This window comes from Zeus faber (genome assembly GCF_960531495.2).
Source record: "Zeus faber genome assembly, chromosome: 6".
NCBI lineage: Eukaryota > Metazoa > Chordata > Actinopteri > Zeiformes > Zeidae > Zeus > Zeus faber.
This window is the reverse complement of record NC_137201.1, coordinates 21273761-21396260: the sequence shown is the minus strand read 5'-3', so window position 1 is coordinate 21396260 and position 122500 is coordinate 21273761. Positions and strand designations below refer to the sequence as shown.

General features: G+C 46.0%; 5 protein-coding genes across 5 annotated transcripts; 4 read left to right on the top strand and 1 right to left on the bottom strand.

Moving 5' to 3' along the window:
* Positions 1-22583: 22583 nt before the first annotated feature.
* Positions 22584-57748, top strand: LOC307231519 (A-type voltage-gated potassium channel KCND2-like; the record flags this gene model as incomplete). Its single annotated transcript, XM_080002265.1, has 6 exons — positions 22584-23695; positions 51395-51557; positions 52052-52150; positions 53127-53225; positions 54844-55061; positions 57583-57748. The coding sequence occupies 6 exons, from the start codon at positions 22584-22586 to the stop codon at positions 57746-57748; spliced, it is 1857 nt and encodes a 618-aa protein (XP_079858391.1).
* Positions 57749-66585: 8837 nt separating this feature from the next.
* nt5dc3 (5'-nucleotidase domain containing 3) lies at positions 66586-83661 on the bottom strand. The gene is made up of 14 exons (XM_080002266.1): positions 83310-83661; positions 82445-82629; positions 81816-81890; positions 81659-81714; positions 81003-81093; positions 80778-80912; positions 76857-76917; positions 76656-76758; positions 72601-72702; positions 71771-71852; positions 71605-71691; positions 70746-70886; positions 70396-70460; positions 66586-69653 (listed from the first exon to the last, which is right to left on the bottom strand). Exons 1-14 carry the CDS (start codon positions 83584-83586, stop codon positions 69401-69403), a joined length of 1713 nt encoding a protein of 570 aa, XP_079858392.1. The 5' UTR covers positions 83587-83661; the 3' UTR covers positions 66586-69400.
* A 3470-nt stretch (positions 83662-87131) lies between these two features.
* On the top strand, positions 87132-98114 carry hsp90b1 (heat shock protein 90, beta (grp94), member 1). The gene is made up of 18 exons (XM_080002263.1): positions 87132-87293; positions 87853-87955; positions 88428-88569; positions 89074-89190; positions 89281-89612; positions 90082-90193; positions 90292-90411; positions 90819-90935; positions 91417-91554; positions 91683-91760; positions 92012-92077; positions 94328-94597; positions 95335-95580; positions 96073-96209; positions 96503-96581; positions 96666-96821; positions 97621-97710; positions 97816-98114. The coding sequence occupies exons 1-18, from the start codon at positions 87233-87235 to the stop codon at positions 97840-97842; spliced, it is 2391 nt and encodes a 796-aa protein (XP_079858389.1). The 5' UTR covers positions 87132-87232; the 3' UTR covers positions 97843-98114.
* Positions 98115-100462: 2348 nt separating this feature from the next.
* Positions 100463-107068, top strand: prkar2b (protein kinase cAMP-dependent type II regulatory subunit beta; the record flags this gene model as incomplete). The annotated part of the gene is made up of 11 exons (XM_080002267.1): positions 100463-100739; positions 102713-102748; positions 104024-104076; positions 104839-104922; positions 105104-105210; positions 105394-105547; positions 105959-106060; positions 106186-106260; positions 106374-106442; positions 106610-106742; positions 106935-107068. The coding sequence occupies 11 exons, from the start codon at positions 100463-100465 to the stop codon at positions 107066-107068; spliced, it is 1224 nt and encodes a 407-aa protein (XP_079858393.1).
* Positions 107069-110045: 2977 nt separating this feature from the next.
* hbp1 (HMG-box transcription factor 1) lies at positions 110046-118416 on the top strand. Its single transcript, XM_080001937.1, has 11 exons — positions 110046-110074; positions 111616-111781; positions 111894-112074; positions 112308-112428; positions 112545-112659; positions 113645-113760; positions 114164-114320; positions 114412-114556; positions 114755-115033; positions 116915-117056; positions 117425-118416. The coding sequence occupies exons 2-11, from the start codon at positions 111709-111711 to the stop codon at positions 117440-117442; spliced, it is 1347 nt and encodes a 448-aa protein (XP_079858063.1). The 5' UTR covers positions 110046-110074; positions 111616-111708; the 3' UTR covers positions 117443-118416.
* Positions 118417-122500: the final 4084 nt, after the last annotated feature.

Genomic DNA, 122500 nt, shown 5'->3' with positions numbered 1-122500 from the left:
GGCACAGTTTCTTCAGGAGTCACTTCGAAATGCATGTGTTGGAAGCCCTCCATCTCTTAAAATGTTCTGTGAAATGATTAATAATGTGCTGCCTACATTATTCAAAACCATAAAACAAGATTCCGCCCTATTAACATGCATCTTACATTAGCATGTAGTTCAAGTACACATTTAGCAATGTGTGTCCACCTCGGTCCCCGTTAGTGTAATCACGGCGGGTTGTGTTTCCCCGGGACGAAAGGCGGGCTTCCCATGAGGCCCCCTCTGAAATTTATGTCCAAGAATATCATTAACATTTCAAAGGCAGCGGACACGAGGCACAGAGCCGTATACACCTCCTGATTTAGAGGGACGGGAGGATGAACCTGCGAGGATGGAGAGATCTAGAGGTCTTGCATACAGATAAAATACATATTAGAGGCTGCGTTCGCCATTTTTCAACCCAGGCCTTGAATTAAAACGGCTCCCATCATTTTAGAACCGTTCACAGACCTCGCCGAGCTCCGGGGGACTTACCACTCTGCCGCAGCTTCTCACCGTGCGTAAATGCGGTGCAACGGGGCAAATGTTTAAGCCACGAGAAACTTTAAATCTCCATTTCAAAATCGGCAAAGTGGCTCGTACCCGTCTTTTTGCTGAACGTGTTTTGAATAACAGCAACATCGACCTTCTTTTTGAAAGTACTTTCTGCAGCTGCTGCAGTGCGTCCGCAGCGTAACGTTGGCTGCAGTGGGTTGTCAGGAGGAAGCGACGCAAATTCCTGTTTCTATTCTCTTAGGTTAGAGCTGATTTGTGGAAGTGCAAGAGAGTCAATAACACCCCGAAATACCTGATAAAAGGCATTTTTTTTGTGACGTTTTTGACAGTATAAAGACTATACTATGAGCTTCCCTTTTCGAAAAAGGAGATTTTTCCTTCACACACGTTTCATTCTTAAACGTTTGCCCTGTTTGACCGCGTTGAATCAGTGTGAAGCTGCAGCGGAGTGGCAAGTTTCTCACTCGTAAAACGTTCAGCGAGGTTGCACTACAAACAGTTAAAAAACGATGGGAAGTGAGATACTTTATTTGGGGTCCCGCAGTTATTACAGGATGGCTGCAGCCCCACGACAGCTACAGTATCTCCTCTAATGCAGATGTGTACGTACAAGGTGACATTTGCACCTTAAGCACTGAACTATGTCCACGCGGCCAATTCATCACTGTTCCGGCGGAGATAACGCGTCGTCGTATATATTTCGTCATATAGATGCCAGTGTTTCCCATCTCCACTGTCATGGCGGAGCACGACATAAAGCACAAAGGCGCAGATTGCGGCTGAGATGTCACCCCCGCAGTAAATTTCATTCAGCAATGCAATGGTGATATGCATGCGGCACTCCTGCCACATTCACCATGGATTTGTCTTTTCCTTTGAGGGGTATGGTTGGGATGTGGCGCCACTCACAATGAATTGTCACCAAACTCTTTTAGGGCCGATACTTCAAAATCTGTTTGACCCCACCCCAAATTGTCTGGTTTAGTTGAAGGGGAAAATTAACCCTCGGTAATATGCATTATACTGGGGGTTAGTGGCGGCTTGTCTTTCGGTCCCTTTGAGTATGGGAGAGAGAGAGAGAGAAACAGAGATTTGTGTGTGTGTGTGTGTGTGTGTGTGTGTGCGTGCGCGTGCGCGTGTGCGTGTGTGTGCATGTTTTTTTTAGTGGGAGAGTGATGGGAAAATACGTGAATACTTGTCTGCTTTGAGTCGGCCCCAGCTGTCTCTCATTAACCAGTGTCACTTTAATCCTCTTAGTCAAATCCCATAATTTCGCCCATCAACAAAAACAGTAAACAAGGGGCAACATTTAGCTGTCCCCTTCCCAGCCGCTCCCCAATAAAAAAAACCCTCTCTCCGGACTCGAGTGTCAGTGGCGACCACCCGCGGCCATCGCCTCCGCCCACGTTGCGTTGTGGAAAACGATCGGGCCTCCACCCTTCGGGATCCGCCTCCGTCTGCCCTTTTTAATCTGGTTGGAAAACGCAGCAACCCGGACGGGATTTGTTTGTCCGCAGCGTTTACCCCCGTTCGGCCGTCGGGTTCCCTCCCCGTTTCGCGCCCACGTTCGAGTGCCGTCACGCCGTTTGGCCCGACGGGTGACGTCGTACCAGCACAAATCCTGGTCATGCGTATGTGGTAGACAGCGGTGTAAGTATCGACGGTGCACCCGCCCCCGGAGCAGACTCCCTGCAGCGGCTCCTAGTATATTTATCAGGAGACGCTAATATGAGACAACAGATTATGATATTTGGCTTTGCCGACCAAATAGTGCCTTTGGGATTAAGAGATGCCGCTTCTGTAAAGATCTTTAAAATGCAGCGTTAAATGAGCCCCAAATGAGTGCACTTGTAAATGAGCCCCGAGTCAATCTTTTAAATTGATCCATGGTTTGGGAAATAGCGTCAGACAACAGCCGTGCCGTAGGGCTTCGGTTTCACTGACAAACTTTTGGGGGGGTTGAACTTTCATTCAACCCTCTTCGTCGGCCGCTGGCTCTCCTGAGTCAGAAGGTGGCTCCTCTTCGTTAACCAGTGGCTCCTCTTCATCAGCCAGTGGCTCCTCTTCATCAGCTGGTGGCTCCTCTTCCTCTTCATTGGCCATTGGCTCCTCCTCATCAGCCGGTGGCTCCTCTTCATCAGCCGGTAGCTTCTCTTCGTCAGCCGTTGGCTCCTCTTCATCAGCCGGTAGCTTCTCTTCGTCAGCCGGTGGCTCCTCTTCATCAGCCGGTAGCTTCTCTTCGTCAGCCGGTGGCTCCTCTTCATCAGCCGGTAGCTTCTCTTCGTCAGCCGGTGGCTCCTCTTCATCAGCCGGTGGCTCCTCTTCATCAGCCGGTGGCTTCTCTTCGTCAGCCGGTGGCACCTCTTCCTCTTCATTGGTCGGTGGCTCCTCTTTGCAGGCAGGTGGCCCCTGTTCCTCTTCCTCTGGCTCCTCTTAGTCAGAAGGTGGTTTATCGTCATCGGCGGGTGGCTCCTCTTCATCAGCCGTTGCTCGTCTTTTTAAGCCAGTGGCTCCTCTTCATCAGCCGGTGGCTCCTCTTCATCAGCCGTTGCTCCTTTTTGTAAGCCAGTGGCTGCTCTTTGTAAGACAATGGCTCCTCCTCACCGGCCGGTGGCTCCTCTTCACCGGCCGGTGGCTCCTCTTCATCGGCTGGTGGCTCCTCTTTGCAAGCAACTCTGCAGCCACCATCAGCTTCCTGTAGGGATCTATGTCACCAGCATGAATAAAAACCTTGGCATAAAACCCCAACGTTCCGCTACGCTTCACTTTCATTCCAATCGCCCGCTGCATGTTTACCCAAATGAGTCAAACAATGCTGCAATGCAAAGCTCTCCGGGCTACAGAGAAAGAAAAAAAACCAAATAAAAAACGCACTTCCTTCCCTTCACGAGGAGGAAACGCGACATGATTCTCCAAATGCCAACGCCGAAGTCCCCCGAGAGGCGCTGCAACGTCCACATTGCTTGTGGTTAGTTTTAATTGTGACATTTATAAAATGTGGAAGAGCAAAAAAAAAATGTCGTGCTCCTTTTCTTCGGCGCCCGAAACTACCCAGAGAATTCCCTGCGTCCAAAGGAGCGAATCACCCATTAATTGTGGGCAAGAGTGGAGAATCGATCTGTCAGGTAGTATTTTTCTGTGCCGCAAATTAGTTTCCTTGGAAGCTGTTAGAATAGCAAAGGGAGCCATGCGGTCCAGCGCTTGCTCGTCTCGCTGTATGGTAATGGCACCCTGTGTTATCTGGGAAGCTCCACATTGCAATTACGGGCGATTCCTCCGCGCACGGTCGCCCCGTAGTGACTGGGTCCACCAGGAGGGGGTCAGGGACCGGCTCCGCCGCCCAGCACACCCGCACGTCATACTGGGCTGCAGAAACCAAATTAAATCGGTTCTGCTCAACTATTTGCTGTCACCTGAAGGTAGATGGTTGAGCTTGAAAGAGGAGGAAAAGAAAAAAGCACACACACACACACACACGCACGCACACACACACGCACGCACGCACGCACGCACGCACGCACGCACACACACACACAGCCACACGCATTGTAAACACATAAAACACACGGGTGCAAACAGCAGTGTCATAAATCAGTCATTTCTCGTTTTGAAGATGTGAAGGGGCCTGTGACCTTTGTTGTGACGCTGAAGCAGTGTCTCTCTCTCTCTCTCTCTCTCTCTCTCTCTCTCTCTCTCTCTCTCTCTCTCTCTCTGTCTTGCTCTCTCTTAGGAGAAGATGATTAATTTCTGTTATTTACATTACTGCCCTGAGGGCTCCTCAATAGGCATCACACATTTGTCATTTCCACCACACTGTTTTTCAAATGGAAATGAAATAGAATGAAGAACCTCGAGGGCCCCGCTCGCTAGGAGCCGTCAGAGCAGAAAAAGCAAAGAGGGGGGAAAAAAAACAAAAACAGTATTTGCTCATAATAAAAAAAAAAGTGCCGTCTTACAGGAAAACACAAGAAGTGCGGTGGCGGCGGCGGCGTCAGCAGGGTGCAAAGTGCCGCAGCTCGGGTAAACACCGGCGCGATGCGGAGGATGGCGAGGGGCGTTTCCTATGCTCCGGGCTTACTTACAGCGGAGCTCCGATTGGACGAGGGCAGCCCGTAAAGCCGCAGCCATGCCTGTATGCTCCCATCGCCTGCATGCTTTATGGCCTGCAGGAACACAGACGCTCTCAGATATCTGTGACAGCTATATGCACACACACACACACACACACACACACACACACACACACACACGCACCATTCTCACTTCCTTTTTTTTGTCGCCCACTTCCTGCCATCGAGGGCTTTTTTTTCACCCTCACCCTTCCGGGAGTGCGGAGACGGGAACAGCGAGAGACAAAGTGAGACTGAGGGAGAGAGGGAGAGAGAGAGAGAGAGAGAGAGAGGGAGAGATGGAAAGAGAGGATGAAAAAGGAGAGTAAGTGAGAGAAGATTTGAAGGCGTCCCGAGAGTACTTGAGTTGGGCGCGAACGCCACGGCTAATCCTCCGAGTGTCAGGGCGCTCGCTGCATCCCAATCCACTCCTTTGGAGAAGAGGCGTTTGAACGTGACTCTCTCTGCCCGCCCTCCCCCCTATCATCCCTCCATCCCATAACCCCCCCCCCCCCCCCCTCTACCTTTCTCCCTCACTTTTGTTCCCCCTGAAAAATTCTCCGGCAGCTCAGGCGAGGTGATTATTTTCATGTTGATTTACCGACGGTTACGCCCGGAATCCACCTCTTACACTGTGCTCTACCTCTACTCCGCCTCTGCTCCGCCTCCCTCTGCTATACCGCTACTCCACCTGTTATTTTCTTCCCTCTACCTCCCACTACTCTACTCCGGCTCTACTCTGCTCTCCCTCTGTGGTACTTCTACTCTTCTTTACACCCATTCACCCGACCTACGCTGCTTTACCTCGGCTGTACCTCTACTCTCTCTCTCTCCCGCTACTCTACCTCTACTCTAACCGATCTCTATTCTTCCTATCCTCTACTCTACCTCTACTTGACCTCCCCCTAATCTACCACTCTATCTCAACACTAGCTCTACCCCTCTACCTCCCTCTACTCTGCTCTGCCTCTACTGTGCCCTCTCTCTATTCTACCTATTCTCTACTCTACCTCTATTCGCCCCCTCTACTCGCTCTCCCTCTGCTTTACCTCTACTCTACTTCTACTACACCTCTACCTCAACACTAGCTCTGCTCTACCTCCATCTCCACTATTTTCTACGCCCCTCTATTCTGCCTACTCCCGCTCTACCGCTACTCTCCCTCCATTCTACCTCTACTCTACCTGATTTTTGTCGATACCTTGATGACAATACAGTATAATGTGATTTATGTTTCGTGTGATGCTGGTGTGGTCCTTGGACCTCAAAAGATCCCGCAAGACGGCAAATGACAAAAGACGACAAAAGAAGAAGAAAAAAAAAACTGCGAGTCAAGCAAAATGATCTGCCAACGGGCTGAGATCCTTTCACTTAAAGCAAGAAAAATATAAAAATTCCATAAATAATTGATTGTGATCTTGGACACAGGATTTCAACTTTCTCCTTTGAGAGCGGAGAGACTCAACAGCCTGCTGCGCTTCACACAACGTCACAGATTTCGCTTGAAAACGAGCACGGCTCCAGACATCTCTCCCTCATAAATGCTGAAACATATTATACACACAATTCAATTCCAGGCCGGTCAATTCAACTCCGAATAATAATTATCATTGATTTTCTCGCTTGCCAAGCTTAAATTTTTTTTCCCGCAGTGCCCAGCTGTCGTTATCACTAACCCACCATAAGCCATCACACTTTGTATTGTGCGGCTTAAAACGAATGCCCAGTCATATCGTCACCATTAGAGCCAGCGGTGAATCGCTCTGATTGGCGAAATACTGGTGACTAACGACCCATGAATCAGTTATGGTTATCCTAATCGAAGCGCGCGTCCTTTGTTATAAAAGCACTTTATTTCCACAATGGGGAAAAGCAGACATTTGTTCCCCTGGGGTTCTATTACCGCCTTCGGCCCAAATCTATGATCTCACAGCGACGGCCGGAGCCATGATCTCTCCGGCCGGCCTCGGCCCTCGGAGCGTCCGGAGGAGGCCGGGATGAGGAGGCGCTAACGAGCCCAAAGACGGAACGGCGGTAATGAGACGAACGCACGTCAACAGAGCCGCCGGCGGGTGGAATGGCTCTCCTGCCGGGGCAACGTCGCTGTTTGCTTTCTGCACTAATGGACTTCGCGATGATGTTTGTACCGTTCCCGCTGATGAGGCTGCGCGGCTAATTGTAGATTTTGGGATTTTTTGCGTGGGGCCGCTGATGGATTTGAGAGGCACGGCACACAGTCGCTGAGCTTTACTGCGTGCGGGTTTGGTCGTTTTGTGAGGAAGCTGAGAATCCATTTCACAATCCGCGTGTAGTTCTGAATCTGAAGCAGAATGAGTTCATTCCGCCGGGAACATTTCCATATTCAGTATATGGAATTTGCTGTGGTGAGGACCGGTGTGTTTCTACAGACAACTGGCACCAGAAATGCTTGCTAGTCCGGAAAAATAAATAAAAAAAAATATATAATAAAAAGTAAAGTCAAGATAAAATTGCAAAATAATACACAGTTAGTGAAAAAATACAAAACAGAAATAGTGAAATACATAAAAATATACAGAATACACAAATGTGATTCTATGCACAGGACAGGTTATTGCTATAGGCATAGGCCAATAGGATATAATAATCATAAATTAATTCATAAATCAATCGTAAATTCTTGCTTTGTCCTTACTTAGTGTCTGTGGTACAGTCTGGGTCGTGTGTTTATATTTTAGTTGATATCGCCGCAGAGCGACGTTGTTGTCCTCATGTGTTTATTTTCTCTTCGCTGGAATAAAAAAAAAGGAAAAAAAAAAAACCAAAAAAAAACAACTAGACCACACATCAGATTTGACAGGTCTATTTTTGGAGCTGACGATTTATAATTACTTTTACATCAAAAGGGATCGGGTCATTCCGCCGCCCGTGCACGATCCAAGCCCGAGATAAACTCGTCGTTCTCAGCAACGCCCGAGCGAGGTATTTTTGGAGTTCCAGATGAAGTGTTTTACCTTCCGCTGCCGTTTGCGGAGCGGAGCGCGGAGATTATTCATAACGCTCATATTTCGTTATTCATGAGCGTAAACACGCATTTGCATTCGTTTCCACTCTTCCCACAACAGATACTTCAGCGTGTGTCAAATGTTTAATTATTCATGAAACATAAATTCAAACTTTTATGCATCGGCTCCTGACAACGTGCCTCTGTTAATTTAATGGTTGGGTCCATCACAGCGGCAGGGGGGGAACAAAACAACCAGGAATTTGATAGAACACCCACCAGTGCTGAGCACAGAACAGCAGTGTTTTCGTCAATACTCAGACATGTTGAAAGCTCCGGGTGCCCAAAAGAGACGGGATTTGACGCAAAAAGCATACATTTCGAACGGGGAACAGACAGGAAAGGCAGCGTGTTTGTCGGCGTCAACGTGGCGTGCGCAAACCACCAGATCAACCCGCTCACCACCAGTTCATGAAGAGTTGCCCCCCCCCTCCTGTAATTTGTCCAAATAACACAGAGAGAGAGCGAGCGGGCGGCTGGCTAACGGCGGGTCAAGCGGGTGGGCCGAGTTCAACTTTTCGTTTTCGCTTCATTTCCTCCCTGTGCTGTTACAAGATCAACACATTTCATCTGAGAAATGCACTTTGAAGGGGAGGACGCCGAGGAGCAGCGTTCAGTTTCTAACGCTGCATGTTCCAAAAGACCCCAACACTTTTTAAATCCCGGCTCAAAATGTCTACATATCTGCAACTGCTATTCAATGACTAATAACTTTCACCTTTTATTCTCTTTTTTACTTTTTTTTCTTTCTTTTTATACCTTTTTATCATTTTTTAACTTTAATTGGAAAGTACAATTTTAATTTCAATACATTTCTATGTTTTTATTCTTTTTAGGTTTAATATAATCATGTAATCACGTCATCTTTTTTTTTTTTTTAACATTCTGTGAAACACTTTTAGTTCAATCTCCTGTATGAATTCTATGAGCTATTCAAATAAAGTTTATCATTAGAGACCGCTGTTGTTATGACAAATTGACGTCAGTGATATATGGACGTCATGGAATCGACGTACCCACAGACATGATGGATACAATTTGGATTTGGGGCAGTTCCTACACGTCGTCCTCCGAGTTTGATCCAAATCAGTCCATTTTTGTAGAAGAAGTTAGTAAAAAACGCTGCGATTTTTTTCTCTGCAACATTCACGTAATAGCTCTGCAGACCTTTGATTGGTCACAGACAAGCGTGTCATTGTGTCACTGGTCACGTTAATCACTTTGTGCATGTGCAAATTGGCGGTGCCCAATGACATGCGAGGTAGGTTTTGAAGAACGTGGAGTTTACAGTCTTCCTGAATTGTAATTAATTGTAACAGAAACAAAACAATAACACAGTGACAGGTCTTACTTTATTACTATTAACCATTATATAATGCTTGAAAATAATTCAATTAAAGTGTTACCAGATGACAGTGGAATAAACAAAGCACAGTGTATTAGACGTCGTAAACATATACACTTCTAACATCACTGTCAGAATTTATAGAAATTCCAGAGATATCAATGTATAACATCTTCCTGAATTGTAGTTAAGATAACCTGTAAAAAAAAAAAAACATAAGCAATTACACAGCGCAAGGAACATCTAATTATTGTGTCTGCGTTATGAAATCACGTAATTTGTTTTTGTGTTTTTGGGTTCCAGATGCCTTAAAGAAGCCCGCATTCCAAGGCAGCAAATAGGCGGTGGGCAGAACGTGGCGCTTTATAGGTCAGCCACTCTCCTCTTAAAAATAAATAATAAAATTCACTCTGAAAACTCTGAGAAAAGTACTACATGTAGGACGACATGTAAACATATCGATATATTTTGGCCTTTTGTTGTTTTGTCAAAGTGTTTTCACCAAGGGTTCAATAAAACACCATTCTCTCGCTCGTTGCCACGCTTTCTCCTCCATTTTGACTTCTCCCCTACCCTTTCACCTACGCTCCTCCTACACATTTGCACCACGTAAAGTCAGTGGTAACGGCTCACAACGCATTGTGACCAACTCGGCACTGCACTGAATCTAACCCATTAAAACCCCCCCCCCCCCCCCCCCAAAAAATGCCCAGAGAGAGGGAGGAGGACCACCAATGTCAGATTTGTTAAAAACAACACCCACGTGTGTATTCCATTACAAACTGTTTATTTGGTTGTACGTCATCCACAGCATTACAAATAGGCCTTGGACATCATTTTCACTGCTATATTATAACAATAGTGAGCCTCAGTGGGTGATCACACAGTGCAAAATAAATTAACCTTCAGTTAACACAGAATTATATCCACGTAAAATGTGGCCGCTCACAAATATGCACATTTTAGAAGCCTCCAGTGACAATTCTTCTCCGGTTCTGCGTGTACTGTACGTCTCTCCAGAATGCTCATCAAGAGCAGACTGGGAAACAACCTGTGCCCTGTTTCAAAATGAAAATATTTGACTCGGGCTCAGTTGGAGAAGCCATCGGCATCGAGCGGAGGCGGCGGTGGCGACGGCGGCGGCGGCGGCGGCCAGGGCATTAGAGAAACAAAGGTCTGCTCCGCCCGCCCGTCACCACGGCTCCGTCAGATCCAGCGAGCAGGGGACTTATCTGCTCAGCTGTAAAACGATTTTCTGTCTTTTTAAGAGATACGGGTTGGAGGGTATCACAGATCTGAGAGTAATTAAGATACGGGGCTCGCGGCGCACGAGGACACTTCCGCACGTGCGCGCGAGGAGCCGCCGCTGCCACGGCGACCCCGACGTGGAATTGTCAAGTTTAAAGGCGGACTTAGATTAATTACAGAACGCTCATCACCGAAAATGGATGATCCACCCAGACTTCTATTCAAAGCGCCGTCCAACAGCAGCGGCGTGACCCCGGCCCCTTCCTGTTATCTCTAATTGGCAGGTTATCCTCTTATTTATTAGGACCTGCAAGCATGCTTGCTCTCGCACTTTTCCGCTGGACTGAAACATCTTTATCTTCGCATTAAGCTGTTCCCCGTTAAGATGTTTTTTTTTTTTGTTTTTTTTTATTATAGGCTCGAGACAAACGGAGTCTTGGACAGAATTCCAATTGGGTTTCCTGCAACCTAACGGATTTGCGCCGTCCATTTTCACATTTCTCAAATCTAGGCCTTGAGGTTCAAAGTGATATAATGGTGAAATTCCTCACGAGCGACGACTTCAGACTCCCTCGCGCCGCAGTGGCCGCGCGGTATTCATTTTGTGTTCTCACGTAGGTCTTTGTTCTGCGACCAGGTTTCGCAGGTTCTGCTTCATTCCTGTTTTTATACCAGATTATCCTGTTGATCTCAACCTATGGATAACCTTGAACAGCGCGTGACTTCCAGCGTAAACGCTATCAAAAGGAACTGAAATGGAGATTTTGAGTCTTTTCGGCAGCTGTCCATGTCAAGCTTGGGACCGTCCCTGAGAGTGTTGTCGCTGATGCTTCTGCCGAGTTTCAAGGTCCTGCACAGCGGTGACATGAACTTGTGGTAGATTACATATCGCAACGTGAAATGAGAATTGCGTTGGCTAATACCTCGGTCATTCTTTACGCAATCCCTTGAGTTTACGTGTTGGGGCTTTGTTTATTTGGTCTTTTTTTTGTCTTTTTTGGACTCATTGGTTCATGAGATGATTTTTCCCCAATTTCCAATATGGCAGAAAATCCACCCAGATCATATGCTGAGGTTTTCAAGTTTGATTCATTATTATAGCGCCGCCTGTGGCCGCATTGATACCAGGCTTTTAAAAGACCCTGTTTTATCACCGTGCCAAGTTTGACAAATATTGGCCGTATAATGGCTGTATAATGACAATAGTCCTGCCAATAGCAATAGTTAGGCTCTCTCATATACAGTGTACAGTATATACTGTGTGTGTGCGTGCGTGTGTGCCTGTGTGCCTGCGTGCCTGCGTGTGTGTGTGTATTTTAGATGGTAATCTTAATTTGCAGGGAAGGGTTCCCGTGCCTCTGCGCTGCGTTTAGCAGTAGTTGTAGTGTTAGTAGGTAAGACAGTTCCTTTTCACAGGCTTCTCACCATCGCAGGGCGGCCGACAGCTGCTGCACATCGGAACATCACACTCAGAGATGGAGTCACGCGTGCATATATATATATACACACACACACACACACACACACACGCACATGCTTTTTTGGGTGGTGGCCGGTGAAATGTGGCCTCTGCATTTCTCCCATCCTGGCTTGTCCTTCCTCCGGGGGGTCAGCCAGGAGCAGTGGGCAGCATTCGTCGATGCGCCCGGGGACCTGGTACCAGGTGTCCATCGCTGGTCAGACAATGTGGATGTGTGCATGTTTTTGGTGGGGGTCCTTACTGATGTTAGATGGAGGAAACCCCATGTGAGCACGGGGAGAACATGCAAACTCCACACAGAAAGGCCCAATGGATGGATGGATGGAGGGGTGTGGAGGTCCAGGTGGAAAGGTGGAGCAGGAGAGGATGGAAGGGAGGGAGGATGGAAGGAGGGATGGAAGGATGGAGGTCCAGGTAGAAAGGTGGAGCAGGAGAGGAAGGAAGGAAGGGGGGAAGGAAGGAAGAAAGGAAGCAGGGAAGGAAGGATGGAAGGATGGTGGTCCTGCTAGAAAGGTGGAGCAGGAGAGGAAGGAAGGAAGGAAGGAAGGAAGGAGGGATGGAAGGATGGCGGTCCCAGTAGAAAAGTGGAGTAGCCTCATGAAGATATTTCTCTCTGAATAAACAAGCTCAGCATCACTAAGAAGAAGACATTGATCTGCCGACTCCAATCATTATGCCTCCCTCTATCCCTCTCTCCCTCTACCCCTCTATCCTTCTCCCCCTCTCTCTCCCCCCCCCTCTCTCATTCCATCCCTCTATCCCTCTCTCCCTTTCTCCCTCTATCCATTTCTCCCTCTCTCACTCTATCCCTCTGTCCCTCTATCCCTCTATCCCTCTCTCCCTTTCTCCCTCTCTCCCCTTCTCCCTCTTTCGCTTTCTCCCTCTTTACCTTTCTCCCTCTATCCCTCTATCCCTCTATCCTTCTGTCCCTCTGTCCCCCTATCCCTCTCTCTCTTTCTCCCTCTCTACCTCTCCCCTCCCTCCCTTGCTCCCTTTCTCCCTCTATCCCTCTCTCCCCTTAGTCCTCTCTCCCTCTCTCACTCTATCTGTCTGTCCCTCTATCCCTCTCTCCCTTTCTCCCTCTATCCCTCCCTCTATCCCTACCCCTGTCCATTTTCTCCCTGCCTCCCTCTTTCCCTTTCCCACCCAACTTTACTTTCTGGTTTTCTATAAAGAATTTATAAATAATTACGGATGAAAAATCAATGTGTTGTTAGCCGCTCCATCTCTGAGCCTCTGTGTGTGTGTGTGTGTGTGTGTGTGTGTGTGTGTGTGTGTCTGTGTGTGTGTGTGTGTGCGCGTGTGTATGCATTTTTCTGCATGTGTGGGTGTAGGTTGGGTGTAGGTTTTGTTTAGTTGCAGAGGACGCAGTGTCATCCATTTTAAAACAGGTGTGAAGTAGATGTTTTGCGGAACAGCGGCAATAGGAACATTTGGCTCTGTTGTGTTCGGATTGAGCGCTTTCCCAGTTCAATTGAACCTGCAATAAAATACTGACCACCAAACAAAGTCAGTTGCTTAGCAACCTCCGAAGCTTTCTGTTTAGGTGACCATTGTCAACTTATTTTCTGGCGACCTCTTTTTAGTGGTCCAGCCTGAAGGTTATATGTAAAATGGTTATCGAGGTGTCTGGCGCTCAGAAACTGTGGAACCCACGGACATGAATGATAGATAGTTGTATTCAGGACAGTCCAGACAAGCAACACCAAAATCAAGCCGAGAACTGCAACACCACCGTCCGCAACGAGTCATTACAGTTTGGATGAATCCACAGACGTGTGACGCCAGCTACTGTGAGGACAGCTGTATACCTACACACACCACAGTGAGTTAGCCCTCAGAATTGATAGAAATTCCAGAGATATATATTTCTACATTTCTATCTTTATATTTACCTGCATATCACAGCATACATTTGTATTAGTCCTTAGATATTAAGCCAAATTCCATATGAATGGTATACTACAAACATTATACTACATAGTCAAAACCAGATGTATTATGTTGTCATTATAACATAAGGGTGTATTCCATTACAGACAATTCATTTGGTTATATGTCTTCCTCAATTGTAGTTAGTTATAACAATAACCATGATTAATTACACAGTAAAGGGACATGTATTTATCGTGTCCGTGTTTTGTAATAATTGCATTATTTTTGTGTTTTTCGTGTTCCGGAGGCCACAGAAATGCCAAAGGTCTAAGTCAGCAGAGAGGTGGTGGGCAGAACATGCTGCCTTGGAGTTTCACCGTTTAGTTACTGGAATAACAATAAGACACAAAGACATGAACTTCCGAAATACAAGCAGTATATTAACTGTCCGAGCAGACGTCCGCCGCAAGCCAACTCACAGCAAGCGCAGCAGCTGCTCGCCGATCAGATACGCAGAAGGGCCGAAGCTCAGAGATACAGATCTGGGAGACACGTCACACTAACCTGGACCCCGTGCATTGCTGCCTGCAGCTATGTTTTTTTTATTTTTATTTGGTTCCGTTGTTTGTATTCTGTTTAACAAAGTAAAAAAGGAAGCGAAAGTATAATTTGACCTTAAAACAGTCACGATAATTTGTAAACACGCACTCATCTGCAGAAAAAATATCGTACAGTAGAAATTCAAGACTAATTCTAATCCCTTTAAGTACATTTAAGAGCAAGTACTTTTATATTTTTTATTAGGTAGAAATGTTAACGCTGTATTATAAATGTTGCTGTACATTTTGAGTGTAAATTTTGTGTCAGGTTATTTGCATTTAAGAGAAAGGTCTAAGTACTTCTTAAGATGTAGGAGGATCATTTCCTACACCTCTGTTTTATTATCTCATATTAAATGGCGCTGCCCCCTCGCCATTACATTATTGTAATCAAATATATCAATTGCAGATTTATCGTCCGGTTAAAGCAACGATCTGTGCAAGTGCCGACTAAGTCTACAGGGACAGAATATATGACACACACACACACACACATGCACGCACGCACGCACGCATGCACGCACACACACACACAGCAATCGACTCGTGTACTTATATCACACGTTGAGCTGCTGAAACATGAGAGAAAACATGACGGACAAAAGATCGAGTTCACGCTGACGCCGTTTGATCTTTCCTGAAAGGTCGGGCGGATGTGATTCTGCCATCCCCAAATCCCAAATCCTTAATGAAAAAAGATATATTAGATATTCAATATGTTAATAAAAGCTTTTTTATATATGGAAATACTTTTATGAAATATTTTGCAATGCAAGTCAATATATTGTCTGTTTTTTTTCCAGAAAATAGTACAAAATATGATGACCTTACACAGCCTATTGTTCTACTATTCAGATATATTGGAATATATCTGCAGCAATGTATATCTATTTTTGGTAAACATAAGTTTATATATTTTGCAGATGAAAGTGGCAATAGTCAGTTTATTCTTAATAACATTGTAATTATGTATATGTAAAGTGTAAATGTGTAAATATCCATGTAAATATTTATAACATTATATAATGATAATTATATCTATTAGTAATCGCTTTACTTACTCACTGACTTACTTCAATTATTTATGAGGATAATACTAATTTAAAACATATATCTGTGTCATCTGTCGATATCAATGTAATAACACGCTTAAAATTGAGAACAGTGAAAACAGTTTATATACAGTACATGAATACATTTCAGCTGCATAAGATGTGTATATTTCTGTTCTATTTGTATTCATGTAAGGGGTGTGAGTGTGTGTGTCTGTGTGTATACTTGTGCGTGTGTGTGTATGTGAGTGTGTCTGTGTGTGTGTGTGTGTGTGTGTGTGTGTGTGTGTGTGTGTGTGTGTGTGTGTGTGTGCGCTGCCATCTGGCCTGGGAGCACAGGGGCCACATGGTGGGAAAGCAAATGTCAGCGGTGTGGCCGGGCGGTGCCAAGCCCCGGCGGCTGACGTCAGGATGAGGCACATCGTGGCGTCCAGACGAACGGAGCTGCCAGCGACGCGTCACTTCCTGACCCCACGTCGCTCCGCTTGCTGCCTGGTACAAAGGTGATCCCACCTGACATTACACCCCGAAAACAAAATGAACGGCTCAAATCTGGACCCAAAATGTCTTTGTTGAAGGGGTTTACCGGACATTTTCAGCATTAGAATTGTCAAAGCTGGGTTCCCTATAACCAGTTCCTACACTTCAGATACTTCTGTAGAAAAATGGAGAAATTACAACGGGATGGCAAGAGTTGAAGGATGGAGGAGCAGCTGGAAAGGAGAACAGTAGGGGAAGGAGAGAGGGGTGGAGGTCCAGGTAGAAAGGAGAACAGGAGGGGAAGGATGGAAGGATGGAGGTCCAGGGGGAAAGGAGAACAGGAGGGGAAGGATGGAGGGATGGAGGACCAGGTGGAAAGGAGAACAGGAGGGGGAAGATGGAGGGATGGAGGGCCAGGTACAGGAGGGGAAGGATGGAGGGATGGAGGACCAGGTAGGAAGGAAAACAAGAGGGGAAGTATTAAGGTGTGGACGTCCAGGTAGAAAGGAGGACAGGAGGGGATGGATGGAGGTCCAGGTAGAAAGGAGAACAGGAGGGGAAGGATGGAAGGGTGGAGGGCCAGGTAGAGAGGAGAACGGGAGGGAGGATTGGAGGGACCGAGGTCCAGGTGGAAAGAAGAACAGGAGGGGAAGGTTGGAGGGGTGGAGGTCCAGATGGAAAGAAGAACAGGAGTGGAATGGAATAAATTATTTAAACAGGATTACAATGATCATTTTCAGCATTAAAACGGCCACAGCTGTTGACCATAGAACCGGGTGAGGGTGCTTTTTAAGAGGCTGAGATGTGACATAGCGCCTCTCATAGCGATGAACTGTATCCTGGTTTGAGCTTTTCCAGGAAAATGAGCGCTACTGTTCAGACGCTGGTGCTGTGGTGAGGTCCCGCCCTGCTCCCTGGTGTCCTCACTTCCTGCGATTGTCTTCCCTGCCCCTGGTTAGCTTCACCCGTATCCCGTTTACCTTCCCTCCCGTGTGTGTTTAGTCGGTGTGTTCCCCTCTCTCTGGGCCAGTTCGTCTTCGTACCATGCGTCAATCGTTCCGGCGTTTTTCCCCGAATTTCCCGCGCTCCTGTCAATTTTTTCGCCTACTCTCTGTCGGACTGTTTTCTGCACTGACTGTCCACCTGTGTACCGATCGCGTTCCAGTGACGACTGTTTTCCGTTATCAGAGTTCCTGTCTCCGAGTCATGCCGTTGAGTCCTCTTGCCTGTCGTTCCACTGCTCGCTCGGCTGTGTCTTCTAAAGCAGAAAATACACTCATGCATAGTGTGTAGTTTGTGCCATTTTAATGCTGAAAATGGGTGGTATTCCCCTTTAAGTGCATTGACGGTTCGGAAGGGGGCGTGTACAAAGAGGGTTAAAATTTGGATTTAAATTAACTGTCACCTCGGTGAGAGGAGTCAGGGCGGCAACACTAAGACAAATTGATTTCATATCTCTGTATTAAAATCCATGGCATCTAAGTATCAATCAAGTCGACCGGCGATGGAGTGGAAATAGACATTCTGCCGTCAATACCTTATTACTGCCAAGAAAATATGATTCCATGTTGGGAAAGATGAGGTCAATTAATTTAATTTTTTTTTCCATCTCGGGTTTTATTCCGTGTGTTTTATTCCATGCATAATGTTAACTGTTGCATGGGTAATGTGAGCCAAATGATGGAGCAATGAAATGGTTTTAAATGCCCCGGCTAATCTTTGGTCTGATCTCGACCATCAGCCTGTGACTAATCTTTGTCTTTTCTTCGTCCTCACATCAGCACATGAAAAGCAGCTTAAATATAAAGGCTTCAAAAAACTTGCCACGGCTTAGGTTCCGCGAGGGAAAAAAAAAGGGAATTTATTTCCGTTTGGAGCTCCGGTCACACAGATGGTGTGAACCTGTTAAAAATCTTGTTTAGATGTTGAGATAGCATCTGTTCCTTCACCAGTGGGGAGCTTTTTAAAGGAGATGAGAGCTGTAAACAGCGCTTTGTCCTTGTGAAAAGTATAACTAGTGCAATAATGGCTTCTACAACGAGGCAACACGCTGCCTCTGTGTTTTAATTTAATACCTGAGAGAAATGCACATCTGTTTTGCTCTGCGCCGCGCACAAGGCCAACGGAGAATGTCACAACGCCGAATTGAGTGTGGGGAAATTAGGGAAAACGTGTGTTTAATATGCAGGCTATGGAAAGGCTCAGTGGTGTGGAGTTAACCTGCGGGATGAGAACATGATAATAAGGGTGTACTGGAGACCTGCTCCAAGGTCACTCAGCCACTGCTCTGACTGTGCATATAAGGTGAGCAATGGAATACCTTCCACTCCAACCATAGCCCTCTTCCCTCCCTGCTGATGAAGAACGACCTTCGTTACGGGCGCTGAAGTCAAAGGAAGCGAGCAAACATTAAAAAACGCATCCGGTGAGCGGCGCCCTTGTCCCTGACGTATTGTCGACATCCTTAAAAGCGTTTTTTATCGGAAAGCATCTTACTGTGTATTTTTGTCTCTGTCCTGATTTACTCCATTTGGCCTTCTGTCGCTGATAGTTTTAAGGACGGACACATCCTTTTCTCCACTTTACCTTCCTCTGATCCATTGATTTGCATTTGTTATTTCCGGTCACTTGAGGTGGTGGTGGTGATGCTCTTTCATCCGAGGGTGCTGGTTTTTTTTTGTGAATGTTCATCCAAATCGACAGTTTACTGACCATCAGCCGCTTGAGCTAATTCGTGGCCGCTGCCTTTCACTTCTTGCACGTGGCGGACCCCGACAATGGCAACAGCATAAAGAGAAACACGTGCCCAACACAAATACATTAAATGGTTTTAAGTGCTGGCTAAATAAAGCATCAAGGACGGGATTTTTTTAATACCGAATAGTCTTACTGATTACCGTGGAAATTGAGGCCTTTGTGTTGCCCAGAGGTGGAAAAAGAGACAGGTAACATCATAGCACAAGTTGGCTGTGCCCCACACGTATACAGATGGCCTGCCCTTATCTATCTGACAGCCAGCAGGTGTTAAATAACAGATTATCCCGAAAACACTGACTGGGATAAACCCATTCACAGCTTCCTCAAGCACAAACATCATCTTCCCAGACACCACGACCCCTCCCCCTCCCCTGCAGTGCGACGCACACCCACACACACACACACACACACACACACACACACACACACACACACACACACACACACACACATACTCAGATGCCTACAAAGGCATACATACTGCCAAATGCAATAAGGAACCTTAGAATAGTATTCTATTTTATATGTCCACAGGGGGTCAATAACTCATTAGATGGCCAAGACAGAGAAACTGAAGGGCGCGGGTAGTATAAGAAGGGATCTGAGGAGAGACAGAGAGAGAGAGAGCGAGCGACACAGAGAGAGAGAGAGAGAGAGAGAGAGAGAGAGAGGGAGTCTCACCTGAGGATCCCAGCGTGTCGTTCAGCCCCGAGCAGCGATTCGTGGCTTCATTAGTGCTTTGTCATAGGGAACAGCGTGGTCGTTGCCGGCTTTGAATGGCGCTCTGCAGGTTTATGTCTTTCCCTAACCCTGCGGTTTGTTTTAGTGGCGGAGAACTTTCTGTTCGGCGCTCTGCAACTCCAACTATTTTTTGAGAAAAACAAGCAAAGACTCACTGCATCACATGTGTTTACACACACAAGTGATGCATGGAAATATGATGGAAAATAACATTGATCCAGCTCAGGATTTAATCTGGTCGGCCGGTTCGTCATCAGGAATTCTGTGTCTCCAGTGACCAAAAAAGAAATAAAAAGGGGGGCTCGTCTGTTTAATCATCGCAATCATCAAACTGGAGCCAACTAAATATAGAGGAGAAGCCGTGGCCTGCACTGGGGATCACCCAGTCTGTCGCACTGGGACGACTGGCAATGCAAACACCGCCAAACCATCAAATGCCAAAACAGCTGTTATCTCATGCTTGGCTTTGTGTTTGCTTGTGTTCAGTTTGTTTCCAGTGTCCTCTTGTGACAGAAGCCACATGTTTGTCTGGTTCTTTCTCTCTCTCTCTCTCTCTTTCTTTTTATATTTGTGTGTGTGTGTGTGTGTGTGTGTGTGTGTGTGTGTGTGTGTGTGTGTGTGTGTGTGTGTGTGTGTGTGTGTGTGTGTGTTTGTGTCTGTGTGTGTGTGTGTGCGTGCATGTGTGTGTGTGTGTGTGTGTGTATGCGTGCGCCTGATGGCATTATATGACACTGGAGCAGACTTAGCAACTGGTTTCCAAAATGTATTACACAATCTAATCCCAAAGGATCAAGCGTCAATTTAATACATGTCGTAAATGATAGCAAACACTGTCTGGCCAGACCAAACAACATGACCCTGATTACGTATTATGGATAATGTGGCCACTTCCTGTCTGTCTAGCTACACTGGGATTTACTTCAATACAGCTTTGTTTGAACTGATGGGCATCCCACAGAAATACGTCATCAACACGTCAGCTGGTTTTGGAATTCCAAACCGGTTAAGTACAGATAATTACCTTGTCCACAAAGCACACCCATAATAACCACAGGGGCAAAGTGATGAAATAATCAGCATAACTGTCGACATCTGAAATGACCTTGGGACCTCGAGGTATTGTGGCTATGGACAACGGGAATTTGGACAGCCTAGCTACCCCTGAAAGGATCTGTTAAGCTCAAGATGACCGCCAAGATTTCAACTTATGAAACTAAATGAAATTAACTAAACGAAGCACTTTGCTGTATTGGTCTTTTTAATGTTTTTAGTGGGAAAAGTGGAAAACTATCTGTGTTGGGTAGATAACACTACAAGTCCCAGAACTCCATTCAATGCTACAACTACCTATGCTTGTTGGTCAAATTCGCCGTGGCTGCCAGATCAGTGCATCCTTGCCAGGAGTGGCGGACCCTGCCACCAACAATGGAAACAGCATATAGGGGAGCACATGCATAACACAAATACATTGAATGGCTGTTTAAGGGAGGGATGCATATCAAATGTAAGAATTTTTTTAACGAAATAATGTCACGGATTACCACTTTAATATATTCAATATCTCTCACTGCTTTATTTAGGTTCATCGTTTGTCCCTGTTTTATTGCAGCACATAGGCTGCATGTCCATGCCGAATTCATGGAACAATAAATAAAACGATAACTAATAAACCACATCCTCTCTAACGTGATGTTGTATCTGAAGTGACGCCAGTGGACCGCTGACAGCCCGGAGCTCTCCGTGGTGCTGAAACTTACCGAGCGGCCAAACGGTCACCGCAGACCGGTAAAAGCGGTTCGTGCGGGAGCTCCGCTCGGTGCCCCGCGCCGCAGCGCGACACTGTTGATATCCATCCCGGTTGGTTTTGGGAGCAATGCAGCCTGAAGACCTGTGACCTTTAAAGGAAACACTCGGAAGAATAATGTAAAAGCAACAAAGCTCGATCCTGCCGCGAAGCTCCGGCTGCATGGTTAATCGGTTATTCTGAAAATAAATAAATAAATAAATAAATAAATAAACAAACAAACAAACAAATAAATACATACATGCATACATACATACATACATACATACATACATACATACACACATATATACATACATACATACATACATACATACATACATACATACATACATACATACATACATACATACATACATACATAAATAGATAGTAAATGAAAATAAAATCCGAGGAACATTTAAAACACTTCAAAAGATTTGGGCGGATCAGTGTGATTATGGGTCAAGGGAGGGTCAGACAGGCTGAACCCTGCGCATTACACAATCATTCACAAATGTGTTTAAATGCCTCAGGGTGACTGGTGAAAGATGCAGTGGGTGATGCCTTCACTATAAACCACAACACACAGAAATGCACAAAAAACACCGTGCATGTCAGTCGTTGTTTTAATGCGTCGCATTAACTAAGTAAAGTGACTCGGTTGTTGCAGATTCCGCCCACATTACGCACTGGTCAGTGGGACCGTGAGGATCCACTCATCTGTGGACGTGGTTTTCTCTCTTCTCTTGCAGTGGGTTCCTGGGTGGTGGTGGTGGTGGTGGGTGGGTGGGTGTGGGGGGGGGGGTCTTGCAGTCGACGAGGACCAGAGTTTATTGAGGAGAAGCTGCGGAGGAGGAGGAGGAGGAGGAGGAGGAGGAGAAGGAGGAGGAGGAACCGATACGAGGCTCCCTGCAAACCGCCGTTCCCCTGCGGAAGGAGGGGAGGAGGGGGATGGAGACGGAGACCGCGCTCGGGCTGACGAACCGCCTGTAATTGTTTAACTTGTTGATGCATCGTCGGATCGGCGCTAAATCTGCCTCTTTCCTCTGTCCCCCAACCCCCCCACCCCCGCCACCTCCCCTCCCCTCCCTCCCTCCCGTGCCGTCGGCGCTGCAGCAGCACTGAGGCGGATGGGCGGCGGATCCATCCACCCTCTGCTGTTTTCCAACACGTTGGCTCCCGAATGCAGTTTGGACCCTTTCGTCTGTCAGGTGGGTGCAGGCTCATCACTTCACCACTTCATATCTTGGTTTGAAAAGAAAAGAAATGCCGCTGCCTATGCGGGTCCGCTCGTTCCGCGCTCGAAGTGCAGTTTGTGTTTCCGTTTTTGCCGCAGAAAACTCGCCACTCACCCGGAGAGTTCGGCGCCGCTCTGCGCAACGTCTGCTTCACCAAACGGGCACCTCCGCGCGCACTGTCTCTGAAAGCCTAAAGCGCCTCTGTCTGCTTGTCCGTCCCGCAGATGCAGTCCCCCTCCGGGCCGTAGCTCCGTGGTAGTACCCCAGGCAGGGCTGCTCTCCGGCGGGTCACCATGGCAGCGGGTGTCGCCGCGTGGCTCCCCTTCGCCCGCGCCGCGGCCATCGGCTGGATGCCGGTGGCCAGCGCGCCGATGCCCGTTCCCCCGAAGGAGAAGAGGAAAGCCAAGGAGGGACTGATCATCCTGAACGTGAGCGGCACCAAGTTCCAGACGTGGAGGAACACTTTGGAGAGGTACCCGGACACTCTGCTGGGCAGCACCGAGAGGGACTTCTTCTTCCACGAGGAGACCAACGAGTACTTCTTCGACCGTGACCCCGACATCTTCAGACACATCCTTAATTTCTACCGCACGGGGAGGCTGCACTACCCGCGCCAGGAGTGCATCTCGGCGTACGACGAGGAGTTGGCGTTTTTCGGCATCATCCCGGAGATCATCGGGGACTGCTGCTACGAGGAGTACAAGGACCGGCGGCGGGAGAACGCGGAGCGGCTCCAGGACGACGAGGACATGGACGGCAGCAGCGACGCGGCGCCGCTCAACATGACCGCGCGGGAGTTCCTGTGGCGGGCCTTCGAGAACCCGCACACCAGCACCCTGGCGCTGGTCTTCTACTACGTCACGGGCTTCTTCATCGCCATCTCGGTGATGGCCAACGTGGTGGAGACGGTGCCGTGCGGGACGATGCCCAACCGGGCCAAGGAGGTGTCCTGCGGGGACCGCTACGCGCTGGCCTTCTTCTGCCTGGACACGGCCTGCGTGATGATCTTCACCGTGGAATACCTGCTGCGGCTGATCGCGGCGCCCAGCCGCTTCAAGTTCATGAAGAGCGTGATGAGCGTGATCGACGTGGTGGCCATCATGCCCTACTACATCGGGCTGGTCATGACGGACAACGACCAGGTCAGCGGCGCCTTCGTCACCCTCAGAGTCTTCCGCGTTTTCCGGATTTTCAAATTCTCGCGGCACTCGGCGGGGCTGCGCATCCTGGGCTACACCCTGAAGAGCTGCGCCTCGGAGCTGGGCTTCCTCCTCTTCTCCCTCACCATGGCCATCATCATCTTCGCCACCGTCATGTTCTACGCGGAGAAGGGCTCCTCGGCCAGCAAGTTCACCAGCATCCCCGCGGCCTTCTGGTACACCATCGTCACCATGACAACGCTGGGGTAAGGATGCCGGAGGCTGCTCTGCGCCACTCCGCCGTGTCAACGTTCTGATAACCCTGCACCGGGGTTTTAGATTGAGCTGCCCCCTTGGATTGGATTAAAAGCTTTAGTGTGATGATATGATGTGGGATCTCACTGAAATCAACACCGAGCCGAGCCGCAGAGCAAAAGAGCAACTGCGCCGAGGGCGCGCAAGCGGTCGCTCGAGGTGGACACGCTTTGTTTGTGTACAGAGACCCTCAACTCACTCCACTACATCTCAAAGCAAATATCCCTACGACACGGCCGAGTCCCTTTAGCTCTGTGGGATAAATTTATTATTTTATACTAATTTTCATTCATAGAAACCCGACAAAAAAAGAAAAAAAAAAAGAAAAGAAAAAAAAGACCTGGATCGTTGATTTCGGATCTATGACACCACTTATACATTTTTTTTTGCAGCTTACAGTATAATCAGGATCTGCAGCGTCATCAGCAGAAAAAAAAATGGGTACGGTTAAGAGACATTTCTTATATACATTTACTTCAATATAAATATAAATGGTGATCTCACTCATTCTAGGGTAATTTTGTGTCCTGATATTTCTACTTCCGCTTAAGTAAAAGCTCTGAGTACTTCTTCCACCCCTGGTAGTTACAGTCATTAAGCATCATGGAGGGAGTGGGGAACACCCCCACCCCCCTCCACCACTCCCTTCTACAGGGCGCTCACATCTGAATCCTAATTTCATGCTTAAGAAATTAGGCTGTGTGTGCTGATGCCGCATAAAATAATTAATCGTGGTTAAGACGATTATTGCAAATGAATCTTGATGGGACTCAGGGCGACGCTGTCCGGGGTGCGGAAAGAGAAGCTCCCCCGGAGCGGAGGAGGAAGAGCTCGTACCTTCCACTGAAGTACAAGTACAAATACTGCGACCATGTTGGCATTTCTACTTACGTACAAGTGTATAAGTACTTGTTCTTAAGTGTATTTAAATCATCTACATACATGGCATAAAGTGCCTTTTTTTTCTGCACATGACGCTCATGCAGATCCAGATTACAAAGTTATGATCATTTATAAGGATATGAACCCAATTAATCATTGATTATTGATCCCAAATCAGCAGTTTGATTGATCCAGTTCCTGATTGTGTGTCGGGAAAGGCAGTAGAGTGAAAAGTATCAATATTTGCTTTGAAATCAAATGGAGTTAAAGTCGAACGTATCAGATACTGAATACGTTTAAGCAAGTGCAGAGAAAGTACACGAGTGCAGTAACAAAGCACGTACACCTCATTACTTTCCAGTCATCAGAACAGCGCAGCGCGGCCTCTGGCCGAGCGCGAGTGAAGAAGTGGACAGCAAATAATCGGACCGTCCCTAATTCGAGTATAAAAATACACACGTTGCCTCTTTGATCAGGGCTCCAGCGAGGGAGTGGATCCGCTTACTCATGTTTCTTTGCATGGCCTCTTGTCATCGCACACACTCAAACTCACAACTTTTTTTCCCCCATTTTGTTTTATAAAGAAACTATTTTTATTTTAGAGGATATCGCCAGTGGCTTTGATATGATAGAGAGAGAGAGAGAATGTGTGAGTGTGTGTGTTTATGTGTGCGTGTGTGTGTGTGTGTGTGCGTGTGTTTGTGTATGTGTTTGTGTATGTTTGTGTATTTGTATTTGTGTGTATGGGTGTGTGTGTGTGTGTGTATGTGTGTTTGTGTATGTGTGCGCGCGTGTGCGCGTGTGTGTGTATGTATGGGTTTGTGTGTGTGTGTGCGTATGTGTATGTGTGTGTATGTGTGTGTGCATGTGTGTGTGTGTGTGTGTGTGTTTGTGTGTGTGTGTGTGTGTGTGTGTGTGTGTGTGTGTGTGTGAGTATGCGTGTGCGCGTGTGAGTGTGTGTGTGTGTGCGTGTGTGTGTTTGTGAGCGAGCAGGGAATGAAAGCGGCGGATGTCAACCAGTCACAGAACCGAACCCAGTGTTTGTAAATGAGAAGCCCGTTCGGGCCCTTGCTATTAGCCGCGGCCGCTCGGTGGCAGCTGGTTCCCCATCAGGTCTGTAGGCGATGTTTTCCTCGAAGGACGACCATCTGTCGTTTAAAAAAAAGAAAAAATTAATGGCTTTTTTCATTCGTAATCATCTCATAACACAAATCATATTCAATAATTTCATAAATAGCAGCATCACGGTGCTCGGTGTTACTCCGTGGCTGAAAGCTCATTGTGATTAACCTGACTCCGGGTTTGTTTTGCTGCGGTTCATTGTTGTTATTTCTGAGTTGGGAAAAGTTTCTTCCTCGTCTTCGTCATCGTCATCGCCTTCGTCATCGTCTTTGTCATGTGTTGATCCTACGAGGATGACAAGGCGTACGTCTATTAATATTTTCTCGCCGTTTGGGTGAGGCCTTGAGTCAGACTGAGACAGCCGACGCAAACATTCTCCATTGCAGTGGTTCTCAGCGTGTGGTCCGGGGACCACCCCTGGGTCCTCCGACAGGTCCCAGGGGGTCCCCAGCAAAACGATTAATAGTTAAACTTCAGGGTGATTTAATTTAAAAGACGTAAGCGCCGTTAGAGAATGATACAATAACAACTGTTTGGATCATGTTTTCATCTCCCTAACTAGAGTAGAGACTCTAGTAGTAGAGATGATATCCAAGAAGAAAAATATTCTCAGATTCCAATGGGGTCTGTGGCCTAACACGTATCTAATTGAGGGTTCTTGATGTGAAAAAGGTCGGGAATCCTCCTCTGTTCACACGCTGGGAATCCAAACCGAGTTGTGGCGGAGAATACGTCCATTTCTTCCACGAACTGTGGCTCTCAATCCTTCAGACTTGGCGCCGTGGAGCAGACCACCAATACAGCGGCACAGCGACTATAGCCGCACCTTTTTATGATCATATCCCAAACAACCCACCGCTGGCTGCCGTTGTCTGCCGCATGCAGCTGAAATGAGGAAAATATATTTGGTGTTACTTTCCTCCGGTAACCTTTACGTGCTTATCTGGTAATGGGAATCGGGCGATTCTGAAGGGTGGTTTCAAAGAGGGGCCCACAGACAAATTGATCCAGGTCTGGCAAATTGTTATTAAGTGTGGATATGAATGGGGGTGTCTCTTTCAAATGCCAGCCAATAATCTGTTTGGAGGGAGGCCGGGGCGCTCCCCCGCTGGAATTCGTTTCCGAAGCCTTTCAGAGCATTTGATTTGATTATGATAGCCCATGGCGATTTGTGCTTGCGCGCTATCATGACTCCTTTCCACAACATATATTTTCAATTTCTCCCGCTCGCACCCTGTGGAAGTAAAGACAGTGGTGTTTGTTCTCTCCCCTGCCGATGGCCCATTGATCGTGCCTAAGCAGACGTGCAGACATTGGGGGGAGCGCGTCCCCCCGTTCAGAGGCGCTTGGCAGGCAGCCTGAGCGGGAGGGAAGGCTGCCCGGGGACCAGGGGAGAATCAATGGCGCTGTGCAGCTGCGTGTCACGCCTCTATGTGTCTGTGTGTCCCCGCGCCGCCGCACACAAGAGAAGACCCACTTAGCCCTCCCCATTTATTGAGCCTAATCTCTGGAGCTGCTCTGGGATGCCCAATAAAGAAGTATCTGACTCTGTCAAAAAATTCATTTGCTGGGGTCCTGGAAATCGTGCGGAGGAAAGGCCGGGCAGTTTTTCTGCAGAAAATAAAGAAATAAAGAAACTAATAAACAACCGGACGCTCAATTATGTCTGGAATTGTGCTGCGTGAAGCCTTTGTATCCTGCACCAAGGTCTGCCGGTTAAGGAGATTTTTTTTATGGCTGGATTTAATTAAATCTTTTATTTATTTTAAAGGTAGCAATTTATTCCACCATCAAGATAGCACTGCACTTGATTAGGCCCGGAGTTGAATCTTGCTGGTTTTGTTCGCTCTCGTCTCCCTCAGATGATCCACACAGTCAGAATTAGCTGCACAGGGGGGTTCGCTGCTTCAGATCTCTAAGTGATTTAAGGTGTAATGGAGTGCACTGCCAAGAGCAGCTGTGAAAACGCTGGAAGTCAAGCGCAACCCACAGGGGAAGGGGAGCGGGCAGCGGGGGCTGCCGCGGCCGCGGACGGCTGCACCGTCCCCCGGACGCAAAACGGCGTCGGTCTCACTTTGGAGAGCGCGCACTCGCTCTTCCTTATCCCCTCGTGTCAAACACTCCCCTCCGCGACCGCCGCCGAAGTGATTCCAAACTGTCACTTCCCGCTCGCTCGACAGATGCGCAATTCATTGCCGGCGCCGTCCGTCCGTGCCGCAGATCCTCCCACCAGATCCGACCCGGACGGCTTGACAAGTGAGCCCCGATAAAACCCTCACCACGCTGGGATTTACGAGACAGACGAGGCAAGGTTAACAGACATGAGGGTCAATGAAGGGGCCGTAAACCAACGGCAAGTTTAAGTATGGCCGGGGCGACCCCGCCGCAGCACCGCGAGGGGCATTGGCTTCGCGGTCGGAAGAAACCGTTTGAAGTCCAAACACTTCAACGCATGTCGAATGGAAGTGAAATGTACACACTGCTCCTCTCCCGTATCTGCTCCTCGGAGATAACGAATGGGTTCCTGATGACAGTGTAAGTTACGACGTCCCCGGCAGCCGGAAGGAGGGGATTTTGACTCTGTTTTTTTTGTTTTTTGTTTTTTTTTAAGGAGCCACATGATACGCTGGATGTGTTAAATTATGCACCGCGCTGGGTGCGATGTTGATTTTTATGTTTAGTTGCATTATGAAAAGCAGGAAGCCGTCATGAGTGCAGTGGGTGATGTTTTATGGAGTAATCCAGGATGTGAGAGGCTAACCCGGCCCTCCGCGAGCCGGATCAGGGCGGAGAGGTGGCGTTAATGGGCGCGGCGTAATGCTCCAGTAGCGGCAGGTGACCCGGTGAGAGAGCCGGGGAAAGCGCGGGGTCGGAGTCGTACGGGAGGATCGCGCTCATTGTCGGAGATGGAACCTGGGGAAAATAAAAAATAAAAAATAAAAGAGAGAAAAAAAACCACGGCGGTGCTCTTTCCACAGTTCAACTGAAAACGCCCCTTCGCTTTTTGCATTTCTTTCATCGTCGCCGGTTTCATTTCGGGGGAGGGGCTCGGTGCTCGCAAAGTGGCCATTTAGAAAATTTAGGACGTTTTCAAGCCCGGAGAAATGTATTCATTTTAATAAACACATCGTATTGCAAGCCGTTCCCATTAATAGTTTAGTCGAAGCAGCACGTATGTATGTATGCTGAATGTATTATAATACAACATACTTATACAGTAGGGGCCTAAATAAATAATAACATCAAACACATGACGCTCTGCTTAAACAGTTTTTTCCCTGTTTCCGTTCTTTTTCCGTCTTTTTCTGGATGAACAACAGAATCTCAAAGCCGAGGTGTGTTTGTGGTCAGTGGAGCATGAACTGGAAAACAGATTATGGTGGTGAGGTGATGTACTGTATGTGTGTGTGTGTGTGTGTGTGTGTGTGTGTGAGTGTGTTTGGCGTGTGTGTGTGCGTGCGTGCGTGAAAAGACCAAAAGCAGGAATGCGTTACATTGATAAATAATCTATACTGTCAGGACAAAATGGCCGTCCTTCCATTTGATTCCAATCTAATTCTGTTTGATTGCGTGGCATTAAACAGAGGAACAGATCGGCATGCTCGGGGCGGGGCTGGGTAGTGGAGTGTGAGGACATAAAATACGCTCGCCGTCTTTTCTCACCGCTCAGCATTTTTTTCCCCCCTTCTCTTCTGTATTGCACGCAACGCCAAAGATTAATGGAATTTTCCGGGACAAGATTAAAGTTACTGTGAATGAATCCGCCGCCGCCGCCGCCGCGTCGGGAAGTCGGGAGATAGGTGACACAACAGAGCAGCGTGATTTCATTGTTGTTGCAGAGCATTTGCTCCGCTTGGCTCCATCTCCATCCAATCCCGCAGCGCGGAAATCCTGACCCGGCCCCGGTGAATCAATGACGTGGGCAAGCGTATTTGACCGCGGCCCGTCGTCAGGTTCGATGCGATGCGCGGGATATCAAACCGCGAGCGTGTGCGTTTCTGATTGCGATATCAAACGGGCGGCCAAGTGATAAACCCGAGCTGAACAGCGGTCTAATCCGCTGCTGCGCCGTGTCCTATTTACATTTTTAACATTTACATACTGATGAAAATGGCTCCTCTGGTCATAGGCATCAATGTGCAGACGCACATATAGCTTCCTCATCATTTTGTTGACAGCGTACGATGTATTCTAAGGAGATTCTCTTTGGGTCAGCGCGATGCGACGCCTGCGTAACAGTGCATAACATAAATATGAATACGGGAAATTAATCTCACCAAGAATATGTGACAATCTATGAATGTTTGGAATCAACAAGCAGTGCAGGAGAGATTTGCTCGACACATTCTTTGTGAGGAAATAAAGATATTAGGAATTAACTAAGTGATGAATGTTATTCGTTACCAAATTAATCTACTTAAAGTGGTAATCCGTAAGATAATTATGCTTCAAAATCCCTTCATTTAGCTGGCACTTTATGAGAAACAGCCATTCGGTGTATTTGCGTTCGGCATGTGCTCCTCTGTGTCCCGTCTGATGCGATCGGTCCCCATCTCTGGTGGCGGGGTGCGCCTCTACCGTCGAGAATGCAAAGATTGCCAACACGAGGGTGAACCTGGGTGTCGGGAGAAAAAAAAAAAAAAAGTTCCAGTTTTGAAAAGGAATTCTGGGACTCGCCGCGTAATCCACCCGAGATAGAGGATGTGATGGATTACCACTTTAACATGCGAGCGTGTAACTCTCTTCTTATTGCTTCAAGTTAATGTTCTGATGTGATTTATTTTTATTTTTATATATATATAAGAGCTGAGGAAAAATGCAATCCACTGCCTCGAACAAACACTGACGCCTGGAATTAAATGAAATTTTAACCCCCGGTTCTTGTGTATCCTCGCGCTATGAGCCGCCTTTGCTGTTATTTGTTATCGTTCAGAGTCGTGGCCGCAATACGTTAAACACCGTCCCAGTTATATGAACAGAACCTGGCGTCGGCATGTGCTGAGGGTGGTTTGTTTGAAATGCTTTTATTTTCAGTTGGCACCGTCCCGGTTGTAAACATTGATCCATCAGTCTGAATATATTTTCTTGGCACAAATCAAACCTTGTCCCGGCGCTACCTCGGCTGCGCGCTCACGGCCCCCGTGAGCGAGGCGGCAGCGGCTCCACGCAACATTCTGAGCGGCTGTGGAGGGGCGCCTTGCTATTTCTCCGTGAACTTTCTTTCATTTCTTTGTGAATGACTTCCAGAGGAACCCGGCGTCTTGAAACGGTGGCGGGTCGCGAAATGCCAGCCATAGCAGCTCACGCTCCCGCTGACATTTGTCTCTTCGTCAGAACTGCCCCAAAGCCAAGATCCCAACATCTGCAATCAGTAAAAAAAAAACAAAAAAAAAAAAACACAAAAAAACCCCCAGAGCTGACTGGAACCGTCGGTCAGGCGGTCAACACTGCTGTAATGGAAAGCAAAGCCTTGGAGGTGATCGCACTCTGAGTTTTCTGTCTTCGCCGTCGTGTCAGAGGTCATCTGAGCTCAGCACAGAATAATGCCACGGCTGTCTTAAAGCTCCCCGGCGCTTCCCTCCGCTCCCCGGTGCTGAGCGCTCTGCCTTCCCGCTAATCTACCCAGGGATCATCAATGGGACATGAACGGTTGCCCAGTTGCCCCGGGCAACCGGATTTGGGCCATTGTCAACAATCCCGTGCTGTCTGGCTGAGCCGTTGCCAAACAAGATATTGATGATTGCATTGTTAAACGTTAAAACAAGACCGGGGTGATGGGTTGTAATTTCGTTGGCTCAATGTCATTCAATTATAAAATGGTTCAAATCCAGCAACCATTTTGTCGGTCTTGGCCACAAGCAGCTGATGCATGGTTGCCATCTTATCAACCACTACGCAAATCCAGTGTCAGGCCCTGCTCCCATTTTACTCATTTGTGTTTCATACCGTAGCTATTATATTCAAATGAATAACTCGGTCCAGTAGCTGCGAATGGATTAAAATAATACTCGTATAATGCTATGACCTTCTATCCAGGGACAGATAACAGTTCCCTTATTGTGTTATTGAATAAAAATTGAACTTTCTTTTTTTAAATTCCACCGTCCCGAGCCGCTGTGCAGATGAAAACTCTTATCTATCGACTCCGGGGCCAGTTTGCCGCCATAGAACAAACACCTTCCGTCATCAAAACGGATCCTAATCAGATAAAAGAAACACTTCAGCTGCGGAGTCGAAATGAAAAAGTCTGTTAAGAGCAATGTGGCTGTGAGACCTGGCTTTTCCCACTCCAAGCCACGGTAACCCAATTCCAGTGCCACAGGCCGCGGTGGTTATTACCCGCTGCGCGGTGTGAATGATAAGAGGGCGCGTCCTATTTGGGATCCGGTTCAGAGCTTCCCCTGCGCTTTTGCACGGGAGCCCTGTTGCGGTGAGTGATGTCGGCCTGTCGCCCTGACGCTCGGCAGCTGCTTCCAGCGCCTGGATGCTAAAAATAGATTTACATTTTGTCTAATGTAGGCCATTTGGTCAAACTGGAACTAAACAGGGCAGGAGCCCTGGGGCATTGTTTTCCTCTGTTTAGCCCCCAAACCTATTCCTCCTGGACAGGTTCATACGCATCGCCAACGTTGCATTTGTGTTTTTCCTCTGTGCAGACGGGATTCTCAAGTGGATCGATGCAACATTGAGGATGGTTCTCCAGGAGCTGGAATTTAAAATCACCTTCAGGCAAAACTAAACTAAAAGATGGAAGGAAACGGAGGTTTCAGTTCAGTTTGCCCCTTGAGTGCAAAGCTTGAAGGTTACTGCAGACCAAGGTGTTTTAAATTGCTGTAGAATTAGACCCTTTATGCATCACCAGGCTTTTAATTTACTCCAATAATTGCTATAAAGCACCATTATACGTTCAATTTGATCCAATTAAATACTTTTAAAGTGTTTGAACTAATTATAATTCAAATATGTATATATAGGTGAATATATGTGGCTGCTAAAGCCTTTATTATACAAGTATTCTACTACTTTACATAACTGGTGTATGTATTTATCATTTCATTTCCTTACGTGTTTTTCTGTGTCTCTGGATACAATTTAGATTTCATGTTTGGTTGCAGTTTGTTCTGACTAAATCAAAGGTTGGAAGATTCGCTCTTACTTTCTGATGCAATACACCCACTGTAGTTACCTTCAGGGTGGGTAATGCATGAGCACTTTGAGATATTTTAGATTTGATGAATGGATGGATCGGTGGGTGGATGGATGAATGAATGAATGAAGGGATGAATGAATGGATGGGTGGTGGTTGGAAATATAGATAAATAGTTGGATGTAATGACGGAATAAAGGATGGATGGATGGATGGATGTATGGACGGATGGATGGATAGATAGATGGATGGATGGGTGGGTGGCTAGACCGATGGATGGAAAGATAGATATATACTAGGATGAAGGATGGCTGGTTAGATGGATGGACGGACAGATGGATGGGTGATGGATTGATGGATTGAATGGGAAGATAGATAAAGTGTTGGATGGATGGATGAATGGATGGATGGAAATATAAATAGTTGGATGGGAGGATTGATTGATGGAAATATGGGAAGATATATAAAGTGTTGGATGATATATTAATGGACGGATGGATGGAAATGGAAATAGTTGGATGGAAGGATGGATTAATTGTTGGATGGATGAATGGTTTGTTGGTTGGATGGATGGATGCTAGATGGATGGTTGGATGGATGGATGATTGACGAATGGTTGGATGGTTGGATGGATACATGGGTGGGTGTAAAATGAAATTGGATGGTTGTCAATGGACGGTTAGATGGATGATAGATGGATGAATGGATGGATAGATGTCCAGTTTGATAGTTGGATGGTTGGATGGGTGGTCGTAGATGGATATATGGATGGATGGTTGGATGCTTGAGGGGGTAGATAGATGGATGGATGGATGGATGGCTGTACAGATGGATGGATGGTTATATAGATAAATGGATCATTGGATGGATGGCTGGATGGCTGGCTCGACGGATGGATGGATGATGGATGAACAGACAGACGGATGGATGATGGCTTGATGGATGGAAGGATGGGAAGATATATAAAGTGTTGGATGGATAGATGAATGGATGGATGGAAATATGAATAGTTGGATGGAAGGATGAATGGATGTGTGGTTGGATGGATGGATGGAAAGACAAATAAATAGTTGGATGGATGAATGGTTGGTTGGATGGATGGATGGATGGATGCTAGATAATGGCTGGATGGATACATGGGTGGGTGTAAAAATAAATTGGATGATGGTCAATGGACAGTTAAATGGAGGATAGATGGATGCTAGATGGATTAATGTAGGGATGGATGTCTAGTTAGATAGTTGGATGGATGGATGTACAGATGGATGGATTGCTGGATGGATGGATGGCTGGATGGTTGGGTGGAAAAATGAATGGCTGGATGAATGGGTGGGTGGATGGATGGATCAATTGTTGGGTGGATGGATGGATGCTGGATCGATTGTTAAATTGATTGATGGAAGGATGGATGGATGGATGGATGAATGCATGGGTGGATGGGTGGTTGGATGGATCAATCAATTGTTGGGTGGATGGATGCTGGATGAATGGATGGATGTATGGATGGATCTGGCGTGCACGTGCACATATTGATGCTTTTCTAATGAACTGTGTTGATTCAAGCGTATTTTTAAAGAAACAAAAAAAAAAGTCTTTTTTTTTCGTTTTTTTTTTTCGTTTTTATTTCGCTCGTTCTGCATCTTTCGCTCAGATTCTCGTCGCTGCCGCACATTCCAGAGAGTCATGGCATCGACGGCGGCATATGAAGCCAGGATGGCGGTGGTGACCTTGACCCACTAGCACCGCTGTTCTCTGGACGCCCCGTGTGCCAGGACCAGGACCCACCCCCCAGGTGCTGGGCCCAGGACAGGGGCGGCTCGCTGCGTGTCGGCCCCGGAAAGCACACGCGGGGAACGGGTTCTGCTTCGTCCGTGTGGATTGCCGACAGCGACGTTTTCTGCTTCAATTAAGATATTCCTCGGGAAGTGTTTAGAAGTTAATAAGGAAGATGATAACCAGTTGACCCACAGTGCCACACTGTTTACCTGTTTCTAAAAGGCAATAAAGACGCGGTAATTTGGAAATAAAAGGGCCCGAATGCAGATGAATAATTTCGATTTGGATCCACAGCTTCAGGTACCTTGTGGATGAAGGTGACGCTCCAAAATTAACACTTTAAGGTTTTCTTCTGGCAAATTGCAGCGCTCCGATGCATCCTGATGCTGTTCTCGTTAGCGCCTAATCGACTGAAAATAGCTGCAACGCGAAGGCGTTTCCTCTCGCGATGGGATTGATGAGATAGAATAATTGTGTTGTGTGCATCGGAGTGAGGACTCGGATTTCTCTGCCGACGTCCTCGCTGCATCTCGGCTCCTCTGCTGCTGGGATTGCATTTCAGTTCCACAATTCTCACTTATTTATCAAGGTATTAGGGGAAAATATAAACAGTTGATTATCCCCCCGCAGCCAATTGTCCATACATAATCCCTGTGAAAGAGCTTATGAGTTTTGGTTTTCTGGCACAGCAGAGCAGTGGTACCTTTACATAACAACACAGACAGACAAAGTGGTTCCCGCTGTGGCTTAGTCAGGCAGACAGACAGCGCGGTTACGCATTAGCATAACCATAATACACAGTCGATACGAGACGGAGCCTGCCACCGTTTGCGTGTCAGGGGCGCGTGACAAGTCATCGAAACACACACGCGCACGCACACACACACATACACACACACACACACACACACACACCGACACGCGCGCACACATTGCGTTGACGTGGCCCATGGACGCGTGGGTGTCGGAGGTGCGACCTGCGGAGGTCGCATGGGACCCCCGTTCGAGTGTCCAAGGGGGTGGGAGGCATTCTAATGTGACATTCAATTACCTTTAAAGGTGAGTCGCATGGGGGGGTGCGGGGCGGGGACGCAAAAATCAATTTTTTGCCTCAAGCCACAAGCGGCTTGTTCAGCGCCTCCTTCTGCGGCGGGAGCAGCCGTGCTGATGACAGCAAACAAGCGACGACTCCAGCCCCCCATCGTCCCCTCCGCACAGCGGCATTCATCAAAGTTAATGGACCGCAATCATCACCGCAAATTCGCTGTCACACGTCCCGCCCGCGTCGGAATATTTAACTCCCAGTCAATGGGTTGTGAAGAGTGGCGAGCGAGTGCGACGGGAGCGTCGCACTTTAGAAGTGGGAAATTTTCTTTTTCGGGGAGACACAAAAGAGTTTTGATCTTGTTTGCACGACGTCGACGGTTTCCCCGCGGAGGTTGACCGAGGCCCCAACGTGTCACGTAGGCGGGGTCGCAGCGGGGGGGGGGAGTGTTCGGAAAAGCCATAAAGTAAAAAGAAAGGGGCGACCGCCGCCGTGTGATGCGCAGATTAACGCTGTGCTGCTCGTTTGGGATAAGAGCCCTGTGTTTATCTACGCGATTTATCTGGTTCCACCGCGTGCTCTCCAAGCTGAATGCTGCTGGACATCGATTATGCATCACACACACGCACGCACACACACGCACACGCACACACACACACACACACACACACACACACACACACACAATGTTTTTTCCCACTGTTCCTGTGCCCGCTCTGGCAGGAGGCAGAGGCAGGACGGTCCCCAGTGCATCGCTGTGTTTGATATGACGTTTAAGCCCCGGAATCCCCAGGAGGCGGCCGACGGACCCCAACAGATGGAGAAGTCCAATTAGATAGCGGGCGAACAAATAGAATAAAATAGGGTAGAATAGAGTAGAATAGAATAGGGAGAGAGAAAGGGGTGGTGGTGGGGGACGGACGGACACACCATCTTTATCTGCCTCGCCCAGGGCGGACAGCACTCTCCCTCCACGGTCGTGTTGCACAGGTATGAAAACACAGAGGCATGGACGCCGGATTTTAAGGAGAAAGGAAGCAAAAAGAAAAAAAAACACCCAACACACGGGGGTTGAATTTCATTTTGCAACAACAAGAAAGAGCCCCGAGTCAAAATTTTTTGGGGGGATTTGGGATGAAGCGTGTTGTTCGCGCTTTCGCGTCGATGTGAAAATCTCTCGCTCTCTCTCTCTCTCTCTCTCTCTCTCGCTCGCTCTCGCTTTTGCTCTCGCTCTCGCTCCCTCCGCCGTCTCGATACTTCAAGGGCGGCCGTCCCACAAAGCAATTGTCTTGCCATCAGCCGAGGCCAGAAAAAAAAAAAAAAAAAAAAAAAAAAAAAAAAAGAAAAGAAGAAATGAAAAAGTGCTTAAAAATAGTAACCCCCAGGGACGGAGCGAGGGAGGGAGCGCTGTGGTGTGATTAAAATGAATAACCTTCATTCAGTCAGGACTGTTAACGCTTCATCTGAGAAGAAACCCGGGTCCCGCTCCCGCTCCAGGTCCGGTCCGGGTCCGGTATCTCTCTCCCTTTCCGCGTCGTGGGCCAGGGGTGGCCCCACATCGTTATTCCGCGTCCATCCGCCCGTCCCTCCGTCCGTCCGCCCTCCGCAATGATAAACAAACAAGGTGTTACGAATAATGGCCGCTCGCCTCCGCCATCCGGGGCGCGGGCCCCGTGCGGCGGGCCCCCGGGGCTTCAGACGCTGCTACGCCGCTTGCAGACCCGGCAGTTAAACCCGCAATAACTAACATACATTTTCATTAGCAAATAACTTTGTTTGTGTGTGTGCGGTAGGTCCATCAAAGGTCTTAAAATGTCTTCAGTCCGATTTTACAAATGCAGCATTTGGCCTTGAAAGTCATTAAATAGTCTTTGAATCGAATTTGAATTTACGAGGTCTTCATTTCAACATAAACCATTTTTAAAATTTCATTTATTCAAATATATATATATATATATATGATTATTATTTTTTTTTTTTCCTTTTTCTCAAAATGAGTTAAGTACCCTCTGCATCAGCGTCAAAATTTCTGCCCTAAACCTAGCAAGAGAGAAATCCATGACAGGCTTAGATTTCAAGATGGTTATGTTCATTCCAAATCTAGCGTAATCCAAATCACCAAAATTAATCTGTGACCTTCCTATCTGACCTAAAGGAACGGAATCACGGAGTTCATAATCTACCTGGTGCTTTCCTCTGCATTGCACCAAATAGCGAGATTAGAGGATTTGTCCAAAAATCAGTCACAAATGCCGTTCAAATTTGTCTTAAAAAGGAAAAAATTCTCAGCATTAAATATAAGTGTGTGATACCTCCAGACAGCAAATCAAGCCATGGAGGCACACGGAGAGAGGGGGGTCACCGTGGGTCGAGGGTTGTGGGGTCAGGGTTGGGGGCGCGCGGAGGGCAGCCGGGGCCCCGGCCCCGCCGGAGGCTCCGCGTGGCGCCGCCCCTCTGGCCGCCGTCCAGGGGTTTCCTCGCTCCTCGTCCTCGTCTTCCTTCTCTCCTCCTCCTGCTCTGTTTCACGCCGCCTCTCTGAAGTATTTTTCATGCTTTTATTTCGTTTTTGTAATTGCGGTTGATCTTGATCTTTTTCAAGGCTGGAATGTATGAATACTCAGAGCTTTCACTGAATTGAAGTTAACGATCTAAGTGAACAATTTAAGTAAACGTATATTAAAGTGTATCATATCCTAGCTCTTAAATGTACATTAAGTGGGAGAACAAAAAGTCGTATAGAGTGCCGTGGTATAACAGAGTATATAATAGTTCATAAAAAACTACTGAACCTTTTTCTATTTATAACCGACGAGGTCATTTTAATTCAAAAGAATAATATTCACTTTGGGATGGAGTGCAGTAAAAGTAAAAGTCTCCAGAACTGACTGTACTTAAGTAACTACAGATACCCGGAAAATATATTGAGGTACGTTCGCAGAGTGCTTGCACCCGGAGCTGTGTGTGTGGGTTTTTAGGTGTGTGTGTGTGTGTGTGTGTGTGTGTGTGTGTGTATGTGTTTTGAGGTGTGTCTGAATGTGTGTGTGTGTGTGTGTGTGTGTGTGTGTGTGTGTGTGTGTGTGTGTGCGTGTGTGTGTGCGTATGTGTGTGCGTGTGTGTGTGTGTGTGTTTTCCACCTATTATCCACGTTGCGCTTCTCATCGTATGTAAGGAAGGTCGACGTGTTGTTGAAAACCGGACAGAAGGATTCGTATGAACGAAAAACATTTGAATTAAGGAACGAAAACTCGATCCCCTCGACTCAAACTTTTTCACCCTAAAGCAAATTCAATTCAATAAGCGGTGGTGCTGATATTAATGTCCCTCATATTTCTGGAAGAAGTCAGACATATTTCAGCGGTAGACATTAATGACGTTCACGACATTTACGACATTTATGACATTGGCGCGTTGTCATCAATTGATATATGGAGTATTTTCGCATGCGGATAGTGTATTTTTAACAAGGTGTGTGTGTGTGTGTGTGTGTGTACGTGTGTGTGTGTGTGTGTGTGTGTGTGTGTGTGTGTGTGTTTGTGTGTGTGTGTGTGTGTGTGTGCGCGTGTTGCTCCTCTCGCTGGCGGAGGAATCGCACATCGGAGTTAATCTTTCTCCGTCTGCTCTAATCTGCTGTCAGCGTGATGAGGCTCCTGGACCGGATCCGGATCCCCTTCACACCGGAGCGGAGCCGCTAATCCAACCCCACCCCGCCCCCCAAAACCCCAACCCCCTCCAAACCTCCCCCCGCCCATCTTATCACCTGACCACATGCTAAGAGGTCACAGGGGTCACAGCGCAATCTCATCCAGTCGATACCAGCGATACTTCCAGCGGCGTGGGCAGCGATGGGTTCTGGTTTTCATTATCCTCCAGATTTATTCTGCTCCGTCTCTCCGAGGGATCCAGAACGGGAAGCTGAGCCTCCGTCTGAATCAGTATCACAGCCGCAATCAGGACTGGAATCAGAATCAGAATCTGTACATTTTCGTATACCAGGAATTTGTCATGCTGACGACTGGTGCATTGCTGAACAGACAACTGGCGTAAAAAGTCAAAAATAAATAGTATGAAAAAATTCAAAAATAGTAGAAAAATGTACAAAAAAAATCCAAACATCCAAAGGAAATAGCCACATAAAAAAACATTAATGGCCAAATATCCAAAAATAGCAAAATAGAAAAATAGAACTAAATGTATAAAAAGCGATTCTGTGCATAGGATGAGTTCAGCTGGAAGGCAATAGCTGGGGCTTAGTGGCAGTATGGTTGCAGCATGGTCATGGGTATGAAATATAAATATAGATGGATACACTGCACATGATGAATAACTATGAATACCATAATACAAGTCCATCTATATTCACGTTTATATATTCAGAACATGTGGCGTTTCGATGACTGGGAAATCTCCCTGTTTCGGGGAGTCGTGCGAGCACCGTCCTCCCCTACGACCACCGCCGGGTCCCGTTACCACGACGAGGCGGGACGCGCTTGCATCGTCTCCGCCCCTCCGTCCCCCGTCCGGGCCGGGCGGAGGCCGGAGGTGGGGGAGCGCTCTCCCCTCCACCATCGCCTGCGAGGCGCTTCACCTCCGCTGAATACAGAACGAGCCCATTAGCATAATCGCTGGAGTGTCTGATGATCCCATTCTATTATCACGTTGTGTTCTAACCCGTGGCTCCCGCTTCCCTCGTGCTCCCACCCGCTTTCATGTCCTCCCCCCCCCCATTCAGCCACAAACCGCTGTAATTGCATTATCAACTTACAATATAAGAGTTGTCAGAGTTTATTTTTAGCTGCTGGGTCTACAGAGGAATTCAAGGAAGGTGCTGGAATTATAGAAATATGGAAATATAGAAAAAAAGGCCCCCGGCAACAGTTTGTGCGTTTGTGACAGTTTACCTTGATACAAGCGGTGGGCTGTATGTGGCCCACAGGCCCCCATGATGGGGGCCGGCGACGGGTGCGGAAAGGAAATGTTATTCAAAAGTCTTGAAATCTATATTTCTTTAAGTTTAAAACTATATATGTTTTAACTAAGCCTTTGTGATTTTATATTGGTCAAATTGATTAAGTAAATATTAAAGGAGCAATAGACAACTTTTTTGCTTTTATTTCTCATTAGGAAGTGAATGTTGATTGCACGGTGTACTGTCTGTAGAATAATGACACCATTTGGATTGGTTCCCTATAAGCCTCCAAATCACTATGCATTCGGACCAGGCCCAAAGACCAGGCCCGTGCAGAGACATTAAGAGTGGCAGGTGCTCAAAAAACAATAAATAAATGGCTCATGGACCCCCAGCTTCGCTTTTTCTGGGCAATCTGTCAGGGGGGGCACCTCAATGCCCATTCATGTTTAAAAAAAAAACCGTACCTGATAAAAAGGGCACCACAGGGCAAAGGGGCAGATGCTTGGGGACCTACTGCTACCAGGTACGAACTCCCGGCAAAATGATGGATTTACGGCAGTGCGTCACAGGAAGTGCGTCAACCCACGCGCAACCATTTGCAGAAATGGCACAATCTACTCCAGGGAGATCACAAACCCTTGAATATAAAAAACGAGTAATTGCAATTGGTTGAGAAATGTAAACGTTATAGTGCTTTTTTTATCCAGAAAAAACGCAACTCCCCTGTTTACTTGTATTTGTTTACAGACCGATCTTGCCCGTTCCAGTATAATGGCAACGTTGACCTATCGCAGCATCAAGCTGAAGCGATTGACGCGGCGTCTATGTATGTATGCGTATGATTGCGCAACCAAAAAAATAAAAAGTTAATAATGTAACTAAAATTGCAACAATTTCAACTGACCCACTCAGTGAACATGCTTCCTTCTCTCTTATTTCCAAAGTGGTGTTGATCATTTACGCGTAGCGCTCCGAGCGATCTGGGTGTCTTGTCTGGCGCAAAAGTTGTTCGTGTTGTCTGTTTGGTTTTGTTGTTTGCATGCGAGTGGGTGCACACACAACCCATTCACACCAACAATCACACACCATTACGATCGCGTTCCAATGACAGTTCGCTGTCTAAAGTGTTCATTTGGACACTTAGACCTCCAAACAAAGGACCCTCACCTAATGCAAAGTGTCCAATCAGGCAGTCATTAAAGTGATCTCGACACAAGAAACACTCCACGTTGAACCGCGGCTCCAGCGCGAGTGGAAGCGATTCGCCCTTATGATTGCAATGAAATGGGTCTTGCCTCTTTTTTTATTATTATTATTTTTTTCAAAACGCTGCAATGTGTCTCAAGTGTTGGCAGGTGTAGAAACCCTGAGAAAAGAACGAGAAAAAAGGGGGTGAAAAGGAAAAATGTCAAGCGGGTGTGTGCTAGTGCAGCATGGCAATGGAAAAAGGGAGGAACAGACAAAGAGAACGGAGCGTTTCATCTCCGGCTTGGTAGTTAGAGGCAGGCGGGTCCGGGCACAGAAAAAGAGTGAGTCAAAGTCAGGAAGGAGCAAGGAGCGGCAGAGAGGAAAGCTTTTTATCATCCCTGACTCTTAAGAAGATCTCCCAAACGAGAGAGGGCGTGCATGCTAATGTCAGAGCCGCGGTGATAACTACTGTAGCTGCCTGGCTTCGCGGGGTGAGCGTTAAGATGGGATTTGGTCGACGGACGGAACGCGTGTTTGATATGTGAGCGGGGTGGGGGGTGGGGGCAGAGCCGTGTGTGAGGGATTATTCCATACGGTTTATCTGCCCTACGTCGGCATAGCCCAGAAGCAGGAAATTTTATTGGCCTTTATTGGGACTGTGTAGTCTCTGGACCCCGGGGTAGAGCATCCGGAGAGGGATCAAAGCTGCGGCATCACAACGTCTACATTAGCGATGCAGCAGCGGCGCCCTTGGGCGCGGGGACGTGCGCGCCGCGTCTTTTCTCTCCCCAAGAACAACGCGCAATCATCTTTAACCTCACAGCCGATACCGCTCAACGTAGCAGAACTCACTCCTGTGCCGATTTGGGGTCGGAATGAAGGGAGAATGGAAACGCATTGGCTTTACACTGAGAGAAATCTGGTTATCGCTAAAGCCTCCCCGCGGCTTTTCCGACTCCACGCTACACCTGCCTCCTTTTCAACCGCACAAATAAGACGAGGTTCAGTGGGGATGAATCTTATCCTCCATTTTCCATCTCCCCTTCATGTTGTATAACTAACTCCATGCTCTGTGCCTCCGCTGCACGCAGGGAAGATCCAAACGCGTTAATCCCGGCGCCGGTGGGATCCCTCCCATCCCATAATGATGTCTCACTAAGGGATCAGATCAGAGCCGCGTCCTATCGCACCATCACGCAATCCTAATCCCATCAAACCCAGAGGAGACGCCGTCCCCGACGCTCTGCCTCCAGATTAGGATCTGGAGAGGAGGAGGAACGATAGAGCGATAGAATGATAGAACAATACTGTGACGGAGGATGTCAAGAGGTTGTGTTCCGTCATATGGACAACCTGTCGTGTATCTACTCATACTGTCCCTCCTATATCTACTTTATCGCCTTTATGTCCTATATGTCCTATATTTACTATATATCCTATATCTAGTATACCTCATATACATTATCTCCTACAGTATCAGCCACTCAGAATTGCTGCCCCCAGCCGGCTGCCAGCTGGGTGCCAGCTGGCTGCCAGCCAGATATATCCATTCATTCCATTCAGATAAGCACGGACCTGTCACTAGTCCGTCACGGACCTCCCATATCTATTTTATCCTCTATATCTCCTATATCGACTTTGATCTCTATATCTCCCATATCTTATATACTGTATCAACTATTCCCCCTATATCTCCTATATACCTTCTATATCTCCTGCGACTCCTATATCTCCTATACTGTATGTCCTGTAACTCCTTTATCTGCTACTATTACTTTTTCTATATGTACTATATCTTCTTTATCATGCTATACCTACTATACTGTATCTACTATACTGTATCTACTATATCTACTATACCTCTTATATCTCCTGTAACTCCCATATCTCCTATATCTACTATAACCTCTATATCAACTATATTTACAGTATCTTCTTTATCATGCTTTATTTACTATACTATATCAAATATATCTCCTCAAACCGCTATATCTCCTATTTCTCTATATACGCTATATCTCCTATATCTCCTAAATCTACTGTATCTACGTGTATCTGCTATATCTGCTATACCTCCTTTATGTCCTGTAGCTCCCATATCCTCTATATCTCCCGTAACTCTTATATCTCCTATATCTATTATAACCTCAATATCTCCTATATCTCCTATATCTCGTAAATATACTATATCTACCTGTATCTACTATATCTCCTTTATCTCCGTTTTCAGTTAGCCAGTTTTGTCCATATTTGGGACATTGTATGTTTTTTTTTACAGAGAATTCATGTTATTTCTTATATTTAGACGTTTCCAGACGGCGTCCATTCCAACGAGTGAACTCTGAGGCTGTGTATGTGGAATTGGAAACAAGCTTATATTGCTTTTCATTTCAAGGCTCCATGAAATAAAACTAAATATTTGATGAGATTTCTTAACGTTACATTACAAGCCTCCAGACCTTTCGCTACCAGCGCTCCAAAAAATATTGCGCTACTCCCCGAATATGTCCCTAATATTTGCTCCTTTGTCAGTCAAATGCGATGAGGGTTTTTTCGCAGCGGGTTCGATCCATTGTCTCTCAAGGTTCTAGATTCATTGTTGAATAGAGTTCAGGGGAGAAATGACGTTTCTGCGTGCGTCCATTATTGAATTGTCAGCGAGGATGAATATTGTGCTCATTCAGCCCATTGTGCAGAGGTTCTGGAGAGGCCTGTAATCACGGAACAATGCTCCAGTTGCTCCCTGTCGCCATTTGTAACAGTCTGCGTTAGTTCCTCAATGCGTGGCTTCATCACTTCTAGGTGTCGGCTTCTCCAGGAGGATTTCTTTGTGTGTGTGTGTGTGTGTGTGTATGTGTGTGTGTTTGTTGCATGTTTTGTTGATGAAATGTACACTCTCCTATAGCGTTTAAAGGCCGTACAAAGAGATAACTCTGCAACCCACTTGCTCAAGGACAGCGGTGCCAGGACTCATTATGGGTCACGGCCCGTATTACTTTTCCTTTAAACCGTGATTGGAGAGCCCACTCAAACGCTTTGAATCAAAGAACTGAAATTACAGTTGTTGTTTTTTTTCTCTTTTCTGTTGCTCTCACATCTCTGCCGGACCCACGCAGCGTTTCATTTTATGAATTACCGTTTCATTTTATCAACTAGATTGGCCTTATATCTTAGAGACCTCAACTAAACTGTATATATTAGAATTTAACACAAACATTATTGAGAATAACTGAAAGGAGATATTTTAATTAAATATTGTATATTTTTATACACTTATTTATTAAATTTTGTCTTTGCAATCTCATCCCGTGGGCCAGATTGGAACCTCTCTGCAGGCCCCAAAGCGGCCCCATCCGCCCCATGCGCCACATCTTTGACACCCCTGCGCAAGGGTATCAGTACTGGCTAAACTGCAGCTGATCCAGCTGTATCCCTTATTATTACACACAGGCCATAGAGAGTAACTGAATGTGAATATTTTCATGAAAATATGTATTTATACTCTACATTATTTTAATTTTCACCCAAATCACCCGGATCAGACCTCGCATTGAACCCCTCTGCGGCCCCAATCCGGTCCGCGGACCTCGTCTTTGACCCCGGCGCTCAAGAGCATCGGTGGCTGACCCTCTCGCGGTTTTAATTGCCCCTGCGTGGTTGCAACATCTCCGCGTGTCGTGGTGACGCGCGGCGTCTTCTGATTGATGCGGCCGTGACACCTTCAGCTCTGCGGGGGGAACGGACAGACGTCGGTCTCGCAGGATTCGCGCAAAGCGTCTGAAGCATCGAGGCGTGAAGCGAGGGAGTGAATTACCCTCGGAAGTGCGAGGAGCGAGGGACCGCTGAAGGTCAAACTGGAAATTATACATTCCCACGCACACACACACACACGCACACACACACACACACACGCACATACACACACACACACACACACGCACGCACGCACTGGGAAATCAGGTCAGAGAGGCCGCGCGTGTGTTTGCATTTTATCAAGACTGTGCATTCCATTTGAAAAGGATAGAAAAGATTTCAAACGGAATGTAATATTTCGATTTTTTTTTTTTTAATGCAACTCACCAACTATATGCAGGGAATGGCCGATATATCGATATAATATCAAAATCGAGGTATGAACTGGATATTGAAATATCGTGATAGAGTTAAAAATTGTCTTGGCTCAAGTACCGAAACGGGATGCAGGTCTCTGAACTTCATAGACTGTTCCAGCTGTTTTAATCAACGCCTCCACCTGCCTGGTCATAATCTCAGTCATTGCTAATGAAAGGCAAGGAAAGGCAAATTTATTTATATCGCACATTTCAACAACAAGGCAATTCAAAGTGCTTTACATAAAACATAAAAGACAGGAAGACAAAGTGCAAAGAAACCCATTATTAAAGAACATAGAGACAAACATAAAGTAAAAACAAAATCTATTCAATATCTTGCATACAAGTTACAGTGCAGTGCCACAAATGAATCAAACAAATCTCGTTTTTACTCTTTTGTTAACAATTATTTCGCCTATTCCCAGAATAGCCTTTTACCTTGTTGAGGCGATGTCCGAGCCCCGGAGAACCCGTCTGGACACCTCTCAGTTTCCTGATATCGCTGTCTCGGATCACACCGTGATAATACAGTGCACGCGAAGCCACTAGCATTCGCATTTCAACAACAAGACGATTCAAAGTGCTTTAAATAAAAAGTCAGAAGCATCGAGACAAAGTGCAAAAAGAAAGGCATTTTAAAAGCAAGAACACATTATAAAGTTGAGAAATAGAACGCATAAAATCAACTCATCAAAGTGACAGTGCAGTGCGAGAAATGAATATTTGCTTTGGTTAAAGTCAGCGGCAAGCAGCCTTGATTTAAAAGAGGTGGGAGCTGCAGCAGACTCGCACTTTGTTACATGAAAGCCCAACGCTGCTTCTCCATGTGTCGTTTTTTGACTCTGGGGACGGAGGGCAGAGTCAAAAAACCCGACCCGAGAGCTCCGGGTGGTTCGTCACATAGCAGAAGATCAGAAATGCATTTTGGCCCCAAACCCATTCAGCGCACTTGTAAACCGAGCGGTGTTTTGAAAACCGGTTCTTCGACGGACAGGAAGCCAGTGTCAAAGACGTGAGAGCGGGAGTGACACGATCCACTTTCCCGGTCTCGGCGCGGACCAGAGCGGCGCCGTTCTGATTCGGCCGCAGCCGTCTGACCCGCCTTTCGGGGCGGGGGGGGGGGGGGGTTGGGGGACACGGCTGTCTCGGCCGTCGAGGCGACTGAAGATAAACGTGTGGACGCCCAACGATCATCCCCGAAATATCTGGCGTTTAATGTTGTCAATATCTCCCGGCGCTAACTCCGCGGGATGAATGGCTCTTGGAGAGACTGAGCTGATTGAGGATCACATCAACCGCTCTTTGGGCAACGAATCCAACGAGGAATCGAATCGACTTTTTCGAGGCGTTTCAAATCCCGGTCACCTCCGTGATTAACCGGCTGAAACAGGACGGGGATGTTTCGGAGCTGGACCGGGGGCGGGGGGAAGCCCATGCAAATCGGACATAATTCCAAAGTGAAACTCCCCTCCGCTCGGCGCCTTTATAAAGAGACGGTGAAACGAAAAAAGCTCCGATATCTGGCTCCTGGCAGATTGGATCGGCAGGAAGCGCGGAGCGGATGAGGCCTCGCCTCGATTTTAACACCCGGACCTTGATAAGTGGCGGAAGTCATCGGGATGAAATAACACAGAGTTAATTGAGCCGGATGGGCCGAGTTCCTTCATAAAGCACTCATCAATGCGCACATTAGCGCGACGGCTCGGGCGGGTCGCGCGCACAATGAGCCGAGCTAGAGGGGAGTTTCGAAAAAAAAAAAAAAAAAAACGCCCAGACAACGATTGAATTTCAATACTGTTGACAGAGCTATCTGGATTTGGGGATCTCGCTCAAGCCCGCGCATTTTCATATCGTCGGCGGCGCTAAGCCCCGCGCGGCGGCGTCTGCCGGCGTATCAAGCGGCGTGACAGAAGGAGAGCGGGATGGTTTTAAAGACCTCCTTGAAGAGTGAGTACATAAAGAGCTCGGGATCGCAGCCAACCGGGGAGCGGCTGCTTTCCGCCGCCGAGATGCTCCCGCGGGTCCGGGGGGCCAAGCGAAATTGGGATGTCAACCACCTTCTCGGAGAATTCAACAAAACGCGGTTGTATCTATAAAGTCATGCAGAGATTCATTTTTTTTTTTTTTTCTCCCCTTCCCCCTCCTTCACACCAGCCAGATGGCAGTCAGATTTCGGGACACATGCTTCTGGAAGACAATCAAGGCACAAGATTGCTTTTTTAGAAAGGGGGTATCGGTTTAACTTGATGTCAAATTAAAAACCCTTTGTGTATGTGTTGGTGTGTGTGTGTGTGTGTGTGTGTGTGTGTGTGTTGGTGTGTGAGTGTATTGGTGTGTGTGTGTGTGTGTGTGTGTTAGTGTATGTTGGTGTGTGTGTGTATGTGTGTGTGTGTGTGTGTGTGCGCGCGTGTGTGCGGAGCGTTTTCGAAAGCTCGCGCCCCTGGAATGGCAAACAGTGTTTAAGGTCAGCCTCGCAGGTTGGTTCAGGGCGTCATGAATGTTTGATCGTGCTATTATCCGTGCCGCCGCAGAGACATTTATTCCCCAATTCCGGATTTCAAATAAATATCCCCCCCGTTAGTCGCTGACATTGCTCCGACCTGCAGCCCCCCACCGCCCACCCCTCGCTCCTCCACAACGCCAGGTTTCATCTGGATGGCTTTCTCTCTCTCTCTCTCTCTCTCCCCCTCTCTCTCGCTCTCTCTCGCTCTCTCGCGCTCTCTCTCTGCTGGAGGATTTTAAGGAATGCGGCATTTTGTGAAACTCATCGGTTTCAGGTGGGTGGAACCGGGGAATTGATACTCAGTCATCCCGACGCTCCTCTTCCTCCTCTGCTTTGCTGGATAACAATCTGGTCATCCATCTTCATGCCTCACCCGCGTCACCCCCGGGGCGGGGCGGGGCGGGGTGGGGTGGGGTGGGGTGGCAGGGTGGGGTGGCGGCGGCGGTGGGGGGTGGGGGGAGCGGACCAACCGCCGTACCTGGTAATCAGAAACAAAAGGAACAAAGCGGGCGGGAGCATCGCTTTAATCTCTCTACGGCCGCCTCCGCCGCCGGCTGTCGCTCTCCCGGCGTGGTCGGGAGGGCCCCGGAGATCCATCTCTGTCGGGGGTGGGGGGGGTGGGATGGGGAACGCAGGAGACACGCCTTCAACTTCTGTTGCTTCACCTCTTCTCGTCGAGAGAAAGCGGCTCGTTCTGCTCTTTCGTCTTCGGTTTGTGTTTTAGCTTTATTTATTTATTTATTCATTTTTTTACTCGCCCCGTTTACCAATTCTCCCTCCCATCCCATCCCCGCCCGCCCCCCGGGGGATCAAGTCCATGTCAGCACTCGATTCTGCACGAGAGGGTTCTGCCCAGTGCGTGTTTTTTGGCAGATTCCCTAATAGGCTCTCTCTCATTCTCTCTCTCTCTCTCTCTCTCTCTCTCTCCCTCTCTGGAGAACATTCCCAATCCATAATTGACGCTGGCTGTCAGGCTCGCTCGGTGATTACACAGGAAAATGATTCGACCTGTAATGAACTGTAAAACTAATGACATCTGCGTCAGATCGCTCAACTCCAAAGCAAACTGTTGTACATGAAGCCCCATCAAGCGTGATATTAAAATGTCCGCTTTTACATCTTTTTGCCCCGGGCTCGAGGTGGTAAAAAAATAAATAAAAAAAGAACCCTGCGGACGTGATGGAAACCCGAGGCTAATGACTCAGGCAGACGGCCGCGGCTTTCAGACAACTTCATTTACGGGGGGCGTCCGAGCTCCCCTCCCCGCTCGTGCAGAGCTACCTCCGCATTACGCCGCCGCCGCCGCCGCCTGACGGATCCCCCAGCCGTCGCGGGCGCTGAGCGGCGCTGACGTGCCGCCGCCACCGCCGCATCCGTCTCGCCGCCGGGGGGTGGAGGTAATGGTCCTCTCGGGTCATTAGCGGAGGCGGGGGGCGCTCGTTTATCTCTCGCACCTGCGGAGGAGGAGGAGGTGGGGGCGTTAAGGAGAGACGCCGCAAACCACTTCGCTTTACGCGCCTTTCGGAGTTATTTATTGCCGCTCGTCCCATTTTGGCCGCGGCATCTCCGGCTCACGTCTGGCGGTACGTGACGACGCTGGGCTTATTTTTTTTTTTTTCCTTTTTTAATAAAAGGGGCTTAAGAAAATCGACATACGGAGCGGTTTAGGAAATTGGTGAATCGGCCTTCGCTCGCTCCCCTGTTTCCGTCGATGTCGGAGTGGGATGTGAGACGGCACAGGCCACAGTGGGCGCTGTTAAATATGCTGCCGTCTCATAGAGCAAATGTTTGCTCGTTGCCGTCGCACCACCTGAGGCTTAACGCTGCCATTAGCGCAGCGGCAAAGCCCCTAAAAACAGGAGGACGATATCACCGAGTTTTCGATCTAGAGTAGAGCGAGCGTTACAAGCTCCCGCCCGCTGTCCGGGAGACAGGTACATTAATCTCCCTAATGGTCTGATTCCGCACCGTCCGCGGTGAAATGTACATCATCTCAAACGCTTTGACGGACGGTGGAAAAAAAAACGCAGAGCTTGACGAGAAGCCCCCCACGCGCGAGTGGTTAATTGAAAGCGGCAGCCTTGACTGGGGGGGAGGTCACGGCGGCGGCGCTTTTTACGGGAGTCGTCTTCCCGGGGTTTTGGGGGTTCCTCCTACGCCCCCATCGCTGTCTACGGGCGCGACCGGCGCGGCGGACGTTCTCCCTCGGCGGGAGATGTCGCGGAGGAGTCGGGCGGCGCTGTGATGAAAGCATCCGCCGGAGCCGGGACCCGGGAGGTTATACACGTAAACAGTGTTTGGGAAGAGAAGGGGGTGTTTATCCTCCGCCTGGTGCGAAAGGCGCGGGGCTCATATTTGAATCCCCGGGTTCCGAAACGCGCGAGTGGTTAATTGAAAGCGGCAGCCTTGACTGGATTCCTTCTTTGTGTTGAATTTGGGTTTTTCGTCTTGAACCCTCCGTACCGACTTACTTAAAGTTTTGGAGTCTTTCAACTTGTTACTCCACCACATTTCAAAGCAAATATCTGCACTTTTTACTCCGCCACAACATCATTACTTTATTAAAAAAAATAATAATAATCTGGATTTATATTTTATATATATCAAAATCAATACAAAGCAAAGCTGCACTATAATATGTTTTACCATCCATAATATTTATGTCAATTCTGAACTGTAATCAGCATGTGCATGAGCTCTCATCTGCAAATACTTTCCTTTATGAAGCATAATAGAGTACATTTAAAATCAAATGCTTATATACTTTCACTGAAGTAGAAATGTGGTGCTTCCATTTTCACGAGAGTCATTTTGTATTTTTACTGAAGTAAATGATCTGACTACTTCTTCCCCCGTTTTGCTGAATTGACCTTTTTTTTCTCGGTTATTTATCAAGCTCCTCTCGATTTTTTTATTTTATTTATTTTTATCTTGATTCATCCTTTTCTCGGCGTCTTCTTCTCCAGCTACGGCGACATGGTTCCCAAGACGATCGTGGGGAAGGTGTTCGGCTCCATCTGCTCGCTGAGCGGCGTGCTGGTCATCGCGCTGCCGGTTCCCGTCATCGTGTCGAACTTCAGCCGCATCTACCACCAGAGCCAGCGGGCGGAGAAGCGCCGCGCCCAGAGGGTACATCTCTCTCCCTTTCCTTCTGGCCCCCATCCATCCCTCTGTTTACGCCCCCCCCCCTCCCTCTCAGCTGTCCCTCGCTGTTTCCTTCCTTGTCCCCGTCCCGTCCCGCACACGGCAGGATGACAGTGCAAACACTGGCTTCCGACGATGCGAATCTTTCATCGCGTCCCCGCGTCTCTAGATGTATTTTTTGGGCAGAAAACACTTTGCCGGAGTTGTGTTGCAGCGGGAGGTCCTGAGGGAGTGACAGGGCGGGAACAAATGGACTTGCATTTACACCCAGTCAGCAACTTTTCCACTGGCAATATCTGCATCTCATAATGTACCCACCACGGGCAGAGAATCCCCGACTTACGCTTCATAAGCATCTCCCGGCTGAATTACTGCCCTTGCCAAAGGGCCACGGAGCCAAGTTCATGTCAGACGGTGTCACAGCCGGGGGTCTTACACCAGGGGGGGTGGGCGGGGGGGGGGTCTGTGTGTTCAAACAGAAAACGCGGCTCGCTAGAATCCGTGCGACGAAGATTCAAGGCACTAGCGCCTATATGCGCTACAAACACAATGGGCTCCTCGTCGACGCACTGGAGGAGGTAACGTGATTGGGGGGGGCAAGCGGCGGTTCGTGGGGGGCCGACCGACCGGCCGACGACCGTCCAAGCGGGCGCCGTCCCGGTGCTTGCATGTCGGCGCTGTGCCCGGGGGGGAGGGGGGCGGGGGGCGGGGGGGGGGGGGGGGGGGGCTTCTCATGCGCTAACCCCAGGGGGGCTGCTTCCATACATACCAGTGCTTCGTGTGATCGTCCTCCTCTAACATCACGGCATTGACATGCTTCTCAGCGCCCAGATCCCTCCGTCCACGCAGCAGGAGGGCCGGGCGGGGCCGGGCCGACGGGGCGCTCTTCCCCCCCCCCCCCCCCCCCTTACCGGTGGGGCCCCGCTGCGGCCACACGGGGTCGTGGCCGAGCGCCGCATGTGTCGCCCGACGGGGCTCGGAGGGGAAGCGGGTCCGGAGCCGTTTCGCTCCGTCTCCTCTGAACCCCGTTCTGTGGATGTTGATCTCACGCCGTTTGCCTGTTGTGGATGTTGTTTCTTTGTTGTTTTTTTTTTGTTTTTAGAAGCATCCGGTCGGCGTTTTTTTCCGGGGGCCGACTAACACGGCACACTCGTCATTCCGGGAGCCCCCGCAGAGCTCCATCAGTGTTGTTGTTGTGTTTTTGGCGATCCGGGATCTGTGTGTTCTGCGTGTGCCACTACTGCTGCTCTGATTCGGACTCTCCTCAACCCTCCTCTCCCAAAAACGCCAAACAAATCAAACAAGAAAAAAGAAAGAAACAAAAAAACAACAACAATTAAGCATTGAACCACAATGTCAGTGATTGCTGATTTCTCAAACAGGCCCTCAGCAGATTGGCTGCCGTGCTACAGATCCGCCGACGCTCTCTCCGCCCGCCGTGCTCTCTCCGCTCCATCCCCTCGGCAGAGCTTCTGCGTCGACACCTCCACCTCGGCGTCTTCCATTGCTCACCTCCGTCCTTTCTGTCCTCTGTGTGTGTGTGTGTGTCCCAAGGCCTCCAAGGAGGCAGGGAAGGTCCTGCTGCGGAAGGCCACCAACCCTCCTTTCCAGAGCCAACATCACCACCTGCTGCACTGCCTGGAGAAGACCACGGTAAAGACCAAGCACCAAAAAACTGTCGCGTTTTTTACCCACGTTGTATTTATCTCCAGTTGTACCACGTTGTCATAGCACGTGCCTGTTGCGAGCCTTTGCGAAAGATCTTTATTTTTCATCAAAAGTGGATATTTTCGTTGTTATCACCGTACGCAAGACCTTTGACGCACCATCAAAACACTCCTCACCCATTTTAAACCAGGGCGCAGGAATCCGTTTCTCACCTGTTTTTTGTTTTTTTTACAGTTTACCTCTGAAATGATCCCTGTGACCTGGCACTGCTCTGAGAATTCATTTGACCAAATATGAAAAACACAGAATATAAGAGTGAACAAAATATTCACACACGTGACCTGTGACAGATCCCGCCGGGAAAAACGACCGGAGAGCCGGACTGAAATCTCGACCAAAGGCGCTGCGGCAGTAACTGGAGAAACGGGTTGCTAGTACAGCTTTGTAGCTTAAGGGGTACAGCAGGGGCGGAAGTACCCACTGGGGTACGTTCCTCGTACCCTTGTTTGTACGTTTGTTCCTCTGGTGACAAATTTGAACCTCGCGGCGTACAAAAATTGTCCAAATGTGGCCTTTACAGGCTCCTGCCCCCGCAACCAGCCGTTATTCCTGTAAAGGTCCAACGCTGCACTTCCTTTTCAAACTTTTTAGATTTTGTTGACTGGAATTACTCAGCGAGGGATACGTGATGAATATTTCAGTAGACATTATAAAACATCATATATTCATCGCTGTACTTTTTCTATCAACTGTAAATAGGGAAGTTAAATAGCGGCTGTTTAAGGGCACAGGAGCCTGACCGGTTGTTGAACTCGGCTAGGGCATGCACCGCAACATAATAATGAGCGCCTTAAAACCCACAAATCAAGACGTATTTTGTAAATGTTTATGTTTTATGGACCATTTTGGAACGAGAGGGTTTGTTTGTCCGAAACGCATCGTCTCGGGACGTCGGAAGGCTACAAACGGATGGCGCATGGAGAGGGATGTTGTTGTGACCCGCGGCCCCCATCGCCAATTTGCCAAAAGGACGCGGGGCCCCCGGCCAGAGCTGCGCATCGCGTTGTGAGACCAGGCGGGCGCGGTTCATTTCGCCACCATCTATAATTCAGAGACCCTCCCTAATATGGCTCTGCGATGTGAGTTTCCTCCAAAGTCTGTAAAGAGAAGCGCGGACGGACGATAAATCCCTGTTCGTCGTCCATAAAGGCTGCACACATTCATCTCAGGCCCCTCTATATGCTTTGCATTATAGATGGTAAACTATGGAAGGCCTCGCGGCCCTGGAGCCGCTCTGCCCCCTGCTGGCCGAGCCCGGGACGCACCCGCAGCCTGACCTTCCGCGTCTGTCCCGTTTTTCACGGGAATGACGCGGCTGCTTGTGCGCGCAGATGGCCGCTAATACGGACATCTGGGGGCGACGCCTACTCCCACGCCCTCCATCATCTTCCATTTGTTTCGATTACGGCGCGTCCGGCCGCTCGGGGCAAACATCTTCACCCGCCGTCGAGTCGGAGAAAGTGACAGGGGTGGAGGCGGGGGATCACGAGCAGCCTCTGCCTCTCCGCCCACCCCACGCCCCTCCATCCCTCTCTCCCCGCAGAACCACGAGTTCGTGGACGAGCAGACGTTCCAGACCAACTGCCTGGAGGTGGCCATGATGAACAAGTCGGGGTCGCGGGCGTCGTCCGTGTGCTCGTCACCGCGTTTGTCCTCCTGGTGCTGCCGGAGGCACCGCGGCAAGAGCGGCTTCGGCCTCCCGAACAGCAACAACCAGGAGCTGAGCACCATCCAGATCCAAGAGAGGCCGGTGTCCAACAGGTACCGCTCTACCGCTCCACCTCTCTACATCTCCGCCTCTCTGCCTCTGCCCCCTCTCCACCTCTCTACCTCTCCACCTCTCATCCTCTCTACCACTCTACCTCTCCACCTCTCATCCTCTCTACCGCTCTACCTCTCCACCTCTCTCATGCTCCACCTCTCCACCCCTCTACCTCTCTAACGCTCTACCCCTCTACCTCTCTGCCTCTCCACCTTTCCACTTCTCTACCGCTCCACCTCTCCACCTCTCTACCTTTCTCATGCTCTTCCTCTCTGCCTCTCCACCGCTCCACCTCTCCACTTCTCTGCCGCTCTACCTCTCTACCGCTCCACGTCTCCACCTCTCCACCTATCTTCCTCTCTTAACCCCCTTCTCTCTCTCGCTCTCTCTCTCTCTCTCCCTCCTTCGCTCTCTACTCAGTCCCTCTCTATGTCTCTTTCTCTCCGTCTGTCATCTTTTCTTTCTGCGTTTATCTCGGCGTGTGGCCAGCCGGTAGAAACACACGTCTCGTTCTTTCCCTCTGTCTGTCTCTCTCCTCCTTTATCCTTCTATCTCTCTCTCTCTCTCTCTCTCTCTCTCTCCATCTCTCTTTCGCTGACCTTTTCTCTCACAGATCTCCCTTCTTTGCTTGTTCCTACTTTTCTCTCTCTCCTTTTATTTTTCCATTCATCTCCCCTCCTCTCTCCGCCTTTTTTTTTTTATCCTTCTCAGCGTCTCTTCCTCCTTTTCTCCCTCCCTCTCCCCCTGTCTCTGTGCCTCCAGTTATCTCTCCATCACCCCCTCTCCCCCTTTCTCTGCCCATTGCTCTATTTGCTTTTGTCATCCTCTCAGTCTCTCTCTCCTTTTATCTTGCTCTAGCTCCCTCGCCATCTCTCTTTCCCTCCCTTTATCTCCCCATCTCTCTCTCTTTCTTTCTCTCTCCCTCTCTCTCTCTCTCTCTCTCTGTGTGAGCAGTACCGACGTTAATCCAAATATGTTGTTTTTTTTAAATCCGTAATTTTTTTCAGTAGCTGCTTGAACAAAGCGTCCGCACGTACAGTATCTCATGGTCTTTTAATAAATACTGTGTACGGTTCATTTCTGTCGTTATAGATGTTTTGTTTTTCCATTACTTTAACCACCACTGCACCTCTTCCATCATATTTAACACCGATCCTCCAACAGAACTTCAGCGCCATGCGGCAAAAGAGTTGTTTTTTTCATGTCCCGTGTCCCTCTGGGGCTTCCTTATTTCTGTCCCAGCCTCTCTGCCAGGTTTTATTCTCCTAAAATATCATTGGCAGCGTGACAAATTTATGGGCATTTATTTATGTAAATGACTGAATACATCCACACACACACTCTGTTCATTTGCAACTGATTTGGATTTATCGACACTCAAATGTTCAAATGTTTCTCCCTCCAAGACGGTTTAACAGGAGCGGTCACACAAAGCGACAACAAGTGCCCAGACCTTTCACTTTGGCAAAAGTAGAAACATGCGGACACATAATGAGTCTAGTGAAAGGGAAAGCACCACATTGACATTTCTATTCAGGTAAAAGTGTAGAAGTACTTGCTCTTAAGCAAATTAAGAATCCTCATCAAATCCAGTGTTCTGATATAAGAGCCGGTGGACAATTTTTTTCTGCGGAAGATGCTCATGCAGATCCTGATTATAATTTACAAAAAAAATTAATTACAAATAATGTAGTTGGGGTGCATGATGAAAATTTATAAATAAATGAACAAAGAAACAAATAAATGAAAAAAAAAAGAAGTACTGTAGCCTACTGGTATTTTGTTAAGAGTCTCTCTCTCTCTCTCTCTCTCTCTCTCTCTCTCTCTCTCTCTCTCTCTCTCTCTCTCTCTCTCTCTCTCTCTCTCTCTCTCTCTCTCTCTCTCTCTCTCTCTCTCTCTCTCTCTCTCTCTCTCTCTCTCTCTCTCTCTCTCTCCATATAAAAGTTCCATTATTTTGAGCCTGATCATTTTGGATTTGGCGGTCGTCGAAGCTTTTCTCTCTCTCCTCACGCTCCCTGGTTCCCTCCTGCAGCGGTGGCCTCGTTCCTCCGAGCAAATTTAGAAAGTTCATTGTAATCTGCTCTAAACACGCACGCACACGCACTCACACACACGCACAACACACACACACACACACACACACACACACACACACACACACACACACACACACATACACACACACGGGCACACACACACATCTTCCATTCTTTTATAACCACCATTATTAAAACACCTATAAAACAGATGCATAACATCCACTTTGTCTGCTTCCTTCCTTCCTTCCTTCCTTCCTTCCTTCCGTCCTCCCTCCCTTACTGCCTGCCTGCCTGCCATCCTTCCATCCTTACTTTCTTCCCCCCCCCCCTCCCTTCCTTCCTCCCATCCATTCTTCCTCCCTTCCTCACTCCCTTCCTTCCTTCTTTTCTCCCTCTTTCCCTCCCTCCCTTCCTTCCCTCCTTTCTTCCTCTCTTCCTCCCTACCTTGCTTTCTTCCTTCCTTCCCTCACCCTTCTCGCAGCCGCTCCAGCCTGAACGCCAAACTGGACGACTCGGTGCCGGTGAAGTGCAGAGAGCCCTACGTGTCCCCGTCCATGGTGACGCTGTCGGCTGCACCGCCCTCGGACGGGGGCGGCTCCACCAGCTCCATCACCTACTCCAACATTGTCCGGGTTTCTGCCTTGTAGACGTCACGCCCGTCTCCTCAGAGGACGGACTCCGCCGAGCATCAACCTGCCATGACCTGAGGGGGAGGATCGCCTGGAGGGAGGAGGACAGAGTCTGGGGATGGAGTTGGGTGGGTTCGTTTGATGTCAAACTCTGAGTGGGAGGACGATGTGGACGATGATGACAATGTGGACGATGTGGACGATGCGGACGATGATGATGCTGTGGACGATGATGACGATGTGGATGATGATGACGATGTGGACGATGTGGATGATGATGAAGATGTGGACGTGGTGGACGTTGTGGACGTTGTAGACGATGTAGACGATGTGGATGTTGATGTGGTGGACGTGGTGGACGTGGTGGATGTTGATGACGTGGTGGACGTTGTGGACGATGTGGACGATGTGGACGTTGTGGACGGTGTGGACGGGAACCGTGCGACGGCAGAGGCCCGGGCGTCTCTCTCTCCCTCAAGCACACTCCAGCAAGGACACATCGGGATGGGACTCCACGGAGCCTCGTTCGCCGACCGACGCTTAGAGAAACTTTATTTTTGAATATTTGTAGCCGTATGTCCCTGTCTTTACGATTCCAGAAGGAGGGAAAACGTGGCTGTTTTCGAAAAGACTCGCTCCCGGTCGACCTCGAAAAATGCAAAGCACACACATGGACTCGGGGACCTTGAAGATCATCCTTGTGAATATGATGAGATTGATCGATTTACCTACACACTGTTTTCACCCACTTTCAGCACCCATGAGTTGTTTTTGAACCCCCCCCACCCCCACCTCCCCTTCCCCCGTCACTGTTGTAAATTCGGGAGACGTCCCAATGCGCCGGAATGGAAAAACTGTTTGTGAATATTTCATTAACTGGTTGATGTCATCGCCTGATGAGTAAAATAATGCTATGCATCCTGAAATGTTTGTGAATTGTGCAAATGACTAAATCTGTGTTTGCTTTCATCCTCGGCATTCTGAAATAGATGTTTGTCGATGCCACCGTCATCGATAACGACCGACACTCCGAAATAAACAGGATTACATGTTATTTCCATCACCAGGTAGAAGTATAAGTAGAATGCTCTTACTTGAACAAAATTAATAGAAGACGCAATTTAAGACGTACACCTTAGACGATGAATTGGAAAATGAGTGTCAGAACCGATTGCAAAAGACCCTGTTGAGTCATAATTTCCAAAAGTGAGTCTTGGTAGATTTCACTGTGTTAAAAAGGCCCATTTTGTATATTTTTCATAAACATTGTAAATATTTCGTTTAAAAAAAAAAAAAAAAAAAAAAAAAAAAAAGGCTAATCTGATTTCTAGTTATACTACATTCTAATTCTGTCTTTTAACTGGTTGAATTAAGGACTTGCATGCTGTCATTGAGGATTTTGTTCTATCAAATTAAAGATGTCTGCTCCCAGTCGGAAGTGTGTCAGTTAAAAAAAATAAATAAATACAAGGACAAGGAGACGTGTATTCTACGATGTGAATTCAACAGCACTCCCATGATGGATTACATTTTTAGGATGCAGAGGGAGACAAATTACCACATCGTGTGGATTTGGTGAAGTGGAATAGAATAAAGAAAGTTCTACTGGTGTACCCAAAAAAATGACCCCTGTCTTGTTTTCACAGTCTGATTCGATTTTTTTGTTTGTTTTTTTCTGAACGTTCATCCATATCCACACTTTACTGACCGCAACTGATGCACTGCCAGGCCACCACCGGCACATACCATGCTACACATGGGAGTTTCTGTCCCGAACGGATCAAGAAAAATATATTTTTTGTGTAAAAGGTGATGGTGGTCGTGGGAAACAAAAAAGAGGTGGCGTGCAGACAAGAAATGCATTAGAGTCACTAGACTTTTATGAAGAGTTACATCAGATTTACATCAGTATTGTTTTCTAGAAATAAAGAGTCAAGTATGATGTGATTTTGTGCAATATATTTTATGGATCTATTAACAGCGTCAGAACATTGTACAGAATAAGCCCCTCCCTCCCCTTGAGGACAGTCGGATCCATGGATCCGTGCTCATTAGCTGCTTAGGTTTTAATGGATAAACCGGGAGAACAGGTCTGCCGCCAGCTTAGATAATGACGGTGTTGTTTTGGTGTTTTTCCCCACCCGTCCGGGTGGAGCAGCGGGGCGCGTGGACGTGTGAGGACCTGAGCGGCCCGGCGGGGAGTCCTGCGCGACGAGGTCCCTGCAGACGGGACAGAAGGTTCCTCGGCGGTTTCCTGATGAGGGCTGTGGGTTTGGTGGCGGCCCTTTGTTTGACATCATAAGATTTCGTGGGCCGAGTCACACAGCCGGCGACTCCCCTGTAGCGTCTATTAACCCAGCGCAGAATGTGCGCCTTGTTTCAGGGCCACTGGAGATCTCAGGAAAATGGGTTATGATGGCACAGTGGCGCCCGGGGGTAGCAGCAACCTAGACTTTCTTCAGGAAACTTTCAGTGTTTAAGGGCATAAGAAGGCTGTTTATGTGGTTGACCAATTATTTGTGGGATGTTTATGATTGAAATGATGAGTTTATTTCTATTGCCATTCAAAAGCAGAGGTGGAAAATCCGGATTCCATAAAAGTAAGATTCCACAATGGGATTTTGAGTCAACCGCGTGTATTTGCTCAATAGCATCCACCCAAGTCGTGGATCAGTGTTTGGTTGGAGCAAAAGTACGGCAGGATTTTTACTTTCTGGGCCTGGAATTTTCCACCTCTGCACAAGGCCAACCAGTGAGTGGGGGGCATCACCGTCTCATCTTTTTTTCCACGCAGATCGAATTTTATTCCTAATACTATAGTACTCGGTTCTAAACTGGGGATTCACCGCGGCGTAAATGATGGGGTCACTCACTGAGGTCACGCAGGCGACCGAGACGGAGAGGATTTCCACGTTTTGGATGATCCTGTTCTGAAAACGACAGAATTTAGAAATATAAGCAGGACACATTATGCCGAGGTTGCAGCAGCAGTTAGTTCTAGTTATTCGGAGCGACTCAAAGATGGGGATGCATGTTTTTTAAAGGTGTGTTGCTCCCTGGATAAAGTCTCAAAAAGTAGCAAGTGTGAAGTCTTACCCGCGGGCTGCCGTTGTGGTAAACCGCCATGTTCACCAGGATGGTTGTGATCAGAGGCAGCCAGAAAATGAGGAAGGTGAAGATAATGTAGGCGGAGCGTTTGGCCATTTTACTTTCCTTATTTTTGTTGCTCCGATCTCTGTTGGACGGCATCATGCAGACGGCGCCGTCGATATTAGCTGCCGGCGCCGTCCCGGGGGCCGGGTTTGTCACTTGAGGGGAAACGGAGTCCTTGTCGGGTTTGGCCGCAGGAGGCGCTTCGCTCTCCGGGGCGCTCCCCTCGCGTTGCGGGCCTGTCGGCAGAGGGGTAGCGGAGGGGGGTTCGGCGCAACCTGGCAGCCGCTCGGAGGACGAAACACGGGCGCCGGGCGGTTCCGCGGCCTCCGCAATCTGTGCCGCCGATTCGAGAGAAGGTTTCTCATCTCCCGTCCCTGGGAGCTTGAGGCCGGTCCGCGTGATAACGTCGGAGGGCTGAACCTGCCCGGCACTGGGTCGAGCTCGCCGCCCTGCAGCGGCCGGTTCAGCCTGCACTTGGGCTTCAGACGCACTGTCGCCGTTCAGAGTTCTGGCTTTGTTTTCTGGCTCCGTCAGCGAGCCGCGCCAAGCAGCTGTGTCTTCACGGGACGGATTTCCTGCGACCGGCTTCTCGTGAGGCGGGGACTGGGAGTCCGGACCCTCTGTCTCCATAAAAGGGTGAACGTCAGCTTTATTGTCTGGGCCAGTAACTAAAATCTCCGGCTCTTTCCTCGAGTCCCGCGGAGCGACTGCGACTGTGATTTTCAATGCGTCTGATTCATCTTGTTTGGTCTCTTCTGCCGGCGCCGCCTTCTGCCCCCCTGTTTGGTTCTCCTCCAACTGAGCTTGGTCCGGTTTAACATCTGTGGCGTCTGCTTTTTTGTTTTCATCCGCTTTCTCCTCCTTCGGAACTGGAAAGACACCCTTATCAAATATTTTGCGGCTGTGCGCTCTAACTATCGCAAAGATGCGCGAGTAAAAGCCGATGATCACCAGGAAGCAGGCCGTCCACAGCGGAGCCAGCAGGTAGAGTCCGAAGGTGTCGTAGGTGTGGCCCGATGCCCGTTCGGACCCCATGCACTCCACATAAACGGGGGAGTCCTTCACAAAAGTCGCGCAGAGACCAGCGACGAGAATAGCCAGGGTCCACGTGAGGAGGATGAGAAGGGCGATCCGTTTTTTCTGTTTGTTGGTTTTGAAGGGATGCGCGATGGCCTGGTAGCGCTCCATGCTGATGCAAGCCAGCGTGAGCAGCTGGATGCAGCAGCTGAAGGAGAACGACACCAACTGCAGGGTGCAGACGGCCTCGTCCACCCGTGTCCTCCGGTGCGCGAACGCGACGATGACGACGAGGACGGGGCAGTCGACGGCGCAGCGAAGGATGTCGATGACGGCGAGGTTCACCAGGAGCGCGTTGGTCCAGGTTTGCAGGGACTTCTGGCGGTAAACCGCCCACGTGACGAACAGGTTCGCGCCGATTCCCACGAGGGACGTGACCAGCAGGATGAGGCAGTTTGCCGCCAGGAAGGCAACGTCAGAAAACTCTTCCCCAGCCGTGCCGTTGCTCCCGGATCCCCGCGAAGCCGCCGACTCACCGCTCATCTCCGGCTCAGGCGGTCGCCCGCGTCTGCATCTCGACCCCGTGCGTTTTGGTCCCTTTTTTTTTTTTTTTTTTTTTGTAATGGAGTGCGGATTAAGGCGCTCTTTCTCTCCTCCGAAGCCAACTGATCCTCGGCGATGGGGGGAGAAAAAAAACAAAACGCTTTGAGGCGCGGCGGCTCGGACGAAGCGGTGGGCAGAACGTCCCGCCTTTTTCATTATCGCCCCCGGTCTCCTCAGAGGTCACCTGGGAGCCCTCGCTGTGCCAGCGTTCATTAGCACTCGGCGGTAATCACAGAGGTGACGATCACGGAGGTTCACCGAGATGGTATGTCACAGCTGTTCATTCCGTTCTATTCGGTTTGTTTGTTCCACCTTTTAGGTCCGTGTGGAATTGCAATCTTGTCTGAACAGGATTCAAGCGTCAAGCAACGACTTATTGACACGACACCGCAATGTTTATATTGAAAGTTGCTCTAAAATGTTTTGTGTCAGCCGCTCCAGAAAGATGACTTGGGAGTTCATGAAACAACAAAGCGAATAAAAGGGGCAGCTGCTGGATTACAGCTCGACACTGTATAATCCTACTTGCCAGAGATAAAGTGTGAAATGCTCTTTGCTCCAAAATGGCAAGCTTACGGGCTGTGCCAAATCTGGGATTATATCATCAACGAGCACCATCCCTCTGACCACGCTTCCCTTTTGGAGATTGGTCCGTTGTTTGTTGAAAACATTCCGCTAAATATGAACCCCAGTAAGTAATAAAGCAGGTGTTTTGTTTCGTAAGAAATATTCATCTCACAACAACAGAGTTGTTTTCCACCAAATAATTGACGTTTTCTAGTACATTGCAGAGTTGTTGGAGGTATGAGAAAGTTCTTAAGTAGTTGTGGATAATTCAAGGCTAATTAACATACAAAATGACAGTGACTTTACATTGTGTTGTATGTATCGTTCTTATGTATCATTGTTGTACTGAATACATTGTATTGTATGTATCGTTATGTATTATATTTGTATTGTATACGTTGTATTGTATGTATTGTTCTTATGTATCATTGTTGTATTGCATTGGCACTCCTTGTCCAGGGACTGCAGTGGCCAATTTTAAAAGTATATGAAATGCAATGGTTAATAGTAGTAAATAAATAATGATATAAAATAAACGGTAAGAAGAGGTAGCGATCAAGGCAGCTGCTCTGTATTTAGTGGGTTTTCTCAGAAGGCTGCAGACGTAGAATATGTTCCCCAATCCCCGGGTGGGAAAATGGATATTTTATGAAGCTTCATCGAGCATGTTTCGTTTTGGTAAAAGTCCAGTTGGTCTTTCATCACATGACATATCCATTGTTGGTGGCTCTTTAAACATCGCTCCCTGGTGGACGAACCACTTTGCTCAGATGAAAAAAAACAAAAGTCCTGCCTTTTTGGGTCAGTCATTAGAAGGAACAAGGGCTGCACGGTGCAGCTGAATGAAACACCACCATAGAAGTTCACTGATGCATATTTGATGTATTATGTTCATCTTTGTTCAATAATTCATACGACTGATGTTGAAAGTAAAACCACAGCTCACACAAACTGTTTGTTCTTTTCTTCACATTCGAGTAACAGTGCACGACGCAGACGTGTGCACGCACGTACACACATACACTGCCACGCATATACACACCACTCATACACATGCAAACAGATGCACAGACCTAGACACACACAACCAAAATAAATCGTATGAAAACAGATATGATATGAATATAAGAGTATATTTTTAGTAATAATTATATTATAAAAACAATGAGACAGAATATAATAATAATTATAATTATTATTATTATTATTAGTAGTATTATTATTGGTAGTTGTAGTAGTAGTTGTAATGATAATAATAATAAGATGATTTTATTCATATTGCAGTTGTCATAGATAAAATGTGGCCTGTTAATTAGAAATATGACATTTTACAAATTTACTACATTTTCACGGGCGTAGAGCGGTCCTGAAGACAGAACTGGTGCTGCAGAGTCACAGTGGCAGCAACTTGCTGGAGGTGGTGCCGTCCCTGCCGGGGCTGGTCAGTCTACTGCCCCGCCTGTGGAGGGTGCTCATGCCCAGACTGCAGCACGCCATCCTGCGGGGGAAGTAGCGTCCACCCAACAGGACCTCCAGAGCGGCGTCCCTGACACAACAACACAAGGACAAAGACAACATTTAACACTTTCGGCAAAATGAACCCTCCATCTCTCCCTTCTCGGAACCCTTTACTGTTGAGAAATTTACCACTGCAAATTCTCACTGTGCTTGAATGCAGTCCAATGGGGCAAACATTAAAGGAGCCTTTAAAGGAGCAATATACATCTTTTTTGCTTTTACTTGTCATTATGAAGTGAACGTTGATTGCACAGTGTAATGTCTATAGAATAATGACACTATCAGCGTTTGTATTGGTTCCCTATAAGGCCTCCATACCACTATGCATTAAAACCTGCCACCAGGTACGAACTCCCGGGAAAATGATGGATTTATGGCAGGGCGTCACTTGAAGTGCATCAACCGATGTGCAACCATTAGCGAAAATGGTGGACGGCGGAGCAATCTACTCCAGGTAGATCATAAACCCTTGAATATAAAAACGACTCATTGAAATGGTTTGAGAAATGTAAACGTTACAGTGCATTTTTATCCAGACATAACGCAGCTGCCCTGTTTGCTTGTATTTGTTTACAGATCGGTCTCGTCCGTTCCAATAGGCGGCGACGTTGACGTGTCGCAGCATCGAGCTGAAGCGGTCATATATATATATATATATACACACACACCCACACATACACACACACACTATTAGTATTAGTAAATTGACTACACATTTAATTTAATTAAATAAGTAATATAACCAAAGGTTTCCATTATCGTTTCTGTTTAGCATAGTGCACAACACGGTCAAATGAATCATCATCTTTATTAATTCATGAATAAAGTAAAAACTGTATTCAGATAAATTGACAACAAAAAATGAAAAACAAAAACAAAAAAAAACAAAAACCCTAGCCAACTGTTACAGGCATCTAGGAGGACGACTCACCAAAATAATTGACGGCAAAGCCCTGGAAGAAGGATCCTCCGTAGTTGGTGATTGTGACGATGATCACTTGGTGATCATCAGGTCGAACGCGGCCAGGCCCGGACGATGGCGTTCACGGGGCTGAGGATGGACGGACAGCGCGGTGCAACGTCACCAGGCCATCGTGGGAGACGGACAGAACCCTGGTGGTGAACATGAGGAAGGACAGGACGCTGTAGCCCGAGCGTTGGGAGATGGTTTGGCATGGCAGCTGCGTACGGGAGCCCAGGTCGCGCCGTTGCTCTCCGCGGTTCACGAATGGACCTTTCCGCGGAGATGCGGCCGGGACGCTGCGTCTGACCCCCCGCCTGACCCCCCGCCTCACCGATCTTATCATTTATGATGTCGTTTGAACCGCTCCAACATCTCGAATAAGAGCTTAAGAGATCCCAGACCTGTCTGCCTGGGGAGGCTGGCTCAATAAGGGAAATGAGATTTGAAGAACATGATTTGAAGGATTAATGAGACCGGCAAATCCAGCTCCGTAACGGCAATTGCAAGGGGAAGGGGTGTTTCTCTAATTGATCAATTCATGTTTTTGAAGACTACTACATAGAAAGATAGTCTAACGGTTGTTAGACTATGTTATTAGACCATGTTATTAGAATTCAATGTCTACCACCTTAATGCTCTTATCAGGTTTCAATTGACAATTTCTTCTTCTATAGCGTTTCTGCTGATCTGCAAGCACCATGGTCATGCACAATTAAAAATGTAAAAGCAAGAGCGCTTTCATACTTTAAATAGTTGATACAAAGGTGAACTGGTCTATTGTTTATTTTTAGGTTTGAATATTTTTTTGTATTTTTATTACTATATTGTTATTGCCTGTTCTGAGGTGAGCTGCTGTAATGCCGCACATTTTTCTGCAGGGATGAATTGAGTATCTATCCATCATCCACCCATCCATCCACCCATCCATCCATCCATCCATCCATCTAAAATGTCCTCCTGGCTTTTTTGTATTGCATTGGTCTTTATGAAGACAGACAAGAAGTGTATATCTAGGGTGAGAATAATTACACAATTGAAAGCTGTAGTTTAATGTTCAGCATTAAAAGCTTAAAGAAGATTACAAGTGTTTGGATGAGACCTGGAAGGACCTCCTGAGGATCTCAAAGTGTTTCAGTCGAGCAGCCTGACGAGGACCTGACTAAACCCCCTGCTTAGTCTCAAAATGCGATGCACCTACTATAAATGCACCTATTATACACCTACAAAGTCTATGCAGCAGCAGCAGCAGCGGGCGTGATGCAGTGCAGCACTGGAGACACAGCCCTGCAGGACGCTGAGCAGCAACAACACAGACGCTCTCCATCTAAAAAAGTCTCCTCCGGGCTCCGTCATCTTCCTCCTCCTATGCCTCTGTCACTCTGCAGCTTGTTCCTTCGACCTTCATCTGCGTCAGAGCTAATTACTCAGCACTAATTCATCCAAATTAAGCCCAATTACTCAAACACAGCACAGCCTCACGGTTGTCCATAAACACAGCTTTCCATTGTTTCGATTGATAACACACGGATCTGTATTGGAGACACAATGGGACCCGATGACTCACACAGACGATATCAACTATTCAAGGAGTTCCTCTGAGACGTAAAGCGCTAGAAGCCCCAAACTTTTTAGCAGAACAATGGAAAAAAAAACAAAAAACTGGCATAAAGTATTGTTTGCTGTGCCGATCGCTTTCAATATGATTACAAATGAACCACGTCCCAGCTCATGATTAGGAGCCAGATGCCGGATGGGAAACTTTCTGCTGCTCATTAAAAATTTGATGAGCAGGAAAGTCCTCCCCGCACCTAATGTATCACAGTATCTGGCGAAAGTGTCCGACATTTTAATCTCCCCCTCATTTGTACACATTTTGCTCGTAACTCCAGATCTGCAATCCCCCTCACTGACGTCTTGCTGAACTATTGATTTTCAGAAAATAAAATACAATGTTAAATACCACCTCAACAGCTGTAAATGAATAAAGTGGCTCCAAGAATAACACACAAGACACACACTCTGCCAGGTTATACTACCACTACTCTTTAAATAAATTTTATAATTAAAAATGTAACTTTACACCAAATAAAAATTTCGACAATCACAAGGAAACCTTGAGGTTATTGCTAATGGCCCAAAGGTGTTCAAGCATTTCCCTTTTTAATATGGCGAGTTCCCGTCGCATCACATCCTACTCCGTGCAGACTGGGAGGTCGTTAAACTTTTTCTTTCTGTGTGTTCGTCTAGTGGCATATCTACTTCTCCTTAAAAATATAACACTTCTGATGTGCATAGCTTAAAAAAACTGGTCATTCCGTCACACAGAAGGTGAACCGCAGAATGAAACAATACAACAAATTTCCATTAAATATTGAAGGGTTAATTAATTTGGGATGTGGTGCACTTCTCCTAAACACCCAATCTGTTACTACAGTGGAAACCGCTTATATGGATCAAAAAGCTTGGAACAAAATCATTCCTATACAAATGCTGTTTAAATAATTTGCTCATAGTAATCAAGCAATCCACTTTAAGTGTTCAGTTTTGGGTCTTTTTATACATAATATTGAATTTTTAAAACTACGGCAATTCAATTTTTTCCACCTTACTCCCATGATATTTTGCCTCGGGGTAATCTGTCTGCAGTGGTGCCGCTACGCCAGGGTTTGCCGGTGCTGTTGCCTCCGTCAGGATTTTGCATAGCAGAGGCGCAGCCCTCGCAAGGATCCGCTTACAATTTTACACTTTCGTGAAGCACTTTAAATCCTGTGTGACAATTCATTTAAGGCTGATAATTCGTAAAACAGGCAGGCGTAGAGCAGTGGCGTAAATGCATAATGGAGCGGGAGAGATATCTTCGCTTCGCGTCCCCGTTTTCCGTTTCTCCAAAGCAATTTAATAAAAACAGTGTGTTTTTATTTTAGATGTATTTCCTCTGTTTCCTAATTGAACAAAACAATAAAAGCCCCGAGCGTCCCCGTGTCAGGCTCCGCAGAGCCATTTATACCATTAGATGGTAATCTGCATGAGAAATAAAGAAAAAAGATTTGGTTATAATAACCATCTGCTTATAGTGATCAATTTGACCCGGACAGACGTGATCACTATAAGAGTTTTCCACTGTACAACGGACGTTATATTCAAGGATTCTAAATATACTTCAAGTCAATTCAAACACTGTGCAGTAATGCATCAAAGCACCTTCTGCGAGGGTCAGGACATTAAAGAGGGAAGAAACCGACTCGCTGTATTACAGACTCAATCTAAAACTGCGCTGAGTGCAAATGAAATACAGAGATCATTTCTTTTTTCATTTTCAGGATTCCAATCAGTCATGTCAGAGCAATCTTTACAGATACAACGAAAAAAGGAAGAGCATTCTGCGTCGGGCGAAGCGTCACATAGACTGAAGTTTACGCACCACAGTTAAACACACTCCTGGTCTAAACATTCTATATTCTTTAGTTTTACCGGAAAATAAACGATGACTTTATCCTTCTATCTGTCTCTTATGTGCACACATACTGCAGCTGTAAACACAAAGGCGATTGTGATCTCGGGGGAAAAAAAAAAAAAAAGCATTAGCAGAGATATTAATGAGTCAGATGACAACGCACTCTGAGAGTCAGATAAACGGCAAATTAAAGCGTCTCTGACGGCACTGCCGCGCCAGCAGCGAGATGCTGCGCTGATTAATGTACATATTCACGTCCTTCGATGAGTACCATGTTGGTTGTTTGGTAGCTTTTGCGGGGGCCGGGACACTTTTTTTTCCAGCAGTTTGTTGAGAGGAAGGTACTTAGCGTCTCGGGATGGGTTGGGGTCCGGTGCCGCGGTCTGGTCCGGTCTCAGCTCCGGGTCGGGGTCGGGGTCGGGGTCGGGCTGTGGCCGGGCCGCTGCTCGGGCCAGAAGGCCGACTCGTGCTGCAGCGGCGTGCGGCGGGGGAAGAAAGTGTGCTGGAGGTCGTAGTTGAGCAGGCAGCTGATGGACGCCATGTAAATGTCGGCGAAGCGCGACAGGCGGCGTGAGAAGTAGGTGGGGTTATGGTACGTTCGGAACAGGCTCCCGAACTGAGTGTTGAAGATGTCCTTGGTTTGCGATCTGAAAGGAGACATGGTATACTGTGTTTGCAACCAGTCTACCTACAGATTATATTAAAGGGGACAATGTGCAGCGCGTAACACTGATAAGAGATCATCCTGTCAGCGGTTATTTTATATTTAGGTTACTAAATAAAATAACACATTGGCAGTGAATATTGATTTGAAATTATTTCATATTTAGAATGCCTAGTGTAAGAGCTGTAACTGTGCCAACCTAGCAAACTGTTCGCCCTAAAAAATTAACCCTTTATTGGACTATCCTGTTTACTGTTATTTGTGTTAAATTTGACATTTACATGAATTGTTAAATCAGATAGGCTGAATGGGACTCTAATGGGATTTTAATATCAATATCCAGATTCATCTTCTGGACTATTATCTGTGAGCACTGCACATTCTGTTACACTTTAGATTGAACATTTGCACATTCCTGCACAAACTGTACAGCTTTAATAAAAAATAAATAAAAAAAACAGCCTTATTTTACATATTTTACACTTATGTTTCATTATGCACCGAACAACAAGACAAATTCCTTGTACGTGTAAACTTATTTTGTCAATAAAGACAATTCTGATTCTGTAGTTTCTATGATGGCACCAGATGGCGCCACTAGCTAGTGTATGTATGTAGGTGGAGTGATACAGGGAGGTGAATTCAGACGGAGAAACGACTCTTCTATTGACCTATCAGAATATTACTATCTGTCTACTATACTATAATATAATATCATGATGTACCTCATGGTTTCCATTTCTTGGATCCATTCCTTCACCACAGCTTGAGACGCTGCGTCCCTGTACACCTGTTGAAGAAAATAGGATTTAACAAAACAAACAAGCATGTGAGTGGTACACTATGCTGTAAAGCGTATCCCACAATGCATTGAGGGAAACACTTTACAACATAGTGTTCAGTTTCCGCAATATTTCACCAAGGTACAATGTCATCCTGCTACTTTTCACACTATTTGATGCATACTGTGGTTTCGGACAAATTAAAAACGCACACACAACTTATACTGTGCTCGTATGCTGTTTGAAACCAAACTGTTCCAGATCCACATCTAGATGTTTGCAGCTGCTCTGACCTGCATGCGGTCGATGAGGCCGGTCAGCGCCTGCAGCCATGTCATCATGTGCACGTACTCTTGCGTGCTCATGAACTTGATCTCCTTCCGGAGCTCGGGGATGATGGCACCTGTCCTCCAGCCGTGCTTCAGCGTCAGGTCCTGAGAAACGGAGCAAACCCGCTTAGCTCTGAGGCGCCAGGAGGTTCCCCACAGAAGCAACACTGGTTTCTAAGTCTCTACGTTTTGTTTGTCAATGACTCACAGCGAGTGACTTTGTGCAAAAAAAGTAACAGTGCAGGTAAATAAAAGTAAAAAGTTAGACGAGTTAAAGCAACCAGGTGAAAGTGACTCCAAAATCTTAAAACGAAAATGAGAAAAAATGTATGATTTCTTTAAAAAATTTAATTTGAATCAGGAAATGTAAGTAAAGAAAATGTACAAAACAGAGTATAAATGATCAGGGAGATTAAGTAAAACCTAATCTGATTGTAAATACTGTTTATTATATCTTAATTGAATTTTTATTACTATACGTTCTGCATGTTCTCTGTATGAAATGAGTCACTGACAAACAGAGAAAGCCTGATCCTGATTCTAATCTCGCTAAAGTGAACTCTGGAACTGCAACAAACACAGCACTCCTGGATTTTTTTGGGCTATATAAATAACGTTTTTTTATCCATTAAATCAACAAAAGGAGATGAGTCCGACTATAATGTCAATTTGACATTCTAAAAGTATTTTTCTGTTTCAACACTCACTCGTACACCATCAAAACACATTTGATTTCAGAATGGATTTTTACCAGTTATTAGTCTGTGTGTGTGTGTGTGTGTGTGTGTGTGTGTGTGTGTGTGTGTGTGTGTGTGTGACTCACAGCCAGGTCGCTGTAGATGTGATCCCCAAAGTAAAGCACCTTGGAGCCTCTCCAGCCCGTCAGCCGCAGAAACTCGTATAGGTTTCCCTGGAGCGCAGCACAAGGTTTTAAAACGACAAATTAAAACCCAAAATGATGCTCCATATCAGGCCCCACCTCCACCCACCTGCTTGTAGATCTGTCCCTTCTCCAGGCGGTGGATCCGGTCCCAGAGCAGCGCCCCGCTGTCCGTCACCCGTCTGAATGGTCTGGAGAAAGGGAAGGCCTTCAAATCAGCAATACAGCGACGAGTGTAACAAGTTCATTTATTTTGGATTTTCTTAGAAACGCTACTGAAATCAAAAAAGCAAACACAGGCGAGAAAAAATCCAGGAATATCACGTATTCCATTATATTTATGCTGTATTGCTGTCTACCACCACTACAAAAACAAATCTGTTGCAGAGCAGCACCACGTCAATGCAGCAGCATTTAAAAAAAAACTTACACTAAGAAATACATATTTTCCGTGAATGGAGATTAAACATATTGTCATAGCCAGTTTTTCTTTGTTTAGTTTAGTTAATCATGTGTTTCCCAATAGTTTCAGGTGGAAATTGCAAGAACTGCATCTGCATTCTGGGCCAAGTGATATAAACATATGTTTTCCAGGAATATATCATTTCATAATGTATTTAAAATAAACTTGAATAATAGACAAAGATAAAGTATGGTAATTCTATGATAAGTCATATATTCTTTCAGAAACATATTGGCAAAATACTGAGTAATTATTGAGTCGTTCCGTATATTCAAATGTATGTATTAATGTATAACATTAAGATTATATATTTTTCACACACACACACACACACACACACACACACACACACACACACACACACACACACACACACACACACACACACACACACACACACACACACACACACACACACACACACACACACACACACACACACACGGCACACGGCACACGGCACACGGCACACTTACTTCCTCCTGTCGTTAAAAAAGCCCGGCTTGTCGGCCTGCACAATGACGACATCGAACAGGTCTCTCCAGTCCTTCCCCACGATGTAGTTCATCCCTCGGTCCCTGAGAGAAAACACAGTTCAGCACATTCACTGGAGAGATCAGTATCAGGATCCCCTATAAAGACCAAAAACCTTAGCTTTTCATTTCCATTTGACATTTTAAACACAGAACTAGCGACCCATTTCAGTACGAACGCTGATGTTGTCCGTTGTTTCTACCTTAGATGTAGGTTGCTTTATTTTACGTCTACTTCGAAATTTCACTGCATATACACTACCCACAAAAAGTTAGGGATATTTGGCTTTTGGGTGAAATTTATGCAAAATGTAAAAAGTTCACGCTACAATGATATTATATCATGAAAGTAGGGCATTTAAGTAGAAGCATGCAATGGTGATTTCCTCATCTTAAACAATTTATTGAAACAAATGCCAACAACAGTGGTAGGTATACCACAACAAAAAATGTCAATGTCTCAATAACTTGTCCTGTGGTCTTGATCATCAATCACAGCTTGACAACGATGTCTCATGCTGTTCACAAGTCGACTTATTGTCTGCTGAGGCCTGGCACCCTACTCTTCTTGAAGGGCGGCCCTCAGGTCATTGAGGTTCTGGGGTACAGAGTTACGAGCCTCTACACGGCGACTCAGCTGATCCCATAGGTTTTCTATGGGATTCAGGTCTAGAGGAAGTGCAGGCCACTCCATTTGAGGTGCCCCAGTCTCCAGCAGCCGTTCCCTAATGGTGCGACCTCAATGAGCTGGAGCATTGTCGTCCATGAAGATGAAATTAGGCCTGTGTCATGCAGGGGCACAATGACTGGATTAATGATGTTATTCAGGTAGTATGGGCTTGTCACTGTACCATTCACAAAGTGTAGGGCAGTTCTGTATTGACTAGACACACCTGCCCACACTGTAACACCACCACCACCAAAGGCTCGTCTGGTGACAACAGTGGCTGATGCGTAGCGCTCTCCTTAATGTCTCCGACATCGTTGGCGGCATCATTTCTGCTCAACGTGAATCTACTTTCATCAGAGAACAGCACTGAGGCCACTGGTCCCTCCTCCAGCGTAAATGCTCCCTGGCCCATGCAAGACGATGATGCCTGTGCCTGGTGGTGTGGTCAGGTACCCTTGCAGGTTGTCTAGCACGCAGACCACGCTGATGTAAACGGTTTTGAATGGTCTGACATGACACTTGGGTGCCTCTCACCTCCCTTAAATGTGCCTGGAGTTGAGTGGCATTCATCGTCCGGCTCCGCAGGGCACTGTTCACAATGAAGCGCTCATCAGTGTGGAATGTGGCCAAAGGACGTCCACTTCTATGCCTTTGTGTGACTCTTCCAGTCTCTCTGTATCTCTGTTGCAGCTTGCTGATGACACTCTGTGACACTCTAAGCTCAGTGGCCACTTCCCTCTAAGAAACATCCTGTTTGAAGCCTCGCAAGGCGAGGTACTGTTGATCAATTGTTTGGTGTCGTCTTGGTCTCATGATGTCAAAAGGTGAACCGCATGATGAAGAGGACTGTTTAAATACCAATTCTAATTGAACCAGGAAATGTATTGGTCGATTCATGGATCAAACACCTGTTGTGAATTTTGCCGTTCAGCTCCTTGTTAGAGAACAGCAAGTTGCGCAAAAAGGTTATAGTGCATTTTAGGTTCATCCTGAAATTTCACCCGAAAGCCGAATATCCTTAACTTTTTGTGAGTAGTGTATGAAAGAAAGTATGCATATGTATGTGACAAATAAACCTCTTGAATACTCATGGACCGAAACCCTGCGTAACGGGGACACTTTCTCTGTGACTCTCTCCCCGGTCGCCCCCTCTCCACGCATAATACGCAGGCTAAAATCTTAACGAGTCGTGCCCGTGCCCCGCCCCCACACTGTTTTTAGTTGTTTTATTCGGGGGAACAGGGCATGGTTTTCCCTGATCGGGGCGCACGGAGAACTGTGAACGTGCCCGGACGTGGACGATTCACACATATAAAAATATATTTATGGTTTCCCCTTATTTAATTCCCCATTGATATGTTATCACTGTGCATTTTGCAGGATTCTATCTGTTTTATCCTGTTATTGTAATGCACAAAAGAACCTCAGTCTCAGGGTTTCCGACTGATGATTAGCCTGGTGGATTTCCAGGGGGCAGCCCTAACTTCCTCTTTCCAGGGAGCGGGGGACCAAACGGGGGCTTCCACCCGCTCCCCTCATATGTCACTTGGCCGCGACAACTACAGATTGGACGGGATTGTAAAGAACACACACCCACACACAGATCAGACAGCGAGGATTTTGCGCCAAGGAACCTCCTTAAAAAATAAAAAATAAATAAAAATCCTACGGTCATATAAATAATGAAATAATAAAAATCATAGTCAAAATGTGGTCTCTTTACTGAAGAGAAGAGTTATTCTATCCAAAATATGTGAATGGACATTATGGAGTGATTATTATGATACCATAAGCTGCCGTTGTTACATTGGGGAGTAAAACACATACAAACACGGCTAATTATGCTTCCTATGATCCACAGGATGAACCACAGCAACCACCAAAGATGGAACAACATGGAGGGATGCCTTGGCCTCCACGTCCCGTTCTTATGGGTTTTTATTCTGGTTGTAATTTATACCGGGGTTGGTCGCGTGTTGTGGGGAAGTAGGAATTTGAACAGTTTTCAAGTGCCGTAGTCTCCAAGGTCTGCAGTCTGCCACCCTCACCCATACATTACTCTTCCCCCCAGGATTTATCTTGTGCCAGCAAACATTTCTAATGTACTGTAAACCCATTAATGTTTGGAGTATGTGCATTTGAATTTGTCATACGTCCTGAAAATGAGCTGGGCGCACTGCCAAAATGCTAAACTGATCAATTCCCGATCATTAAGATATTGTTGGCGCTAGAAGCTTTTCAGAAGGTTTCCATACATCTGTGTTATTTTCCAAAGCGGGCAATCTGTCCATTCATCACCCCGGCAGAATAATAACGAAAGAGATGAAGGGATGAGGTAATAACTCTCTGATGTTTACCCCTCGCAGACCACTCTGCTCTTCCTCCGCTGCAATAACTCATTATATCACATTCTGTTATTCAGAGTTACCGTTGAAATATTTATGGAACATGGTGCCCATAATATACACATTGGAATGCAATTACACATGTAGATTTCTATCCTATTTGAATAAATTGCGGCTCGAAAGTACTTTTAACCGTGTAATTAAAAAAATAAAAAATAAATCACTACAGCTATAAAGTGGTGGAGCTTTCACAACGGATCATTCCGTGGAATTATCTGTTTTTTTAATGAGAGCTAAAAACATTTGAATTAGATATCAGAAAGTGCTAATGGGTACAAATAAAAAATAATACCTGGAGGCGAATTGACTCAAGCGTTTAAGTCCAGCGTCAGACAACAGCGTTTAACAACTTTAGTCGTCGACAGTAATTAATCACTTAATAGACAATATAATTAATTTGAACTCTGGAGGTAATGTTCACAATTAGCACAAGTGCAATTAAGGACGGGACGGGGTCCATGAAACAGGTTCTCCATCGCTCCCATGCACACGCAAACCTCAATTCACAAAATTAATTAACATTCTTATTGGAGCAGGACGTGTGTGTGTGTGTGTGTGTGTGTGTGTGTGTGTGTGTGTGTGTGTGTGTGTGCGCGCCCGTGCATGTGTGTGTGGGTGTGTGTGGGTGTGTGTGGGTGTGTGTGTGTACGTTCAACACTTTGGACAGAAGTTCCAGCTCGTTTCCATGGGGACAGAATAACCCCACCAGGGGACAACGCGGACGTTTGGAGGCTTTTTGGCAGACTCTGCTGCTCAGACTGCCGTGGAAACGGCGGCAACCTCGACGGTTCCTCGAGTCGACATCTGCTGTTTTCAACGGCAGGTCCACCGCGTTGAAAATGTATTGTTTTGCAAAGCGGAAATGTTTTACAGAAAAGGTGCTCTGGTTGTACCGTGTACGGGGAAACATATGGAAAGCTCACACAAAGTCGAAGGGGCTGTTGGTGATGAGGAACATCTTCTTCCCGTTCTCGGAGAGCTTCTTCAGCACGGCCTGGCTGTGCTCGCCGTAGCAGATGTATTTCTCTGCAGAAGGAAAAAGGACCGAGACGGAGAGGCGCTGCTTTATCTTCACACTCGCACATTCTCTGACAACAAGGCCAAAGCAAAAGGAAGATGGTTACCGATATTGGCCTCCACGGCGCGGTACATGATGCCCTTGACGTGGACTTCTCCGATGGCCTTCTGCGGGGGGAGGGAGAAAAAAAAAAAAGCCGAGGCTTCAGCCACAGGATCCAGGCGATTACAGAGACAATGTTGGTATTCAGCCCCTGCTACAGCCCTGCTCAGTGGAATAAAGGATGTTTTTACAGAACACACACACAGAGGATCACATCGCCGAAAGAAAGGACAAAAAGAACAAAGGGTGGTGAGATCTTAAAAACAACAAAATTAGACACGGGTTTCGATTTTTCGACGGCCAGTGTTCAAATGTTAAAAATATTCGACTTATATTCGATGACGTGGATTTCCGGAATGAATATAGTGTTATGTTATCTTATGAATAGCCTTGTTTATACTGTTGTATAAAAGTATCATCACACTTGATTTTGTCACATAGTCATAGTACGATATCCGGCTACGATTAATATTACAAATTCTAATTCTGACAACTATATTTTTCCGTCAGCGTACATTACTTTCAATATAAGACCACCACAAGACAACAACCCAAGATATTAAAGTTAAAAAAACAAGAATACAAATGGACTGTAATAAGGTTTGTAATGTGTATATTTAAAAGTCTGATGGAGGGTACAAAGCCAGATATGGCCCTTTTCATTTTCTGCAAATTATCTGAATTATCAGAAGGAAACCGAAACAACCGGGACGCTCATCGAGTCGACAGACCCCCAACGGACCCTCCTGAAAGACTCGTTTGAGGGGAAAAGGGGCACAAAGTGAAGAGCCGCAGAGGGTCTGGCGTCCTTGGATGTGGGATATGCGCTGAACGTTCGGGATTCTAATGGCGGGCGGTCCGTCAGAAGCGCGGTGCGCGCACGCAGGACCTGACAGCCGCCCCGCGAGGAGAATGCAGCCTCCTCTGAAGCAGAGTCACTGGAGAGCAGATGCAGGCTCGCTCGCTAAAATTAGATACCGGGTTTTTTTTTTTGTTGTTTTTTTTTTAAACAGCTAAAATTACGACTGCTTTCCTCTTCGACTGGATGAAAATAGAACCACGAGACAGAAACACGCGGAGAGGCTGGAGCTCACGTGGACACGTTCACGCCCATATTATTGGAAACCTTTGCAGAGAGTTATCTTGATCAGCGGTTCTCAACGTGTGGTCCAGGGACCGCGTGGGGGTTCTTCGTGAGGTTCCGGTGGGGGGAGTGATTAATAGTCAAATATTCCCATTATTTCATTGACAAGTCGTTAGTACAGATAGAGAATTTCCATTGAGTGTTTGGATCCTAGTTTCACTGTTATCTCCCCGACCAGACACTAAATCATATCTAACCATAGAAATCACTTATTGTATTCAGTATTCATATTCGTATTCATTCAAAGTCAGAGTGTTCACTCTAATTGTGTCGGGAATTTGTGATGTAGTATTGGACTTAAATACTGTGGTGTAATACTGTCATGCTGTAGCACAGATCATAGCTTCAACTAAATCCACCGCACAATATATCATTGTATTGTGACGTACTACATTGTTGTAACCACTCCGATTTCACCCTGTTACATACAGTATATGTACAGATAATATATTTATGCATGTTTGCACAATTTCCCACTTTTGTCAGAATGTGATTGGTTGCTACAGAGGTTTATTGTTTTTTTGGGGGTTTTTTTTTGGTTTATTGTTTATTTTATATTGCCATTTTTTCTATTTGTATTGCTTTTGTTATTATTGCCTATTGTTTGATGTGAGCTGCTGAAACACTGCAATTTCCCTCCAGGGATGAATAAAGAACTGTATCTATCTAACACAGACCTACAAACTGTGTTTGAATGAGAGGAGATTGGGTTCCATGCATCACCTAAACCTTTCTATCATAGCAGCATTGACTTTTTCAGCAGTATGTACTACAGTAGCTCTTGGGACGGGCTAGACTTTTCTCCCCACGCTATCAGTTCACCGGTTGTCCTTCCTTGGACCACTTCTGGTAGGCACTAACCACTGTATAGAGGGAACACCCCACAAGACCTGTCGTTTTGCAGATGCTCTGACCCAGTCGTCAAGCCATCACTATTTGGCCCTTGTCAAAGTGGCTCAGATCCTTACGCTTGCCCATTTTTCTTGCTTCCAGCACATCAACTTCAAGAACTGACTGTTCACTTGTTGCCTAACATATCCCACCCCTTGAATCGTGCCATTGGAACCAGATGATCAATGTTACGTCAAATGTCAGTGGTTTTAATGTTGTGGCTGAAAATCTGAGTTTACGAGCGCTGCGCTCATGAAGCGAGCCGTCTGGTAAAGCTTTATATTAAGGTGCTTGTAATAAGCGTTAATAGTTAATATGGTCCTTATAAGATGCTGATTAACAGTATTAATGTGTTACTAAGACTATATAAGTGTTAATAATAGCATGTATTAGCAGTTAACTATGCACATATTAACAGTAAACTATACTTTTATAATGTAATAAAAGTATAGTTTAAGTGTTATGTACAGCATTTATTAGAAGTCAGCTATACAGTTAACTATGCTTTTTGCAGCTACCGAATCTAAAGCGAGAACAGTGCTATATTAAGTTGAATAAATCCTTTATTATGCACTTATTAACAGTTAACTATGCTTTTTGCAGCTCCCCCATCTGAAATGAGCACTACACATGGTCAAGGTTGATAAAATGTGAATAAAAGATGAGGAAGAAAGAAGGTATATAAACATAATATTTTAGTGGTGAAGCGCAAAAACACACTTGAAAACAGCTCTTTTGGATTTTTTTTTTTTTGGGCTCGGGTGCACCACTGGCCTTCCTCGGAGCATTTAAAATACCATTTGGTTATGGAAGAATATGATCAAAATAAGTGGGTTTTCCCGGGTAAATTTTAGCTAATTGACACCTTTCCCATTTCCAGGAGAAATGCCAGTCCTTCGATGTCATGAACATGCAGGAAACAGGGCGTTTCATGTTTCCAGTGTGATTGGGAACAAAACGGTACAACATAAAACTGTAAAACCTGGGAAAAAAAGGATTTTGAGCCATTCAAAAGAATCGGATCGTTTGTGAAAGACAACACTACAGTAGAAGCAGCAGAAGCACCGGTCCCTCAGCAGCAGGGAGTGGAGACATTCCTCCGGCTCGGAGACTAGCTTGGGGCCATGCTGGTGCAGCTTGGAGCCCAGCGTGGGGTTCCCCGCTGCAGTCCCCACACTCAAAACATTTCATGGTCCCCCATGCGGGAAAAACTTCTGATTTTGATTTTGGATTCTAAATGGGATATGAAATGATGGAATGATACACGGATAGTCCTGTCTATTTATACGGCAACATCCGACACTTCGAAGCGCCTCGCATCGTACCAGTAAAGGGGCCAAAATTAGCGGGTCAACCCGGTGTCCTGTTTACATCAGAGCCGATCAGAGGTGGAGTCGATAAAAGCCTGTAGCTATTGCAGGGTCATTTGACCTTTACAACTGTGGAAAGGTGCCCGTTATGCCCATCAGTGCCCATTATGCACAGGCACTTATTATGGATGGAGGGAGACAGGTCCAGCTCTCGACCTAATCTAACGTCTCCAATAGCCTTCTCTGCTCTCCTCCCCTGATAAGCAGCCACTTTCACTTTCCTACCGTCCGACTAAGTATTTATAACACTTTTGGTATTTTACAAATTACATTTTTTTTTTCATCTGATAAACTTAAGCGCTGATACGCAAAGATTATCTAGATGTTTTTATTTAAGTATTTTTTCCATATAAATTTAAATAAATCCAAATAAAAATGACGGTGGGCAACCAGTAACATCGAGAACCTTGGCAACCCTAATATTTTTATTTATATTTTTATTTTTTAATATATATATATATATATATATATATATATATATATATATATATATATATAGACATGTGTGTGTTTGTTTTACCTTTACATCTCTGTAGAGGTGGACGGGCTCGTAGTCGATGTTGTGCTTCATGAAGAAGTCGTTGACGCAGGACAGCAGCGTCATCTCCGGCAGCGAGAAGATGTCCATGTACTGCTTCATGGTGTGGCCGTGGCTCTGCAGGAGGCGGGAAGCAGAAGCCTTCATGTAATGGAGACACCATGCGGGGGTTCTGCGTGGGTCACAGGTGTGGGGTAACACACTCACCTTGCCGTAGAAGTCGCTCATGATCTCCAGGGGAACGTGGTTGCCGTCGTACATGGCGACCACTTCCTGGTCCGGTACTGGATGAAGACCCCTGCGTCAACAAACAACCAGGTCCTTTTATTTATTTTTTCCTCAATCAACGTGGAATTACAAACTCTTCATATGCAACTTTAAGTCCTATTCAAAGAGTTCAACGGATAATTAATATGCATGCAATCTTTCAATAGTATCATAATTTTCATTGCTCGCATTTCATAAACCACATAATCACAATGTGGGGCAGTTTGGACTTAATCACACTTTTAATCTGGACTAACTGGAATGGCCTCTCTCAGTAATGGGTTTAAAATAGTCTCAGACTTGCTCAAGCCTTGTTTGTTTATTTTTGGATGAATGGATGTGGCCTCCAGGTCGACCTTTACAACAGCACCCAGCACCAAGACCAGACAGAAAGGGCTGACTAGTCCCTCATGACCTTAGTCGAGGACTTCCTAGTCTTCAAACGAATTAATCTTGAATTAAGCAATGTCTCAAAGGGCTTTTTTAAATTCTGGATTAAGTTGAGTAGGATTTGTTTAGTCCTGGTTTAGTTTAAACAACGTTTGCGGAAAAAGCCACTACATATTTTACCCCGGAACATTTATGTTCACTGATACCTGTACACAGTTCCCAACTGGATGTAGTGAAAAGCATCGATCTTCATCAGCAGCGCCTGAAAAGAGATTATTCAATGTTTAAATTAGTCAATACTGTGGGAAGCACTCCGCGTTCTGGGCTACAGAAACTGAACTTTTTGAGAGACGACTCACTCACCTTTTGGACATCATAATGCAGACCCCGTACAGCAAAATTGGGGATGTACTCGTACTCCCGCAGGGCCTCTGGGTACTGAACACAAGAGGTATTAAAAGTGGAGGCAAAGTTGTTAGATTTTCTGTGCAATAGAGCACAAAAATAGCGGGTTATTTAATCTCATTTCTAAACAACAGATCAATAACAATACGGTAAGACACCGAGAAAAAATGATCTACATAAGGAATGTGCTGCCTGTATAATGCCTGTATGATGTAAGGATCAATACGGTCTCCCTCAGCTCTTAGCTTGTTTAAATTGATATGAGGAGGATTTGCTGCCGATGCATATTCTTCTTTTCTTCAACTACACCAGAGCCATTGAGTGTAAAGCTTTTTCTTTAAGAGGACACTGACAATGGACTTTTAGGAATGAGAGTCTGGACAGACAAGGAGGACACTGACCAGGTAGACATTAATATTGACCTTTTTTGTCAGAATCTGGTTGAGATAGACAAAAAGCAAAATTTCCCAAAAGACTGAAGTATCCCTTTAAACACCCCAAGAGAAGGTAAAAGCAACGATGAACTTGAATGAAGACCCACGGTGACATATTTCAAATGCAGATATTGTAAGAAACCCAACACCCACCCTGTGCTCTGAGATGAGGATCTCCCGTGCAATGTCGAAGATCAGGGTGTGGAGGTGGCTGGAGTAGAACGCCAGGGTGTAGTCGTAGTCAAATCCGTAAATCTCGATGTCCCTGAGGCTCATTTCGTTGTTTGCGAAGATGGTGTCGGGGTTGATAAAGTTGCTTGATATGGCAGGGATCAAGTCTGGAAAGAAGAACAGCAGGTCGGACAAGACTTCCAGTAAAAGCAAGTTAAAAAAAATAATTATAATAATAAGAAGAAGAAAATGTGACCTGACAATATGTGGATTTTTGCAGTGGCAGCAAGTATTGCTGTGGTTGATTTTACATTTTGAAAAGTGTCGAAACAGGTAATTGTAATCCATTCCAGTAAAAATTGATTTCACAAGGCCTAATAATGACAAATCGCCTCGTTTATAGAATTCTAAATTTGAGACTGCAAGGGTTTTTTGTTTTTTTTACCCTTGTCTTTGCTCTAAAATAGTTAAATTCTTTCCTCAAAAGTTTGCCCTTTTCTGATCGATTGGTTTGCTTGTTTTTTTCCCCTTAGGTCACTCGAGCTCATGGATGTTTTCACACCAGTCTGATATTTTCTGCGAATATGCCGTGAATATTATTATATCCTTGCCGGGAAAGGCGGACCCCGCCACCAAAAAACGGAAACAGCATATAGAGGAGCGCATACAAAACACAAATATTTTTGAATGGCTGTTTCATATACATTCCTGACTGGTTCAGATTCATCGAATTCAGACCGACATCGCAATGGGTGAAACCGTGCGTAGCGGGGACACTTTCTCTGCGCCTCTCTTACCCTCCCACCCTCCTTGAGAGTCCGGGTGTCAGTTGTGTCGGTGTGCATACCTTCAGTTTGCTTCTTGGCGTCGTTATAAACCTTCCACATCCACCCGGTGGTGTCCGGACCTCCGGGCGAGCCGCCGAACCCCCTGCAGCCGCCGGGTCGGGTTCCAGCCCCGGGTTCCCCGACCCGTCCGAACCGTCTTGGTGGCTCGGCGACTGCGGTCCTGTGCGAGCGGCTTCCCAGACGCTGCCCCGACAAGGCGCGACAGAGGCCGGGGAACCTCTGAGCGCGGCGCGCGTTCTTCAGGAGGGCGGGTAAGGACGAAGCCAAGGAGGCCATGTCCGCCTCGGGTGCGGGAGAGACGGGCGCACCGCCGCCGATCTGTAAACACGCGAACCGCGCTGTCTGCCGCGACCCGTGACGTCACTTCCGCATTTGGGCCGCCCGGCCAATCAGGGGCCGGCTGCTGCTCGGGCGGAGGTACCTTTCACTTGTAACGTTACCGTCACCGGAGACAAAGGCGACGAGTAAACAGATCGTGATTGGATTTTGGGAAAACAAAACAACAACAATAATTCATTCTTTTTTATTAAGTTAGCGGTGGAAGTATTACTCCGACAAAGTGCAAGCGCCTTGACACAAAATGACTCGAGTAAAAGCTGAAAGCACCACGTTGACGTTTCTCCTCGAGGCAGTATTTAAGTGCTTGCTTCCCAAACGTAATTCAAGTATCAAGAGTGCTTTTTACAGTGCTAAGTCTGTAATATTCAATAATGTTCTACCGTAACTTTCTTTGAAAAGACGAGTGCCCAAAGAATTAATGGCAAAAATATAGTCGATGAAGTTGGTTTCCTAGTCATTTACAAAAATGAATATAAATCCTGATTTTAAAAAAAAGTCTAAAGTAACGTGACTACCATAAATGTAATAAAGTAAAAACTATAGATGTTAGCTTTGAAATGTCCTGGGGTACTTCTGTTGTATTTATATAACAGAATAAATTATGTTTAAAGATCAGCTGATCGTAAACAACTCGAAATCAAATGTATTTTTGATACCCATACACTATAAAATGTACTTATTTGTAATTAAATGCATTCACCTTGTTCTCTTTTTTTACTATTATTATAGTCTACAATTATTGTGAAACATACAATTGTCTGTAATCAGGCATTATTATTATTATTATTATTATTATTATTATTATTATTATTGCCTTATTGTTAATGGTAATTACAAACTGATGTCAGTCGTCTATGGATGTCATGGATCCGCCGCACTCACAGAGAAGATGAATAAAATGTGTATTGTGTATGTGTTTTGAAATATTTTCATTCTTTTTGTGTTTTTCTTTTGGTATAGCCCACTACAAACAATTGATTTCATTTTGTATCCTTTACAATTGAAGTCAGTTAAACCACTTACCTCAGTTTTTATATTGATATGTTCATAAAATACATTATTATTGTGGAGGCAATTTTTGTGTTGATTTACAAAGTGCCATTAAATAATTTTGATCCTCAAAATGGATTTGTAATTGTGACAAATAATCGTGATCACAATATTCAGTAAAATAATCGTGATCATCATTTTAGTCATAATCATGCAGCCCTACTTCAGAATGATAACCATCATGAGTTGTGGTGTAGGAAACCCACCCACTGCTGCTGCAAAAAAATGCCCGATTATAGAATTACCCTGTAACCAGACTGAAAGGAATGAACTTCTGCAGTCACAAAACACACCGGGACAGAGAGCCAAAGCACACTAGTCCATTGAACTTTAACAAAGGGCCGACTAGCCTGGACCCTGTTTATTGCAGCCTGCAGCTAAATTTAGTATTATTATAATAATAGAATAGACCCTAATAATAATCAATAATTATAATAATAATTAAATAATTAACAATAAGCAATAATTTAAAAGAATTATTGCTGTTTTTTTTTTTTTGTTTGTTTTTTATCTTGGCGTTTATCGGGCTAAAAGTATCTGAAACATAACAACATAGTTGAGGTCTCGTAAGAACCGGGACGTTTCAGACGTCTTGTCATTCAAGTTTGATCAATAATAGTGTCCATTTTGGGCAGAAGTCATTTTACCGGAAGTAGAAGAACGTTGAGGTGATTTCATTAGTTTGAGGAGTGGGCCGCTTTGTGACATCATGAAATGATGTTATATGAGTCCGGTTTCCGTCTCTGGGTGCTCATTCACATTGGGTGGGTTGCACTGTGTAGACCGCATAGTGGTTGCTCCACCAAACGAGCAACCAGTCGACAGACCAGGGTGGAGCTGATGCAGCGTTCAACGTAAATTCTGAAAATCGCGCTGCGTTTCAGAGAACCCAGAAAACTGTAATGCCCAGCCAACACAACTACTGGACCTTGTGTAGTGCTGCCTGCAGCTATTATTATTATAATTAGCCGATTGTTATTGTTCGGATTTTCATTATAATTGTTCTCCTTGGCACATTTCGTGCATCACCCACACACCAATGTTCAAAAACTTCTGGTCGGGCGGTGGAGAGAGATGAGTTTGTGGAGTAAGACGCTTTGTGACATCATCATCCAATTCCTTATAAATGTGCAGGTTGCGGCTACGAACGCACATTTGCATCGTGCGAGCTATGCGTGTGTGCGCGCGCGTGCGCGTGCGCGCGTGCGTGCGTGTATGTGTGCGTCGCATTACCTGCTTGACGTCGACTGGGCCTTCGATTTATGTTTTATCTCTCCTTATCTCTCAGTTTTTTTGTAAATAAAAACACATTCTGTTCCATTTCACCCGGTGCCGTGTCCTTATTTTGCAGTATTGGAGCCAGTCGTAACACACAAACAGTGGGAGTCGAAAACAGTCCAAAACATATTCTGTATTTGTATCTCACACGCAGAGTTTGATTGCAGCTCCAGAGCAAGGGGTTTGAATCATGTTTGTTTTATTTTAGTCCCAAAGGTTGAAAAAGTTGACAAAATGTCTCTGAGGGACATGCCGTGTTTAATCTGTTTTAATGGAACAGTGTTATTGGGAACTTCCTTCCACAAAAACACCGTGAGGCAGGACTCTGTGGACTACAGGTAGTAGACAGACGCCTTCTCATTTTTAGGATAGAGTCATAACACACAACATGTCTATCAGCTGGTATAAGTAATTCTGCGCGTCACCAGGACTCGGAAAACATCATTAAGTGAGCTGATGCTGCGTCCATAGGAAACTCGTGTAAAGAGGAGCGACAGCGCGAACTGATGCTACGCTGCATTGATACTTGAAAATTTGTAATTGGTGTCGATAATGGACCCTGTGTATTGCTGCCTGAGCTATATTCATTATTATTATTATTATTAGTTGTTGTCGTCGTTGTTGTTAATTTCACAAATGTAAACCCAGCTTGAGTATTTCTGGTGTGTGGTAAAACCACACTCAGATCTGGAGGCTGGTTTCTCGGTTTGGATCATGGTTTGGATCCTCTTGACCTGACTGCACTGCCACCGTGTGGCTAGAGATCAGCAAGGCGGCTTTGGGAGCCCCGAACGTATGATGTTGGAGCTATTCAAGACAAAGCCTCAAAGTAAAAAACAAAACAAAACAACAACTTTAAAATAAATGTAAAAAAAACAAAACAACAACGTGCTAAATAGATGTTGGAAACGCATCGAAACGCGTCACCTCTCCTCTCTACACTGGGGCATTTCGGAGGAAATGGTCCTTAATCGCGTCCATTTCTCAGCCAATGGTATCCAGCCACGATTTTCGGGTGTCGAGTTGTGCGGAAGATTTCCATTGGTCGAGCGGTCCCACGATCCGCGTTTCAATTGGCTGCCGGCTTATGCGTGGTGCGCCGCCACTGGTCGGTTTCCCGGGGTTCTCTAAAAGGGGTTGGTTCAGGAGCGGCGGCGGCCTGTCATTCTTCCCGGTCGGCGGCGACGCACGCACTCGTCCCCAGCGCGGCTTTTGTTCCAGGAGCTGAAGATAAATACCGGCGCCCTCGACTGAGATGCACCCGAAGATGCAACGTTTGTGGGCGATAGGTCTGCTCTGCGCGCTGCTGGCGTTCGGTGAGTGTCCGGTGGGAGCCGTTATCCCCTCACCCCGTGTTTGCCTAGGGTAATGTGCGGGCTGCGGGCTAACGCTAGCTTGGCTGCCTCAAGGCTGCCGCGTTTATTCATGCTGCGAAGCCTGTGAAATGTGGACTTGAGGGCATGGATTTTTTTTTTTTTTTTTTAACAAATGGTTGATATTTTCCGGCCGCGTTAAACCGATGAGTTTTCGAAAGCTCAGCCGCCACGCAGCTCTGCATTTCTAGAAGTTTCTCAACCTGTTACCTGTTCACTAGGTAACTGCAGCCCCTTTAAAAGACCCACCGCTTGTTTGCCTTCCACAGATTGAACATCTCAACACCCTGAAAATCTAAACACCCTGACCTTTCAGTGTTTGCTCATCTCAAGTGTTTATCATTTTCATCGTCATTCCCCTTTTCTCTATTCCTATCATTTATGTATTCTGTTGTCACTATTATTATTCTGAATATTTTTTAATGAAATTTTTCACCGTCTATATTTTTACTTCCATCTCCAGTGAGCTATTTAAATCCCAAATCCGTTTGCTTCCTTACAGCCGCAGTCCAGGCGGAAGATGAGCTCGACTTCGATGGAGCCGTGGAGGAAGATCTGGGGAAAAGCCGAGACGGATCCAGGACCGATGACGAGGTGGTGCAGAGGTAGGTTGGAGTGTGTAGGCAGGCAGGTTTATTTGTGCAGAACATTGCCCGCACAAGCGATCCAAAGCGCCTTACATAAGCAATCTAAGAAGCTAAAAGAAAACAGATAGACATTGAACTGCAATTAAAAAACAAAAAACAAAACAGGCCTTCACGCTTTAACATGGCAGGACTCCAACCCCCACCCACTTTAGTGTGTGTGCACTGTAGGACGAAGCCTTGACTTTACAAGGTCAACATGTCACACCTAGTGCACTTGGAGAGGAACAGAGTGGCAAAGTGACCCAAAATGCAACAGTGGCAAATTTGACTATTACAACATTTCCTTTATTGCCCGACAAGTTGTGAGGCAGGTTGTCAGTGTATGGAAATCTGGCTTATTCCCCAGGGATGAGTGTTCACAGGCCTGTTACTTGTCTGAATTCTGAGTTGATAAACATGATTTTGTTTTTATTTTTTTCTCTGTCCACAGGGAAGAGGAGGCTATCCAGCTGGATGGGTTGAACGCGGCACAGATCAAGGAAATCCGGGAGAAGTCCGAAAAGCACGTCTTCCAGGCTGAGGTCAACAGGATGATGAAACTGATCATCAACTCCCTCTACAAGAACAAGGAGGTGAGCGTAAATGCCATGATACAGCGTGTGCCTTGCTTTACATCTACATGGGCTTTTTTTTGGTCACTGGTGATGGCATTGATGATGAACAGCTTATAAGAAGAAATTAAAATCCTTAAAAGCTGTTAATCATCAATGCCATCACCACCCCTTGTTTTGAGCCTCACTAACCCATTGCACCGTTTAGAAAAATACAGAGAAGTGGGTGAGAGGGTGGTTGGTGGATATTAGACCACCAATTAATTATTTTCCCCTACATTTTTTTTTTTTTAATGGTTGACTTGAAAAACGAAAAGCATAATATGCATCCTCCCTGCACGCATTGTGCTCATTTCCACCAGTAGGTGGCGCTGAGCTACCCTTAGATCACTAGTGCCTCTTTGTAAACCTTAATATTATGACCAGGATCGGTGTGTTCATCAGAAGAGTCATATGTTTTTGTTTACAACTTAAAAAACATAGTCATCAGTTCCTCTTCAGTAATCTAAACTTGTGTTCTCCTAGATCTTCCTCAGGGAGCTGATCTCCAACGCCTCGGATGCCCTGGATAAGATCCGCCTGCTGTCTCTGACCAACGATGATGCTTTAGCCGCCAACGAAGAGCTGACCATTAAGATCAAGGCATGAGAACAGAGAGTGGATCCAGATCGGTTTCTTTATTTATTACCTTACATTTTACTGACCTGGTTACCCTCCGTCTCTGATCTCCAGTCGGACAAGGAGAGGAACATGCTCCACGTCACCGACACAGGCCTGGGGATGACCAAGGACGACCTGGTGAAGAATTTGGGCACCATCGCCAAGTCAGGCACCAGCGAGTTCCTCAGCAAGATGACAGAGATGCAGACGGAGGGCCAGTCCACCTCCGAGCTGATCGGACAGTTCGGCGTGGGCTTCTACTCGGCCTTCCTCGTGGCCGACAAGGTCATCGTCACCTCCAAGCACAACAACGGCACGCAGCACATCTGGGAGTCGGACTCCAACGAGTTCTCTGTCATCGAGGACCCGAGAGGCAACACGCTGGGACGAGGAACCACCATCACGTGAGTTCACCCGTAGATGCTGAATGTTGGAGGCTCAGGGAAGTCAAGATCTGGAAATGTTATTTTTTTATTTTTTTATGCCACTATCATAGTATAAGCTTCTCTCAAAAAGATGGATATAGTTAAAGTTCAACACGAAAATGGCAATCTGCAATAAAACTAAATTTTCTGAAAATATACAATAGACAAAATTTGGAAATATCCAATAAAAATCCTAAATATCAACCTGAAAATTAACATATAAATGCCATACATTGGCAATTAACATGAAACATAACAAATTAATATAGAACTCAATGTAATAATTGTGATCACTTGGTGATCATAAAGACAAGTTTTGCAATTCTCAATATTGAATGTAAAACAAAAGGGTTTTACACTTTTTTTTTATTTTTATTTTTTATTTTTTTACATATCTTCCAGTGGAACGAGCGTTTCATTGGCTTTGGTTTCTGTTTGTAATTTTCAGCTTGGTGCTGAAGGAAGAGGCCTCCGACTACCTGGAGCTGGAGACCATCAAGAACCTCGTCAGGAAGTACTCTCAGTTCATCAACTTCCCCATCTACGTGTGGGCCAGCAAGGTGACCCATCGCGATGCCTCGTCGTTTTGTGTTGTTACTTTGCATTTGTGTACATAAACGGGTTAATGTTTGGTTCTGAATCGGTCCGTCCTCCTCAGACTGAGACGGTCGAGGAGCCCATCGAGGAGGACGCGGAGGAGGCGGAGAAGGAGACGCCCGAGGAGGAAGCTGAGGTGGAGGAAGAGGAGGAGGACAAAGACAAGCCCAAGACAAAGAAGGTAAAGGAGTTCATGCAATTTGAAACCAGAAAACCTTAATGTGATAGCTTGGTTCAGTGGTTCTCAACTGGTGGCTCCCGATCCCAAAGTGGGTCGTGAGTCAATTTCATTAAAAAAAAAAAAACCACTTGTTAAACAATCGATATAAATATTTTGTATTTCCGATACTAAGCTTTTATTTTGAAATAGTTTTCCACATCCAAGCGAAGAAAAACATTGTGGATTGGCATTTTTAATGATTCTTAATTACAATGGTTAAAATCTTTTAATATTTTCGTTGTGACCTGAGGATAGATGTGGATCCCGGCCCTCGAACAGCTGAGACACTGCTTTTCGTTCTTTATTGGGTTTTTCTTTTTAATAAAAGAAGCTTTTGTGTTAAATTTGACTGAACTTGTGTGTTTCAGGTGGAGAAGACTGTTTGGGACTGGGAACTGATGAACGACATCAAGCCCATCTGGCAGAGAGTGGCCAAGGAGGTGGAAGAGGACGAGTACATAGCTTTCTACAAAACCTTCTCCAAGGTCGGCAGAACCTTCACGTTCTCTCCATCCGCATCATTATTTTTACGTCATAGTTCAATCGTTGAGCAAAATTGTTGGATTCCATAATTGTGATTGCGTCTGTATTTAAGGGGACCTTCAACTGAGTCTTTAACAAAGAATGCAAACTGGGGCATTTCCAGCAGTTTAACACACAATAACAATAACTAAAGACTGAGTTTGATGTTGTGAAGTAGTGTGGGGACATGCTTTGCTGTCAACCCTCCTGTTTTTCCTGGCATTCTCGCGTATTTAATCTTCTTTCCCGCTATGTTTTACATAGCGAACATTACTAACTGGGTAACTTTATTTTGAACTGGAGTTGTTGTATAACCGCAATTTTTTTTTTTTTTTTTTTTTTTTTTTTTTTTTTTATTTGAGGCGATTGTGATCATTTTGTAAAATCCTAGCTGAATTGTAATTGTAGTTTCAGCAGCGTAACAATCCTCTTTCCTTCCTGCAGGACAGCGACAACCCCCTGGGCCACATCCACTTCACCGCTGAGGGCGAGGTCACCTTCAAGTCCATCCTCTTTGTCCCGGCCGCCGCTCCACGCGGGCTGTTCGACGAGTATGGATCCAAGAAGAACGACTTCATAAAGGTAACTGCCGTGCTGTTTTTTTTTTTTTGTTTGTTTGTTTTTTAGGAACATTTTCTCAGCGCTGGCATTTGCTTTTGCAGGGGAACTGATTTTTCATTTATATATTTATTTTAACTTTCTCCTAACAGCTGTTTGTCAGGAGAGTCTTTATCACTGACGACTTCAATGATATGATGCCAAAATATCTCAACTTTGTCAAGGGAGTGGTGAGTAATTTTTTTGTTAATTCTTTTACATTTGAGAAGATTTTAATTGTTGGATATGATTTTTAGCGTCTTTAGTCTAGTTGTAGATATAACAGTGAAACTAGGATCCAAACGGTGGTTGTCGTACGTTCTCTAGCGGTGCTAATGTCTTGTCAAAGTTTAAATATTAATCATTTTGCTGGGAACCCTTTGGTACTCTTTGAAGAATCCTTGGCGATTCACAGCATGTTAATGGCTGCTCCTCCGGCTAGGTGGACTCTGACGACCTTCCCCTCAACGTGTCCAGAGAAACCCTGCAGCAGCACAAACTGCTCAAGGTGAGGCTACTGTTTTATTCATGAAGAGCAATGTGGGAACTTTTCTGCAAGTCCATAACTTTGTTTCTCATCTGATGGGGGTCGAAAAGCAGAGGTAGAAAATTCTGGTTCCGAAAGTAAACATCCACTTTGGGATTTGGACTTAACCAGGTTCGTTTGCCACCAAATTTAATTTTCAAAATGAAACCCGACGCACCGTCTGTTTGCAAAGAGAAGGTCAGACCTACTGTCATCAAACAGGAAGGATAGTTGGAATTTAAATACTATTTCAGTAGACTGTGTGTGGCAGTTTCACTCATTTGAATTTTCTTACTTTCTTCTAGAGCCTGTAAAGGAAATTATTGCTAAGTGTGCAAAAAGCGTTTTCTGCTTAGCGAATGAACTTTAAAATGTATATTCAGTTCACCCCTGTTGACTTGGGCTCCTGCTTTGCCGTCTGACTCCAGATCAGATTCTAAGGCGTGTGTGTGTGTTGGGCTTTCTTTCCTCGAATCATCTGACATTTTCTCGTGGCTAGACGAATGGACTTGATTAAATCTAAAACTGTGGAAGTAAAACTACAATACACGGCGATACACAGGCTGAACGAGAAATCTTCTTCAAACAGACATTAACAGAACGCAATTTTCGAATCGCAAAGCCTGCGATTATTAATAAAAAGAGAGATAGATATATAGATATAGATAGATAGATATATGAGCGTACACACAGCGGCCTCTGAGGGGGAGCGATCGGGCCACATTTTGCACACCTGTCCGCCGGTACCGACAATGTGCGTGCCAGAACAGTGTGTTTTATTTTAAGTCTCCGAATGGAATGAAATGAGTGTGTGTGGAATGAAACCGTGGCTCACTCGTGCGTGGCTGCCAGAGCCCGGAACACCTGTAAAGTCAGAGCCTCTTCCACAACATTGCACCCGTTTCTTTTTTCTTTACCTTTTTATTATTATTATTATTTTTTTTTTTACTTTAATGAGCATAAAGCTGTCCCTGAGAATAAAACATTTCTGCTGAAACACTGCATATTTTTCCAATGTTAATTTTCATCTTTGAACTTGGAAGATATTCTGTGGTGATTGAAGTTTTTCCTTTTTGCAATTCAACACTTTAAAGATGTTATTCATATCAATTCATCATAACACATAGGCCTGGCCTACATGAAAGTGCAGGTTATTATGTTGACCGTATCCAATGTTATGTTGGTCATACTATAGAATGATAAATTGCTTGTGTTTAGGGAAAAATACAGAAGATAAGGATCTTTGAAAAAAAATCGCAATTAGATTATTTTCCCTAATCGCTCAAATTCAAGAGATTATTTGACACATACGGCCGGTGATTACGCACAATAAGCTCGAAAAATACTCAAATGTGCGTAATCGACACGCGGTGCTCAGCCCCTATACTTATTTTTACTTTATTTACGATAGCTCTCGTATTCTAGTCTCTGATGGTGTTAAATGCGATGCACTGTTTACAGCTGTCTCATTAAATGGGGCGCTGGGTCCCCTGCTCCGATGTTCCCACATGATGTCATATTAACTAGCACGATGCTCATGTCATAGTAGACGTACAGTGCGCTGTGGGTTGTACAGTATATTTTTCCTATCACTCAAAAGTGGCAGGCCTTCAGTGTTCTACACTTGGAGCCAAACATTTTTGGAAATGAATCTATGATCAACCCCCATCTAACCCCACACCAGTAATTTCACCGTGTCAAATTGTGTTTATTCTTTGGCATTTAGGAAATTACTCTGGTTGATGAAATCACTCAAGTCAGCTGAATTTTATTAGCATGAGATCCTACCAAACGAGAGAGTGGTGCCCAGATTTTGTTCGGGGATTGGGCTTGTGGGGGGGGTGGGGGGTAGCTCAGGAGGTAGAGCTGGTGGTCTAGTAATCTCAAGGTTGCTGGTTCGATCCCAGCCTCCTCCTGCTAGCATGCTCCAGTGTCCTTGAGCAAGACCCTTAACCCCTAATTGCTCCTGATGGCTGCATCCGTCGGTGTTTGAATAATTGTAAGTCACTTTGGATAAAAGCGTCTGCTAAATGTAATGTAATTGTCAAACTTGGACATTACATTACATTGGACACTTTTAAACCAGATTTCACAAAATAATGGCCCCAAAGTCAGATTTTATTTTTTTTCCAAATATAATTATGGAAATTTGTTTATGGGACACAAAAAAATAAATAAATAAATAATTGTCTCTGCTGACAGTCTTAAAACGGAAATTCACACCCACCTCAGGTCATCCGCAAGAAGCTGGTGCGCAAGACCCTGGACATGATCAAGAAGATCGCAGAGGATCAGTACAACGAGAAGTTCTGGAAGGAGTTTGGCACCAACATGAAGCTGGGCGTGATCGAGGACCACTCCAACCGGACGCGGCTCGCCAAGCTGCTGCGCTTCCATACGTCGCACAGCCAGACCGAGCTGTCCAGCTTGGAGCAGTACGTGGAGCGCATGAAGGAGAAGCAGGACAAGATCTACTTCATGGCCGGAACCAACCGGAAGGAGGTGAGTCAGCAGCCTCCGATATGTATCAATACCATACTAATATTGTGATTTAATAATATCAGATACGAATAATGCCTAACCTCTTGTGCGATATCAAAAAGGTCAGCATTCTCTTCAATTTATTGTTACGGCAAAGTAATGCAAACCGAAATCCCAGGCGACAATATCTAATATCATGATGTTAATATTATTATATTGTGATATGAGACAAAGACATCAGGGTATTTAGTTCATGATAGAGGCAAAGATATTTTTTGAACTTGAGAGTGGGAGAACTTGTTCTAGGTGTTCTAAACGACACTTCCTCCTGCCTGGTCCTGATATCCACATTACTGATGATTTGTTCCTTAAATATTTCTGGCGTGTAAATATCTTTTATGAAGCATCACTGGTCCCCAAAATAATTAAATATTGAGATACTTGCTCAGCCCTAGTGGGTCAGTAAGTATTAAATCAAGCAGTTGTTTTTGTTTTTAGCTTGAATATTTTGTTTCTAAAAATATATTCAACGTGTTAAACAAATGATAGGGACAATGATGTTGCCATGACTCAAAGAAAAACAAATCAGTGTTTGGACGCCCAGAACTACGTGGAATAACTTGACTCTGAAATTCGATTTTGCTCAAAGTCAAAATGTCATTGATGGGGTGTTGTCATTTTTTATTTTTCTGATACAAATTTGCTCTTAAATTGAGCCCAAAACAAGGTTGTGAAAGTTCCTGGTCTGGTCTCTCCAGGCAGAGTCATCACCCTTCGTTGAGCGGCTGCTGAAGAAGGGCTACGAGGTGGTGTACCTGACGGAGCCGGTGGACGAGTACTGCGTGCAGGCGCTGCCCGAGTTCGACGGCAAGCGCTTCCAGAACGTGGCCAAGGAGGGAATAAAGTTCGACGAGAGCGACAAGACCAAGGAGAAGAGGGAGGCGCTGGAGAAGGAGTACGAGCCCCTCACCACCTGGATGAAGGACAAGGCCCTGAAGGACAAGGTGGGGGTGGGCGCGGAGACTGTTGGAATAAACCATAATAATGCACAAATACAGGCAATGAGGTGATGGTTTTACTATAAAATAACCCGTTAGATTATTTTGTTTAAAAACTGCCCTATTTAACACTTACAATTACCTGGCACTTTATACGAAACAGCAGTGCAATGTATTTGTGCTATGCATGTGCTCCTGCATATGCTGTTTCCATTGTTGGTGGCCGGGTCCGCCACACACTAAGTGAAAGGAAGCCGCGGTGAATTTGGTACAAAAGCATAGCTTTTTGCAGTCAATAAACTGGATGAATATTCAACAAAAATATCCCCATCTATTTTCCAAGGAGAATAAATAGAAATCAAAAGATGGCCCGAAGGTGGGGGGGGGGGGGGGGGGGGGGGGGTGGTGTGGTGTGGTGTTGTGTGTGTGTGTGTGTGTGTGTGTGTGTGTGTGTGTGTGTTTTAAGATTTGATGAGATTTCCTTTCTTCCCTCCACAGATTGAGAAGGCCATCCTCTCGCAGCGTCTCACCAACTCCCCCTGCGCGCTGGTGGCCAGCCAGTACGGCTGGTCAGGAAACATGGAGCGGATCATGAAGGCCCAGGCCTACCAGACGGGCAAAGACATCTCCACAAAGTGAGTGAACCCCTTCCCGAAACCTGGAGGGGGGCAGAATGTACAGCATGTCAATGTGTCTGGACCCAGTTGGACTGTGTGTTAAAAGTTGATTCATTTGACGTGAGTGTGATCGCTGCGTCTTTGTACTCCTTGGCGTTGGGTTTTTCTTCTTTCGCGCCAAAAATGCTGTTCTCAAAACCGAGTGTTGTAAAATTAATTAATGAAAATAAATATTGTTTGACGCGGTCAGAAGTGTACTATAACAGAATGAAGAAGTATTTTAATGTGGCGTGTCTTTTTTTAAATTTCAGTTATTACGCCAGTCAGAAGAAAACCTTAGAGATAAACCCCAAACACCCCCTGATCAAGCAGATGCTGAAGCAGGTCAACGTAAGTCTCCGCCTCCGCCTCCCTCCCATCACCGCTGTCCCAGCGCAGCTCCGTGTCTCACCGTCCCCCTGTCCCCCCCCCCAGGAAAACGCCGAGGACCAGACGGCTGAGGACCTGGCCGTGGTCCTGTTCGAGACGGCCACGCTGCGTTCGGGATACCAGCTGGCCGACACCAAGGCCTTCGGGGACAGAATAGAGCGGATGATGCGGCTCAGCATGAACGTGGACCTGGATGAGCAGGCGAGTCGGGCGGAAAGCGGGGGCGGGGCTTAGTAGTTTGCCCCCACAGGCTGTCTTCCCATGGAGATCGTTGGAACAGGCGACATGTTATTTCAAAACCGCCTAGAGTGACGAATGACAAACGGGTCTTAACTTGAGCAGACATCAGGGCTGCGCTAATGTCGTTGGCTCACAAATGAACTTGTATTAGGTCAGCCAACAAGTTGTTAGCTGTTAACTGAGTGTCATGGATGCAGAACCCCATGTACACTGTTTGTTCTTGCTTCTCTGAGCGAACACAAGCCCCATCTGTGTTCAGTTGAGTGGGTCCTGTATATTTACTTTTGCATCCCCACATTTAAATTCTATTATTGTAGCTGGTATATATTTTCTTGAGCGAAAAGCATGTTTTCCCATGGTTTTTATAGGAGTACTCTTCTAGCTGTTTGTCTCATACGCAGATTCAGATACATCCTAATTTGATCCTTGTGTTTCCAGAACTGAGATATGGGCAGCTGCATGCCAACTGTGTTGGCTCAATGCATTGCTTCAGATGAGATGAACTAGCCTAGCTCCTCTGAAATGAAGGGAAATACACCTTCCAGCATCAGTTATGTAATTGAATCAGCTTGAGTCTTTACGACAAGAAAAAGGAGGAGATCATGGTCGTTTGAAACGTAGCTACGTTCTGAACGATTTTGCCACTATAAAACCTGCCTCAATTTCATGTTGATGCAGTTTGATCATTTGTCTCATGTGTAGCCCAGTGGTGGTCTGGGCAGTTTGTCTGGAGTTTCTCAAAAGCCGCCTTTCTCTGCAGGTCGAAGAGGAGCCCGAGGAGGAGCCCGAGGAGCCGGCGGAGGAGGCCGAGGATGAGGAGGAAATCGCAGACGAGGAGGACGAAGAAACGGTGAGAGAACTCACCAACTCGGGTTCAAAAACCTATTTTTATTCCAAAGGATGTTTTCACAGTTTGTCTCCCTCTCTCATGACTGCTCTCCTTCTCTCCTTCCAGGCAACGACAGATAAAGATGAGCTGTGAAGCACTGAATGAGGGGTGGGGGGTGATGGGGGCGGGGGGCGGGGGGGACTGGGCCTGGGGCAGGCTGAGGCCGATGTCACCACGGCAACACGCTCCTGCGGCCCTGGGTTAGGGTTTTATAAAGAGAGCGTTTGTTTTGTTTTAGGTTTATTTTTTATTTTTTACATTCCTCATGACTGTAAATTTGTTAATATTTAACTGACCGGTTTATGGAAATAAAAGAAGATCCGATCCGTCTCTTGATCAAATAAATGTTTCCTGGGAAAAAATAACAGCTGTGTTTTGCATTTGTTTTGTCTTTTTTTTTTAATGCACCATTATTAGTGTACGCGTTTCTCTGTCTCTGTCTCTGTCTCTTTCTCTCTCTCTCTCTCTCTCTCTCTTCCCCCCCCCCCCCCCCTCCCTCCCTCTCTCTCTCCCACTCCCATCCCCTCATTGACCAAGGCCTTTACGTGTCGGCCATTGCAAACTTATTAAGCATGAACTTGAATTTAAAAAGACGATCTGAAATTTGGAAATGTTCAGAAGTACCATGTGCAACTTCAAATCTTACTGAAATGGATATTTTATTATTCATGCTTCAAACAAGGGAGTTTCTGTGCGGAGAACAATCCACGAGTAGAACAATGACATTGCGATGTACTATGTCATTAGACCCAGTAGGTGGCGCTGTAAACACTGCCGAAGCATTATTTTTTTTTATTTTTTTTAAAGGACTTGAAGGCAGAGGTCAGCGCTCGCACAGTCAAGACCCTGTTTGCTCCAGGGTTGTGTGCTGGTTTTGCCGGTTTTGATTTAACACTTAAGGAATTCTCCGGGCGAGCAACATTCCAAATGCGTAGTTCAATTTCTGATCCCACTTCGAGGCGCGTTCTTCGTTTAATTCAGTCCGTCTTATCTCGCGTGGATCGCTGTAGGTGTTGCTCACAGGATGGAGAACCGCAATTTCAGCCTTAAGCCGAGGTGGAAACCAATAAAGTACTTTACTGTACTTTGTATTTACATTCACGTGTCTACATTCTTAATATCTTGTAAATTACAACAAGGATATGCATGAGCCCTCATTTGCAGAAAATTAAGGTACAGTATATTATTATAGACTGTCACTGGGTAGGAGTAATTTTGTGTCATGGTACTTGCATTTCAGTAACAGGTCAGAGTGCTTTCACGCCTCCATTTTATTTTCGTTATGCATGGGAGTCTCTGAGGGAGGAACCAGGAAACCCCCCTCCGCGCCGTGCACTGACCCTCGGCTGACTCGTGACATTTTGGAGTGTTAACTGATCTGTCAGGGCTCCATTAGAGGTCAGGTCCCCCTGCACCTCCCAGACTCCACCTGGGCAGGATGCCGGCTGACGGATGTGGGCCATTGGGTGGAGGAGAGAGGCCCTGGCTTATACTTGGAATAGATGTCTGAAATAAAATGTTCAAGCAGGTCCTTTTGAGTGTCCGGATTCAGCCCCCAGACGTCAGCCTGTATCAGGGTCATATTTATTAAGTTATTCTCATTGAAGAATAAGAAATGGGTCACAGTATTAAAGCAGCACAGTCTAATATTTTAAACAACTTGAACCGTAGGCCTACATAAAGATGACAAAGGTCAAAAGGTCAACATTTCTAGCCCCGACTAGTCCTTGAGCCCCTTTTATCTTTTATTTTTCTTTCATTGAACAAAATTATACAATACGATGAAAAAATAGTCGGCTGAGAATAGAACATTTTCAGATTCTATTTGCAATTGTGACAACTATGATGTCATAACAATAGTTTAATTAAAAATAAATAAAAAAACAAGAATAAAAACATATAGAAATAGCAGGATCAATAATGCAAGAATCATGACACTCTTTTATCATTATAAAATAAATAATATATATTATATATACATATAAATATGACTTTCCATTTTTTCATTGTTTTTATTCTTATTTTTTTCATAAGAATGTACATACCGTCATACAAGTTCAAAATAGAAACAAAATAAAAAAGGCCCAATCATAACAATGACCATAGTACATTAGAGAATGACCAAATAAAATAAGAGTAAATATATGTAATAATGATAAATCATTTATAAATATATTTAATAGTAATGGTAATAATAATAATAATAATAATAATTATGAATACAAATAAAAAATAAGATTCATTTAAAATAATAATATACATTTCCTGCGCCGCCACTGTCCGCAGCTCGTACGCCATCTCCGGGTGGCTGGTTGCCATGGTAACGCGGGTCACATGCGTGGGTTTCCTCCTCCCGCCGCAGCCGGAGAGCGGCAGAAGATGCTCGGACCAGCGATCCACGACCCACGATCCAGAGCCATTTTCACCGGGAAAACGGCCCCGATCCGCCGCGCACGGTGCGGTAAACCCCGCTAGACCCCCGCTCTCCACCACCTCCACCCCTCTGTGTGTGTCTGCGTGCGTGTGCGTGCGTGTGCGTGCGTGTGCGTGCGTGCGTGCGTGCGTGCGTGTGTGTGTGTGTTTTATTGTTATTTTATTTTTCTTTCAAACACCCCCCCCCCCCCCGCAAAAAAACAACAACCCCACGAGTGATCAATTCCGCGGCGGAAGAAGAGCGGCATCGCGTCCCCGCACCCGAAGCCCGGAACCAGGGATGAGTATAGAAATCCCCGAGGGCCTGACGGAGCTGCTGCAGAGCTTTACCGTGGAGGTGCTGAGGAACCAGCCGGGGGACCTGCTCGGCTTCGCGCTGCAGTACTTCACCCGGCTGCAGGAGCGAGGCGCCCGCCGGGAGCGGCATGAGCCCAACCCGGGCTCCCGAGCCGGCAAGGCGGTCAACTTCACGGAGCAGGCCGTGCAGATCGAGTCGGAGAACGGGGAGGAGGAGGAGGAGGAGGAGGAGGACGACGACGACGAGGAGGAGTTCGTGGGTAAGGAGACGGAATTGGGCGAATGTGTGTCTATGTTGATTTTTTTTCTGTTTTTAGGTTTAATCTAAATTAAATGAATAAATAAAAATAACCAAATATCCACATCCATTGGCCGCCACGGTGCATCCTTATGGTGTGGTCCTGATGCTGCATCCAGATGCACCTAGACAGGTAGCATTAGATGTTGAATTAGGTTTTTTTTTTAAAGACATTTTAGTCATAATTATTGAATAACTAATTATGATTCATGCCTAAAAATGCGAGGAACCAAATGCCCTTCACCTCTAGGATATGTGGACATTCCCAGGCCTCCATGCAAGGCCTGTGACTGCCTGCCATTGGGTTGTTGTACCAGTATAGTTATTTTGGACCAAATGATGCTGGGTTAAAAATGGATTTTAACTGTGGTTATCATGGGGACTGTTATGAATGTATTTGGGTCTGGTGCAGGGATCATTATTGGATGTTCTCCTGAATATCACCCCCATGCTCTGCTGGAGCAGGATGTAGCATAGCAACCCTGGGTCTGTGTCATGGGATGCATCATGCCAATGACTTCCCTCCTTTATTCATGGGGATTTAGTTTTATTTACAAAATGACGCTGCTCAATAATGGCCTCTGCTGCATCATATGGGTCTGGTGCAGGATCCATGTCCATATTATTGTAAACTGTACATATTTATTAATTTTGTACAGAAATATTCCAACTATATTTATACCTCTACTATATATTGCAACTATTTTATCACTCCACCCCCACTGTATTAAGAGACTTTTAATTTATATTGTGCTTAGAGAACATTCTATATTCTGTATATTCTGTATATTTTGTTTATATATACAGTATATTTTTTAGCTTGCTTTTTAGAGTAATACGATTTTTTATGTAACTTGTCTGACGCCGGACATGGGATCCCAGTGACTTCCCTCCTATTGGCTTTGAGTGTGTGAGTACAGTCCATCACCCTTTGGCGGGACATAAAAGGTTTAATCCAAGTTTAGGATTCACAGCATATTCACATCTCTGGTTAGTTCCTGAGGCTCATGAGGCATCCATTTATGAATCCCAGTATCATGTGTATATTTAATACTGAAGCCATTGATCCAGAGCTCAGTGTTTTTTTGCCTTGCCTGTCATTGAAATATGTTTTGTTTCTCATAGATTCAGGGAAGTAAATACACCTCAATGGAATAACTATTAGGTTGATTTTACACCAGGCACAATTTTAGGCAAATGAAACACCACGCTGCAGCAGGAAACACTGCAGTCAAAAGCACGATACAATGCATCTGGTATTGACTGCTCAGCAGTCAATTTGTTTTGAATATTTCCATTAACGTCACCAATCATGTGTTGCCCAAAAAGTTGCCTGGTGTATTGCAGACCTACTGATTTTTACTGGAACCTAAGAGGAATGTCCTTCAACCCCAATCAGATGTGTTCCATGTTTTTCGTCAGCCGTTATAACAACCTTGTGTTATTATTATTATTATTATTATTATTATTATTATTATTATAAATGTACTTCTTTAAGTAGTTCAACACCAATAATTCCAGAGTAACAATAGTGACAGAAAATGATTCACTGTGGAATTATCCTGATCCTTCAAGGTCCAAAGTGATCACCCAAAACTGTAATTGAGTATAATATTTACATATTTGTATTAATTGCATTTTGATTGTTTGCTTTTTTTCTTGCTACTATTTGACTGCCATCTATTCATGTAAAGCACTTTGAGTTGCATGTTGTGTATGACAGGCACTATATTATTATTATTATTATTATTATTATTATTATTATTTGTAGTAGCAGTAGTAGTAGTCATAGTAGTAGCAGTAGTAGTAGTAGTAATAGTAGTAGTGGTAGTGTCAGTATTATTATCATTATTATCCACATTCCTTATCACTATTTGAATGAAATAATAGAATCTAAGTGTTGAATTTCTACCTTTCCTCTGAATTTTCCTGCAGCCCCAGTGATGAACAGATACATCAGGAGAGCATCGGGTGAGTTCTCCTCATTTACTTCCTGCCCAAAGTGACAGCTTCAGGTTCCTCATTTTCGAGTTGAACGTCCTGGAGAACGTCCGCAGGGAACACTCAAAAATCTGGACATCATTCAAAATTCCCCATTATATGCAGCAGTGAAGAAGTTTCCATCTGTTCCGTGTCACCGTGTCCCTGTCTTATGATAATAGCGATGATTTGTGTTCCGTTATGATCGTCCCCATGAGGGGGCTGTGGTTTGCTTCTACGTGTGAATGTGGTCGTATTGACGCTTAATTTGGCTTGGCGAGTGGGTGGGGGCGGAGTATTGTTCTGGATAGGGCAGGAAGTATAAAGATCAGATAAACTGCAGAAAAATTTGAAACTCCCCTTAAAAGGACTAGAAAGGTCCAACCAGGAGAGTGTCAAACTGAAATAGACAGATCGTTCTTCTTTGACTTGACAGATGGCAACCAGACCTAGCTACTAAAACGTGTATGTGGTGTGGGGAAGGTGTGGTTGGAGCAGCCACACCTGTCCTGGGTCATGGTGATTGGGGCCCAGGATCAGTGTGGCTGTACGCCTGTTGCTCATTGATTGGTCTAACGAGCAACGGGTAAAACCCCCATCCCCCCACACACATAGCAGAAGAGCCCTTGTCATGACATGCTGTCCATCTGCTCCAGGCTTGTTCCACCTAGCCCACTCTCTACAATAAACTCGTGTGTTTCCAACCCCATCGTCTGTGTCTTTGTGCCGGAGGGCCCTGAAAACACCATTTTCTATTAAACAAGAGTAAATATAGTGGTTTAAAGTCATTGATCGCCTGTTTACTCGGTTATACAGTAAGTGAACTTCGATATGTGGTAAAATGGCTCCATAATTAAAATACTCCGCATATTTCATCCTATTTAATCCGAAACCCTTTTTCGCTCTTATTTCTGAGAGAAAAGAGGTGTTTTGGCATCGCTCCATCTCTTGCATCGCCGGAAAATCTGTTGAAAAGCGACTTTGAAAAGCCGCAGAGTGAGTGCAACCGCCTTCATTACAGTCAGCTCCGTCCCCCTTGAATCTGCACTTGAGCGGAGGAGACACATGTTTGGAACGAAAGACGCTTTGTTTAAAATGTCTTTCGGTCTCGCCGGGGATTTGGTTCAAGTGACATGAATTCAGTGATGAACCGTTTCAAACAGGAAGCTCTGACGCCCGTGGCGGATCCCTTTGTTTCCCCGCCCCAAATGTATGACGTGGAATTCATTATTGCTGTGTTGTTGTTTTCTCCCTCTCATCATACAGTGTGTGCTGAAGCGTTCAACCCCGATGAGGATGAGGAAGAGAAAGAGTCGCGGGTAAACGGCCGCTACGCCCCACCGCTCTGCTTTGCATGTCGTCCAATAATATCACTGAGCCATTTGTAGCACGTTGATGAAGGTTAGGGTGGCCATTTGTCAACCCAGGCTTCGTTAAAATGTTGGTTCCCACCATTTGTGACCGTTCCCAGAAACAACCTCGCTGAACGCTTTATTGTCCAGAAAGCCACCGCTCTGCTGCAGCTTCTCACTGGGCTTCAATGCAGTCCTATGGGGCTTAAGGCTGTTTAGGCCTTAAAAAAAACCCAAAAACATCAAATTTCATAATCGCCTTTATAGTCTTTGAACGTTAAAGTGAGAACAAAAAATATCAGGTCTGTATCGTGTTTTTTATCAGGTTTTTCAGGGTTTTATTGACTTATATATCTTTTTTTGCGCTTTTGCCTTAAGAAGCTGTGGCGCTTCTTCCTAACAGGGTCAAATGCATTGGATGTACTGTACTGTGGCAATTGCAAAAAATAAAAAGTTAAGGATTAAATTTGATATTTCTGTTATTCAGAACATGTTGAAAGGTTTTGGACTAAATTAATCATGATGAGACGCCGCAGCATAGTGGTGAGTTTCTCTAGTAAAGACTTGAGCGAGGTTGTTTTATGGGCACTTATAAATGACGGGAATCAACATTTTAATAAGGCCTGGGTTGAAAAGCAGCCAACCTATCATTTCAGGATTTTTACCTCATGTCCTCTGTTACTAAAATAGTTGGACATTGCAATGTTTGACGTTTGACTTTTTTTGCAGGTTACACACCCGAAAACAGACGAGCAGCGACAGAGACTACAGGAAGCGTGCAGGGACATTCTTCTATTCAAAAATCTGGACGCGGTCAGTGGACCGTACGATAGAGCCGACACCTCCTCTGGGTGTGGCTTTGGTACCCTCAGATTCTGTGCCGCTACGAATCCATTTTTATGTTGATTGCTTTACAGCGGCGAAAGCAGCGTGTTCAAATCTGCATCGTAAATGTTTAATTCATGGACAAGGATATGATGGTATGCTTCCACAGGAGGAGATGTCTCAGGTGTTGGACGGCATGTTTGAGAAGTTTTCTATAGACGGGGAGCACATCATTGACCAAGACGATGATGGGGACAACTTCTACGTTATTCAAAGGTGATGAGATGGATCTTTTATTCTGAGGACCCGTGTGAATAAAATGATTTATGTATTATTATTATTATTATTATTATTATTATTATTATTATTACATCACATTTATAGCAAACACAGCAGCTCGTTCTGACGAAGGAAACACAAGATCCCATGCTGTCCACTCTGTGTGATCTTGTCATCCAGGGGGACATTCGACATCTTCATGACGGCTGACGGCGTCGAGAAGCTGGTCGGTTGCTACGACAACCGGGGAAGCTTTGGGGAGCTGGCGTTAATGTACAACACTCCCAGGGCGGCCACCATCGTTGCCACCTCACCTGGGGCCCTTTGGTGCCTGGTGAGCAAACACTTAATCTCTATGTTGTTCTAAATCAGGTGTTCTGTTATATTATCGTTATATGGTTCTCTGGTGGTTTACAGCAAACATTTTCATAAAAGGCATTGCCGTCGTCATCTGTACAAAAGTGTATTGAGCTGAAGATTCAATATGTCTTGTCTATTTCTCTATTGTAGTGCGAGAAAACTCATGTTAAAAAAAATCATGTTAAAGTTTAATCAACATGGTTTTGGTTGAGAATAAAATTCTCCATTTAATCCACGTCTCATAAGTCCCCCTAGTGGACAATGACTAAAACTCAGTTCTTTTCACTTTTTTTTTTTTAATTGACACTCTCTTAATTGGCGAGAATGTCTCTTATGCCTCTCAATTGGTGATCATTTGTACGTCTCATTTTTTTTTTTGTACCAGGATCGTTTAACGTTCAGAAGGATCATCGTAAAGAATAACGCCAAGAAGAGGAGGCTGTACGAAGCTTTCATCGAAACGCTACCGCTGCTCACGTCGCTAGAGGTGACGATCCACTTTGCGCCGAACTTACGCAAAGAAACCGATGCAGGCCTTTTTCGACTCAATTCTCTGTCAGTATAGAAATCCAATATTCACGAAATCCCAAACGTCCGTCGTCTGATCCACAGCTCTCGGAAAGGATGAAGGTGGTCGATGTGTTGTCCTCCAAGGCGTTCGGCGACGGGCAGCAGATTATTGCTCAGGTCAGGAGGCCCCGAGTATTGTATCCTGAGCACCTGCGCTGTCACCGTAAAATGTTTCAAATCAACCACACGCACCTTTCTGTGTTCGATTAACTTACTTACATTTCTTCCAGGGTGAGCTAGCATCCTGCTTCTACATTGTCGAATCTGGCCAAGTTAGAATCACCATGAAGAGGAGTAGGGTACGTGTGTCTGCTTTGGATGTGAAGTGTGTATTCATTCGTATTACTTTTCCAGAGACAGGTCATCGGTATAACCTCTTCGGTGTGTTTCAGCTTGTTTAAGTTTGCTTCTTTCTTTCTTTCATTCTTTCTTTCTTTCTTTCTTTTCTTTGTTTTGTTTTTTGCAGAAAAATGACCAGGAGGAAGAGGAGGTGGACATCGCCACATGCCACAGAGGACAGTATTTTGGGGAGTTGGCTCTCGTCACAAACAAGCCCAGGGCTGCATCAGCTTATGCCGTGGGAAGCGTCAAGTGCTTGGGTAGACTTTTGAAATTTGTTTTTTGCGTGCACATTTTAATTATTAAAAAAAAAAGTGTTAATTTTATTCATTTTTTTTTCAATTTATGTCCTATATGTCTGCAGAATATTTACATTTAATATAATATTTAATCGACACACAAAAAAAACAACGTTTAACTACCATTTGTTCTGTGTTTCCTCTGCTTGCCAGTGATGGATATTCAGGCCTTTGAGCGCCTGCTGGGCCCGTGCATGGACATCATGAAGAGGAACATTGCAAACTATGAGGAGCAGCTGTCGACTCTGTTTGGTAGCAGCACGGACATTAAAGAGCAACTTGCATGAGACGTGGAATGGAGACGGCTCCGCTGGACCACGGACGGCTGGAACAATACGCCCCCCCCCCCCCCCGACCCTGCCCCACCCCTCACCCTCCATGACCACTTTAAGCTAATTGTCTTTGAGAAAACAAAAGGTGAAATTTATACAAGCAGACTACTTCAGTATCCCAGATAAGGCGATATGTGTATTAAAGGAGCTTGTCATGGAGCATTAGGAGCCGAGAAAACTGAGCCAGAGCCAGAGATGCTTAGTTTTCTTTGCCACTGTCTGATTTATTACTTGGGACTCTTATAGTTACACTACGTGGCGCAAAGCATGTGGACACACCTTCCGAATAATGGATGTGGAGAAAGGTGGAGAAAAACCTCGGCCGCAGTCCAATGAAAGAGATGTCACTGGGCAGCGAAAACATCAGCTCAACAAACGACAGCTCACGGAACTGAACCTCCGAGCGTTGGAGACGGGATGCAGAATACTGTCCGTCCCAGGTTCCGACACTCACCGTGCAGTTCCAAGCTGCTCCTGGAAGCGACGTCACCTGAGGCTTGTCCATCAGCGGCTTCGAGAAATGGGTTCCCATCGCTGAGGGGTCGCACAGAAGCTGAAAATCACAGAGCATCGTCTGGAGTGGCGCAAAACTCACCTCCTCCGGACTCTGGAGCTCTGCTGGACTCCGGAGCTTCGCTGGACTCCGGAGCTCCGCTGGACTCTGGACTCTGGACTCTGGACTCTGGACCTCCTGCCAACTGTGTTTTGGTGGAGGACGGACAGTGGTCAGGAGCATGTTCTCCTTTGTTTAGTTCCACTGATGGTAAATCTCGACGTTCTCCGTGACGGTCCTGTCCTTCCGGCAGGAGTTTGTGGACCTTTCTCTCTTGTCCAGCATCAAAGCCCCCTCGTGGTCAGCAGAGAAGACGACGGTGCGGACCCGGAGAGCCGAATTCCCTCCCGAAACGCCACCGTGGCTGAATGGAACCAAAACCCCGGCAGAAATATTCCAACATCCGGTGAAAAACCCCAAAACACTTGCGGAGGAATTTGGGATGAGATGTTTGTTGTCGCGAACGGGGGGATGTCCACATCATTTTGGGGCCGTGTCACCTATTTCTTTGCGTTACTTTCCAGCTGTTCCTCACAGTGCTATGGAACTACAGTATTATACACTTTCTACACGTATTAGTGTTATTTGTTTTAGGATCACATGCCAAAGGTACGATCTCATCCACTCAAACTGTTCATGAGCCGCCGTGTCATGTCAGTACTTCCTAACATTTAGTGGCACGCAGGTATCATTGTGCCACGTGACGAGACGGAAGAAACACGGTTTGGTATGAATTTGAGTGTATTTCTAAAGAACTATTTACGTTTGACTTTCACGCATTTCTTTGGGTGACTTACACTTTCAGTTTTAAACCAAAAGAAAACATTTCCATTGCCATCGTGTTTTTCATTCCTCGGCCTCCCTTTTCCTGAGCTGTGTGCCGTCGCTCGGTGTGTCCTGGCAGCCTGAGGTTATGCTTTTGCACAATCCGAGTTTCAGAGAAATGGTCGATAGTTTTGTAAGGATCCACATTGTCTGTATCAACTGAGTATCTAATGTTTTAATATGCTTTTGATTTGATATATGTCGCCACTAGTATCCAGTTCTCATGAGCATATGTCTTAAGTTCTATTCCCTGTGTGTTAGTGTAACGTATCAGTGAAGCCACCCGTCATCCAGCGACTTTAATTTGGTTATTTATTGCTGTCTACCTCTGCCAATAACTAATATTTTTGTTTAGTAATGCATATTTCAATGTTCCCTCTCAGCAGCAATTCTTTAGTGATAACTTTTTCGCTATTTATTTCAACGCTTATTAAGAGTGTTACATATTTTTTTGTGTGTGGTTTACTGTAGCTCGATATATTTGGACATATTTTAACAAACAAAAAAAAAAATCTTCTGTGTGAGATTAAAATAATCAAAATGTTATTTCGTGCAGACATTCCTGGTTATTCGGAGTAGGACAAACTATGATATAACTTTGGCCAAAACGGTTTCATTTTTTTTTCCCATTTAAATAAACAACTGTTTTATATCGTTATGTCTCGTGTTTTTTCTTATCTGAAAAACAAAACGTTGTTCGTCACCACAACTATAGGTCAATGTTGTAAGGGGGAAAAAAAACATGGTGAGCAAGGAAACACATTGCAGATTTACTCTAGTAATATAGTATTATTATGATACTGTATCATAATTACTAGCACTATATGTAATAATGTAGATTACGGTCTTATATATCATAATGTCACATGATTTTTTTTTTATCTGATGTAAGGGTATTGCTTGCCATTAATTTATCCACCCATCCACCCATCTATACATCCACCACCCCATCCTTCCATACATACTGTACATACATACGTCCCTCCATCCATCCATAAATGCATCCATCGATCATTCATCCATCAATCTATCCCTCCACCCACCCGTCCACCCATACATACATCCATCCACCACTCATCCATACATACATCCATCCAGACACATCCATTCTTCCATCCATCCATACATACATACATCCCTCCACCCATCCATCCATCCATCCATTCACCTCTACTATCCAACACAAGTATTTACAGTATAAGTTCGTACTGTAGAGGATAATAACATTACTTCATTACGAAACAACTATTACGAAGTTAACACTCAAATAAATGAAACAAACTCCAGGCCCATTGTTCTTGTTATTGCCAATCAGCTGTCACAGGAACAATAACAGGCGTGTACTTTCAGCCAATCGCGACGTGATCAACAAACCAGGCCTCGCCTCCCTCCCGTGACGTCGGCGACTCTCCGCCAACGGGGCCCGGGGATCCTCGACGCCGACGGGCGCCTGCGCCAATGGGAGCCCCCGGTTCGCACGCGCCCCGCCCCCCCCCGCCGCTCCGGCGAGAAGGAGGGGGCGGGACCTGTCCAAATAAGGAGCTCCCTCTCCGTGCGCGAGTTAGTTGATGGCGACAGCTTCGGTGAGTGAGCGCAGCACAGTCTCGCTCGGTTCGGGGGGAAAACCAACGACCCCGGGTCGCGCAGGCGGCCCGCGTCGAGCCGCGGCGCGCTCCGCGTCCGGGGATCCGGCTCCGGGCCGGACTGTCACGCTCCGCTTCGGGGCGGATCGCGCTCGGACCGCCGCCGCCGCTGTTGTTGTTGTTGTTGTTGTGGTTGTGGTTCTAATTTTTTTTTTGTTTGTTTTTTTTGTCGACGTTATTGCCGCGACGCTCCGCTTCGTGTCGCGGCGGGGCTCGGCGAACAAAGATGTCCGCGCGACACTTTCCCAGTTGTTTTGGAAGTGGAGTCCCACCGGGGCGACGGGGAGGGAGTTCGGGTTTCATTCATTTCAACGGGCCGTCGTGCCCCAACTTGTTGACATTCTTTTGTTTACAGTGACGGGTCCGTCCGGGTCGAGGACGTCGCTGGCTTTTAAAACACGGCTCCGTCGGTCGTGGAGCGACGGCGTCGGGCGTTCGCTCGTCCGTGGATTCGCAGCGACGTTTTTTATCGAAACCAGAAGAGCAGCTGCGGGTTTTTTTTTTATGGGGGGGGGGGGGGGGGGGTGGTTTGGCTTTTAGGCTGCCGAGGCCTGCGTCAAAATCTGCACAGCGCGTATTACTCAATCGGTCGTCCGCGGAGAAGACGACAGCTCCCCGGGTCGCCTTCGCGGCGTCCGACGTCCCCTGACACCACAACGTCCACGCGTGTTCAGATGCGTGTCATTTTGAATGTTTTCCTATTTCGTCACATTTTCCTGTTGTGCTCGGGAGATCGCTTAAGCGGTTGTGGGGGGAGGGGGGTGGTGGTGGGGTTTAAAAGGCGGATGAACGTTATCTCCGTCGCTGTCTCGGGGGTCCCCGGCGGTGTCCCCCGACCCCCCCCCCCCCACGGAGACCCCCGGGTCGCGTCAAGTCGCTTCCGAACTGTGCTTCGCAGCGTTTATTGTTACGCAGTTATGAATGAATGAGCCGCGGTGCGCATGCGCGACGGAGCTCCTCCAAGTTTATAAACAAGTCCAGGGCGCGGTCACGTGACCCGGGGCTCACCGTGGACTGGATTGATAATTTGTATATGAACGTGGTATCACTGTCATCAGTAACTGATCAGCGATCATAATACTGTGGATGCCCCTGATATATGCACAGTTTTCCCACTTGATGCCTTCTCTACAACGTTCGTAAATGTGTTATGTACCGTTTGTTCTGCACGCCTTATCGCATGTTTTGTTGCCCCATGACCAGTGGTTCTCAACGTGCGGTCCGGGGTCTTTCAAGGGGCTCCACGGGGACCCCATCAAAGTAACTGATAGAGTGCGAATCGCCGCTCAACAATGTTTTCATGTAGCGCTTTTATCAATGTTGGGACGTCCACATTTGAATGTCTTGAGTCTAGAGACCGGGCCCCTGTGTTCTTTCGGCTTTTACCTAATGAGCCGAAGACAGTTGGAATTAGCCTTATGCAATCACCCCGCCTTCTTTGTGACAACGGTTAACTTTGTTGTTGTTGCCCTAACAACCAGGCCAGAAGGCACCGCCTAGTGTGATGTAGGAGACAATTACGATCTGACCTGGAGACTGTAAATAAAGAGGAAAAGCAGCGGAACGCTGCGAGGATGGACGACACGTTTGACCCGCTGAAGTGTAATGAGGACCTGCCCTCCTCGCCCGGGTGCAACATGGAGTACGGTGAGTTTCGCAAGATTACAACATATGACATCATTCATTCAAGGCTCTGGGTTGTGTTTTTTTTTTTTAACCATTTCATAACTCTAATCTCTGCCGGCCCCGCCGCCTCTAGATGACATGCCGGAGCTGCAGGAGCTGGAGGAGGAGCGCAGCCCTCCAGCCTTGTACCAAGTGGGGGTGGAGGTGTCCCACCAGGAGCTCGCTGCCTCCCACAGCACCAACTGGCTCACGGAGCTCGCCAACATCGCCACAAGCCCCCAGAGCCCCCTCCTCAAAGATGCCCCCCACAAGAGGTCTGCACTTTGGCCATACTAATTCCGCTGTCAGTCGCAATCAACAGAATGAACCCATTATAACACATGTTCACAGTAGTTTTTTTTTTTTGTTTTTTTTTGTCCTGGTTTGTGCAAACATATTTTTAATCTTATGGCAGTATTTATGTTATGCAAAAGATTTTGTCAGACATTTGTGATGCTTCACAAAATAAATATTGATATAGGAGTTGATATGTTTTCTTTCTCTGCAGATCGTCTCCTGTGCATATCTTTGGCACCAGCAACAGTTTACATTCCTACGCTCGGCCTCCATTAGCCAGCAGTGCACCGACGCCCTCTAGAGGTCACCTCAGGGAGCGCAGGCGTGTCAGGGTAATTCAAAACAACAAACCTATAATTAATCTTAATCAATGCCATTGTGTTTGAACACAAATATGTTTGTTTCATGGATTCAACTGACTCCCAAGTTGTTATTTTTCTCCCAACAGGCCAGTAGTGAATCAGAGTCCGGAGTGTTCTCCATGTCGTCCTCGTTTTCAGACGACGAAGACATGGCCTGGTCTCACTCCTGGCCCTCCACAGCCTGGCACTGCTTTCTCAAAGGTGAACGTGAGCTTCTGAATGACTTGCAGTATAATATGATCGTACGTTGGTTTCTTAGCTTCCCTACTAAATTAGACTGACATGAGGGAGTCTTCAGAGCTGCTTCTGTAAAAACCTTGGAACCCTGATAAAGCTCAACGGCACCCTGACGGTTTTCTAACCAGTCACAAGAACGTTCATGTCAGAATGGTGTTTGAAACGGTTCAAGTTCAACGGATTATCTGTCACATGCATATACATACGGTCATACATATATGCAGTGAAATGTCAAGACACCCGGTTATGTATGTATGTGTGTGTGTGTGTGTGTGTGTGTGTGTGTGTGTGTGTGTGTGTGTGTGTGTGTGTAAAATATGTAATATAAAAGTATGTTGCAGTATGTCCTTGCTTATTCATCTCACTATAAGCTATTATATCACCCATACTGTACATATGAAAGTCTGTTAGGGTTTTTTTGTTTTCTTTTAAATGGATTTACAGTGGAAAGATCCTGTATGTATCCGTGAAACCCACATTTCATTCAAACTACGGTTGCACCATACATTAATGTGCACTGCTAATTCAAACGCAACGAAAATGTAAATCATTGTATTGCACGATTATGCGTTGTCATAATCGCTATTATTAGATTTTAGAACAACTTTGTGGATGCAAACACAAATCCAAATACTAAAACATGAAAAGTCACCAATCATATAGCTTAGTAGTAGTTCTTTAATAATTGTTCTATTGTTGATATATTGTAAAAAAAACCCCCAAAAAAACAAAACAGAGTTGATGTTGCTCCCAGTCAACAGAGGAAAGAGGCTCGAGCCACCACCGCGCTGTAGAGCTGCTCTTTTCACAGTTCAGTTTGTTGACTGTAGCGTAACTCCCCAGCACGGCCATAGCCGCGGGCGTTCCCCCCCCCCCCCCCCCCCCCCCCGGGGCCTGTGCGTCCATACATCCGCTGCGGTGTCGTCATGCGCTCGTTCTTTCTCCCCAGGCACGCGCCTCAGGTTCCACCGGGGTCACAACGTGGAGTGGCAGGACGCCGGCGACCTCCGAGACTCGGATGACGACTCAGACGACGACTCCATGATGGTCTGCACCTCGCTCAAGGTGTGACTACAACAAATATGATTATATAAAATACTCAATTAAACAATAAAAAATAATAGCATACAGAGCTTTGGAAAAATGATCAGGCGGCGACACAGAATGGGCACGAAAGGGAGTCGGGAGTCAGTAACTTCATGACTTCTGGAAAGAAAAACATGTCTCTATATCACCTAGATTGGTTAGGTTTTCTCAACTTAATATGTACTTCATTTCTAGATTTCAATTCGGGAAAGCCTAGAAAATATCGATTTCTACAAACTGAAACAGTATTTTTCTCATGAAATTTCTTTTTGCTTTGTTGCACGGACAAAAATCACACTCAATAAATCAACCAACCTCACACAATAACAACGACTTCATTTAATTTAATAGCAATTTAGCTTTTTTTTATTACTGTTTCCAGAGCTACGGGCCCAATGGGCTGAAGCTGGTGAGCCACGAGGAGACGGTGTGTTTCGGACAAGCCACCCTCAAGCTGACCTTTGACCCCGGCTCCACCGAGTATGGCCTTTTGACGGCAGAATGCAGACTCGATCACCCTTTCTTTGTAAAGAATAAAGGTAAATGCCTCTCAAATCACACTGAAAACCCACCACTAGTGCAGTTCTTTATAAATGAAATGGACAATGAGCGGGTAATTTCCCGGTGCAGGGTGGTCCTCCTTCTATCCGAGCCTTACCGTGGTGCATCATGGGATTCCGTGCTACGAGATGCAGCTGGGCGACCTGTGCCTCCCTCCAAGCCACCCGGACGCCATTAACTGTGACGACTCGGTCGTCTTCGACACTTTCAGGAGGTACCACGCCCTGGGAAATGTGGTTTCATATGAGTTCAAATGAACTGTTTTGAATTGGCAACAAAATTTGGAACAAAAGGAGACTGGGGGAAAAAAAAAAAAAACGGGAAAAAATGACAGGACATGAAAAGGTTGTGGAACGCGGCTTCCGGAGGTCGGAGTACGGGTGCTCAACTCTTATTTTGCCTCCGCTCGCAGCTACGACTTCACCCCGCTGGACTCCTCTGCCGTGTACGTCCTCAGCAGCATGGCCCGCCAGCGCCGGACCTCCCAGTCCAGCGGGGGCGCTGTCAGCCCGGACTGCGAGCGCGCCGCCTCCCCGCAGTCCTCCGGCGGCAAGTCGAGCAGGAGCCAAACCTCAGGGAGCGCTGGCGGAGCCACGCCCACCAAGTGCAAGCGGCCAATGAACGCCTTCATGCTGTTCGCCAAGAAGTACCGTGTGGAGTACACCCAGATGTATCCTGGGAAGGACAACAGGTGAGAGGTCAAAGTACGGCAGGTAGATGGTTCGAAGAGGCTTTTCAGAAAAATAAAAATAGTGGGAATTGGCAAAAAAAAATAAAAAGTCACGTCTTTTTTAAAGGGACCTAATATGAAAAACTCACCTTTTCAGTGCTTGTGCACGTACGTTTGGGTCTCCGATGGTTCTGCTAAACACGCAAACTGTGAAATAACAACCCGGTCAGTTTTTTGTGGTGTCCCGATTTCAGGAAACATTGAACGAGCCGTTGAGATTTGTGTCTCAGTCCTACGTCACATTGAGACACCAATAGAATTAGAACCCGCGCCCCGTCTTGAGTGACCCCACCCGCGGCTGGAGGTACGGCTCGCACTCGCCGGACCCGCTCGCGTTACGGCGAAGCTAAGAGATGAGTGTGGGAACTGCTCTGTTGGCTGCGCAGACCAGCACAAATCTTTTAAAAGAAAGAGGAATTTAAACCTAAACTGTCCGTGACAAAACTGCAGACGAGGGAAATGTAAGTATTCAAAAAAATAATTGTGCCGTGTTTCTTTTGCCGCTTAGCATTAGCTAACGCTAATAGTTCGCTCGTAGCGGCCTGGTTACGGCGTAATGCTCCGAACAGAAGATCTTGGCGGCTGTGGGTGGGATTCGCACGACTCACATTGTTGAACTGACATATAAACAAAAACAGACATAAAGAGCAGCGAGAAGGAGAGCGTCGGGCCGGTGTGTCCGTGCGCCGCCATCTTGGTCAGCTCCAACCGTTCCGCACCAAGGCGTGGCCTCAGAGACCAATATTACCTTGTTGAAAAGGAGTATAATAGGCTCCCTTTTACATCTACCAATGAAGGAGTCATGTGATCATTTTTTAAAAAAGAGGTAGCAAACCGTAAACCAGGCTTTTCAGGTTTTTCAGGGGCTTGTTGACTCCTTGGCCCTATTGCAAATTTGCTCTTTTGATTACATCTGTGCTGATGTCAGAGACTAGAAACAGTAAGTAAGAGACTAGGGACAGGAAGTAAGAGTCTAGGAACAGGAATTAAGAGACTAGGGACAGGAAATAAAGAGTCTATGAGCAGGAAGTAAGAGAATAGGGACAATAAGTAAGAGACTAGGTAGGGACAGGAAGTAAGAGACTAGGGCAGGAAGTAATAGACTAGAAACCGGAAGTTAGAAGAAGAATCTTTAATTATCATGCAACACACCCCAACACATTCACACGCTTTGGATGGTGGCCGGTGAAATGAGGCCTCTGCATTTAACCCATCCTGGCTTGTCCTTCCTCCGGGGGGGCAGCCAGGAGCAGTGGGCAGCATTCGTGGACGCGCCCGGGGACGAGTGTCCATCACTGGTCAGATGATGATGTGTGCATGTTTTTGGTGGGGGTCCTTACTGACGTGAGGTGGAGGAAACCCCATGTGAGCACGGGGAGAACATGCAAACTCCGCACAGAAATGCTCCTATTTGGGAGACAACCCGCCGGAGCACGGTGCCAACAGCGCCCCAGGCGGGAATAGACCCAGGACCTTCTTGCTGTGAGGCATCAGTGCAATGCACTGCGCCGCTTCCTACTGGCAACCTGCTGTAGCCAATATACTGGAACAATTGGAAAAAAAAAAAGTTTTAAATCAAAATATGATATAGCGGTTCATCAAAACACGTGAAGAAATGCATGACGACAGACATGATGGAGATGTGAGTTTCCGGTTTATGAGCCGATCACTTCCCTTCCCTCAGAAACGATCAGAACTAAGGCTGACCTCTGAGCAACACTAACCCCCAACCGCGTGGCGAGCACTAATGCAGATGGTAAATGCCAGGTAAAATATCACTGAAATTATGTTATGAGGAAAAAACAAGTTTGTCCTCCTGTTCCCTCCACCTTCCCGCTGCAGAGCCATCAGCGTGATCCTCGGTGACAAGTGGAAGAAGATGAAGAGCGAGGAGCGGAGGATGTACACCATGGAGGCCAAGGCTCTGGCCGAGGAGCAGAAGAGGCTCAACCCAGATTGCTGGAAGCGCAAGAGAACCAACTCGGTGAGGAGCCCAAATCAGCACTTTGTCTTCCGAACAGAATTGACTTCAGGTTACACAACAGCAACAAATTAATCTTACGGATTACCACTTTAAACGGATGTGTTTGTATTAATATTATTTTATTCCTCTCTATTCAGTGGCTACGTCCCCTTAAGGAATAAAAAACAAATAAAACAATAAATAAATTTTAAAAAGTTCATTTTTTTCTTGTCCTTAAATCACCCTTGGATAGATTCTACAAGACATACAGTAATGTTTTAACTTTATTAGTTAGTCTTTAACCAGCCCACAGGAGACACTCGCTCCCACACGATGGCACTCCACTCATCGTCCTTTCTCTTCTTTCCTTCTTCCCCTCCTCTCCGCAGGGTTCCCAGCAGACCTAAGGGGATCCTCTGTTTTTCCGGGCTTTTTCCGGTCCCTGGCGTGGAGGAGCCGTCCGGACGCCTCGCTGCCCTCCCGTACTCACACCATGCGACTGTGATGCTCAATTTACTTTTCATTTTGTAACTTTCAGAAAGAAAACAAACAAACAAAAAAAAACAAGGAAAAAAAAAAAACCACACGCACACACATTATAGAGACAACCGCTAAGAGAAAGAAGAGCGATTACAGAATATATACAAACGTGTAATCTAGTAACTAACAGTGCTTATATTTTCATATATCTTTCTATGTCAGAATTGCCTTATTCCCTTTTGAAACGATGAAATGATTCTCACGTGTTTCAGGATATTTCAAATTCTCTCAGAGTTAAAACATGAGACCCTGTGGTGCTATGCTCGGTGCAGACTGAGCAATAATAATACAGAATGAAAATAAAATGTCCATAATTGTGGAGAAAAAAAAACAAAAAAAAAAAACAGACTCTCAGATTTAACTTTTCCTCGCCTGGTCATATTCAGTATATCTATATTTTTACAGTTCAAGGTGTTGCACAGATTGGTGAACCTGATGCAGTTTTAATCCGCAGCCGAACCGGGGGACGAGCAGCGTTCACTGTAGGGGTTTCATTTCTTTTGCACTTTATATAAATATGTAATCTAATATCTTACAGCCATTGTATACTAGAGGAACCATGTGTATGATAAGACGTGTATCTTAAATACATCTGACACGGGCGTGGCTGCACGGCCGCGCTCCGCTTCGCAGCCTCCAAGTGGATTTGTAATGTTCGCTTTGTTGATAATGTACAGGTTCCACGCACGCACGCACGCACGCACCCATGCACGCACGCACACACACACACACACACACACATACATACACATACACACACACACACACACACACACACCAACCTCTTGCACAGAATATCCTTGTATTATATTATAAATAAAATTTTAAACTGGCATCTTAACACAGGCTCTGGAGTCTCGCTTGTTTTCCGAAAAGCCCTCCCTGTCCTCAGGGGACGTCTCAGGCTTTTACACTTTTCAGCGTATAATCGTCAAAAGCTCCCGACGGCCCGAAGAGATGCCACACGCGTGGACATGTTTCCCTGGCAACGGAGAGGGAGAGAGAGAGTTATTGCTTTTCAAAGTGTGCATATCCATGCCTGAACGCGCGCGCGCACACAAACACACACACACACACACACACACACACACACACACACACACACACACACACACACACCGTTGCTTATTAAGTAGCACTGGTGTAATAACGGTCGAGTGGCAAACACTTTCAAGGTTCTAATTGAACGGTTGAGTGGCTGCTTGTGTCGTCCTCCGAGCTCAAGGTGTGGAAAGATAAACGATCTGAGAGGCTATCAGGACAATGCAGGAATGCATGAGCAGCCTCAAAGTGCTCTGTTACATCTCCGGAGAGCTAAACTGCCACAATTAGGATCATAGCCCCGATGAAGCAATGATCAGGGTTTCAGATCAATGAATCCTCCTTAATAAACCTTTTCTCATTTGAATTTTGCCAAAGGATGTCATTTCGTGGATAGAGAATATTCAATATATTCTAGAATATATCAATATAGAATATATAAAATCCTTGCTGCTGCTGTCAGCAACCGTAAAAGTAATTGCAGTACAAACGATAATCGACAGAGGGCGCCAGTGCTCCATTTAGTTTTCCAGTGTAATGACCTTTTATATATAGTCCGTGGTGATGGCCGATGCTTCTGTTCTATCTGTCTGTTTGTCTACCTATCCATCTGTCTGTCCATTCGCCTGTCTGCCTGTCTGTCCGTCCATCTATCTGCTGTATCTGTCTATCTATATCCGTCCGTCCGTCCGTCTATCTATCTTCTGTATCTCTGTCCGTCCGTCCGTCTGTCTATCAATCCATCTCTCTATCCGCCTGTCTGTCTGTCTGTCTGTCTGTCTGTCTGTCTGTCTGTCCGACCGTCCGTCTATCTGCCCATCCATCCATCTGCCCGTCCGTCCGTCTATCTATCTATCCAAGTCTATAGCACTAGATGGGGGATTGTGAATTTAATTCTGGACACACCAGTAGAGCTGCTGCTCGCCAGCATTGGCCTGTGTTTTTGTAGATAAACACACGCTGTGAGATACGTGTTTGCCTTCGCTTTATTGTTGTACATCTATTACGTCCTCAAAGCGCAGGTTTTTCAAACATTTAGTTGCTTTTGCAGCCTGAAGATCACTTGTTTTCTTGGGCCTGTTGTTGTTCTTTCCATTGTGCACTCGGACCTTTTTCTTCAGCGAACAAGGGCCCAAGCCCGACGGCCAGATGTGTGGCATCGTGCTGCATTCTGGTGAACGACGTCGCGCTGAGAGTCGTGATAAAAGTCACCGGGACCGGACGAGGAAATGTCTGGATCCCGGACGGCGAAGGGATCCGGACGCGGCCGCGGTTACTGCGGCGATTCGGCGTTTTTCGGCTTTTCTCTGTCGTGGGACGGGGAAAAACTCCGAAGCGCAGATTAGAAACACCAAACAAATGAAGGCTGCAGAGCCGGCTGACAGGCGCCGGCGCTGGGCCTCGGGGGCGGGATTTTTTCGGAGAAAATTGCCGGCAGCTCGGAGGAAGAAGCTGAAATTGAAAATAACGCGCGTCTCATCAAATATCCATGATCAACAACACGCTGCGAGGAATCTAATTATAGCACAAAGAGGCAACGCGTTGAATAGTTTATGGAAAAATCGGACCAACTTAAATAAACGCCAAGTTCGGTGTGACGCTGTCAGCGCTTCAGAGAACAGAAGAGAAGAGAGGAGGAGAAAAGGAGAGAAAGATCACCTCAAAACCTGAAAGAGGGATGAATGGAGAGAAAGAAAGGAAAAAAACATCTGTTTATATGTGCGATTACTGCAGAGAACAAAACGGGATAGATGGATAGACAGACAGACAGACAGACAGACAGACAGACAGACAGCTAGACATAGATAGATAGACAGATAAATAGAAAGATAAATAGACAGATAGATAGACAGACATGGACAGACAGACAGCTAGACAGAGACAGACAGACAGACAGACAGACAGACAGATAGATAGATAGATAGACAGACAAGATAGACAGACAGACAGACGGATAGACAGATAGATAGATAGATAGATAGATAGATAGATAGATAGATAGATAGACAGACAGACAGCTAGATAGATGGATAGACAGACAGACAGACAGACAGACAGACAGACAGACAGACAGACAGATAGATAGACAGATAGATATATAGATAGATAGATGGATAGAAAGATAGATAGATAGATAGATGGATAGAAAGATAGATAGATAGATAGATAGATAGATGGATAGAAAGATAGATAGATAGATAGATAGATAGATGGATAGAAAGATAGACAGACAAACAGACAGACAGGTAGATAGATGGATAGATGGATAGGTAGACAGACAGACAGCTAGATAGATGGATAGATGGATAGGTAGACAGACAGACAGACAGACAGACAGACAGCTAGATAGATGGATAGATGGATAGGTAGACAGACAGACAGACAGACAGACAGACAGACAGATAGATAGATAGACAGATAGATAGATAGATAGACAGACAGACAGACAGACAGACAGATAGATAGATAGACAGATAGATAGATAGATAGATGGATGATAGATGGATGATAGATAGATACTAGTGCTTCCATTTTTCACATCACAGGAGCAATTAAAAATCGGATGAATAATAAAAGGAACAGTTAGCAGAGGGAGGAGAGAGAGGGAGAGGGAGAGGGAGGGGGAGAGGGGGAGGAGGGAGAAGGGAGGAAGGGTGATGATGGCCGCTGACCCCCCCCCCCACCTCAAATCGGCACCGTAACCAGAGCGTCGTCGTTAGCAGCCGACCGCTTCAGGAGCCTCTAAACCCGACTACGTCTCCATTCCCCTCCCGAGTGTTTCCAAGCAGGTTCCCAGCCACACTGCGCAGGGACCACTCACATGCTCCGGGCTGCACGCACTTAAAGTGGCAATCCGTAAGATTAATTTTGTAAAACTAAATTCCCGCGTTTGATACTTTGCCGAGACGGGACTTTATTTAGAAACAGCAATTCACTGCCTTTGCGTGACGCATGTGCTCCTCTAAACTGTGTGCTGCTCCGCCACTCCCGGCGCTAACGCAAAGATGGGGCGGGGACAAAAAGTATTCAGGAAATGGATGAACATCCACCAAAAAATACAAAAAAAAAACAAACCAAACGAACGCAAAGAACCAGAATCAGAATCAGAATCACTTTAATAATCCCAGGGGGAAATTACTTAGACAGACGAGGTTGAAGAAGGTTATTCAAGGACCTAGCAGTGTCACCCGCCCGACACAGACAACCTGATGGATTACCACTTTAATCTTCTGAAAACTCAGTGGTCGTTTCTCAGGGGAACGTCGGAAGCGGCTTCCGGCGGCAGCGAGGTGCTTTCCTCGCTGGGCTACACCTTTGCTTCAGTCCCTGGTGCGTTCCTAAATGCACGACAGAAAAAAAACAAAAAACCCCCGCCCTGTCCTACCCCGACCCCGATGGAGGCGCGTGGGCCCCGAAACGCGCCGCTAAGCCAATTAAATGAAGGCTTTCAATCCCTTTTTTTTCCCGCATCGATAATCATTTCGAGACGGGCTTATTTACATTCGTCCTTCTCTGAAACGGAAGACGCTGTCGTCGTGTCTGTCACAACACATTTGGACTCAAAGTTAAAAGTGAAAACTCCAGTAACTGTACAACTGAGTGAGTTGAGATGTTTGATGTTGAGGATTCACTGTGATTGGGCTTCATACGTGTTATGCTTTGCAAGGTCATTTGATATTGGGGTTTTTTTGGCACGTCACTGTAATGTTTTACTTCCTTATTTTCTAGATATACATGCATTCATATTTGTGTACTTTGTTTTTTAACCATATTTTATTCTAATTATTTATAATAATTTAGGATTTTCGTTTATCCAATTTCTTTCTTTAGTAGCTCTATGCTCATTTATATATTCCTTGCATGCTTCTTTTTTTTTTGCAAAT

Coding starts and splice junctions, on each gene's coding strand:
- nt5dc3 (XM_080002266.1), bottom strand. CDS start 83,586: ATGGCCTCCTTGGCTTCGTCCTTACCCGCCCTCCTGAAGAACGCGCGC. Junction 81,715..81,815: donor TGCATTATGATGTCCAAAAG/GTGAGTGAGTCG, acceptor ATCTCTTTTCAG/GCGCTGCTGATGAAGATCGA. Junction 70,887..71,604: donor ACATCTACAGCGACCTGGCT/GTGAGTCACACA, acceptor TCCGTTTCTCAG/GACCTGACGCTGAAGCACGG.
- hbp1 (XM_080001937.1), top strand. CDS start 111,709: ATGGACGACACGTTTGACCCGCTGAAGTGTAATGAGGACCTGCCCTCC. Junction 113,761..114,163: donor TGGTCTGCACCTCGCTCAAG/GTGTGACTACAA, acceptor TACTGTTTCCAG/AGCTACGGGCCCAATGGGCT. Junction 114,557..114,754: donor GTCTTCGACACTTTCAGGAG/GTACCACGCCCT, acceptor CTCCGCTCGCAG/CTACGACTTCACCCCGCTGG.
- hsp90b1 (XM_080002263.1), top strand. CDS start 87,233: ATGCACCCGAAGATGCAACGTTTGTGGGCGATAGGTCTGCTCTGCGCG. Junction 90,412..90,818: donor ACAAGCCCAAGACAAAGAAG/GTAAAGGAGTTC, acceptor TGTGTGTTTCAG/GTGGAGAAGACTGTTTGGGA. Junction 96,210..96,502: donor GGCAAAGACATCTCCACAAA/GTGAGTGAACCC, acceptor TTTAAATTTCAG/TTATTACGCCAGTCAGAAGA.